The sequence below is a fragment of the Rhinolophus sinicus genome, chromosome 16, assembly GCF_057876585.1.
Source record: "Rhinolophus sinicus isolate RSI-liver-muscle chromosome 16, RSI-T2T, whole genome shotgun sequence".
Classification (NCBI taxonomy): Eukaryota; Metazoa; Chordata; class Mammalia; order Chiroptera; family Rhinolophidae; genus Rhinolophus; species Rhinolophus sinicus.
This window is the reverse complement of record NC_142516.1, coordinates 115,980,782-116,106,414: the sequence shown is the minus strand read 5'-3', so window position 1 is coordinate 116,106,414 and position 125,633 is coordinate 115,980,782. Positions and strand designations below refer to the sequence as shown.

The 125,633-nt window shown below is 41.4% G+C and overlaps 1 protein-coding gene and 2 long non-coding RNA genes across 12 annotated transcripts; 2 read left to right on the top strand and 1 right to left on the bottom strand.

Moving 5' to 3' along the window:
• The first annotated feature begins 39,853 nt into the window (after positions 1-39,853).
• On the top strand, positions 39,854-46,184 carry LOC141571052 (uncharacterized). The gene is made up of 3 exons (XR_012495552.2): positions 39,854-40,444; positions 41,179-41,298; positions 44,424-46,184. It is a non-coding gene; the product is annotated as an uncharacterized LOC141571052 (long non-coding RNA).
• On the bottom strand, positions 40,470-49,974 carry LOC148755096 (uncharacterized). 2 transcript variants are annotated; one of them, XR_016019368.1, is made up of 3 exons: positions 48,745-49,974; positions 43,023-43,138; positions 40,470-40,774 (listed from the first exon to the last, which is right to left on the bottom strand). It is a non-coding gene; the product is annotated as an uncharacterized LOC148755096 (long non-coding RNA). The 2 variants fall into 2 exon arrangements; XR_016019367.1 differs by lacking the exon at positions 40,470-40,774 and having other exon boundaries at positions 41,290-43,138; positions 48,745-48,810; positions 49,815-49,974.
• Positions 49,975-50,092: 118 nt separating this feature from the next.
• IRF2 (interferon regulatory factor 2) lies at positions 50,093-125,322 on the top strand. 9 transcript variants are annotated; one of them, XM_074329850.2, is made up of 11 exons: positions 50,096-50,299; positions 58,885-58,958; positions 84,964-85,059; positions 93,398-93,497; positions 94,832-95,008; positions 95,306-95,352; positions 104,155-104,272; positions 105,398-105,496; positions 115,038-115,202; positions 122,614-122,660; positions 123,978-125,322. In XM_074329850.2, the coding sequence occupies exons 3-11, from the start codon at positions 84,973-84,975 to the stop codon at positions 124,284-124,286; spliced, it is 1,149 nt and encodes a 382-aa protein (XP_074185951.1). In that variant the 5' UTR covers positions 50,096-50,299; positions 58,885-58,958; positions 84,964-84,972; the 3' UTR covers positions 124,287-125,322. The 9 variants fall into 9 exon arrangements, with proteins under 9 accessions (XP_019591679.1, XP_074185953.1, XP_074185951.1 ...); XM_019736120.3 differs by lacking the exon at positions 58,885-58,958 and having other exon boundaries at positions 50,093-50,299; XM_074329851.2 differs by lacking the exons at positions 50,096-50,299; positions 58,885-58,958 and adding an exon at positions 50,458-50,576.
• Positions 125,323-125,633: the final 311 nt, after the last annotated feature.

The following is a 125,633-nucleotide window of genomic DNA, read 5'->3' as shown; positions in this document are numbered from 1 at the left end:
TAGTTGAGGTAGGGTGGTCAGGGGAGGCCTTTTAGAGAAAGTGAGCAGATTCCAGAATAAAGTGAAGAAGTGAGCCACTCACAGATCTTGGGGGAGGACATTCCAAGCAAGGACATAGAGAGTCCAAAGGCCCCCGAGGCTGGAGTGGGCCAAGGAACAGCAGGTTGGGCAGCGCGGCTGGCACCCATGAGAGATGGCAAGAGCGAAGGGCAAAGACATTGCAGAGGAAACCAAGGGCCACATCGTATACAGTCTTGTAGGCTAAGGAAGGACTTCGGATTTTAAACGCGATGGGGTGTCATTGGAGGGTTTTGTGCAGGACAGTAACAAAATCTGCCTTTTATTTTTCTTGTTGAGATATATTTCTTATATCATAAAATTTACCCTTTTAAAGTGTACAATTGAGTGACTTTCCACAGGATTGTGCAACCTTCGCCACTATATAGTTCCAGAACATTTCATTACCCCCAAAAGAAACTACTTAGCGATATTCATTAGCATCCACTCCCTGTTCTCCTCCCCCAGGCCCCTGAAACCCCTAATCTGCTTCGTGTCTTTATGGATTTACCAATTCTGGACATTTCATGTAAATAGAATCATACAACATCTGGCCTGTGTGTCTGGCTTCTTTCATTTAGCATAATGTTTTCAAGGTTCATTTATATTGTAGCATGTGTCAGTGCTTCATTCCTTTTTACAGCTGAATGACATTATATTGTATGGATATAACGTATGTTGTTTATCCATTATTTTGTTGATGGATATTTGGGTTGTTCCTACTTTTTGGCTATTATGAATTAAGCTGCTATGAGCATTTGTGTTCAAGGTTTTATGTGGATATGTGTTTTCCTTTCTCCTGAGTACATAAGTAGCTAGGAGTGAAATTGCTGGATCATGTGGTAACTCCATGCTTAACCTTTTCAGAAACTGCTACACTGTTTTCCATAGCAGCTGTACCAGCAAAGTATGAGGGTTCCAATTTCTCTACATCCTCACCAACACTATTTTTTTTGTTTGATGATAGTAGTGTGTGTTAAGTGGTATCCCATTGTAGTTTTGATTTGCATTTCCCTAATTAATGAAGCTGAGCATCTTTTCATGTGCTAATTGGTCATTTATATATCTTTTTTTCAGATATGTCTATTCAAATATTTTGCTCATGTTTAAATTAGATTATGTCTTTTTATTATTGAGTTATAGGAGTTCTTTATATAATCTCTTTTTTTATACTTTATTTATTTATTTTGACAGTCAATATTATTTTATATTAGTTTCAGATGTACAGCATAGTGGTTAGACATCTATATAATTTATAAAGTGACACCCCCCCAACTAGTCTAGTACCCACCTGGCACTATAAATATTTATTACCGTATTATTGACTATATTCTCTATGCTTTACATCTCCATGACTATTTTGTAACTACTAATTCGTACTTCATAATTCCTTCACCATTTTCACCCTGCCAGCAACCCCCTTCTGTCTATCGCTCCAATAAATCTAGTACCCATCAGACACCATATATAGTTATTCCAATATTACTGACTGTATTCCTTATGCTATACCCTACATCCCCATGACTACAGTGTAACAAACAATTTGTACTTCTTAATCCCTTCCCCTGTCTCACCCCCAGAACTCCTCCCATCTGGTAACCATCAAAATGTACTCTGTATCTATGAGTTTGTTTCTGATTTATTTATTTATTTTGTTCTTTAGATTCCACATATAAGCAAAATCACATTACATCTGTCTTTCTCTGTCTGATATACTCCGCTCAGCACATTACTCTCCAGGTCCAACCATGCCACTGTAGATGGCAAGAACACATTCCCATCTAAGTCTGAGCAATATTCTGTTGTATAGGTATTCTATCCATTCATCCATTCAGGGACACCCAGGCTGCCTCCACATCGCGGCTATTGTAAACAGTCCTTCAATGAATATATGGATGCACACATCCCCTTTAAGTAGCGTTTGGGTTTCTTCAGATAAATACCCAGAAGTGGGATTCCTAGGTCTTTCTTTGTCTCTTGTTATAGCCTTTATTTTAAAGTCTAGTTTGTCTGGTATAAGTATTGCTACCCCAGATTTCTTTTTCTGTTTGTTTGTTTTTTCCATTTTCATAAAATATTTTTTTACTATTCCTTTACTTTAAGTCTGTGTTGTGCCTTTCGATCTGAAATGAGTCTCTTGTAGGCAGCTTATGTAAGTGTCTTGTTTTCTTACCCATTCAGCCAGCCTATCTTTTGATTGGAGCATTTAATCCATTTACACTTAAATTAATTGTTGATAGATATGTAGTTATTGCTATTTTATTATTCATGTTTTTAATCTTCTTTGTTTTCTTCTTCTTAAAGAAGTCTCTCTAACATTTCTTTTCATACTGGTTTGGTGGTGATGAACTCCTTTAGCTTTTTCTTGTCTGGGAAACTGTTTATCTGTCTTTCTATTTTAAATGATAGCCTTGTTTGGTTGAGTAGTCTTGGTGGTAAGTCCTTGCTTTTCATCACATTGAATATTTCCTGCCAGTCCCTCTGACCTGCAAAGTTTCTGTTGAGAAGTCATCTGACAGTCTTATGGGAGCACCCTTGTAGGTAACTAACTGCTTTTCTCTTGCTGCTTTTAAGAGTCTCTCTTTGCCTTTAACCTTTAGCATTTTAATTATGATGTGTCTTAATGTGGGCCTCTTTGGGTTCATCTTGTTTTGCACTCTGTGATTCCTAGGCTTGTATGTCTATTTCCTTCACCAGGTTAAGGAAGTTTTCCATCATTATTTCTTCAAATAGGTTTTAAATTCCTTGCTCTCTCTCTTCTCCTTCTGGTACCCCTATGATGCAAATGTAGGTATGCTTGATGTTGACCCAGAGGCCCCTTAAACTATCCTAACTTTTTTGGTTTCTGTTTTCCTTTTGCTGTTCTGATTGGGTGTTTTCTGCTACCTTATCTTCTAAATCACTGATTCAATCCTCTGCTTCATCTAATTGAGTGTTGATTCCCTCTAATGTATTATTTGTTTCAGTTATTATATTCTTTATTTCTGACTGGTTCATTTTTATATTTTCTATCTCCAATTTTTTTATGTTTCCTAGCTCTTTGTTGAAGTTCTCACTGAGATCATTGAGCATCCTAATAACCAGTGTTTGGAACTCTGCGTCTGGTAGCTTGCTCGTCTCCATTTTGTTTAGTTTTGTTTTTGTTTCTTTTTTGCATTTGATCTTAGCCAAAAGGCTGAGAAGCGATGTTTAGTTTTTTTCTGGAGCTTTGTTCTGTTATTTCATTTGGGACATGTTTCTTTGTCTCCCCATTTTGGCTGCCTCCCTGTGTTTGTTTCTATGTGTTAGGTAGGGCTGCTATGATTCCCGTTCTTAGTAGAGTGGCCTCATGTCGAAGGTGTTCTGTGGGGCCCAATGGTGTGTAGTCTCCCTCGTCACCAGAGCCAGATGCTCCAGGTGTCTTTCTTGCATGGGTTGTGTGTGCCCTCCTATTGTAGTTGAGCATTTGTTGCTGTTTGCACATAAATGGGAGGGATTGACCCTTAGGCTGATTAGTTGTGAGGACTGGCCATGAGTACAGTGGAAGAGCTGTTATGCAAAGGCTGACCCTACAGAGCAGGGTTTGCTCTGGTGCCTGCCCAGTCTGCCCTTTGGGTGTGTCGTTCTTGGAGGTGGCCAGGTGATGCTCAAGCTTAGTCCAACACTGGCCACTGGATGTGCCGGCCTCTTGCGAGGGGACCCGCTGCAGGCCATGTTTAGCCTCAGCCTGTGTTTTGCCTGAGGTCACTTGGTATGAGCCAGAAAGCAATCCACAGACGGCCATCACCTGCACTGAGCTTAGAGGCGCCTCAAGAGTGCAAACCAAGACTGGCTGTACTAGTCCAGGCTTAGGGCTGCTCAGCCAGAGGTATGAGACATGGTGAAGCCATTGCTGCTTGTTTGGGTTTTGTGAACCTTTGAGAGATTTTATGAAAATATGCAGCTTGAGCTAAGACAGGTTGTTTGTACGGAAAAGCCACTGGAAACAGCTTAGATGTGCCCAAAGTTGGGTGGGGCGGGGTATCCAGGAATCAGTAAGGTGGGGCAGACAAAAGGTGATAGCCAATTTGATGGAGACTCAGATATGGCATCTGCCTGTGTCTGCACATAGGGAGGGGGGAGAGAAAGCTCAACAAAGAAACAGTGGCTTCCACCAGCTCCTTTATTTGGGAGAAAGCTGCACCTCCAGCCCTTGCCCTGCAGCCAGACAATTCAGTTCCTCCTTCTATGTTCCTGGCACCTTTCAAGCCACTGCTCCAATGCTGGAGCTCAGAGAGACTGAGTACATCCATGAGTAAGTCATGCACAGTCTTTTTAAGAGGAGCACCTGGGACTCCAGCTGCCCTTCATCTTACTCAGCCACAATCTCATCTGGTTTTCACAACCAGAAATTATGGGGACTTCTCTCTCCGGCACTGGAACCCTGGGCTGGGGAGCCTGGTATGGGGCTGGGACTACTCACTCCTCCGGGGGTTACCTCTGCAGCTGAGCTATCCCTCCCAATTTTTAATGGTCACATGTGGGTGTGGGACCAACCAATTCGGTATCTCTGTCCCTCCTACCGGTCTTGGGTTTTTTTCTATGTCTGTAGTTGTAGAGCTTTGGTTTAGCCAGACGTCAGGTGTTTCTCAATGATGGTTCTTCTGTAGTTTAGTTGTCATTGATATGGTCCTGAGAGGAGGTGAGCACAGCGTTTCAGATATGTAATCTGCAATTTTTTGCCCTCTATTTTGTAGGTTGTCTTTTCACTGCTTTGATAACGTTTATTGCAGCACAAAAGTTTTTAATTTTGATTAAGTCCAATTTGTTTTTTCTTTGATTGCTTGTGCTTTTGGTATTTTATATAAGAAACCATTGCCTAACCTAAGGATGTGAAGATTTACATTTATGTTTCCTTCTGAGAGTTTTATTGTCTTAGCTCTTATATTTAGATCTTTGATCCATTTTGAGTTAATTTTTATAAATGGTATGTGGTTGGGTTCAAATGTGTTTTTTTACAAATGGATATCCAATTGTCCCAGCAGCATTTGGTAAAAAGGCTATTTCCCCCCTTGAATTATCTTAGCACCATTTCTGAAAATCAAATGACCACTGATGTGTGGGCTTATTTGTGGATTCTTATTCTATTCTATTGAGCTATCTGTTTGTCCTCATGCCAATACCACACAGTCTTGAAAACTGTAGCTTTGTAGGATGTTTTGAAATTGGGCAGTATGAGTCTTCCAACTTTGTTTTTCTTTTTCAAGATTGTTTTGGATATTTATAATCCCTTGAAATTCCATATGAATTTTAGGATCATGTCATCAATTTCTGCAGAAAAGCTGTCTAGGATTACTTATGTTTTAAAAGTAATACTATGGCTGTTATGTGGGGAAGATATTGTAGAGAAACCAGTTAAGAGGCTACTTTAGTAGTCCAGGTGGAGGATGATGTTGTCTTGAAACATATTAGTCATGGAATTTGTAAGAAGTGGTTGGATTTTGAAGATATGACTCCCCAGATTTGCAGATGGAGTGTATATGGGATGTGAGCAAAAGAGAAAAATTAAGGGTGATTAAAGGTTTTGATTTAGGCAACTGAGTGAACACTATTGCCATTCACTGAGATGGGGCCTAAGGAAAGAGAGAAGGTTGGGGGACAAAAATTAAAAATTTGGTTTTGGACATGCTAAGTTTGAGATGCCTATTAGAAAGCCTTGTGTAAATGTCAAGTAAAAGTTGTATATGTGTAAGTCTGGAAAAGATGAGAGCTGAAATATAAGAGAGTGTACGGATGGTATTTGATGTCTTGGGGCTAAATGAAAGGAAGGAAGGAGTGAATAGAGAGGAGTCCTGAAGACTGATGGTGGGGTACTCCAACTTTTAGAGGTTGGAAAAAGGTAGAGGATCCAGCAAAAGAGATGCAGATAGCAGCAAAATCAGGAGAGTGTGTGTGGTATTTTGGATGTGAAAGAGACAAAAAGTCTTTCAAGATTGAGGGAGTGATTAACTGTGTCACAAGCTGTGAGGGTGAATAAAATGAGGACTGAGAATTGCGCATTGGAGGTCATTGAGAAACATGGTTGGGGACAAAAGATTAGAGTGGGTTTGAGAAAGAATAGAAAGGAGTGAAGTGGAAACAGAAGGTTCTTTCAAGGGGTCTTTCTTTTTCCTGTCCTTTTTCCCCTATCGTTTTAAAATCTTAATTTGTTTTACTTATAGACATTTTCATTAATAAACTAGAAAGAATAGAGACTTTCACTTCCAGCCAAGATGGACTAACAGGGACAGTAAGATTTCTCACCAAAAACAATGCAAGTGATAAGACAGTAGAGAAACATATTTAAGGAACTAAAAGACAACTGACAGCCTGTAATTCTATACCTGGCAAAACTATCTTTGAAATATGAAAGTGTGATACAAATTTTTTCAGATGTACAAATGCTGAAAGAGTTCATCACCAGTGGACTTAGAGTACAAGAAATAGTAAGAGTAGTCCCTCAGATAGAAAGAAGATGATAACAGTTGGAAAGGTGGATCTAAGCAAAGAAATGAAGAGCACCATAAATCGTAACTATTACATGGGTAAATATATAAGTATTTAAAAATTATTTAAATATTATTAAAAGACAGTTGACTGTTTAATCAAAAATAAGAACTATGTTAAAAACCCCACAAATAAAACTCCAAGCCCAGATGACTTCACCAATGGATTTTACCAACATTTAAGAAAGAAATAATACCAATCTACACAAACGCTCCCAGAATATTGGAAAGGTGGAATTACTTTTTAATTCCTATAAGGCCAGCATGACCCTGATACCAAAACTAAAGACATTACAAGAAAACTACAGATCAATATCCCTTGTGAATATATGAATAAATGGAAAAATTCTAAATTAAATTTTAGCAAGTTACATCTAAAAAATAATACATCATGACCAACTGGGGTTTATCAGGAAGGCATGATTGGTTTAATATTTGAAATTCATTAAGGTAATTGACCATGTTGACAAATAAAAAAAAACGAATTAAACTATGATAATCTCAATAGAAATAGGAAAAATATTTGACAATATCCTATATCCATTTCTGATTAAAAACTCTCAGCAACTAGTAATTGAAAGGCTTTTACCAAAAAAGTCTATATCACATCATACCTAATAGTGAAAGACTGAATGCTTTTCCTCTAAGATCAAGAACAAGACAAGGATGTCAGCTTTCATCATTTCTACTCAGCATTGTACTGAAGGTTGTAGAAATAAAACTTTATTTGTAGATGACATGCCTATCTGTATGATCTCTGTTGTAACTACGCAACTTTGCCATTATAGTGCAAAAGCAGCCATAGACCATACATAACCAAAATGAGCATATCTGTGTTCCAGGAGAACTTTATATTAAAAATAAGCATCAGACCACATTTAACCCATGGCTCATAGTTTTCTAAACCCTGGTCTGTGTAGAAAATCCCTTGGAATCTACAAAAAAGCTACCAGAACTATGAGGTTAGAAAGGTTGCAGGATGCAAAACCAATTTGCAACAAATAATTTTGTTTCTATATAATAACAATGAACAATCAGGAATAGAAATTTTAAAATAACAATACCATTTACAATAGGATCAAAAATATACAATACTTTTGGATAAAGCTGACAAAGATGTGGAAGACCTGGCCACTGAAAACTAGAAGACGTTGCTGAGAGAAATTAAAGACCTAACTGAGGGGAGCACTATACCTTATTCAATGACATATACAAGTATATGACTCAATATTATTGAGATGTTAATCTCCCCAAATTGATCTATAAATTTAACACAGTCCAAATTACAATCTCAGCAGAAATTTTGTGTAGAAATTGAAAAATTGATTCTAAAATTCATATGGAAATGAAAGGACCTGAAACAACCTAAACAACTTCTAAAAAAAGAATGAAGTTGGAGGCCTAATGATACCAGGTTTATTATAAAGGTACAGTAATCAGGACAGTATAATATTGTTAAAGAGATAGACAAATAGATCAATGGAACAGAATGGAGAGATCAGACGTATTTCCGCATACATATAGACAATTGATTTTCAACAAAGGTGCAAGTGAATTCTGTGGAGTAAGGATTGTCTTCTCGGTCAATGGTGTTGGAACAATTAGACATGCCTATGCCAAACAAAACAAAACTCAACCATATCTCACAAATATACAAAATTAAAAGGATTATAGACTTATCAAACCTAAAACTATAAAACTTCTAGAAGAAAACATATCAGAAAGCATTTGTAACACTGAATCTGGCAAAGATTTCTTAGATATAACACCAAAAGCACTATGCATTAAAAAATATTGTTAAATTGGACCAAAATTAAAGTTGTGCTCTTTAAAAGACACTGTTAAAAGAATGAAAAGACTGGGAGAAAATATTCACAAATCATGTTTGATAAAGGATTTGTATCCAGGATATAGAAAAACTCTGAAAACTCAACAATAAGAAAACAACCTAAAAAATGGACAAAAGATTTGAACAGATGCTTCACCAAAAAAAGTTCGTGGGTGGCAAATAAACACATGAAAAGATGCTCAACTTTATTACTCAGTAGCAAAATGCAAATTAAAGCCACAATGAGAAACCACAACTATTGGACTGGTAAAAATAAGAAATCTGACTATACATCAAATGATGATTAGGATGGGGAGGACCTGGAACTTGCATACACTGCTGGTGGGAATGTAAAATCAGACAAATACCCTGGAAAACAGCTTTGCACTTCATTAAAATTTTAAATGTATACCTGTCATATGATCCAACCATTCCATTCTAGATATTTACCCAGGATAAATGAAAGCATATGTTTATACAAAGACTTGTACATGAATGTTCATAGCAGCTTTATTTGTAAATAGCCCCAAACTGGAAATAACCCATACCTGTCAACTGGTAAATGGATAAACAGACTGTGGTATAAATAATACTCTGCAATAAAAAGGAATGAACTATTTGTTATTTGTGCGTGCTGCATTGATCTCAAAGTTACTATGCTGTGTGAAAGAAGCCACACCAAAAAAAAAAAAAAAAGAGTACATATTATATGATTTCATTATATAAATTCTGGAAAAATGCAAATGAATATTGTGACAGAAAGCAAATCAGTGGTTGCCTGAGTAGGAGGGAGGGATTTCAAAGGGACATGAGGCAATTTTTGAGTGTGAGGGATATGTTCATTATCTTGAATGTAATGGTGGTTTCATGGGAATATGCATATGTCCATTGTACATCATTAAATTATGCATATGAAAAATATGCAGTTTATAGTGTGTCAGTTATAGCTCAATACACTTTTTAAATGAAAAAAAAAAGTAGCAACAATAATGGAGCACATATTCTCACCCCTCATTGTTCTGCCATTCTCTTTTGAAGAATTTTGCTACAAAGGGGAGCAGAGAAAGGGACCTTACCTGCGAGTAGAAGGGAATATGGGATCAAGAGAGGATTTTTTGTTTTTAAGGTGGGGTATGCTACAGCATGTTTCTATGCGGATGAAGGGAGAGGACAAATGGATGCAAAAAGTAAGAGGACCTGTCTGAGAATCCTGAGTGGGCAGGAAAGGCTGGGCTGGTATCCTGTGTGCCAGGGAGGTGTGAGCCTTAGAGACAAGGATAGCTCATCCACGCAGGAGGAAAGACAGGGCCAGGGCCAGGGCTTGCTTAATATGCCACGTGGGCTCTTGGTTAGTGATGGCAAGGATGGCAGCAATGGCGACAGTGCTGGTACTGTACTAGCGGGCATTCGTGTTCGTCGATAAGATGAGTCACACACATGCAGGCGTACTGGGTTTTCTCTGATGAAGTCTTCCACCAGGACACCAAGGAGTAGCTCATGGGTACTGTGCAGATTTGTAGGTATCGCCAGCTAAGAGAGGATAATGCCTGCAACGCCGACTCTCCTTGGAAGCAACGCTCACCTCGTCTGAACTGGAGTAATCAGTTGATGGCATCAAGAGATGATGGACGTCCTCTGTTACCTACTCAGTATAAAATGATATTGCCCTTTAAGGTTTTTAGTGTTGGTGGTATTTTCATAAACAAAACCTCTGTCCCCTTGTCAGGATACCACCGTCACTCCCACCACTATTAACTTATGCAGCAAAAAGGGCAGTTGCTACTGTTTGTTAAGTGATGCCAGACACCACTGCCTCACTCCTTCTTCACAACAGCCCAGTGAGGTAGGTGGTCCTATTAGCCCCTGGTAATAGTTGTGGGAAACGGGCCTGGCAGAGATTAGGTGATCGCCCAAGGTTACATGTCACAGGTATCAGCGCCAGAATGAAAAGCCAAGTCCGTGTGACTCCAAAGGCTTTGCTCTGAACAAGAATCGTGTGTTAGACCACCTCCCTTAGGAATGAGAAGTTTTACTGGCAAGAATAGCTGGATGCATATTTTTCTCCAATTCTAATTTATTGGAAGGACCACATTTTTGACAAATAAAGGAACTCAGAAAAATGAATATAATTCACAGTTCCAACATCCTGTTGCAGCGACTGTTTCCGTTTTCTCTAATTCTTTTTGATTCTTATCCATATGTACATATTTTACATAGTTGTAGGTGCAATTTTGTATTCTGCTTTTATGGTTAATGTGTTATTCCAGATATTTTCCTGTTGCTATTACTTGGTCTTTAATGGATACATAATCCATTTTGTTCAAGTGTCACGCTTTAGTCAGACAACCCCCATAATGGATTGTTTCCACCTTTTTAGTTTTATAAACTATACTACAGTAAACAATTTGATTCCTTCCTGCCCCCCTCCCATATTTTGTCATTTTTATAAAGAATGAATTCTCAGGAGTGAGAGAACCAAACAAGAATTTGAGAATCTGAACATGTTTATGGCTTTGATATTTTAAAAGAGTGAAATTAGGAAAGTTCATACCTTCGATAAGAGCAGATAAATTTCATAACAGCAAGAACACATTGGCTGCATTAATTATTGTTTAGGAGGACCAAAACTGAAGACCAATTGGGAAGTGACTGCACTTGAGTACAGAGTTTCCTTTTGGGGTGATGAAATGTTCTGGAATTAGAGAGTTGTGATGGTTGCACAGCTTTATGAATACACTAAAACACTGAATTGTATGTATACCTGGAAAGGGTGATTTTTATGGTATACGAATTATATCTCGATAAAGCTGTTACAAAAAATTAAAGGCCAAGTTTCAGATATTCCAAATAGTAATTTCAACCATTGCTATTGGAGTGCTCTATATTTGTTTTTCTATTTGGAGGCAGGTATTGTGGTGCTTAAAGCGCGTCAGATTGCCAGGGTTTAACTTGTGGCGTCACCACTTAGCTGCCACGTAACCCCTCACAGGGCTGTCGGTTGGATCCTCCGGAATCTGACGCTGACACAGGGTTCTGGGTGCAGGAAGTTTATTAGGGATCAGCACTTAACGAGGGCAGGGCAGAAGCAGGGCTGGGTGGAGAAGTGAGGGAAGAAGTGAGACGCGGGCCTGACACAGCCTCAGCCAACCCCTCGTGGAGCCCTCGGCTGTCAGTGTCCCTCATGGGGCTGAAATGGCCAGGCTTTTCCACACCCACCTTGCCCGGAACCCTGCTGTGTGCAGCCGGGACCGCAGGACCTCAGGCCAGGAGCGCTCTGTACCTGCCGCTGGCTCTGAAGGAGCTGACAGCAGAGGACTGACCGCTCCCCTCAGGTGGGCAACATGACGGTGAATCTGGGTGACACAACTCCGTATCTACAAGAGCAGGTGGCTTTAACCTTTTTTGCCTCAACTTCCTCACCTGTAAAATTATGATAATGATAGTATCCACCTCTTAGGATTGTTAGAGAATTAAACAGATAATGCATGTGAAACACTTAGAACAGAGCTTGTCATGTGATTAATGTTCCAAAAAAGACTAGCTGTTATTATTTCATTATTTCTCTACTAAATAATATAGTCAGTTTTGCCCAAACTATGGTGAAGAAGTGTGATGCAGCATATATACTGAAAAAGCTCTGAAAACTTCTTTTTTGAATAGACTTTGTTTTTTCGTGTTTTTGATTTTTTAGAGTGTTTTTAGGTTCACAGCAAAATGGAACAGAAAATACACAGTTGCCATATACACCCTGCCCCCACACGCACAGCCTTCTTCACTGTTGCGAAGACTTTTAAGCAAAGGAATGACATCTTTCTGTGGCGGCTTCTTTATATGTTGAGGTCAGAACCGGCATTCCTTGTAGGAATGAGTTGAAAAGTGTGAAAGCTTCCCTGTCGGGTCCTTCCTACCATGGCAGTTAGCTGCCAGCAGAACCTCATGTCAAGGAAGTGAGTTTTGATACATAGTTGTCAGATGTGTGTGTGGGGGTGCTCCCCCATGAAGGGGTCAGGGGCACTGAGCTGGATGCTGCGCACAGCAGAGCCTGTGCATCGATGGGGAGGGCACAGGAGCCCACGAAGGCCCTGCTTGCAGGGCTGCAAGGAGGATCAGAAGAGGAAGGCAGATAGATGCTCAGAAAGGGAGCTGCACAGTAAAGTCACAGCTGTCGCTAGGGCTCACCCTGGGTGCCGTTCTCCTAGAGAAGGAAAGACAGCCTAGACTGTTTACTTTTTAAGTTTTGGTTCAATTTTAATTTTATCCACATTGTAGAGCAGAAAATTTCTAAGTGTTGAAAAACTCTGCTTCCCCCCCCCCCCTAAATCATTATACAGTGAAATGGACTTTTGGAGGGGAATATACAGCCTATGAATTTTAACATGTATAAACTGATGTAACCACCAGCACAACCAGGATACAGAACAATTCTACGCCCACGTAACATTCCCTGTGCTGTATTTCTGTAGTCACACTAACCTCTGGCAGCCACTGATCTGGTTTCTCTCTGTGGTTTGAAACACCTCTGCTTTTCATAATTTCGTCTCTTGTCCTCATGGAGTCTGCAAAGATTGTGGGCTTTGGAGTCAGGGAGAAATGCTATTTCCTCCATTACTAAGTATGTGATTTGGGGAAGTTAACTTAATGAGACATGGAAAGAAACAGTAACATATTTATAGGGCTTCCTGTCCTGCCTAATGAGGAGAAGTCTGTCTTTCACGTCTTGGTAACTGGGCCTCACAACAGATCAGGGTAAAGTGAAAAGGGGGGCTGAAGTGGGGGAGGGTCTAGATTAAATGAGATGTTATCTTAAAATGTGCATAACTTTTTTTGGCACCCCCAGTATATGAAGTACTTAGAACAGTGCTTGTCATATGAGAAATGTTAAAAAATACGAGTTGTTATTATTTTATTACTCTAATGAATATTATAGTCAGTTTTGCCCAGACTATGCTGAAGAATTATGATGCAGCATATATATGTATACTGAGAAGCCTCTGAAGACTGTTTTAAAAGATAGATTATATCTTTTTAGAGCAGTTTTAGGATCACAGCAAAATTGATTTAGAGTGGAAAGGGCAGAATTACTCGAGAAAGGACAATAATGGATCTGGCAGGTGATATGAGAGGGGCAAAAAGAAAAAGAACTCTAGCATAGGTTGTACTTCCAGAGTTTTGTTTTGGAGGGGTTGATACACAGGGAGAAAAAGATTGAAGGTAGTTGAATGCCGTGATCAGTAGGGCTTTGGGCAGATAAATGCAGGATGAGGAGGATATTGTAGACATTTTGTTGTGTGTTATGAATGAAATGCTCTATGGCATTTTCAAATGATAACAAAGATTTAATTTGATTTTAAGTTGTTTTTATTTATGTCTTCTATTTTTGATGTACACATGAAGCAAAACAACAGTCTTTTATATTATTATAAATTATTGTAATATATATGTATACACACACACACATACACCAGTTTAATTAATACTATGTCAGGCATCTTATCAACATTACCTCATTTAATCCTGAAAACAACCCTAAGAGGTAGGTATTATTATTATTTCATTTTACAGAAGAGGAAACCAAGATTTAGAGAGGTTGAGTACCATGCTCAGAGTTATTAAATGGATTTGAACACAGGCTTTTTCATGTGAAGCTACTCTTCTAACCATTATGCTATATCGCTGCCACTCTGAGCCTCAAATGTCTCATCTGTAAGATAGAGAATAATTTCTAACTCATAAAATCATTCTAAGGATTAAATGAGATCATTATAAGCTCCCTGAAGGGGTCTGTTTTTATTCTCCTTTGATCCCAATTGTTTATTACCATGCTTTGCACATAGAAGAGATTCAATAAAAAGCACTACCATTTTATGACTAAGCATATTCCATGCCGACTCTAGGTTTTATGCAAGAAAATTTTGAGTTAATAATCACTGTGCTTGCACTGGGGATACAAAGATGAAAAAGAAAATCCTTACCCTGAGGAGCTCATAGTCCTGGGGATTAAAAACATACAAAGACACAGTTCCCATATATTGTGAGTAAGTGCAATTACAGCAGAAGTACTGATGGAGAGAGTCTGCCTGAAAGCTGTTATAAAGGATAATTTGGAGTTAAGAGGGCAGGTGAGAAGTAAAGGATAGGCCTAGGAAGGCAAGCTACGTTTTGGGGAGTGGAAAACCACTGGTATTTGGTGTTTGTTGCTGAAGCATAAAATGCTAGGCAAGGAGTGGTAAGAAAGGTTGGAGAGGGAAGCACCTTGTGTGCCATTAAATTTGAACTTCATCTTGTCCGCCACTGTTTCCAAAACATCTGTTTTCCCACTCTTCCAATTTTTACCATATCCATGTTGTCTTTGTAATATTTTTTTGTTTAATATTAAAAATCACTTTTTACTTTATCAGCCTAAGCAATAATAACCCTGAAGTCACAGTTTTGTTATCTTTGTCTTATTTTTCTAATACACTTTACAATAAATGCATCATGGTTAAAAATTGAGAAAATATTTATCCATGGATCCCTTGCAACCTTTTTGGTTATCACCGAGGGTACATGTATTAGGCTTGTTCATGTATTAGGTAAACCCTGGGGAGTCCTTGAAGGGTTTTCAGCAGAGGAATGATACAGTTAGATTTGCTTTCTTTTAAAAAAATATAAATTTAAAAATTTTAGGAGAAGAATGAGCAGATATGCATTTCTTATTACAAAATGTTCTCTTTAAGATTTAGGGTTTATAGTTCCCTTTCTAGTCTCTGCATCCCAGACAAACTAGTTTGCCAAGTTAAGCCACTATACTTCTTTTAAGAAGACCCAAATGAAGCATTTATTTTTACAAGCAAATACAAAGCATTGTGGAAAAACCATTGTGCTAGTCTATATGATTTTATGATCGTATTGATTTTGAGTTTAAGAGTTTTCTTCTTTTTCTCTTACTTCTGTTCATTTTTTTTTTTTTTTTTTTTAATAATCATGCTTCCAAAATAAAAACTATAAAATGAAGTATGGTCAGAGAAATCTAGTTTCTACTCTTCACATTTACTTGGTTTCCTCAATCCATCCTATAGGTAATCATTTAAAATTTTTCATTGTGGTTTATCCTTCCATTTAAAAACACATAAGGTATAGTTCCACCTGGCTTTATTCACACTGAATTCTGAAGCTCACTCCATAGTAATGTATAAAGATATTCTTTATTTAGAGTGTGGTTTTGAGGAGAAATATGTGGAATGCAGAAATTCAGACAAAGCAACTTTTCTGATCACATGAAATTAAACTGTAAATCAATAACAGGAAGATATCAAGTATTTGAATATTATTAAACCCTTCTAAATAACCATTACTATTTAGAAGAAGAAGAAGTCACAAAGAAAATAAGGAAATATTATAATCTGAATAAAATTTATGACACATAGCAAATATCTAGGATATAGCTAAAGCAGAGCTTGCAGGGAAATGTGTGGCATTGAAAGCTTACATTGGAAAGGAAGAAAGTTCTCAAATTATCAACCCAAGCTTTCACCTTAAGAAACCTAAACTACAAAAGCAGAAACTAGAAAATGGGAAAAGTACAGAAAATAAATAAGACATAAAGCTATTTATTTGAAAAGGTTAATAAAATTTATAGACCTCTAGCCAGACAGATGAAGAAGGAGAAAAAGAAGAACAAGAAGAGCAAGGACAAGAACAACAACAAGACACAAATGAGCAGCATTAGGAATGAAAGAGGCATCACTACAGATTCTACAGATATTAGAAGGATAATAAGGGTAAAATATTGTGGTCAAATTAATGCCAATAACTTTGATAGTTTAGATATAATGGACACATTTCTTGAAAAACACAAACTACTGACGTTCACTCAAGAAGAAACATAGCTTGGTTAGAATTCTACTAAATAAATTGAATGAAAGAAATTAGATTTGTAGTTAAAAACCTTTCCATAATGAAATTCCAGACCAGATGGCTTTCATGGTAAATTTTACCAAATGTTTAAGAGATAAATAGTTTCAATTCTATACAAACTCTTCCAGAAAATGGGCCCACATTGCACTGATACCAAAACAAGAAAAAGACATATAGGGAAAAAAATAATTACAGATTAATATTCCTCATCAACACAGGTGCAAAGTTCCTTAAAATATTAGGAAGCAATCCAGCAATATGTAAAGGAAATAATATATCTTGACTAAGTAGGGTTTATCCAAGGAATGCAAGACTCTTTAAAAGATTGAAAATCAATCAGTGTAATTCATCATACTAACAGATGATAAAAGATAAGCCATATGATAATATCAATAGATGCAGTAAAGACATTTTACAACATTTAGCATCAATTCATGATAAAACAATTTCTCAGGAAATGAGAAATAGATTATAACCTCCTTTACCTGAAAAGGGGCATCAATGAAAAATTTACAGGTACCATCATACTTAGTGATCAAAGTCTGATACTTTACCCCTAAGAATGAGGACAAAGCGAGAATGTCAGTTTTCCCATCTTTTACTCAGTATTGTATTAGAGGCCCTGCCCAGTATACCAAGGCAAGAAAATTATAGAAAATGAGTATGGATTTGAAAGGAAGAAGTAATAATGCCTTTATTCACAGCTTACATGATCCTTTGCATAGAAAATCCCAAATAATCTACGAAACCTTCTAGAACAAATAAATGAGTTTATCAAGGTCACCGGTTACAAAGTTATAAATAATTGGATATTTAAATAGAAAAAATCATTTATAATATCATCAAGAAATGAAATACTTAGGAATAAATTTAACAAAAACAGTAAAGCGTACAGAAAACTACAAAATGTTGCTCAAATTAAAGAAGACTTAAATAATGTTCACGGATTAGAAAACTCAGTCTTACTAAGATGCCATTTCTCTCTATATTGATCAATAGATTCAATATAATCCCAGTTGAAATCACAGCAAGCTTTTAGTCAAAATTAACAAGCTGATTTTATATCAAAAGACCTGGAATAGCCAAAATAATTTTGAAAAAGAGGAATAGAGAATGTGTACTACCTGATTCAAGACATATTATAAAGCTACAATATTTAAGACAATGTGGTATTGGTATAAAGATAAGATATATAGGTCAATGGAACAGAATAAAGAGATGTGAATACATACATATATATATATATATATATATATATATATATATATATATATATATATACTTTTCAATAAATGGTACTCAAACAATTGGACATACATAGGCAAAGGAATAAACCTTGGCTCTTACCATGCACCATATATAAATTTACTTGAAATAAATAATAGACCTAAATATAAAAGGTAAAACTACAAAACAACCAGAAGAAAATGTAGGAGAAAACTTTTGTGACCTTGCATTAGGCAAAGATTTTTTAGACAAGAAAGAAAAAGCAAGAATCAAAAGATAAAATAAATCAATAAATTGTACTAATCAGAATTAAAAAGTTCTGCTCTTTGAAAGACACTGCAAAGAAAATGAAGTCAAATCAAAGATTTGGAGGAAATATTTTCAAAAGATATCTGATGAAGAACTTGTATGTAGAATATAATAGTACTAGAATATAATTGTACATAGAATATAAAACTCAATAATCAAAAGATAAACTACCCAATTAAAAATGAGGAAAAGATTTGAATAGATACTTCACTAAAAAAGTCAAATGGGTAGCAAATAAGCACACAAAATAGATGCTGAACCTCACAGTCGTTGGGGAAATGCAAATAGAAATCACAAGATTCCACTATATACATATTAGCATGGCTGAAATTTAAAAGACTGGCAACACTAAGTGCTAATAAGGATTTAGAGCAACTGGAACTCTCTTTCATTGATGGTTTGTATGCAAAATTGTATAGCCACTTTGGAAAAGAGTTTGAGAAATTCTCATGAAGTCAAACATACACATACATTTTCTACGTGACCTATAACCCTGTTCCTATTTGTTTATTTAACCAAGATAAAAGAAGATGTGTTCATGCGAAGACCTATATGTGAATGTTTCTAGAAGCTTTATTCATAGTAGCCCCAAACTGGAAACAGCTCAAATGTCTTTTGTCTGGTGAATGGATAAACCAACGGCTTTTTGTTTTTAATGGTTGCAAAGGAATATTACTCAGCCACTAAAAAGGACTACACTGTCGATACCTGCAACAACATGGATGAAATCAAAAGCTTTATGTTCAGTGAAAAGTAGCCAGGCACTAAAGGTTGCGTACTACATTATCCCATTTACATTACATTGCTGAGGCCAGGAACCAGAGAAGGGTGTTGACTATAAAAGGTCAAGAAGTATTTTTTGGGGTGATGGAAATGTTCTATATCTTGATTATGGTGGTGGTTACACAACCACATACATTTGTAAAAACTCTTCAAACTGTACTTAAAAGGGGTGACTTTTATTTTTACATATTACACTTTCATACACTTGACTTTAAAAATATAATAAAGGTAAGAAAGGAACAGGGAAAATAAAAGAATGAAGGCAGAGAGACCAATGAGAAGACAGAAAAGGGGATGAGGCTTAAACTAGGGCAATGATTGTATTTTAGAGGCATGGGTTTTAAGAACCTCTGTCTTTGGAATCAGACAGACTTGAGCTTAAGTATTGGCTTTGTCGTATACTAATTGTGTGATCTTAGGCAAGTTACTTCACCTCGGTAATCCTGTTTGTTCATCTGTAAAATGGGGGTGACAGTAATAGTACCCATCTATGAATGCCTCGTACAATGTCTGCAGAAGAGATCACTATTGCGTTGTTTGAGTAGCATTTAAAAAGTAAAGTGATATGAAGTGATGATTGATGGGATCTTGGGAGTAAGGGAGGAGAAGTGGGTGAAGAAGATTCATAGGTTCAGATTTGGGTGATTGATTGCTACCAGTTAACGTACAGATTTAGAGGGAAGACAAAGAGTTGAGCTTTTAAACATTATGAGATTAAAGACCTGCTCTGACAAACATCTTGGTGAGCCTTCCACTGAGAGTTGCGTACAGACATCCATAGCTCACTGTAAAGTGAAAGGCTGTAGCCGGTATTGATCCAACTTTTAAAGCAAAGAAATAAAGAGACAATCACAACATAGAAAATGGGTTCTATTTTTAATTCAGGCTCATGTTGAATATATATCTCTGGGGTTCCCACTGATAGTCCAATGGTTAATTTTATTGGGCTGATATCCAAGCCAACCATTGTTATAACTCTCTTTGTCTTAGTGCTGAAACACGGTAAGCACTTAACAAATATTTGTTGAATGAATCTGTTCAATGTTTCCTCTTTGCAAAATATGGGAGGCTTCTGAAGTCCCTGGACTCTGAGTGGATATAGGTAGGCTTAGGATACATCCTCAGAAATGGCTGCATAACTGAAGGGCTTTTTAAATTCATGGTGTCTGATGAAAGGATGGGAAGAATTGGTGCTGCTTGCTACCTGGTTTCAGTGACTGCACTGAAACTGATGGTTTCCTTTTGTCCCTTCTTCCAAAATGTTTCTCTTAAATCCAACTGCAATTTCCCCTTATGTGTTCATTGCGTTTGTTGTCATTGTTTTTGTACTGGTAGTTGGAACTATGCATGAAAGAACTGAACCTTCTCTGAAAATTGTTTTGTTTTGTTTTTTGACTTTCCTATGTAGCTTTGGCAACAGGGCCTGGAAGTGTCATAGGGAAAATAAGTTTGAGCGTAACTACTATACAGTAGAAAACCATTTTAGCTCATTGTTACCAGCTCAATTCAACTTGGGCACGAAAGTATTATGTTCCCAATCATGCAGGAGCCTGTGAATTCAATTAAAATCTGGAGCAACTTCCTGAAAAGCACCAGTCAGGATGACTGCATTTCCTTAATTCAATTGGGCAGGATGGCACATGTCCTAACACTTGCTGTTTTCTCTTACTAGCAGCTGTTTCTTACCACCCAGAGTCCACGAAAATCATCCTCACTCTGTGGTCGTTGTTTCTTTTGTGGACCCTCGACTCTCTCACTGTGTACTTTCTCAGCCGAGGGTGCATGGAGCAGGTTGGGTTTGAGTGTCACGGTTATTGAGCAAATTTGAAAATAAGTGGGTTTGAAGGAGTCAGAATGAGAAGAGTAGCTGGTCTAGTGAGAGGAGTGAGAAGTTAACGGACTGTAGGAGGGATGAGTCATAGCTGCTCTGAGCTTCAGAAACAACTCACCCTGGCCAGCTGTGGGCACTTGCCTCGCCATTTTAGCAAGTGAGTGTATCTGTTCCCCCAAATAGAGTGGGGGAGGAATGAGTTGGGAAGTTTTGAATAGGAAACTTCACATTTCAAAACTGTACCTTAATATCTCGTTTCCACTCAGGGGTAGTGTTTGAGGACTGGTCATCAGTCTGAGCTCACAGGAGTGACCCCAGGGAGGAACTTCCAAGGTGACAGGGGTGAGAATACACAGCATCTCATGGTTGTTTTGTTTTGTTTTTTGGTAGAGTTAAACTGAAGGATCTGCTGATATTGCACATTGAAAACTAGGACATTCCTAAGCCTTCATCATTTTCCTCAATTCTGACAAACATAAAGTTCACGTGTACATTTATGCACCCCACCCTTGAATGTGTTAGGAGGAAAAAGCTTGTAATAAACAGAAACTGAAAAAAGAGGCATAGCAATGTGGTTAGGTTCCATTTGCATCACCCTAAGACTAGTGATCTCATTGGAAAGAAGCTCAGAAATGTCAGAGATGTAGAGAGAAGAAAAGGTAAGTAGCTCCAGGTTGGATGAACCATTCAGCGTAACAAGGGCATCTTGAAGCAGCTGTCCTGAGAGACTCCTGGATATCTTAGGTCCCTGAAGGACGCCGAGGCCCATTGATGTGGTCTTTGGTGAGGCTGTGAGGTTAGGCACAAAGGAGGGGAGTAGATGGAGACGTGTTCCCTTTTCCCTCTGCTTTGCCCTCCTTCTTTCCTGGGTCCTCTTAGTGTCCTTCACAAGGACCCCAAGTTGTCACTCCCTTCACAGTTGAAGGACTGTCCTGTAAAAGACCCTTCAGCTCTTGGGCATATGTGGTCAGATGAGGATGCTCTACAGATGCCTCTGAGTTAAGACTTTTGCTGTTGGGATCCTGGTGTCCACCTTGGGGAAACTGCGTGCTCCAACACCACTGTGTCCCTAAGCTGCTTGGCACTAAAGGAACGTAGATAATACCACTTCGCACTCACATGAGAAAACTCAGCAAGGTTGGCTTTATCAGGCTTACAACTTGTATCCTGTGGACGTTACAATACAACAAATCCCAGGGTGTCTTCTTCTAAGGTCCTCAGGTTTGGGACAAGGAGAGAGGAGGGGTCAGCCACAACATCTCCGTGCACGAAACCCTCCGGTGTAACCTTGTATCCTAGGCCCAGAAGGTCACCTCAGTCAAAGACATCTTGGTTCTGTGGAAAGTAAATATTTTCCTGAAAGTTGCCACCTTGCCACCTGGGTCCCATTTGGGAAGAGAAAAATGGATACATATGACACCTGAGTGGCAAAAACAAGACCTTGGCATTTTGTTTCTAGTCTATGACATAAAGAAAAGCAAGACAGAGGTGTTGAGTAATAATAGAAGACAATGACAATCGTACCCATTATTTATTTGTCTAATTCTAGAATCTAGAATCATTACCCAGCTATTCCTCCAGAACACAACCAAATATCATTGTTTAACATTTAGTGTTACAGGTATTTGGTGCAAGTATTTGGAATGTGACTAACCCTATTGTGGTCAACACTGAAAAATCTGAAAAGAAAAAAAAAAGTGATAGCCTAGCAATGAACTAGGGTCTACTGGCTGCTCCTGAAATTCATGGCTAGAAAAGGACACGAGATATAAGGGAAATCTGCTGGGACCCCTCTCATTCCATCAAGTGCCAAGCCAAGTTTGGTTCAACTAGTCTGACTTGCCAAGTGGATACATCCCGCTTCCCTTCACCCATCTATGGGTGTCACTATTTGAGTGGTGTGAAACCTTACAAGGATGTATTTTTAGAATTTTAAGGAAAAACTTGAACGCAGACTGATGGAGTTTTGTAAAGGAAATCCCTCCCTCAAGTTAAAATGTTATTAAAATTATGATGTTCACTCATTAATTTATTCAACTAATATTGTCCAGTATGTACATCATTTATTAGTTAGGTATTCACTTCTTAAATGTCAACTGTGGGGGCTAAACAAAAATTAATACTTTTCCTCCCACCTTCTAAGTTGTATCTGGGCTAACAATCAAATTAACAGAGACAGATTTTCAGGAGACAATCAAATTTTAATACGTGCGCATGGGGAATTCACTTACGTACGAAAATTCCAAAGATAGTGAGGCAGCATTGGGTATATGTGATATGGTGGACAAAGGAGAAAAGTTGGGAGAACAGGGTCTTAGATTTCAAAAGTGAGAATGGGAGATTTACAGGTAGTTGAGGAAGAGGGGAACACACGTGGCAGGAACGTTCTGGCTGGGCAACTCAGAAACAGTGGGATACGGTGTCTACCTAACAGGCTCAAGTCTGAAGCCTTCCTATGTACCACACTTAGGCTTAGGCAAACATCCTAAGATTTCCAAATGGAAGCAGGTTTTTCTGTCTGAAATCTCTTGGGCAGGAAGGTGGGGGAGGCTCAAAGGTTCTTTCTGAGTCTTGTTTCTTAATAAACAGTTTAAAATCAATATCCCAAATGCAGCTTCAGGGTGGCAAAACTTTGGTTCCCTTCATGACCATTAGATAACAGCAATGAAAAAACCCACAAACTTTTCTCTCTCATTTTGCCTGCAGGGAATGAGGGCTTTGCACTCACCCTACATGCAGGTGTTTCCTTATTCAGGAGGGCTGAAGGCTGCTCTAAACTGAGAGCTTTGTCAGCTCAAGAACAGTTTTTTTTGTTTTTTTTTAGAGCAGCATTGCTAACTTGCTGTCCCTTCTCACATTCGAAACTGACTCGGTAGGTCTAGAGCTTAGTTGGAGAAATATTTTAAATTCCACTGATAGGTGGCCCTTCACTGATTCTGGAAAGCAGAAAATATTTGCTTTGGTCTGAAGCAGCTCCAGGGACAATGCATAACATTCAACCTCTTGCACCGAGTGGTCAAACAGCTGCAGGTTATTACAGGATCTGGAGAACATTCCTTATTTAAAATGAAATCTCTACACCTTATAGCAACTGCAAAAGCATCTATGCAGTAGGGAAAAATGGCTCCCATTAACCCGGGCCTTTGAAATGTCACACACTAGGACAAAGCCCCTGCTGTAAGTCAGGGCAGAATTTGCCTGCATCCTACAGTCATTTCATGTGAAATCACTAATTAAATTTATTTATTTGCATCTCCTAAATTTCCTCTCCAAGCAAGCACAGGAATTTGCTTGTCATCCATCCACCCTTATTTTTTGAAAAGACTGGTCACGTGATGAACCACAACTACTAATGAAGGTACTCATTAAATAAAGTAGTATATATTTTAGAATATTCATCCCTGCTAAATTTATGTTAGCATCAAAATGGTTGGAAGGATGAAAAAGCCATAAGAATTCCAGATAGGGCTTTAATCCTAAAGCATAGAAAAACCAAATTAATTATATCCCCACAGCACTTGAGGGCATATTTCTCTTGCACAACAAAAAACATAAATCCTGGTCCCTAAGAATCTCGTACCTGACATTTCTCTTGATTCAATTAGATGCAAGAAAGGAACAAAAGCCAAATTTAAACACATGAATGTGAATGCCTAATTATTTTTGTTGCAAATTCTCTGCATATTTTTCTTACATTTGTGTGGCTTGCCAAATCATTCTCAGTATTCTTACCTACATTATCTTATTTGAATTTCACAGCAATCTTGTGACTAAAACAGGTGACTGAAGTGACTGTCACCATTTTACAGATGAGGACACTGAGGCTCCAAGAGGTCTCATGGCTGAGAACCGGAAGTGGAGCTCAGCACTTAAAGTAACGGTTTCACCCTTGACACTTTGCAGAATGAACTGAGGCAGTTTGTCAGTACAGCTAATACTTGTGTGTGAGTGTTAGGGGGTAAGTACAGGGGAGAAAGGTAGCCAAAAGATTGAAAAGGAAGCAAAAGAAATGGAAAATGGACTAAAAGGGGTTGAAAATAACTAGCAAAGTTATACTAAAGAGTGGTTCAGTGCAGCAAAATCAGCCCCATGTGCCATAGGATGAAAATATTAAATGAGCAATTATACTATGTGCCAAATGTCATGATTTCTCAAAATATGGCCCCTGAGAATCCTTCGTGTGGCACCCAAACTAGTCACTAGGCATTGCTGTTAGCAGATACTGTAGTCAGTACACGCGGGTAACACTAGGATACTCACAACTTTGAGATACAGTTAACCTCTGGGACTAAACAAAGATGCAGCAAAAGATAATGAATGGAATCAGACTAAGGAATATAGTCAGTAAATTACTGACTTTGCAAGTAGAGATGTCCGATTCAATGTGTTATTCCAGCACATCTGTGTTAACTTATCTGAGGCTGAACATAATTAGTGTTATTAACCTGGAGAAATAGGAATCAATTGTGTTTATTTTATCTAGGGAAGAAGGAGGGGGATGGCTGACCGCTACCCTCTCACGCAAGGAGGTAGACAGCAGGAATTCTTCAGAGGGGTCGGGAGAGGGATGTAAGTGGCAATCGCTGAAATTCCATTCCCCACCGTGTGGTAAGACTGTAGGTCTTGGGCCTGGGGACCCCTGTGCCCTGATTTCATGCCCATCATATTGCCTGTAAGGGACCTGGTTAACTGGAAGGGGCTGCTGAGGATGGAGTAAATAGTTTTGGAAAGGCCTGTTCCCCTTTATAAAGTAATAAACTGGCTTTCTGGTTTGTATTTCAGGCCTCTGGGGGATATCTGGTATGAGTCTGTCCTCTCGTGATGCAACCAATTCTGGGGTTTCTGGGTCAGCAAAACAGAACCCTGATCTTAAATGTGAGGAGGATGCCAAGGCCCTTTGCCCATTTTGACTGTCCTGTCTGGTGGCCAGCCAGTCTCCTTGGACCACAGCTCTGCCGATCTCCCGACGGTGAACTTTTTTCTTTGTTTAAATAAATATTAGGTTGGTGCAAAAGTAACTGTGGTTTTTGCAGTTATTTTTAACCTTTTAAACCATAATTACTTTTGCACCAACCTATTACTTGTAGCAGTAGTCTGGTTCAAGGGCAACAGAAGCCCCATAGTGAAACAGGAAAGAATAGGGGTTCTTGTTTTGATGTTATCACTAGCCGTACCTCTGCTATTTCAAGCTGTTTAATCTCAGTCTAGGTTTTCTCATCCATATAGTGAACGGATTTCATTAGATAATCTTTGTAATTTGCCCAGGGTCATTTTGTTGATCAGGGACAAATGACCCTTTATCCCATTACCCTTTCCCTACCTTACTCTACTTTTACTTCTGTAAATTTGGGAATAGAGGCTGGGTTGTGTGTGTGTGTGTTGGTTGGGGGGGGGGGAGTGAATAATGAGGTAGTTTGAAGTGGATTTCCCTTCTCCTTAACTAGGTTGGAGTCAGGGTAGATTACGTGTAAGCTTTTGTCACCTATATGAAGGCCTCGTCAATAAAGAATGAACTCTAACCATAACCCAGTCTCCCAACTGTCACCACCTCATGGACACTTACAGAAAATAATAATGATGGAAAATGATGTCTGTATATTGCATACTGAGATAAATGCATGCACATGGCCACCCCAAAGGAAGAGGGACTCAATATTTCGGCCCACCTGTAACCTGTGTTCCCAAACACACTGGCTGAAATGTTCTGTCACAAGCCCTCTCAAACCCTGGTGCTACCAAGAGCAAAGCTGGATTAAGTTCTGTTCTCTTCTTGGGATCTTCCGCTGATTGGTAGAATAATTTCTTCTCATCCTAAACTAGAGATGCCGGTCCCAACTTCCCTTTGTTGTCCATTTTACAGCGGTGGTTTATTGGGCAAGGGCTACAGCTAGAAAAAAAACAGGCTGCTTTTGTTTGGTACCTGTAAAGGAGGACACATTCTATAGATATTTGGTTTCTACTGTATTGCTTATTTTCTTTATTGCTTATTTCTACATCTATCACGACTATTGTCTTCTTTCAATGTGATGTATTTAAGGGTATAACATACTTTGTTCCTTAACGATTAACATCCTAACAGATGGTCAGGAAGCCAACTTCCATCACTTAATAAATTCTATCAATCTTCTTATAAGTACCATAGAAAGCAGAGTCATCCTTATAGAGTCTTTTCCTGTAACATATTGAATATTTTACGTCCAGTTGCCGAATCTCATAACTTTGCATTGTTAATAGATAATAACTTACTTGTAACAGTAGAGATAGATGATCAGTATATAGTAGTCTGGTTAGTACTTTTTTTCTTATTATTCACTTTTTAAATGAAGTATTGATTATACATATGGACAACACTGGCTGTCTTGGAACTCGACTCATGTCGGCATGCTTTCAGCACGTAATTTGACATGCCTCTCAAATATTAGGGACTGTGCTTGGTCATTTTTCTACTCGTTTTCTATTTCTTACCTCACGGTCTTCTTTCCCCTCCCTATTTCTCTGACCCTGTGCTGTTTTTTCCTTTTTTTTTTTTTACCCACTTCCCTTTAATTTTGTCCTTTCTCTTTTTTCTTATTTTCTCTCTTCCGTTTATTCTGTATTCTGTATTTCTCTATAACATGTCTTTAGATTTCCATAATGTGACACTTCAATTATAAAAATTACACTCATTCCTCTTCCCACTTTCACAGGGGTTGTTAGGCTTCTGATCTATTTAGGCTTGTTATTCCCACCTCATGAGAGCCCCTTCCTACTTTGCTTGTCCCACTTCTGACGGGTGAGGTTACTGAGGGTGGACTTTGGAGGCAATTCCTAGTGTCAGTGTCTGGGATATAGGGTTCTCTCGTCAATGAGGAAGGTGTAGCTTCCTGAAGACCAAGATGAGAAGAGTAAATCACGATGTGAGAACAATAGGGTGGGGAAATTTTAACAAACACTAGGAAAGGCTGGTGATTCCAAGTGGGAGGTAAGATGTAAGATTTTGAGAACGTCTGAGAGCTGGTGAACAAGAAACCAAAACAGCTAGCTTTATGGTTTCTGTTCTAGTTACCTATTGCCATATAATAAAGCACCCCAACTTTAGGGGCCTAAAACATGTAACATGTTATTATCATCTCTTACAGTTGTGGGGGTTGATTTGGCTTTGATAGGCAGTTCTTGCTAGGGGTCTCTCATGCAGTTGTAGTTGGATGGTTGCTAGGGCTGGAATGTGAAGTTAATGCTGGCTGTTGGCTCAGACGTCAGCTGGGGGAGTCAGTCAGCGCACATATGTGTGTCTTCTTCATAGAGTCAAGGCTTCCTCACAGCATGGCACCTGGGTTCCAAAAGCAAGTATCCAAAGAAAAACCAGGAGGAAATTGCATTATCTTTTAAGATCTAGTCTTGGAAGTCTGCTGTACTCTATTGGTTTCGTAATCACAAAGGGCCACCCAGGTTTGAGGGGCAGAGCTATAGATTCTACCTCTTGATGGAAGATGACAAAATCACACTGTCCGAAAGAGTATGTGGGGTGGGAGATACTCTTATGGCCATCTTTGGGTGATATAGTCCGCCACAGTCTATCTTCTGTCCACAATGACTCACACCTCTCCCACATGCAAAATGCACTGCCCCCCTTGCCAAGACCTCCAAGTCTCAATGCTTTAATGCATCAGGGCAGGGCAGGAGGGAACACAAACAGGGTTTCCCTCATAACTCTCTCTGTCATGCTGGGACTCCCATCCCTATTCCTTTGATCTTAAAGAGTGGGCTTCTCTTGGATCTTTCTCTGTCTGTGCAACTTAAGCAGTTCTGAGTTTCACGTTATCCTGAGTCTGTACCAAGAGATGAGGAAGGAAAAAAAACTCAGGACACTCACCCACCATCTTATCAATCTTTCTTGAAGTGTTGACTTCCCTCCCGAACCGACCTGCTATTATTTCCTTTCAGAGTCCTCATTAGTTGCTTTATGTATTCTGAACAGGGTTTTTAGATGTAATCAGTGGAATCTGCTCACTGCATCTTTACTGGAACCAGCCCCAGAAGCCATTGCTTAATTTTAGATTTGGTTGCCATCTGAGAATGAGAGACCATTTTATTTTGACACTTTGCAGGTCTTGTTTGGTTTTTAACTTATCTTTATACTCTCATTTTATAGTAGGCAGCTGGAAGAGGCCAGGTGGCCCTTTCAGCACTGTGCCTACAGGCGTCCTCAGCTAGATCACATAGTTCATTCGTACATTTTCTGTTTTCCAAGTTACCAGGGGTGTCAATGTTGCTAAACTTCTGACCACTACAAAAACATGTCTTTTTTTTCCCCAGATTCCAATAACATTTTCCTCGTATTTATGTAAGCCTTCGTGAACAGACTTTTCAAGGCCAGTCCCAAAGCCAGTGCACACGTTTTAGGTTTTTATTACAGCATCAGCCACTCTGGTTCCAAAAATTTGTTATCCATTCAAGTTTGATTAGAGAAGCAAAACAACTTTAAGTGAGACAGGGAATGTATAGAAGGGGTTGGAATGTAGGTGATGATGGGAGCCGGTTAAGCAGCCCTGTGTCCCCGCTGTCCCTGTGTCAAGACTTGGGTCTATAGTCAGCAGGACAGGCTGGCTTCACGAGGGGAAGATGGCCGTGAAGTGGAGATGTGCAGAGAGCAAACACACTGGAATCTGTGCAAATGGACTAGAACGCACGTGTCCCACATCGGTCTGTCATTCCTCCAGCTTCCGTGACGAAGCTGACCTGCAGAAGAGCTGGGCCACTTGGCCATGGAGGTAACTCACAAACCTGACAAGGATTCAGGGGAGCTGAAGAAGCAGTGGAGGAACTGTAGGCTGAGAGTCTGCCCTATATCAGCACATGCACGGCGTTATGCATGAGCTGTGACAACGCCGACCCTACATTGACCTTCTGACTACAAACATGGCTGCCATTTCACTTCTGCTTTCCAGATGCTGCTCAGATTTTCTGGAACACACAGTTCCAGCCTAACTGCATTGACGTGCTACAAAGCCACCACAGTCCCAAAGCCCCAAGCCAGGCATTAGGAGTAGAGCCTGAGAATGCACAGTAAGTGTTTGTCTATCTGTAATGGCAGAAACTGCCCATTTAAGGATTTGTGTGAATTAGGTGCAAAGAGTTCACACAAAGGTAGGGAACGTTAATGCATATAAATCAGTGACACGGGCCGGCCCGGTGGCTCAGGCGTTGGAGCGCCATGCTCCTGACTCCGAAGGCTGCCGGTTCGATTCCCACATGGGCCAGTGGGCTCTCAACCACAAGGTTGCTGGTTCAACTCCTCGACTCCCACAAGGGATGGTGCAACTAAGATTGAACATGGCACCTTGAGCTGAGCTGCCACTGAGCTCCCGGATGGCTCAGTTGGTTGGAGCGCGTCCTCTCAACCACAAGGTTGCCGATTCGACTCCCGCGGGGGATGGTGGGCTGTGCCCCCTGCAACTAGAAAACGGCAACTAGAAAACGGCAACTAGAAAACGGAAACTGGACCTGGAGCTGAGCTGCGCTCTCCACAACTAAGATTGAAAGGACAACAACTTGACATGGAAAAAAGTCCTGGAAGTACACACTGTTCCCCAATAAAGTCCTGTTCCCCTTTCCCAATAAAATCTTTTTTAAAAAAATCAAAAAAATCAGTGACGCTAGATAACTAACAAATAAAAATGAATACATGTCAGAGTAAATTTTAACAAAATAGTATTGAAATGATTATTAAAACTTTTCCAGCATATCCCAAAGTAATCATTAAGATATTAACAGGTTTTCTGTGTTAGTTTGCTAGGGCTGCCATAAGGAAGTGCCACAGACTGCTGGTTCAACAGAAATTTATTTTCTCACAGTTCTGGAGGCTAGAGCTTTGAGATCATGGGTGCTGACAGAGTTGGTTTTTGTCTGAGGCCTCTCTCCTTGGCTTGCAGATGGCTGCCTTTTTGCTGTGTGTTCACATGGGCATCTCGCTGTGCGTGCATGTGTTTGGTGTCTCAGAGTCCCAACTCCTCTTCTTATAAAGACCTCAGTCATTGGATGAGATCCCATTCGGCTAACTCCACTTACCTTAGTGACCTCTTTAAAGGTCCCATCTCCAAACACAATCACATTTGAGGTACTGGGGGTTCGGACTTCAACATATGAATTCGGAAGGGGATACAATTCAGCCCACAACATTTTCTATCGTACAATAAGGTATGAAACATGTTACATGCTTATTCTCTTCTTGGAAATTCACAAAATACAACTGTATATGAAAGACTACACAGTCTTGAAAAATATCCAGTCTTCATCTTTCACACGCACACTGCTTTATACATTATTGATAATCCTAACCTATTACCTTTTATATGTTGGCTGGTAATACCGAACTGTTGCGTGGCAATCCTCTCTGCCAGCTGGTGCTGGTGGTCAGGAAGGGAGGATGGATGTGAGGCAGAGGATAGCAACCACAAACTGGACCTGGGTCTGTCTCTCGTCAGACCCTGTGTTGGTCTCTCACCACTTACAAGCCTCAAATTTTGAAGATTCTTGGTGAGTTGCTATAGAGATCAGTGTTGAAAGAATTCGGTTTGTGAGTTGCCAAGAGGGTTGGCCCTTGCCACATGGAAGTGCGCCTTCCATCTGTCCCAAGGGAACATTCCAGATTGCTAGGGGACGGGAGTTTCCTTGCTCCCCTACAGCTGCTGGCCAGGGTGAGTAGCCTCTAACCCGACCCAGCTGCTGCTCCCCTCTTTGTAGTCTTGGTCTTTGCCGGTGAGAAAAAGAGCAGAGCTGTGGATGATGCTGGATTGTGACAGGCAGCTGGGCAAGGATCCATCCAGGAATGTGTGGGCAGGTGTGAGTGGGTAAGGATGGCTGATAAGTGTTACTGGCTTTGCACAGTCAGCTAGTTCTCCAGTGGCAGTGGAAGCAAGAGCCCCTGCCACATCCTAGCTCCAGATATCCCACACCAGCTGCCCATGTACTCCACCTACTCAGGCCTCTCCCGGCTGCGGCCTACTTTCTGCTTCCTGCTCTTACCCTCCCAACCCAGTGATCAAGTCAACTGTTCTAACTCAGCGTTTGGCTTTCCTTCTTTTTTTTTCTTCCTTTTCTAATTTTATTTTATTTTATTGGGGAATATTGGGGAACAGTGTGTTTTTTTCCAGGGCCCATCAGCTCCAAGTCGTTATGCTTCAATCTAGTTGTAGAGGGCGCAGCTCACTGGCCTATGTGCGAATGGGACCGGCAGCCCTGTCATTAAGAGCTCGTGCTCTAACCAACTGAGCAATCCGGCCGCCCCTGGCTTTCCTTCTTGACTATGGTTAGGTTCTTCTATCCCGAGGTCCTGGGTCTCATTTTGAATAATTCCTGTGGCTCTGACCTTGTAAGAATTTTCTGAGTCAGACCCTAGACCCACTTCCACGCTTTAGCCAAGGGAAGATTCTCACTGCTCCCAGATACCTGGGGATGCAGATGGTTCTGTCTACTCTTGTAGTTCTTATCGCGAATCATTTCTAGGTACCCGGGATAGGATCTGTTAGCTTCTAATATCAGCTATGCTTTAACACTGGTGTGTTGGCAGATTAGTGAAGATTGTATTATTTTAACGAAGTGTACATCTCTGTAGTAACTGGCCCAGCACGTTAGAACAGTCACAACAGCTCCCCGTGAACAGGGCACAGGGCACGTTGCTATGTATCCATCATCTCTACTTCTCACCACAACCCTGTGATACAGCATCCAGTCCCAATTCTACAGATGAGAAAATTGGCCTGCAGAGAGCAACTTCACACAGCTCAGACGTGTGAGAGCATTGACTTGGGCCCATGTCCCCCGATTCCAGGGCCAGGGCCCTCACACAGGTCTTAAAAGAGATGCTGGTTTATGTTAAAAGCAGCCTAAGCACAACCTAAGCAGCCTAATTGTCCTCATTCTCTGCAGACTTACTGCATTTTCCTCTAAATCCCAATTCAAAAGTTCGCTCAGTAGCCTCTGTCGGAATGTTCCCCTTGGTACTCGGTACTTTCAGTTGCACTAAAACAACCCCTACAGTGAACCCCACTCCCCGAATTGCTTTGAGAAATATATTGTTTCTAAATTAAAAGTGTGACATAATGTGAGAGGAAATATCGATGCCTTTCTCTCCCTGCCTTGGCTTTAATCTGTTATGTCTGCAGCTTTTATTCAGAATCTCCCTTTCTCCTCTGCCTCGGACAGACTGCCCCCTGCATCTCACAGAATGTGTTTGCATTTTAAGCCTACATCCTTTAAAATCGTATTCATATCTTTTCTTTATATATTTTAAGAAAAAAATAATACATTTAAGGACATACCAATTTAACTCATAGTTTTAAAATATGTGCAAAATTATGGAGATTGTCACAGTGGCATTTATTAATTAGAATTTGGCATTTCTGTTTCATGGTACTAGGAGAGGGCAAGTGAAATAATTTCTATTTCTTTAAGACATAGTTTACAAAGCAGTTTTACAAATGGTTTCTTATTTGATCCTTAAGAACCTCTAAGTTAGTATTTTACTGAAGAGGAAACTGGCTCAGAGGGGCAAATGACTTGCGCGGTCCTGCAGCTGAAGGAGAACGGAGATCTTCAGAGCTTTGACTACACCACATGCTAAATTTATTTACCTTTTATCCAGGCTGACTACTGACTTCTCCTGTGGACCACTGTGCTATGATGAAAGAAAACCTTTGTAGTTCCCACGTCCCCAAATTACACCGAGAATTCTGGGCTGTGAACACAGCTTTGCTGGCTATAATGTGATGGAGATGTGGCTGAAATGACCATGAGGAGAGTCTCTGAGGCCTCCTTTGTCCCCTTGAGTCTAGGAGATGGAACACACAGTCTCTTCCTCCAGCTTTTTCCGTCTCCTGCGTGCAACAGGTAAGGAACATCCATTCACACCGACTGCAGAAGGAATCACCAGGTCAGTAGAGTTCAGAGACGACACACGACCCCACTCTCCAGGAAGCTGCTCATTTTCTTGCTACTGCCAGAGAGGAAGGAAAGAATCTCAAATCTAATCTCTCGATCCAAGGATTAAAGACTCATCCTGGTATAGGATCCAGCCTGATAGCTGTATCTCTTTTGTTGCTTTTGTCCATGTTAAGTGAGACTTACAAGAGCAAACCAGCCATGCAAAGATCTGGAAAAGAACATTCCAGGAAGAGGAAATGGGAAATAGAAAGAATGAACAGGATGAGTTTTAGAAACAGAAAAGAGATCAGTGTGACTAAAGCAGTTTTTAGCCAACTTTTCTTGCTAGGAGCCAGGTAGTAAATATTTTAAGCTTTTGTAGGCCATCCAGGCTTGGTTGCAACTACTCAGCTGTTGTAGCACAAAAGTCACTCTGGATAATACATACATGAATGAGTGTGGCTGTGTTCCAATAAAATTTTATTTATGGACACTGATATTTGAATTGCATATCAGTTTCACATGTGACTAAATATTGTTCTTCTTTTGATTTTTTTTCCCAACTGTTTAAAAATGTAAAAACCATTCTTAGCTCAGGGACTGTACAAAAACAGGCAATCAGCTGAATTTTGCCTGGGGGTTTGCAGTTTGCTGACCCCTGGGCTAAAGCATAGTGAGTGAGTGGGAAAGACAGTAGTTCCAGGTAAAAAGAAATAAGAGTTAGGTAGGCACGGCCAGACCATCTGCAGAAGTTCTGTAGGCTGTTGAAGGGAGTGTGGATTTTATTCTAATTGCTACGGGGATGCCTGAAGGGCTTGATATGTTTTAATAATACTCTGTTGCATCTGAGTCCAGAATGGACTGTCAGGAAACAAAAGTAGAAGCAGATACCAGGAAGGAGCCTGCTCCAGCAGACCAGGCAGAGAAGATAAAATTCTAAAATGGGAATTAGATCCCCAGCCTCAAAGGGGATGACTTAGTGGAGTGATGGGGGTTTAAGCGCCCAGCGGAGTGCCTGGTACACAGTAAGGACGCAGCAAATGTTAGCTCTGTATGCTCTCCTTCCTTCTTTGGTGGTAAAAAGGCTGGGAATATTGGTTTGGTCCAAATCTCTCACCACTGTCAGAAAAATGGATCATTCTACTAAAAATAGGTCAGATAATACCATTAAAAGTGAGCAGACCTGTGCTTCAGTTTTGTTACTAACCCTGTGATAGGATATGTGGGTGTATGTTTATATTTTTGTTGAGCCACATGAAATAGCTAAACATGTTCTACTGTTTAAGGTTTGCCAAGATCATTGGACTTATTGTTGCTCTGAAAAACACATTTAGTTTTAATCTATTTAGTTGTGATCATTAAAAGTACTAATGTGTCAAAAAGGTTTAGAAAAATTATCCTTAGGTAAAGAAAGAAAAAACAAACTTACCTGGTCATTTTATCATCATTAACAAACAAAACTAGTCTTAATGTGTCATTCTGTTCCCCCCAATCTCTTGATCTCTTCTGACATTGAATAAGAATTAAGATGTAAGAAACACCAAAGTCAGGAATTTGCCTGATATTGGCAAATTATCAACTTGGAAAAAGGGATAAATCATCCAAGACCACATAGGACCATGAAGTTGGGATGAGGTATGTTTCTAGGATATCTAGATATCTTATTATATATCCATATATATGGTATGTTTTTCTTCTCTGGCTCCTTTTAAGATTTTTCTTTTATCATGTGTTTTCAGAAACTTGTTAATGATATGCCTTAGTATGTTTTATTGTAGTGTGTTTTATTGATTGTTGATTGATTATCCTGTCTAAGGTTTGTTGAGCTTCTTATATCTGTGGCTTTCATTACACTTGGAAAATCTTTGGTCATTATTTCTTCAAAGATTTTTTTTCTGGTCTCCCCTCTCCTCTCTTTCTGGGACTTCAGTTATATGCATGTCAGATTGCTTTGCATGTCCCAGAGGTCATTCAGTCTCTGTTTATTTTTTCTCTCAGTCTCTTTTTATCTTTGTGCTTGATTTTGGATAGATTGTATTGCTATGACCTCATATTTCCTGGTTGTTTGCATTTAGTCTGTTGCTAATCCTATCCAATGAATTTTTTAAAATAAACTTTTATTTTAGAAAAGTCTTAGCTTTACAGAAAAATTGCAAAGAGAATACAGAGAGTTCCTGTATATGCCTCAGCCGGTTTTCCCTATTGTTAGCATTTTACGTGACTGTGCTACATTTGTTACAACTAATGAACCAACACCAATGCATTACTGTTAACTAAAGCCCATACTTCATCCAGGTTTCCTTAGTTTTTACCTAATGTCCTTTTTCGCATGTAGGATGCCACATCATATGTATTAGGTTTACTTTTGCACCAACTAATAGTTATCCTGTCTCCTTAGGCTACTCTAGATTGTGACAGTTTCTCAGACTTTCTTTGTTTTGGATGAGCTTAACCGTTTTGAGGAGGTATTTTGTGGACTGTCCCTCAGTTTAGGTTTGTCTGCTATTTTCCTCATGGTAAACCAAACATATTAGATTTTTATTGCTGCAGTAACAAATTACTACAACTTCAGTAGCTTAAACAACACAAATTTATTACTTACAATTCTATAGGTCAGAAGACTGACTTGAGTCTCATTGAGCCAGAATCAAGGTGTCAGCAAGGCTGTGTTCCTTTCTGGAAGCACTGGGGAGATTCTGTTTCCTTGCCTTCTCCAGCTTCCAGAGGCCATCTACAACTCCCTGGCTCATGGTCCCTTCCTCCATCTACAAACCCAGCAACTCTTTCTGATCCTTCCATCTCTCTGACCCTTTCCCCATCGTTACATCTCTCTCTGACCACAGAGCCAGTAAGGATAGATCGTATCCACTTTTAAGGACTCATGAGATTTAGGTTGGGTCCACCCAGATAATCCAGGATAATCTTCCCATCTCAAAGTCCAGTATCCTTAATTTCATCTGCAATTCCTTTTGTCATAAGGTAATATATACAGGTTCTGGGGTTTAGAACCTGGACATTTTGGGGCCCTTATTCTGCCTACCACATTGGTGTTACGAGGAAGACCACAGGGGTAAAGTGTCATCCTCATCACATCATATTAAGCGTCCATGCTGTCAACAGGATTTGTCACTGGTGATGTTAATTTACCTGTCTGAGGTAGTGTTTGTAAGGTTTCTCCATTGTAAAGTTCCTTTCCCTCCTATTTCCTTCTTTGGAAGAAGACACCATGTGCATTCCACCCTTAAGGGGTGGGAGTTATGTTCTACTTTCTTGAGGGAAGAGTACCTACATAAAATTATTTATTACTCTTCTATATGGGTTCTCTCTCTCTCTCTCTCTCTCTCTCTGTCTCCCTCTCCCTCTCTCTCTCTCTCATCGATTTATATCAGTATGGGCTCATAGACACTTATACTTTGCTATAATCTAATACTTCTTTATTTGTTTGTTCAAATTGTTTCAGCAGCATAGGCCTTTCAGCTGGCTCCTGTATCCCTTGGCCATACATCCTTCATTTTGTTTTTTGAGCACTTCCTTACATTCTGGCACCAGGCTTACCTTGCATATTCCCAGCCCCAGCCCTAGAATCCATCAGTTCTCCAAGGAGCCCTGGCTTCTTTGATTGGAGAGTGGATTTAGAAACCAACATCTGGGTGTGGGTTCATCCAGTGAAACTTTCCTTTCAGCTGGTATCCTTTTAATCTTAGAAGTTTCATTTGGTTCTTTTCAATAGCTTCCATTTATTTCTTCACTAGGTTCATATTTTCCTCTAAATAGGTGTTCACAATTATAATGGCTTTTGACAAACATCCTTCTCTGTTAATTCCATCAACTGTGGCTTTTATTTGTGTCCTTTCCTATTGATAGTTTTTTTTCTTCCTTGATTATGGATCATATTTTCTTACTTCTTGACATATTTAGTCATTTTTTATTGCATTTTAGACATTGTGTATTTTATGTTGTTGAACGTCTGGATTTTTGTGTGTTTGTTTTTTGTCTTACTTTAATGAGTTTTGGGCTTTGTTTAGGCAGGCAGTTTTGCTTGTATGTCAGCTTTATCCCTTTAAGACCTGTGTTTAAGCGTTGCTAAGACTCATAGAAAGTTTTCACTTCAGGGATTGTTCAGCCCAACCAGAGAGTCAGATGATCGGTAAGACGTCTTCACGTTGGTTGTTGGGAACTTGATCAATTCCAAAGTCTGTGTGAGCTCTGGGAATATTTCGTTTATCAGGCCCCAGTCATTATCTTCCAGCATTTAAAATCCTGATTTCCACATGCCTGGTCCAGTACTCAGCAAACACTAAGGGGGACCATACAAATTTCTGGGGCTTTTTTTTCTGTGTAAACTACATCTTTTTGAGAACTTAAGCCTTACAACTTCCAGCTGCCTCAGCCTCTCTGATCTTTCTTCATTTCCTCACTCCCTTTCTTGGTTCTATTTGGGTCTCCCCAATACTGCAGCTGCTCTATGGAAATTGCCTCCAACAGAAAGTACAGGTGGCCATAGGGCTAATGTCATTTGTTTCCCTTTTCTCAAGGATCATAGTTAATGCTGCCAATTGCTCAACGCCTAAGAACAGTTGTTTCATATGTTTTGTCCAGTTTTCTAGTTGTTTACTGCAGGAGGTCAAGTCCAGTCCTTGTTACTTTTTCATGGCCAAACTGTCCTGTTAGTTCTTAATTGCGATGATCCTCTTGATGTAGACCTTCACATCTTACCTTTATTCACATGTTGTGCGAGACATTGGAGTGCTTTTTAAATTCGGAAAGTCATGTTCCTCAACATTTTCTGAGGAATTTTCTTCTGCCTTTGCTAATTTCCTGTCCACTGCTAGCTCAATTCTCATTTTCTGGAATTTCCACTAGATATTGGACCTCTTGGATTGAGCATCCATTTTCCTTACTTTTCTATTACCCATTTCCTTATTATGCTTTATGTGAGATTTACTTGAGTTCCAGTTATTCTATAAAATTAAAATTTACTGTCTTTCAATTTCTGGGAGCCTTTCTTGTTCTTTAATTGTTCCTTTTTATATCATTTTTAAAAAATTTCATAAATGCAGTTAAAATCTTCTCTCACATCTTTAAAATGATATTCAAGTTTTAAGTTTTCTTTTCTGCATCACCTTTGTTTCCTCTGAGTTCTTTATTGTTTGTTTTCATCATGGTTATGTTAGAATATCTCTTAACCTTTGGGTGTTTGTTCCCTCTTAAGAGTAAACTGACCTGACCAGAAGTTCTGTGTACATGTGTTGGTACAGAGCGGTGGTCTTCACTGAGGCACACTGGGGGACTAGTTGTTGTTTTTACTGAGGCCTTCCAAATATCACTGTTTGCAAGTATTTTCTCTTGGATAGCATGCTCCTGTCTCTTCTCTGGCAATTTTATTCTGGATATTGGTGTTCTGGGTTTCAGCAGTGAAAGGGAGGTGGAAATTTCACTGTTCAGCATACAGACTCCCTCAATCTTCTTGTTTTGGGAGAAACTCAGTATATAGAGGGGGAGGACAAGTCAACAAACTGCTTGGGAACTGGATGGGGGTGGAGAACTGGAGGGATCTGACTGCTCCTTATATAGACATTTAATTTAATCCTGCTGCCCCCTGCCCGGTTTTTTCTATTCCTATGCCTTTTCTGGGTTCTGTTTGGCAAATTCGCTTGTTTGTCATAAATAAACTTCCAACTCTCTTTGTAGGCACTGAAGTTTGAAGTTTGACCTTCCTTCTCTGTGCTCAGTTGCTTATTCCTCTTTCTGAATTCTGTCTCCATATAGTGTAGGTACAGACATCTCTTAGTTTCCTAATGATGGATACGTATTTCTGTTACCTGTTCTCCTTAATGTTTCTTGGTGAATTCAAGAAAGAAGGTGGTTGAGTGGGTATGTCTTTCTGAAAAACAGAGTCTCTCATATTTTTATAGCAGAAAACATGACTAAGCATGGTATAGATTCTTATAATCCCTTTACTTTTGTTCAATTAAGGCCTAAACTTGGAGGTAAATTAAATTTTGATCTAATTTTGGCTTTAGACTGACTAACAGGAAGAAATAAACTGTATAGCAAAAGGGTTATAGGCACGCACCACCAAACATCTGGATAAAATACAAGTTTAGTGCACAGGTGTTCTGCGTACATGACCACAAGCTAAACATCTGGACATGAGATATTTCCTTCTTTAGTTTGCACCAGATGTTTTGCATCATGGAACAGACATAGCCATGTAATTAAAGTAACTTGTGAGTGGAATGCTGAATTAGCAGCTAACTTGAGGCTACTCCTCTGTGCATCCAGAATGCGCCCATGAGTACGTCCACCACCATCACATAGCCGGTCCACTGAGGCACGCCCTAAGAGGGTCCAAGGAATTCACATCTGCAGGCACTGATCTGGTGACTCTTAACTTTTTCATTCCTAAGGAATCAGTTAAACTATCACAACAAAGTAGTTTTCAATCTATAGTTTTAGAGGCTGAAGAGCTGCCTCAGAGATCTTGTTAAATGGGCATATTTTTTCCACATGTTGGACCTATGAATCTTCCCCCAACCCTCATCTCCAATTTTTAATGGGGAAAAAAAAAAACTATTTTCTTAACTAGCAATATATTTAATGTTTAATTCAACAAAATCCCTTTGGCCTAAACACAGAGCTGGCTTGGACTATAGGACCAGATGAGTTTGTTAGATGGGTGTTCTCTGTGGGATACGAGGACATTTTAAAGTCTGAAAGCTTCTGTGAAGGCCTTTTAGAGCTGGCTATTACACACACACACACCTCTATTTAATTTTTAACCTATTCATTAAGGTAGAGCTCCATCCCACTACCTGTGGGAAGTCTACTGAGCCTTTCCTTTCGTAGTCCTCACTATGCTTCATTGTTTACCATCTGGAATTGTTTACTTTTGTGCTTGACTGACGAAAGTGTCATGTTGACATAATGGCCATCTATTTCCTGGTGAATAATTCTTCAGAAGAGGTACAGAGAACACTGGACTAAGATCCCCACCTTTCCTGAAGCCGCTGAATTTGTGTCATGGGCTCGTGAGCAGTGTTGAGCAGAAATGTACACAGCACTTTGTGAAAGCGCATTCTGGGGGCTGGACTCCCCAGCTTCCTTCCTGTGAGTACATCCAGCTGGCCCGGAAGGGAGCTGTGTTGGATCTTTAAGATGATGGAGGAGAATTCATCAGTATAAAGCAGAGAACCCTTAATGAGAGCAGGGCTCATGCTGGCATGAGAGCAACAGTCCTTTAGTCCCCCAGTTTTACACGTTAGGAAACCCTTCCTTGCCATTGAGATAGCAGAGATTTACAGAAAGGGCTAAATGGGCTTTTCCCACAGGGAGCACAGGCAGATCCCATAAGGAACTGAAATGTTTGCCTGCTTAAAAATGTCTCCATCATGGGTCTCTAGGGTGGCTTTGGCTTAAAGCACTCTTGCCAGGCGGCTCCTGAAGTGACACAAACATAGCGGACAGTCAAGAAAAATCTACTTATAGTTAACTATCCAGTAATTCACACGTGCGCACACACCCACACCCACATATTACCTAACAAAATAGAAATCAGATAACCAAAGCGATTTTAATTTTTCTCTTTAATATGCTATATATTTCCAAATTTTCAGTTTTAAAATTATCATTTTTCACTACAAAGGTAAAGAAGTAAATTAGTAATCCACCTGTCCTCAAGGTGAGCGGTACTAACAGCTTTGTATACACACCTTCGTCCTCTTTAATTCAAACTTTTTTTTGGGGGGGACGGTCACAGTTGTCTTTGCAAAAAGATCATAATGTGAACATTTCTTTGCATCTTGACTTTTATTCTTTATAATACATCCTAATCCTCTCTCCAGATCAACAGATATTCTTAATATGTTTTTATTGGTGCATAACATCCCATAGAATGGATCAACCACAGTTTATTCCATCATTCAGTTCTGAAAGACACTCAAGTTCTGATTTCATCACTACTAGTAAGTCTGTATTGCTCTAATATTATACTATATTATTTATATCAGAAAATATCATTTGAAGGATAAAAAAGAGAGATAATTACTATAAAGTCAAGAAACAGGTGCTGAATGAACAGAAAAATGAATGTATAAAAATGTTGCCTGGGAATGGGGCCACATATTAATATCATTTCTGTCTTGACATACTCTTTTCATTGTGGGTCTTGCTCCCAATGTAGACTGGAAATGCCTGGAAACCAGGAACCAGGCCTCTTTCTTCCTTGTCTGCTCCAAACTGCTGAGCATAGCCCTGCCGAAGCTGCTATCCCAGACCTACACAACCAGTGTGCTCTCCGAGTTTCTTTTGAAACCAGCTGCTTAGATTTCAGAATGAAAATGTTCTATGTGTACAATGTTATAAAATAGTGTATTCCCAGGCAATCCCACAAACTCTTTACTTTAACACATAATGAAGGTCAACTATGAGTATATACGCATACTTACCCTACTATAGTTTATTATTTCTGTGGGAAAATAATGTTCTGAATTCCAAATGAGTATCTGCACGCAGAGAACCCTACTCTGCTGTGTGTGTGTGAGAGAGAGAGATCCTTTTCTCCACTGTCCTCAAATGAGATGTGTTCTCTTCCCTTCTGTTAATCTGCTTGTATGTGGAAATTGAGCAAACAAAATAGGAAATATGATGACTAAATATGAAAGAGCAAGAATAAAGGAAGGCAAAAAGAACAAATTTGACATAAAAGTTTATTTTTCTTAGAGTTCTCATTCATGTGTGATATCTAAGAATTTAAATTTGATGGCTAAAAATATAGCAACTGAAATTTGCATGTAAGGGAAATGAAAATTTATAATTAGGAAAGATTTTATAAGTTTGTTCTTATATGTTCTTTTGGAGTCAATATTTGATGCTCAGAAAAACACAAATGCATTTTAAAAATGAACATTTTGATAAAAGATTGGGAGAAACTATTTAGCATTGGTAGGAAAAAAATTATCTTTTATATAACTTAAAGACAAAGATTTAAAAATTCTTAAAAGAATGTAGTGAGAGATATAAAATGTATTAATCAGTGCTTTCTTTTTTGAAGCCTATGGAAAGAACTAGCTAAAACTTACAAGTAATTTATATAAAATCATAAGTGTATCGAGAAATAATTTTCTGAAATCACCTATAAAATACTTAACATTTTATATTAATAAAAGTACAATCTATATTAAAAATGTGCATTTTTCAATAGGAAATCATCCATAGTTCCATCACTCAAAGACAACCACTACTGTTTTGATGTAGTTCCCTTTGGTCTTATTTATATGAACATCTTTGGGGTGGTCAGACTGTACATATAAAACTTTATTTTTCTTTTACCCTCAATGTAGCATAGATATTTCCTAATATCATACTGATCTTAAGTTCATCCTAAGCAAAAATACCAACAAAAGGAAAAGTATGTGTTTGATAAGATATTTATAAGCATTGTGAAAGATGACAGAGTCAGGGATAATTTTCCTCTCATTTCTCAATGAGGGAAAAAGTTTTGTCCAAAGTGTTACAACAGCATAGCGTCAACCATGTACATTGTGAAACAAGTGGTCATGGTTCTCTTGGTTCTGCACCCGTGAAAGATAAAGTTCTCATCAAGGTAGGAAATAAAAACAAAGGACAATGGAGACAATCTGAGCAACTCAAGTGATGATGAACCCATCTAACCTGCCTGGGAGCTTACCCAACTGTGTCGACACACACACCGCCTTCGGTTGGTTGGTATCCATACTTCTTTCTCTCCTTCAGTCTTACAGTTTTTCACTCATGGTTGGTTTTTAACCCTAATTATCTGAATATCTGAAAATGAAATACAATCAACAGCCAGTTTTTGTGGCTTTTTTTAGTATTAGGTTGGTGCAAAAGTAATTGCGGTTTAGGCAATTATTTTTAACCTTTTAAACCGCAATTACTTTTGCACCAACCTAACAACAGAGACTTTTCCCTAAATGAAATCTTAATCAGAACCTCAATATGTAAAACAGAAGAGAGCGGGCCTTTCCATGTTGTCAAGAATGGAGTGGTGCCAAAAACCAGGATCCACAGCCCATATGTGATGGGCTGTTTAAACGAATATTTGCTTTCAAATTACAAAACATTCAAGGAAAATCATGAAGATTTTACTTATGCTCATTGTTCTGCTAACAAAAAATCAGATTTGTGAAAATTATTACATAAAGTTTCTGATGGAAAAAAGACTGAGAATTTTTAGAAAACAGTGACTTACATTTGAAACCATTAAATTTTGGAATGAATATTGATTTTGTGGTGACATAATCTCTGAAAACTATCACTTCACTCAAAACAGTGAGGAAAATAGTGTGTAGTGTGCGCCTGGAATCCACATTGAACAGATCTTCGTTTATTGCTTTTTTGTTTGTTTTTTAATTTTTTTGGGGGGTAAAAATAATGAAGTAAAATTTTGCTCCATTTGTGGAGATGGAAATCAGAAAGAAAGTTAAAGGAAAATAAGTACATAACTTAGGAATTCAAAAGTGGAATATAAATAGACTAAACTGTTTCAGAATATCAAAAATGCATTTTAACTCAGCAAATTCATCATGTAACAAACTAAGAAGGCAATGAAAGAACAGTTGCAATTTCCTCTAAGAAATCCACAAATTAAGAAATCCTCGCATTTCATTGATGTTGAGGAGACAACTGGGAAATTTATAGCATGACCTTCTAAAATCACAGCACCCTTCAAAACTCTTCCCATTGATATTAGAATAAAATCCAAACTCCTTGATCTGACCTCTGCCTCTGCCCGTGTCCTTCTTATCCTCCTTCACAACTCTGAAGTCACACTTACCTTCTTTCAGTTCCCAGAATATGCCAGACCATTTTGCTTTAGGGTCTTTGTCCCCACTCTCCCCTGCATAGGGGCTTCAGTCACAATTGGCACCCGTTAACCTGTTATGGGTTATGTTGTGTACCCTCTCATTCATATGTTGAGGTCTTAACCCCTCAGTACCTCAGAATGTGATCTTATGTAGAAATAGATCTTTGAAGATGTAATTAGTTAAGATGAGATCATATTGGAGGGTAGACCCCTAATCCAATGACTAATATCCTTATAAAACAGGGAAATTTGGACACAGACCCACACCCTGGGAGAATACCATGTGAAGATGAAGGCAGAGATTGAGGTGATGCTTCCACAAGCCAAAGATTGCCCAAGATTGCTGGCAAACCACCAGACAATAGGAGGCATGGAACAGATCCTTTCTTCACAGCCCTCAACGGAACCAACCCTGTGGACACCTTGAATTTGAACTTCCGGCCTCCATAACTGTCAGACAATAAATTTCTGTTATTTAAGCCACCTAGTCTGTGGTACTTTGTTATGGCAGCCCCAGAAAGCTAATACAGTATGCTCTTATTCTTCAAGTCTTGGCTTAAATGTTGTTTTCTCTGAGGAAACTTGAACCTAGATCCCCCAGTATTTTCTACCAAAGCTCTTGTTTATTTTCTTCAGAACACAAACATAAATCTGTAACTATGTTATTGGTTTGCTTGTTTGTCTTTGAAATCACCCCCACTAGAAGGTAAGCTCCCCGGGACCAGGGACTTATTGCTTTTGCAGCAGCTCTCAGAATGTCTGGAACACGACAGCGCTCAATAAATGGGGTGAGAAATGTTCAGGAGTTGCATCAAAGCACCAAGAGTATATATTAATTGTCATGCACATTTTTGATTTAGCAGCGATAAAGTTTTTTGAAGAACTGAGGAAATTTAAAAATACTCTCAATTTTTTGTTTTATGACACTCTTCTGTCTTTCTGATTGGCAAATTTCCAAACATTTTCAAATAGAATAAAAGTGTATCGTTCAAAACGCTAGGAAGTTTGGGGAGGCAGAACACACTTTATGTCATCAAACTTCACATGCTGCCAGTGAGGAGCTTGCAAAGAGATAGTGAAAGCTGTAACAATTCTTCAAATATTCAGATCCAGTGAATCATGTGGTTTGCTGAATTCACATTACATATGTGACATTTATTTCTTGTTTAAAATATGTTTAATACCTGAAACTACTATAGTAATTCTTTCTAAAGAACTTCAAGGCAAAACTATCGACACTTTTTCCTTCTGACTTTACACGTAAAACACTACTTTATAGTTTGTCACCTTAGAGAAGTAATGAATATTTTAAAGCCATTTGGGATGGAACAGAGCAATTACAGCAAAAAAATATTCTAAAGAGTCTTTTCCCCTTCATCATGAGAACAGGACAAAATTAATACTTCTTACTAAGGATTAGGCAATATATTACTCAATTTAAGTTCACAATTTTCGGAGAACAGTTGCAACAAAATGAACCTCATTTCAGAGTTTCTAGTAAGATGGAAGAAACCACTACATGAGGTAATCGTCAAGAAGTTCTCCAACTTGATGCCTATAATCCTTGAACCTTGAAGGCTTTTTCAACGTCTCAGTTCTATTGTCTCAACTAAAATCTAATTTGGCTGTATGTCCATTCAACGTGGACTTCACAATAATAGTCTTTGCAATGCAGAACTATAATGTATGGCTTTATATTGGCCAACTGCTCTCATTTTATAACCCCCAGAATTATAGCACCATGGAGGAGACACTCAGTGGCCAGAACAGAAGTGGTACCAGTGCTACTGTGGAGAGAATTTGGGCTTCAACTGGCACACTGATGAGGAGCCACCCATTTCATCACAGCTATAAATACGTAACACTTTAGTTAGTACGCCATCATATTCTACATTCTTAACTTTAATGTACAGTTCTACCGGCTGTGATTATAGATGGAGGTGATGTCGCTGTCATTACTGAGGTGATACAACGGCAATTAACATGCCAATTTACTAGACTGTAAGAAAGCTTCTGGCAAGGCAGGGATTTTCATTTGTTTTGTTCACTGCTGTATTCCCAGGGCTGTGCAAAATTCCTGAGCACTCAATAAATGTTTGTTACTTGAATGATTTTATGAATCTATTCTCATTTTTTAGAAAAGTACATTAAAAATCCATTTGAAAGGGGTTAACCTTGAATGTATATTTAAATTTCTTCCCTAGTTGATAGCCATTCACGGACAGATCAGTTACTGCACTACTGCACTGCCCGTGTAATCACTAGCCTTACTCGACTCCCCTAAAAAGGAATTAGACCAAATGCATCCGGGTAGATCTTTTTTTAGGATGTTCCATTCATTCCACAGCTGATACATCAATGTGCCTCACAGGAGATCACTCTAGTCTCATTACACAATACTGTTCAGACAGTGGTTTTTGTATTAGACCAAGGTGTTTGGTCAGATTTCCTTGGTATGGCAAAGGTTACTTTTCCAGAAACTTTCAAAAATGGTTATATTTGGCTATATCGATGCATTTTTTCAGAGATTTATGACGATATGCATCTCATCAAAGGGCTAAGAAATATTTCTGTGTACATCAATATCGTGGATTTTGGGGGCGTATTTACATTTTTGGTCTGCAGTGACATGTCATTAAGGGCATTAAGAACAGAGTGAAATTCATTCTATGCTTTATGAGCTTAGGGGCCTGGAAAATTGGAAACAATACCTGTGCCCTCAGGGAGCTCCCAGGGGCTCAGGAAAGGCTAGAGTCGGGTGATGCCTCCCAGTTTCCTGGCTGATGAATGAAGCGACAAAGACAAGGTTGCAAGGAAAGGTGTTACCAGTTTAGTTTTAGGTGTTTAACTTGTTACACCTGAGGCACATCTAGGAGGTTATGCATCCAGAGCTCAGGATAGATGGTCTGGAAACACCATAACTTAGGGGGCTGTCAGCAGAAGAGGAGACAGACAAGGAATAGAACAGGACAGAGGGATGTCACACAGGCATCCTGGAAAACAGGGAGCCTGATGGGCATTACTAAATGATAGAGAAAGACTGGGCAGGATGTGAGTGACTGGAAATGGCTCCCTAGAAAAACCACTAGAAGGAAATATGTGTGTGGGGACAGAGCCAGGAGTGCAGTTTGCAGGCTCTCACCCTCACGTGGAAAGGTGCCGGCTCAGGTAGTAAATGGCCATCAACTGTGATTGGACGGCCATCCGCTGTGGCTCGTTGGCCGTCAGCTGTAACCAGTGAGCCATTGGCCACTAATATAACTGCTGTGGCTACGCTAGCAGCAAATGGGGGCTAGCAAGAAGATGGTGGCTGGCAAGCTCGGATTGCAGTTAGCACGGCAGAGTGTGGGTTGCAGATTGCAGAGAAATGGACGGCAGGCTGTGGATAGTGTGGTTCCTGCCTCCTGTGTCTCCAACCCAGCCGCCAGCGAGAATGTAGTGGTATGACTCCTCTATCTATGGCTCCATAGGTGTTCCTTTTTGGTCTCACCATGTTCTGCGTTCTTGTGTGGGGAGTGGGACCAGAGACCCCGCAGGCCACCCTGCATGACAATGTGAAAATATCAACCAGTCTATTCTTGACTGTTAAGATTTCACGCGGATTTTCTTCTTTTAACTTTTCTGTATTTTGTGCATTCTGTATAATAAATACCAATTACATTTACATTAAGAAAATAAATACTCTGATAAAGTCTAAACTATTTTATGAGAATCAAGGGCAAGGAATGATTAATTCACAAGTATTTGCCTATGTGCTGGGTGCCATGCTAAAGATAAAACAAGGAACACAAGGATGGCTATATTTTTAACAAAAGGAATGGCAACTGGTTTGACAAGGGAGGGATGTAGGGCTTGTGGGATAGTAGCAGGACATGTGGCTGGCAAAGGAGTTTGGGGCCAGATTATAACGGACTTTACATGTTTTGTCAAATGGACTTGATTGAGGGGCGGAGTTAGGAGCATTGAGCCTTATCTGGACTTAATTTGCCCCTTAACTGGGACAGCCATGTGGTTTTAGAGTTCGGAGACTGGAAGCACAGTTACAAGGCCACTGCAATAACTGAATGAAGGACACGCAACGGGGAGGAAAAGGGGCCAGGTCCAGAGATATCTGGGTGTAGCACCCACAGGTTAATAGGATACTACTGATGGGAAGTACAGCAAGTCCTTGAATTACATCGTTCAGTTCAACACTTTCATTATGACGTTGATAAGATGCTACTGTTTGTTAATTAGCCTGTGGTAAAATTGGTTTATTTATACGTAGTTTCACTTAAAGTCTCAGAACCTATTCACAACGTTGATGAGGACGTTGATGAGGACTTACTGTATGTTGGGGGAAAGAAGACATCAAGAATGACTGGGTTTTTAACTTGGGTCCATCAGTGGGTAGAGTGGCAACTATCCTACAGAGTTTGTACATAGTGACTCTAATTGCCTGGAGTGATCACTGCTATCTAAAATTAGAAAGTGAGTGGCTGTGTCAGATAGGATTATATGAAAGAGGATAAGAAATGTGAGATCTACTTCTGAGACCACCACAAAACAGAAGCCTGAACTCTACCTGTCTCCTCACTGCATCTGCATATTTCGGTACTTCTCTTTTTCCAGTCCATAGAATTCAATATTTCTGTGACAAAGAGGGATGTTGTTATGATTTTAAAGACATGTTTACATATAAATAGCTATGGCATCTCAGGAAGGGACTTTCTCTCGGTAGAAAAGTTTGGGTGAAGTCTGATAAAGGCGCAAGTGAGGGAAAGAAACAGGTAAAATTAGACGGGAGTTTGTGGTTTTAAAGTAAAGGAGCAAAACCCAGTAGGTCCCAAGTGAATTGTATTAGTTTGGGCTAAGATACCTTAAGGTGACAGGCACTGTACCTGTATTCATGCATTCTTTCATTTATCCCCATTTCACAGCATTGAAAACGGAGCCTTTTGGTTACACAACTTGCCCAAGGATGCCCAACTAGTAACTAAAGGAGGCCAAATTTGAACCCAACTGGAAGTACTACAGTATAAAGTCTCTCTTCTGTACCAGCCATGACCAAGACATCTTTAATTAAAATTCTCACATCTCCTCCTGCAATAAGGTAACTTATGTTGCACAGGCCATGTCAGTCTTGGAGTGTGCCACCGTTGAGTTACTAGGGAAAGGCCTTCCTTATCGCCCTAGGTGAAAAACTGAGCGCCAGGTGGTGTTAGAGATGGCAGCAGCTCCTCAAATGGTTACACCCTTAATTATGATAAGGTTTCAAATAAGGTTCAGGAAGCCAGTCACTTGACCCGGTTCTTGCATTAATATCTAAGTCTTGTCGGTTAATTGTTCCTTTTGTTACTCTTAAGTGGGTAGTGTTACAGAGTGAATTTTTATTCACTCTGAAAACATTGGTGCTAAACACCAGTTACACCTGCCCCACCAACTGGATGGCAAGAACCCTTTGCTTCCCCGGAAGCCCTCGTCCTCCCTCCTTCCCAACCTTCAGATAACCCTTAGGATGCTTCCCTCTCCTACAGCCTCTAGCTTCTGGCCTGAACCCAAGCTTGCGCCCTGTCACCTCCGGACCCCACCCCACCCCACTGGAGTGTTCGAGCGGCGAGTGTGAGCGCGCCGGTGTGCGAACCACAGACTCACGAGCAGCCGCTTGTTGCTCCCGCTGCCACGACATGGGGAAGTGAAAATGAAATTGACTTTTCGAGAAATGATGAAAGCCGCGCTGCCTGCCAATGAACAGCGGCGGCGAACTTCCGCACCTCGCGGCGGGGTGGCTCGCCCTCCCTCCGCCTCCACCTCCCGGTTGCACAAGCTTGAAACAAACACTGGGGAGGAAGGGCGGAGGGAGGAGGGCGGAGAGGGGAGGCGAGGGAGGGAGCAAGGGAGGGAGGGAGGCAGGCAGGGAGGAGGGCGGGGGGTGGGGGGATTTCCAGCCTCGGCTCTTCGCAGTTTCCTCTCCTTGTTTTGCTTTCGATCTGGACTGTTCTCAGGCAAGCCGGGGAGTTAACTTTTAGTTTTGCTCCTGCGATTATTCAACTGACGGGCTTTCATTTCCATTTCACACACCCTAGCAACACTTAAACCTTGCGGAATTGTATTGGTAGCGTGACAAAGCACCCTGAGAGGTAACATTTTTCAAATAATAGTTGTGACTGTGCGTGTGCGTGTGTGTGTTTCTCGAGGGCATGTTTATGAGACCTGGAGGGGCTATGTGTGTGGGTGTCCTGATGTTTTGACACGATGTTTTGCAGACTGAGAATGCTGGGGTTCATAAATATTAATACCGATTTTCGGATGAACAGTAGGCGCTGTTATGGATCATCTGATTTTAGGGGAGACAGGTTCTGCTGCTGTTGCTGCTGCTACTGGGTCCGCTGAGGCTGCGAGGAGGAGGAGGAGGAGGTAGGGAGGGAGGAGGAGGAGGAGGTCGGTGGAGGTTTAATTTCACTTTTGGATTTGCAGATGCGGAAAGGTTGCTCCATGGACACAGACCTGCTCTGTGTGATTCTGCGCCCCAGGTGTTGTGTGTGTGTTTATGGGGGGGTGGTACTGGTCCGCTGGACTCGGGCCTCCTTTTACAACAGAATCACCGTGTGCGAGTGTGTGCGTGTTAACAGACGCCGTCGCCTCCAGGTCCGAAGCAGGGGAGCAGGTCCTTCTCAGTGCCCGGCAGCGGCGCCTCTCTGCAGGCAGCCTCCAGTGTAAATAAGCAGGAACCGCCGTCCGCCCGGCTGCCTGCGCTCTGAGCCCTGGAGGGAGAGGCGCCTCCCGCCGCGGTCAAAGGAAACTTGATGGGAAGCCCGGGGCAGTCTCAGGGTTCGCCCGCACGCCGAGCTCGGGGAAGGGTCGGGGGCGTCGGGTGCCAGCGGCCCGAGCGCGCGGCCGGGCGCGGAGCGGGGCTGGGCGCCGGGCCTCGCCGGCGCGCCCGGCTTCCTGGGGGCTGGGCCACCGCTGCCGCCGCTCGGGAGGGACACCGCACCCTCCTTCCCGCCGGCCAGCGCCCAGCCTGGCCCAGGGGCTTTGTCACTGCACTTGTCCCGGAGCGCGGGGGGCTCCGGTGGTGCGTCCCGGGAGGGCGCCGCGCCTAGCGGTCATCTGCTCTGGCCGCGGCCTAGCGCCAGGCGCGTCCGGGTCCCTGCAGGCGCCCCCAGGCCGGCCTCGCGCGCTGGGCCTGACCCGCCTCGGCTACGGAGCGGGCGAGGTGGGGGCGGGGAGCCTCCGGGGACCGAGCGGCGCCCTGCTGGCAGGCTCGGGGGACCAGCGTCCCCCGGGGAAACCGGGGGCACAGGCCGCGGCGGGGTGCGGACGTGAGTGCCCGCCCCGTGCCCTTCGACCCCGTTCTGGGCGCCCGAGTGGCATTCGGCCGCCGGCCGAACATGGTTGGTGCAAAGCCGCGGCCGCCACTTCCTTTCCGCCTAATCGGCGGGGCTCGCCCACCGAGCGCTGCCCGCCGTGGCCATTCGTGGCGCCCGCCAGCCCTCGGCTGCTCTCCGTGCCAGGGCCTGGGGGCCTTTCCAAGTTCGGAGGGCTTCTGGATGTAACTTGTCCCCTTCCCCTGGATGCACCCGTATCTCTGTTTTGGCTCTAGGTTTTGATGCGTTTGCCGCCTTCACCTCCTTGCCCCGTTAGAGGGAAGAAGGGAAGGAGTCTGGCAGCCCGAGCCGGGCGCAATGACAGTATTCCGGGCCAGTCAGTATTGAGGTGAGGCGCCCAGGTCAGTTGCTGTAAGCCGGACCCTTGTTCATCAGTTGTAAATGTCACCCCTGGGACTGACTGTAGAGGTTGCCACCTATTAGCAGCTTGGCTTTCACTCGTTTTTTAACCCCATAGTACAGAGTTTGGAACTTGGGGACATTTTACCCGCTCCTTCCGTCTTCAGTCTCCTCCCTCCAGTGTGGGTAGTAAGTAGGGCTCCTTGTCCTTGGTTAGGGAATGAGAAAACGCAGAGCCTTTCTATATGAGGATAAATGCTGACATTTGCCTCCTGCCACTGGCCTCCCTGTTGCTGTGAGTCGGTCTGCTTTTGATGAATGGCTAGGGAAGGTGGAGGATAGTTACATTTCCTGTTGTGGATTTTCAGGAATCAACCAAGGTTGCTGTCAAGCCTGCAGTCATTTATTACTTTTCAGACCGATTTCAAATACCATTGGAACTTAGCAACCTGCAGGTTTTTGGTGCTCAAGGGCAGGTGCAGACGGGTCTGGGTGCACGCTCCCTTACCGGGACCTGGAGGTCATCCCTGTCCCGCTTCATTGGGCACACAGATTCAGGCTTCTCTCGTTTCCTCAGCCCCCCATATTCCTTTTTTTGAGGGGGGAAGGAGAAAATACAAACCTAAAAAATCCTAGAAAAACTTGTCTCTGGAAACTTCAGGAGATAGAATATTTAGAATATAAACTGGCATTTCTAAGGGGTAACCTTGGAACGAACATCTATTGATTGATGTGGTCCAGTCTGGAATTTCACTGTCATTAGTGAATGATTATAATTTATAATTCAGCTGGTTGTGTAAGAAGTTAGATTTTGGCCTCTTAGATAAAAAAAGTTCTTGTCTGTTATGATTTGTAACTGCTTCTTAACATTAAAGAGTTACATATTGCATTCTCAATGAGTTGTCTTTTCTGTTGACCTTGAAAAGTTAGAGATAAGTCCACATTTCAGGGTTACCTGTAAAAAAGTCATAATCAAAAGTAAGTGTTGTTAAATTGGAAGCAAATTATAGCACACAAATGGTTGTCTTAAAGTCCTGATAACTCCACTTTTCTCTAACTCTGCTTTTGGAAGTGATATATTAGGCAAATATTCAATATACAAAACCAGTTAAAGATGTTTAAACTTAGTAGTGGAAAATTTGAAACTTTGGATGATTAACATTTGATGTTCATTGATACACTCAGGTTTCCAAGGACATTGTACTTTTATTCTTAGTATTATTCAAGTGTAAGCTCTGTTGTTTTTAGAGCATTTTCACACAATTTCCTTTTCATAGAGAACAGACCACTGAACTCTAAATGGGGTATCTGGGACGTGGTTCCATTATGTGCTTTATACCAAAAAGGGCTTACACCAAACAAGGGACTTTATTCATTTAATAAATTTCCCTAGAACATCCCACTATGCCCCAGACACAGTGCTAGGCTCTGTGTGTTCAACTGGGAACAGGAAGACAACTTCTTTACTCTCTAGGGAGATTGCATTCTAGTTGGGGATCTGACTATACACAACTAAATAAATGCAGTAAGTAGCATTTGGGGTTAGTTCTATGGAAGGTAATTTATTACTTAACTGTATATCTGATAAGGTTGCTTTTGGGAATGGATGAAATACTGCATATGAAAAAAGGTTGTGTAAGTTACAGCAGTTTACCAATGTGTAAGGCATTAACCTTCAGAATTCTACCAGTTTATTATTAATTTTAAAAAGCCAGGAAATCCTGACTGTAGATTAAACACTGACTTTTCTCTTATAGAATTTTCAGCAAGAAGGGAATTTACTTATGATACATAATGGTATATATAATGGTAGAATATATAAACAATGGTAAGGAATTAAACACGAATAACTATTTTATGTAAAGCATCAAAGTATTTAACAATAAAATATGGCATTGTCAGTGAACATTTTTTCTGTCAGAAGAACAGTTAGATTATATTTGTGGAGACCAGAGAAAAATCTTCCCAAATTCATTGTGCTTTAGTTCGAATCTTTTTCAGTATTGTTTCAGACATAATTCATTATTATTACAGGCATGCCCTTACTGATTTAGTGTTTTGCTGTAACAGCTTCAAAGGGACTCAGTTAACTTGCATTTATTGAATGCTTACTTATCATGTGCCCAGCACTATATACGTGAAAATAATGTGACAATGTATGTGAAAGTAAATAGACCAGATAGTTTATATTTCTAATATGACACAGAAGTACACAAACTTGTATATAAAAATAATATAAATTACTGTGAAATATGAGTTGTTAATAATCAAGTCAGTTCTTTTTTCGTCAGTATGGGACACCATGTACCTTCCCACTCAGGTACTGTGTTTCTCTGAAAATTAGACCGGGTCTTATATTAATTTTTGCTCCAAAAAACACATTAGAGCTTATGTTCAGGGGATGTCATCCTGAAAAATCATGCTAGGGCTTATTTTCCAGGTAGGTCTTATTTTCAGGGAAACACGGTAGGAGGACAGGACTTTCTGCCCAATTTGTGTCCTGCTTTTGGCCTGAGTGTGATGAATGTTTACTCAAGGCAGGGTTGAGGAGTGTTCCTCATGGTGGGGGTGGCTGGTGGGAATGGGAGTGAGCAGGTTTGATTAAATCTTGACTTTTCAACAAAGAATGATAAATTATCTATAGGATACAGGTTTAAACCTGAAGCCAATATTTCATGTAAAATACCAAGGGGAATATACAGGCAGGACATCAAGCCTACAGGGTCCTGTTGCTGAACTGTAACCTGTCTCCAGGACTCCGCCTTGCAGCAGGCCCATAGTTGCCAGCATTTTACCTTCAGAGATCCCATTGAAATGATTTCTCCCCTCACCAGCTCTATCTTTCTACACTGTCTCTGAAACACCGTGCATTTAGTTAGGAATACTTCATATGCTCATTTTTATTACTCAGAAACACGTAAGTCTTCCTCAGAACTCGTGATTGACTTGAGAGAACTAGCATCATCAAATCTAGTTGATTTAATTCCAGCCAAAAAACTAATGTTTTAGATAGGCTGGGCAGCTGTTTTTTAGATATTCTTATAGTCCTTCTAGGCTTTCTGAGGCTTTGGAACTAGCGCAGGACCTTCCCACTTCAATCAGTAACTGAGTTCTGCTGGGGATCCAGGGACCTCAGGGTATGAACCATTGTAGTAACCCAGGCAATTATTTTATTAAATGAACAAACATTTTTCCCTTATTTCATGTATTTATTAAATATTTGCTGACAACCAGCCATGTTCAAGACTAGTGGAGGTACATGAAAACAAGAGTCCAGAGACCTGGACTTGATTTTCAGCTCTTTTATTAACTTTCCAACCACTTCCCCTTTTTGGACCTTCGTTTTCACGTCTATAAAATGGGCTTGCATAGTTCTGTCATCTCTGGATGGGATTTATGTGTGTGTCAAAATCACTAAGGGGTGGGAGCTTTTAGAAACCACATGGTAACTTTCAGATCTAAAACCCCTTCCTCTCCTTGACTCTCCTGCCCTAAGGAATCCCCCTTCTCCTTCCTCTCAGTGAGCCTAGTATTCACTGCTGTGTCCTGGATCCCTACCCCTCAGGTGTGTGGGCCAGAGAGCAAAGGTGGAGAACTGCTGAATCAAGGATCTCTTCTCAGAGCCAAATCTTTTTATTTTTTCATTGGCTCAGAGGCTACATTATGCAGGAAGGTAAGCAGATGGAATCTGTTATCCATATTTTAGACAAGGCTTTTGGAATAGGGAATCTGGTCACTCGCTGTTGGCTCTGCCCATGTTGACATTGCTTGTCCTATAAAAATAGTATTAGTGTTATGGTTTTGAAACTTTGAATTTTCCATGCTGAAGAGGCAAGAAGGACTTTGTGTCATTGGCATGTCTCTGTCTAGGAAAGCCATAAAGAGTTACGGGTTTGTTTGTTTTGTTTTTTACTGTTTTGGCTCATATCTTCCTTTTACAATTTAATATTTAGCTTCGATAAGCAAGAAAGAACTGGAGTTGAGCAAAAATGTCTCCGTATGTCTCATGCCCTGTGTGCATGTCTTGTAGTCCCATTTTTATGAGAAACAGAAGGCTGTGCGGTTCTTTCTGATGATGGATTCTAAGCATTTTTATCTCAAGGGCAAGGCCACTTTCTTTCAACAGAATATCTTAATTTAGGATTTTGTGCAATAAAAGCTTGCCCAGTTTTCATTAAACAAACATTTTTGAGAGTTAACTACTTGCTATTTTCATAAATAATTTCTTTCAGGTGTACTTAGCAGTCTGTTGCTATCTGTAATAACATTTGATACTTGCACACCTAATGTGATCAAAGGAAAGATGAGTTTGCCATTTAATATGTTCTTATTAAGCTTATGAATGTCAGGTTTTTGTAGGATCCAAAGAAATACTTGATAGATTGAATATACTGTCCTGGACCCATAAGTTTCGAATCCTACTGACTTTCTAATTTCATGACGATGTATTGAGTGAGAAAGAACGGCATACAAATTATTTTATTTTAAGTAGTATCTAACGTGTTATTTTTGAAGAGAGCTTTTTTTCCTCTCCTTACCCTACACTTATTGAAGACAATGAGGAAAATTATAGTGGTGAGGAGACAGTGTCCTCACACTTTGAGCTAGGATGTGAGTGAGTGTGTGAGTAGTGCACTACGATTGGGAGGGCACTGAACAGTGACAGTTGGGGGATGAGGTGATGAAAAAACAGAATAAGGTGGAGTGTAGAATAGCGCCTCCTAAATTACGGAGTGGGAGAGAGAGAAGAGGGAATCAGGCAGGTAGACTTTTTGTCTTACCACAAATGTTATTGACAGCATTTCGGAGGTGGTGGGAGCGAGTTGGTAGTTAATTGATCGTTCACTCAAGGGGAAGGTGAAATTCTGGAAGGTTCTCCATTTCCAACTCGGGAGTTAGTCCTTTTTATCCTTGGGATGATGAAGTCTAATGGGAAAACTGCTAGGCATCAGCCAACTTTCGACAAGTGAATGGGGCAGGGGGATCTGAGTGGTTGTCACCGGGCCATGGTGGAAGCCACCTTGCAGTTGGAGAGGATGGAGGAATTGATACCACCTGAGGCGTCAGACTCAGTCCACAATTGCCCTTGGAGGCAACCATGGGCCCTGAGAGTAAGGCACGTGTTGATAAAATAGATCAGAAAGATTGTACTAGTTCTCCTAGGACCTCCTCTCGTCTCCTATGCTGGGCTTCCTGCTGCTGTTTTATTTTTGTCAAGTTGTAGGAGGTGACTAGGGAATTAGGAGAATAGAATGAATGGGTCAATACTGGGTTTCCCTGAAGAATAGATGGCACAAATGAACGCTGAAGGATGAACACCATAACTGGGGATTGCAGATTTTGAAACTAGCACTCCATGTTGTAGTTGGGATTGTACATTGAAGTTAACTTTCTGGAATTCAATTTGGTGTTACATACTGAAGTCTTAAAAATGTTAAACCCTCTGTTCCAGTAATTCCACTTCTAGGAATTTACCCACATGAAATAACCAGAGATGGGACAAAGGGTTGTGTATAAGGATGTTCATAGAATTAGCTTTTGTTATAGTGAAAACTGGGAAACAACCTAAATACCCAACAGTAGGGACACATTTAAATGAATTATAGCACATCCAGACCCTGAGTATTATAGATCAAATTCATGTTTTTGCGTTTAATGACGGGACAATGTTTGTGTTATGGGTTATGTGGAGAGAGGACATTCAACTGTGACCTTAATTTTACTTTTAAAATGTGTGTGTATGTTTATATACATCATTAAAAAAAAATCAGAAGAAAACATTTGGATGGTGGGATTGTGAGATCTGGCTTCCCCCACTTCCCCCCTTGAAACACTTGTATTTTCTAAATTTTATACAACAGCACAATTACATTTATAACCAGAAGAATATTCTCAGGACAGTTCTAAAGTGTCTACTCTGACGTCACCTCTGGTAAATGTAGGGTTGGGATGAGGGAGTTGCACGGGCTCAGGAGGATGTGCATGGGCTTGGCCATTCTCGCGCGCTCTCTGCTTTGGTGTATGAACCTAGGCCCTAGAATCAGGGCCTCCCCAGCCAGGACCAAGAGAAGCTGCCGTCATCCCATCACAGCTCCTGCTATTTCATGACCCTTAGATTGATGGATCCTCGGTGAGAATGGGACACGCTGTTTTGTCAAGAACTGTGAAGGGTCTGAGCTATTACCCCATTTCACAGATACGTCCTTTGTATATGTGAGTACTGCAGACTTTAAGACACTGGCATAGGAGAAGAGCGTTCTTGACTGATCTTTACAACCAAGTCCACAGCCAGAGTGATGTTGGGCTCCATCTCTTTTGAAATGTCCATGGTTAGAGAGCTAGGTCTTCCTGGCCCCTTGGGAACTGAACCTGTGGACCAGGTCCAGGCTGTAACCATTTGGCCTTCTTGAGGAGACACAGAAGTTTGACTACTTTTTTGGATCAGAGTAATTAATGTAGACAAATGGCTACAGATCCAGTTCTTGTGGGGTGTGAAGAGTAAAATGTTTCTCAAGGAAGTGAATGCAGACATTGCCTATCTTTCTATCATATACATTCTCTATATTTACATAGTATACATTCCTGTGCCTCAGGTGGCTACGCTGTATCACAGGGTGAATCACTGATGCATCCAGGGAAGTTTTATCGAGATATTGGAGACATTTTTGGGTTGTTATGAAACAAGGGTTAGGTATAGCTCTTAGGAGTTGAAAGGCAGAATGCCAAAGCACAGCCAAAAAGGAAAAAAAAAGTATTGATTAGGACAACACTATCCAGTACATACATAATGTGTACCATATAGAGTTTTAAATTTTCTAGTAGCCACGTTAGAAAAGCAAAAAGTAGGTGAAATTAATGTTAATAATCTTTGATGTTACCCTGTATATCCAAAATGTTACCATTTCGACATGAAATTACTATAAAAACATGAATGAGATCATTAATGTTCCTTGTTCATACTGCATCTGCAAAAGCCATTGTCTGTTTTCTACCCACAGCACATCTTAATTCATCCTGGTCACATTTCCCGTGTGCAGGAGCTGCGTGGCGCAGGCGGCTGTCACGTTAGACGGTATGGGATTCGGAAATAAAGCAAAGTGTGAAGACAAATATGGGGAAAAGTTGTAACACAGGGACTAAACTTAGAAGGACTGAAGGAAAGCAGTGTTAGAGCAGTCGTTTTGATTATAACTGCATGCGTCTCCGTGTGTTTTCACCCGCAAACCTTACCTGATCTCTTCAGCCTAAAGTAATAAAATGCTCTGACTTGTTGAGAAGCAACACACTGTACTCACGTGTGCCATTCCTATGGCGATTAGTCATGAACATCTTGATTTTTTTTTCTGGCTTCCCAAACTCTTAGGAAAATTGTTAATTCTTTGGATTTTTCCATGTATAGTACCTACATGGCAAGTCATTTGAGAGCTAGGCTCGTGTCGGATTTCTTTGCATACCCTGTAAGAACTAGATACATATTTGTTGATTTGATTTTCAGCTATAAAGCTAAGGTTAGCTGAGAAGGCAGACTTCCAGCTTGGGAAGGATGGCACAGATCTACTGTGTGTTAGAAACCTTATGGTGTATGTGTTAGGCACATAAATATTGGGATTTGTCACTTTGCATTAGGGCTTCAATTTCCACAGGGTGAAAAATTGCTTGGTTTTTCTCTTTTGCACCTAGGACTTTAAAACAATCTTATCAGTCAGTCCATTCCTTTGACATTTAAGTTCCAGTGATACAAATACCTTGTTGTACATATAAATAAGCTATGTTTGCTGATAAACTGGAGATAAACATTTGGGAGCTGCTACTTTCTTGCTGGGCTAGTTAATTATTAACAATAACTTTGTTATTAACAACCACTCAGCCCATTACATATATACAGTGAAGATTCTTTTGAAATCAAATATAGTATTTTACAGTTGACTTCATTTGTTCTCTTCAACTGTAACTGTTGGGTCGAAGCAACAGACTTACCCACAGAGCCAAGGCAATTTATTTTTACTGACGCCTACCTAAGAACTGCTTAGGTAGCGTTTCTCTGCGAGATTAAATACGACCTTCACTGAATCATGTTAGCAGGGCCAGCAGCTAGAAAAATAAAGACTAAACCAAACCTTCGGCAAAAAAAGTCCCAGCTGCTCAGTGGGTCAGAGTTTGCCTGATTGCTTTCTTCTAATGAAAACATTGTAGATTAGTTTTAAGTGAATTCTAGTCGGTTTGGGGATTTGCAACGGACGGAAGAATAGGAAAGTATAATCTCACTTTAAAATAGTAATCTTGAAGGTAAATCTTTGTTGACTCTTTTCAGGAATGTTGGGATTTTGTTCGCATGGAAAAACTTAACTCATGTGCACTGTTTAGCTGACCTTGCAGGTTAAGGTCCTCAGGGTAGAAGGATAGAGAAGTAGACATGAGGCTGTTGTCCCTAGAGGACGCCCTGAATGCGCCCAAGGACAGACACAGGTGGTCCTCTCCCTGTTCTTCTCTGTTACTAGAATGAAAGTGGAAACTTAGGGAACCTGGAAGGGCGGTCCCAGAAGGGAATGTAGATGAACTGCTATTTCCACTTTTGGGTGTGGTCACACGGGTGATGTGAGAAGTCAGGGTGAATTTAAAATATTATCAGAGGATTTGCCTCTTACAGGTGCTTTTAATGCATTAAGGCTTTTTTTTTTCTTTGAAGGCAGGTTGCAATTTGGGAGCTAGGATAGAGAAGGTCATTCAGCTGGAACAGTTTGACCATTGAGTCAGTCAGTCATTTATTTAACAAGTATTTACTCAGTGCTGACTACATGTAGAGGGAGGTATTCAAAAGTAAAAAAGTAATCACCTTGGATTTGAGTTAGCTAGGTAGAGGATCTGTATTCCTTAGTTTTAGGAGCCTAATTTATACGGCTAGATAAAACAAAATTAAACAATTGGGCAACTGCGTAACTAAGACCACAGTTCCAGAAGTGATTTTAGATATCCATGAACTCCTTCTAGGGTTCTTCCACAGGCCACGTAGGGCCGTCTCAGGTTGTAGGGCAAACAGCAGTGCTAATGGGACAAATTCTTGGCCAACTGTACACATTTTCTTTTCTCAACGTCAGATTCTTAATAAATTACGTAATAGGCATAAAACATATTGTTTTATTGTTGCTGTTTTTCTCTAATTTTTCCATAGTTAGTTTGGCATCTAGCATTCAACTGTTGGCTGGTGTCTTTTGTCATTTAGGAAAACCATGTGGGTAAGTCCGAATAGTTATCTATTTCCCTTTCTCTCAGGGTAGACCCTGTAACTAGCAGTGCTGCTAATAAATGCTGTGCTACTGCTCCAAATCCCTCCCCGGAGGTTGGTGCTGGGAGAGTCTAGCCTTTGTATGTCCAGTGAGATGACATCACCACGAGGGGGAAATTGGCCCTTATTTAATTTTGAAAATCCATCATTCATTCTCTCTCTCTCTCTCTCTCTCTCTCTCTCTCCCCCCCCCTTCTCTCCCTCCCTCTCTCTCTGTCTTCCCCCCGCCCTCCGTCTCCCTCTCCCTCTCCCTCTCTCTCTGTACACGTGTATGTGTTTGGCCAGTGAGTACTTCAGGTTGCCTGGAATTAAAGAATAATTATCCATAACAGGACTGAAGGAAACAGTGGCAACAAGTAGTGAATTCCCAAACGTATGAACACATGTCTAGTTCTTTTTTTAAATTGTGGTAAAAGTTACATAACATACAGTTTACCATTGTAATCATCTTTTAAGTTTACAACCCAGTGGCATTAAGTGCATTTACAGTGTTGTGCAACCATCACCACCCGCCATCTCCAGAACTTTGTTATCTCAAACACAAACTGTACCCATTAAACAAGAACTCTGCTTTCCTTAGCCCCTGGCAACCACCAATTTGCTTTCTGTATCTATGAATTTGACTTCTCTAGGTACTTCATATCAGTGGAATCATACAGTGTTTGCCCTTTTGTGTCTGGCTTATTTCACTTAGCAGAATATTTTCCAGAATATTAGCAGAATAATAGTCCCACCATTTTGTTTATCCATTCATCTATTGATGGGTCCTTGGGCTGTTACTACCATTTGGCTATTGTGGATAATGCTGCTATGAAAATCACTGTAAAAGTACGTGTTTGAGTCCCTGCTTGCAATTCTGTTAATTCAGTGCATCATAGGGTGATTCTATGTTTAACGTTGTGAGGAACCGCCACACTGTTTTCCACAATGGCTGTGGAAAATTTTATATTCCTACCAGTAATGCACAAGGGTTCCAGTTTCTCCACATCCTCGCCAAAATTTGTTATTTTCTAGTTTTTTTGATAATAGCCATCCTAATTGGTGTGAGGTGGTATCTCATTGTGGTTTTGATTTGCGTTTCCCTAATAGCTAGCGATATTGAGCCTCTTTTTATGTGCTGCTTGACAATTTATATATATATATGTATATGTAATATATATATGTATATGTAATATATATATATGTATATGTAATATATATAGCTTTTTCTTTGGAGAAATGTCTGTTCCAGTTCTTTGCCCATTTTTGAATTATTTGCGTGTTTTTTTTTTGTAGTTGAGTTATAGATTGAATCATTCTTTTTGTGGGTTCCAAAATGACATATTAGTATGATCTGAAAAACTAATAAAGATTCTCCTTTATTACAGCATGTGTAGCATGAGACACAAACCATTTTTAAAATTTTGAGATGTTGTAAAGCTGATAAAGCCCTCCTGAGGAATTAAATTATACTGAATGAAGTAAATCAGAGTGGATTTGTAAATGGGGAATCAGATAAACATATTTAACCTTCTCACAGAATACTAGAGTTGGAAGTTTCCTTAGTGATTATCTCAGTTTCTTCATTTTTTTCAGCCGGAGAAATCAAGTGGCCTGCCCAGGGTCTCGTGTCCATATTAAGTACTCAGTATGTTTTGTTGAGCTCTGTAGTAAAGAATTAAATTTCTTCTGTTGCATTTTGAATCCTAAAATTTCTAGCAGTGCTTAAATATGATAGTGAATTAATTACAGCAGTTGCTCATATGGTACCTTCAATACTTGGGGCTCATGAAAAAGAAACTAGGGTTCATCATTTTTGTGGTATTAGGATAAAAGTGAGTAAAAACAGCTTTGGAATAACATTTGGGGGCAGAGAATTTAAACATAATACATTCAATAATAGTTCAATACTACTACTTGAGTGAATGAAGAATTTATTACTATAATAACAGATCTGTTAAGTAAAATAATAAAATCATTTGAGTATTTATTGTAAATTATTGCCAGAATGAGAAGCCATTTACACATATTTGTTCTTATAACAGTTATAGTAGATGAAGAAATTCATCCACCACTTTACAGTAATGTATTTATTGTTGGTTTACTTTCATGATCTACTCAACTTTTTCATTTCATGCAATCCTTTTGAAAAGTTGGTCTTTATTGAATAATATAGTCTGGTAAGAAAACATATGGACTATAACTAAGAGTGAGTTATAAATAATTGGGAAGAAGATACATAATGTTTTTGTTTGACATAAGGCAGAATGGTAAGAGGAATTGCAAAAATTTGTATTCCCTTCAGGCTTGGGGCCAAGGCTCTTCAAAAAAGTCCTTAAAATTAACCTCAAGTAGTATGAAAACAAATATGATAATGATGAAATTAAGATGGAAGACTTCTTTCTGCAAACAAATATTTAAATAAAGCTCTCAGGAGAATTAATTCCGTCAGCAGACATTTTTGAACTACTGTGTGTTGTGGAGATGGAAAGTTGAAAATGTCATGTTCTCAGAGAGTTTACCATTTAGTTAGAGAGACTGGCAGGTAAATAATCATCTGTAGTTTAAGAGAGAGAATGAAATGGGCACTTAATGGAAGCCCAGAAAGCGAAAGGCTAGGGGAGGGAAGTGGAAGGAGTATGTCTTTGACGAGAGACATCCTAAAGCCCACGAGGAGGAGGGAGTGTCAGTTGGTGGCAAATGGGCAAGCGGAACATCTTTGGTTGAAAGAACAGCAAGAGCGAAAACATGAAGGGTTGAAAATTTCCTTGCACCCTTGATGCATGGAGAGTTCTCTGGTGTGGCCGGAGCAGATAGATCAAGGGGGGGAGTAAGTTCCTGGTGGCCACAAATACTTTCTTCAGGGCATGTGTTCCTGTGTTTACTAGGAAGGAAGGACTTCGTTCTGAGGAGAGTAGGGGGAAGATTACCGAGGATTTGGAACATTTTCCCCCATACATTTTAGAAAACGATGATGACTGTTTGCAGCTGCGTGTAAGGGGGTATGCATTCGTCATTCACAGACCGATGGGCATTGCAGAAAGGGCAGGACTGTGCTTTTGATAATAATCAGGCCTGGTGTTCAGGTGCTTTCATACATTTCTAAAAGGAAGTGATGGCACAGGTACAAATTTACTTTTTTGTACTCTCTTTGGTTTGTTTGGATTTGGTTTATAAAGAGAGTGAAGTGAATAGGTTTGCAATATTCAAGTGAGGCAGAGATAGGGACAGTTATCTTTAATATGGAGGAGAAACTCGAGGTGGAGAACCAAGAAAAAGGCAAGGTGCTCTGAAACCAGGCAGAAAATTTTAGGACAGGGCACACTCATGACCCAAAGGGTGCTTGGATCTTGCTGGCATCTCAACAGTGAGACTGGCCCTTGGGTTAGGGGGCTCCTCCCTGCCTCGGCATGAGGTGCACTTGGCGAGGTTCTTCGAGGGACACCGTGTAAGACCATGGAAGGGCCGGTTCATGGAACTTTAGTGTCAAGCCTAAACTACAGGACGCTGGAAGCCCAGAGGGGGCCGGTGGTGTTGACTGCACCACATTGAGGCTTCTCCCAACCGCGTTGCTCAGTCATGTTGCATCACATCATGACTGAGGTGAGAATGGTGCCACCGTCAGGTGTGGAGGCCAGTAACAGCTTGGTCCTCTGGCTGCACAGCTAGGGATCAGGTTCAGAAGTCTTATTCAAAGGCCTTAGATATTTCTTTGCTATATTTTCATATACCACGTTGTACTTCTGTTATCAATGATTGCCTTTTTGTATCAAATGCCCGTATTCACTTTTCATGGGGTGCTTTATATCATGAAGCGTACCATCACAAGTTTTATCCTCAGTTTGTTTCTCTAGTATCACCTTCAAGACACGGCACCTTGTTTTAAGAGTGGTTTTTTATGTGCCTGCTTCCATCACTGCAGTGTAAACCCTGTGAGGGCAGTGATCTCGTCTTCCTCATCTTTGTGTCCACCGCTTCCCCCCCACCCCGAGTTTTTCATAGTGCTTGGCACATAGTGCTTTTCAGAGTACTTGGCTCAATAAGATTTTTTGAATGAAATGTTGAGTAAGTATAAGTCAAAAGTGCGTTAGCATACTTAGCTCGATTCACCTGGAAAATGTCTTGAAAATAATAAAATTATTCTTTTTTAGGTTGCATGCTTTTTGCAATCATTTTCCCAGCTTGTATATCACTTGTTTACAATGAGTTTTATCCATCACAACCTATAGTTCATATCCTTTGCCTTTTCCTCCACCACCACCCCCACCCCCCAATGGGTTCTTTAGGAGGCGCTCATCCACTTTCTTATCAATAAATAATTACTACATATTATTATGGGCAAGGTACTGTGCTTGATATTTTGGGAGGTTCAAAGATGAATAATAAGATGGGATTCCTGCTCACAAAGACTTTGTACAGAGATATGCCTGTTTGCAAATACGTGAAGATGTGAGCTTTGGTTGCGTTAGAGGTGGAGAGAATCAGTTGGGTAAGAAGTCAGGAAGTTGGGGTGGGGATGAATTATGGTGGGAACCCAGATTTTATTCAGTGGGCATTGTGGAGCCACTGAAGACTTTTAAACAAGGTGATAAGATGTCTGGGAAGATTAATCTGGCCAGCACTGTGGAGACTAAGCTACTACTCAGAAGATGGACCCTGGGGACCCTCCTGCTCCTTATGACAGAATCTGCTTTGTCCACTTTGCTGTTAGGCGGCGTACTGGCTCTACTATTGGAAATTTCTCTGTGGAAGTCTTAGCGGAGACCAAAGCAATTATCTCCTACTTTTCCTCTATAAAGTGTCCTTTGCTATGTCTTTCTCACAGTACCTCTGCCAAGTTGCTATTACCATGTCTGTTTATAGATAAGGAAACTAAAATTTGGAGAAGATACAGGTTGTGAGTAGAGAGGTTCGAATCCATGTGTTCTTGATACCAAACCTGAGCTCTCTCCAGCACATTCTGCTTCAACAAGGAGAGGGAAGGTAACTAGTGTGGTCCTGGAAAGGGTTGGTGGGGGGGTAGGGGGGGTGGGGCATAGTGAAAACACAGTGGACGCCAAATCCAATTTCCAGGTTCTATTTGGAACTTGGGTAGCAGCAGTATCTTCTAAAAATATTTGACGACAGTTCTGCAGTGTGCGGAGGAGAGAGGGGTTTTTGCTTCAGAGGTATTCCTGTACTTAAGAGAAGGTAGCAATTTTGGCTCTCTTTTCTAGTTGGAATTTATGGGTAATCAGGATAGCTTATCGCAGGGATAGACTCAAACTCATGAAAACCGTAGTGCATAAGTTTATAGTTTGTGTGTTGAATTTCAGCCGGCTTTGAACATAAAAAGTTGCCTTGGATTGCTTAATAATAATAATAATAATAATAATAGCAATATTAACAGGTAACTTTTATTGAGAGGTTCTTGGCAGAGGGGACAACTCAAAGGAAATCGCCAAAGGCTATGTGGCAGCAGGAAAGTAGCTGTGATGTGAGGGAGAGAATCATTTATTCTCATCCAGGGGAATCCTTTGAAGGTCAGCCTTTTCTCAGAGCAAATTCTTTTCAGCAACTTTCTTTTGGGAAGGCTTTGGTTTTCAACATAGTCTTCCAGTAATGCATTGGAAATCAGATGGCAGCAAACAATTTAGTCATTTTATGCAAATAGATTTTCTTAGGAGTGTCAATATGCTGGCCCTTCTAAAACTTCCTTGTCATTTGACTTTTCAAACTTAAGTGCTGAAAGCATTGCCATCTCCTCTTTCCCCACGTCCCCTTGTTTTTTCTGTGTTCCTGGTGGGACCAAGCACAGCCACTGTGGGTCTGTGGAGTGTGGAAAGGAAGTGAAAGGGATGCAGTGACTTGGGTGATACAAACAACTCAGATAATTCAGGTCCTGCCCATTTCCTGCTACAGTCCCCTCCCCGAGCTAGGGTATGTGTGTCCTTTGTCCACTGTTGTCCACACTTTTCTCACGTGTACCATCGTATTTAACATTTTCTGTACTTTCCCAGTGTACTTGAGGACTAAGATGTCTTTTCTGGGCTTTCAAACTGCTGATTTGGATGGCTCCAGGGATACCAACGTATTCTTGGAAAGAGGGACAGTCTTAAATGAACTCTCCACTTAACTCGCAAAAGGAGAAGCTCTGCCTTTCAGAGTTTGCTTTACTCCTGTACTGCAAAGGCAGTGCTCAGAGGACATGCTGATTAAGGGAAATGTAGGGCTGCTTCTTTTCCCATTTTCCATATGGAAAGAAGGTTTGAACATGCAGTCTGAGCGTGACTCCATATGCTTGGAAATCTGCCCATGATTCTTGCTTTGCTGAATTGCAGAATCTGATGCCATCTAGGTACCGGGCAGGGTCTGGGTCCAACCAAACACACCCAATGGTCCCAGCATGATTTCAACTTTATGAAATATGTTTAAAAGTCAGTCTAACCTTTTAGGTCCTTGTTACCTTCTATAAATTCTTCTAGAAAATGCTCTTTAAAAAAGGTGACGGGTTACAAAAAAAACGCTCTGGGGTTTTCGTAATTTCGATGTATCTGGGGAGTAATTTATCTGTGCAACTTCATAGAGCTTTCTCATAGATTTTTTTTTTTTTTACAAGGCAGAATATTACATTTGCATCTGCAGCAGATTTAATGATCATTGTGGATTTTCTAGAAAAGAAAACATGTATCACACGTGATTGAATTACTTGGGAAACATTTCCTAGAAGTGATATGGCTGGGTCAAAAGATGTCATTTAAATTTTTTGATACTGTCACCAGGCTGCTGTCTGGAAATTTGTACCAATTTATAGTCCAACCCAAAGTACCTGTGAGATGTAAAGCACTATTCTAGATGTTTTACATGTTTCCTCATCCAATCCTTGCAAAGCCCCATGGGAACAGATAGGGTCAGTAACCTGCCCAAAGTCATTCTGCTTATAAGTGATAGATCTGGGATTTGGACTCAGGCGTCTCAGCCAGGCTCAACAGCCCACACTGTTGCCTTTTCTGCTGTGTTACTTCCATGACAGTGGGTCTCAGAAAATTACCACAAGATGCTGTGATGAGACTCTCCCTTCCTTCTGTGAGTCCTTGGGTGTGGATATGATCGCTTTTTAACTCTCATTCTCGATGCAACAGATAAGATAAGTGCAGAATGATTTTCCTGAGTCAAAAGCATTCGTCTCCATGTTCTTTCATCTCCATGTTCTTTCGGAAACTGTGTAATTCAGAAAGTGTTCTTTAAGAAAGAAGCAGCGGTCACTTTGGAGATCCAGCTCCTCTTCTCAGTTCTCCACTGCCCCCTGTTCTGCTGGCCCAGGCTAAGAAAGGCAGGAGACACTGTTATATCTTGTATCTTTATGAGCCCTCTTCCTGCCTCATGCTGAAGTGTTTGCCAGACCCGTGTCAGAAATGCTTGGGGGCCTCATGTGGTCACCCACATCTCCCCAGGGGGGACCTCAAATAGAGGTGTGAAGGTTGTATAAAGTTCTGCTTAGGGGCCTCAGGTTTTAAACCCATACTTATCTTGCTGCTGGATCTGGTGAGATAGATCACTAAAAAAAAAAAAGTGTTTTTATTAGTGCAGCCCTGGGGTCATACAGGGTCAAAAGACTTCCTCTTTTAGGAAAAGCCCCAGACAACTCACTTACCTCCGAGTATCATCTCTGTTTGTGGGGGATTTGTTTTCTTAACTGCCCCTCCCCTAGAACAAAGATCCACAGGAACAGCAAATGTTGGGAAATGCCACAACATTTCAGATCTGTAGGCCTGGTGGACTTTGACATGACCCTCGTGTTCCTGAAATGTTCTTGCCATGAGGAAGCAACTGTCAGAATTAGTGTGATGTCCAAGTAAAGCTTGGGGAACACACCAGTTCTCTAGTGTTCATGTGTGAGGACCCAAAGGCACATGTAGGTGAGTACTGTCTACTCAGGGTAAAAGCCTGTTTTGGGGCACTTGTTCTCATGATACTGGAGCTCCAGGACAAAGAACCAGCTCTGGCACAGGCTAAGCCACAGCTTCCTCTTCTTAAAACAAGAAAAATAATAGTACCTACCTCATAGGTTTGTTGTTAGGGTTAAATGAGATAATGTACAAGGTCCGACAATTAAGTTCACAAACTCATCCTAGAAAAAGCACTACACACCTCATTGCTGAATATCACTACTGTCACCTTCGAAGTACTCCCCTTGGGAAGCTGTGCACCTACACCAGCACCTAGTCCACCATCCAAAGCAATTTTGGAACTCTTTTTCTGGAATGGCCATCAGAGCTGTCATCATATTACCATTGATGTCCTGAATGTCATCAAAATGTCTTCCTTTCTATATTTCCATTATCTTCGGGTGAAGAAAGAAGTCACTGGGGGCAGATCAGGTGAGTAGGGAGGGTGTTCCAATACAGTTACTTGTTTGCTGGCTAACAACTCCCTCACAGACAGTGCCGTGTGAGCTGGTGCATTGTCATGATGCAAGAGCCATGAATTGTGGGTGAAAAGTTCCGGTTTTCTTTTCCACGCAGCCATTTCAGCACTTCCAAATAGTAAACTTGTTTAATTGTTTGTCCAGTTGGTACAAATGCGTAAGAATAATCCCTCTGATATCAAACAAAGTTAGTAATATGGTTGCAACAAGTTGGCAAACTTCATTGTCCGACCTCATACATAAAGCGTAGAACTAAATACCGTGTATATCGTGGGTGCTCTGTAAATAGTCCCTGCCATCGTCATCCCCACCGCCATCATTAATTATCTCTCAGGGGAGCATTTTTTTAGAGGCAAGTTTTGATCTTTTTATGCATATACTTCTAAACAATTCAGCTCAGTGCACATGTAAACACCCGTATAAGTGCCTTGGCCCTTATGGTAGGAGGGTCTTTGGGGCTCCTTCACCTTGGCCGTCTTTAACCTTAGTGTGTTTCCTTTCTTTACACTGCCAGGTATGTAGCCAAGGATCTCTGAACTGAAATTCTACCCAAGTCCACAGAACCTAATCAGTTCAATGTATGTTATACTTCTCACGTTTCAATGGCACATTTGCCCTTTCATTCAAAAGTATTTTAAATGATTTTTTTTTTTTTAAATGGGGGAGGTAAATGTTTCAGAAAATTCCTTGGGTACATTTGCATTTGTGCCACTACAAGTAGTCTTTTTGTTTCATGTCAGGTTTCCACAGAGCAGTAGGGCTTATATTAAGTAGGAGAATGGCTTATATACCGATCTCAATGGATGACATAGCTCTCACTGCATAAACAATAACAAACAAACTCAGTTTAACTTGATACTCATAAAAGTATTCCTTGCAACAAACTTAATTTTTGAAATAAAATTTAAAATGTCATAGGAAAAGGAACAATGTCATTATAATTGTCATTGTAAAGGAAACTTAGGGAGGATGTTTAAAAGAAATTTTGAATCTTATTTAAAACTTTTCTTATTTCATAAGTAAACATTTTATGTATTAGAGTGGTAAAGTGAAACGTATACATATTGCTAGGCAGACCTAATTTAAAGTCAATAATAATTTTTAAACGGCTGCTTAGGATTTCAAATTTTATAAAAATACCAAAAGTATTTCCCTACTTTCTAATATGCAAATGCAGTTTGCGTTAAACTTTTCCATTTCAAGACTAAAAATGCGCTGTTATTCACTAATTTAAGCATAGTGCGTGCCAGATTATAATGTAAGCACAACTTAAGGAAGAAGATACTGATTTTCTTGTCTAACATGGGAACAATAGTATTTTCCAAGGACAGAAATAACTTGAAATCAATTACAGATCCAAAATCCTCATTTGCAATCCAAATAGCTCTGAAAACTGAAAGTTTTTATCATGACTCATTTGGCAGTGTAGTCTGCCCTGAATTGGCATAAAGCTATTCATAGATGTTACTAATTCCACTCAGTGTGGATGTTCACGTTTTACTGCAGAAATATCACCGTGTTGGATTAAGGGGTTCTGCTCTAGATCTTGCTGGGGGTGTTTTGCTCTATAGGATATATGCACCATATTAACTCTCCAAAATCCCAAAACTTCTGAATTCTGAAACACATCTGGTCCAAGGATTTTCAGTAAAAGATGTCCGACCTGTTCCCAGAGCAGCTATCTCCTGTAATCAGAGGACCCTCACGTCGTGGTTTTTCCCGGGACAGTCCCTCTTTACATTCACTTAGAGGCTAGCTCTAATTATTAATAAGGCCCGCTCGCACTCGAAAGTGGTCCATTTTGATATGGTTCCCACAATGAGCATCTGTGAATTCTGGGTAATGGGCAACACCGTACTAGCAACACTGTACTGGTAAACATGAGAATTTCTAGTGAATTCTCATACATATAGTTTTGAAATAAACAAGATCCAGAGTATATCTTGAAAACCTGAAGTATAAAGCATTGTTTCTGAGCAATAATTTTTAAAATGTATACACCACTCCTTTCATAGACGGAATTCCCCATAGCATTTATATATACCTTTTCTTTTTTAATGGCCAATCATCATTTTCCTCATTGTAATTGCTTGTGTACCAGCTTTCTTTTACCAGGCTGCAAGTCCCCTCTCTGCTCCCGCTTTGACTGTCGTTCGTGCCTGGCACACATAATAATTTCTTAATTTATTTATTAAGCATAGGCCTTTGCCATACTCTAGACCCTGGTAACAGAGTGGTGAACAGACAAAATTGGTCTTAGGTCTCCTGGAGATTAGCGTCCAGTGAGGCAGACAGATTTGGGGGCCTGGCCTGGCCTGGGGAGATTAAGGAGGCTTGCTGAGGAAGTGATTTTGAAGCTAAGACTTGAAGAATGTAAGAGTTAGCCAGTGAAAGGGGACGTTCTTGAGGCTAGGTGATAAATAGATGCCAAAGCCTTAGAACAGACCACTGGCTGCAGGTTCTGGGAGTAAGAACAAGGAAGGGAGGTGAAGCTGGAGCCAGTGCATGTGACAACAGTGGGCTCTGAGCAGGTCCCATCTGTGCTTTACAAGGGTCCTTTGGCTGTAGGGAAGATGACAGCTTGGGGTTGGGAGTGGGGAGAGCAGTCAGTGGCTGTTGGGTACCACTGTGTTGGACAAGAAATTGTTCCTGATCCTCTGGTTTCACTTTCTATTCTTGCAGGGTTATAGTTACTCTCTGGGAGAATAGTAAGTATGTGTTTTGCGTGTTACTCTGAGGCCCAAGTAGTTCCTGAAATCTTCAGCCAAGTTAGAGCAAGTAGAACTGGAGGTTATTCAGGCTCGGAATTCTACCAGTTGAGGAGAAGTTGTAAATGAGAAGAACCAAACCCCTTCCTCATGGTGGGCCCTTTTGGAGCCAAGCTCCTGAAAGGCTGTGGGAGTGGGAATATTGTCAGGAAAGAAAATGAAACTACGCTGGGAATGCCAGCTTTGGGAGCGCTGGTGACAACTGGGAGCTGGCCTAAAATACCCTGCAGAGAACACAGTGGTATGGGGCCCCCGAATGCTGAATATCTGAAAAATACAATTAGTGGCAGCCCAGGGATGGTGTTTCTGACCTGCGTCCTTTGCTGCTAACTTAACCTGTGGAGTGAGACAATTCACTTGGGAAACAAGCTTGTGTTTTAAAATTTAAATAACTTCAATTAAATATTCGTACAGAGGTTTGACAGGAGGTAACTTTGATGCTTAAATCTGAGAGCCTTCTCTAAAACATCCAGGCAAGCATTTCGGTCGTCTCACTTTTAGTTTTCTACACAACCAGCAATTTAAATGAATTATGCACCGTCGCTGCTCATCTTCCCCAGGAAACAAAGCTGCAAGGCTCCTTGTTCAGATAATTGTTGCTTGATTGCGCTGCCCCTTATGGATGGAGGGATAAAGTGATGGATGCCTGTGCGTAATAGAGTCGCGATGCCTGGATAAAGAAAAAACTGCCAGCAGTTTCAGTACCACAACAGAGAATTTTCTAGAGTTTGTTGTATTTGCAGAAATACTGTCATTTCCCCTTCTAGACTGTAAATTACTTGTAATTTGCTATTGTCTTTCTTGCCTAGTCTTTTTCTTTGCAGCTAATTTCAGACTTACACTAAGTTGCAAGACTATTACAAAGAATTTTTTTTCTGAACCTTTGGGAAGTAACTTGCTGAAACGACGTCCCATCACTCCTGAATATTTGAGTGTGTCTTTCCTGCAAACAAGGACACTGTCCAACATGACCACAATGCAACTGTTAGAATCAGGCAATTAACATGAGTACCATCTAATCCACAGGCCCCATTTAGGTGTGCCGGTTGTCCCAATAATGTCCCTTGTAACAAAAGGATCTGATCCAGGCCCAGGCGTCATTCCTCTTGAATTCTTCCTTTACTTCCATGAACTTGACATTTTTGGCAATTACAAGCCAGTTTCTGTAATTATAGAGTGTCCATCCCCTCGGGTTTATTGGTGGTTTCCTCGTGATTAGATTCAGGTTATTTATTTTCTGCAAGAATATCACAGATGTGATGCTCTGTTGCATCCTCTCAGGGGGTGTTTGACTTTGACTTGTTCCTTTATTGGTGATATTCTTTTGATCGTTTGATTAAGGAGGTATCTGTCAGGCTTCTCCGTTGTCAAGTTACCCTTTTTCCTTGATAATAAGAATATTTTGTCACAGAAATATTTTGTCACAAGAAATAGTAGTCACAATATTCCGTTATTTGAATCGACCACATTTTATACTTCTTACTATCTAGTATTGGGATGAATTTAAATTTTTTGCTATTATAAGTAACGGTCCATCGAACATCCTTGACCATAAACTTGTGTCTGTGGAAACCGTCTTGGCCAGGGCTGGGATCTCCTTTAGCACAGGTTCCCAGTGCAGATGCTGTGTCAGAGTGGAAGGCATGGGTCCCTCGATGCTTCTTTATGTGGACCCCCAGTTTGGCCTCAAGGTCCAAAAGCTAAGTGAGGGCCTAAGACTCCTGTCTAAATCTGACCTCTACTAGTCAGTAGCTCTGTAACCTTGGGCAAGTTACTTAACCTTATGTGCCTCAGTTTCTTCATCTATAAAATGGGAATTTTAGTTGTTGTGAATCAAGTGAACTAATGGTCATAATGAGATTGCCTAACCCTGCTAAGCACTTACTACTCGTTTGCTGTCATTGCTAATATCGTTATGGTGTAACACGGGATACTGTGTGCTCTGTACCTGCCAGCTGGTGATGTTTTCAAGGGCTTGCATATCTAGACCAGGATAAGGATTCGTTCCATGGAAGCTCCCCACTTACCAACAGGTTGCCTTCCAGAAGGAGATTAAGCTTTCAGAGTGTGAGTCAGGCTTGTAAACACCTGGCTTTTCTCAAAGTGGAACAGTTTCAATGTCAGGTGGGTAACCTGCTTCTTCAGGAACCCCACAGGGGTGTCCTATGCAGATAGTTTGTTTTTACCAGACACCTGACCCCTCACTGATTTGAAAGACTAGAACCAGCCTTGAAACTCCGGGTGCATCTTTGGGGACAAGTGGTTCCTCATTCACAGTAGCCACAATCAGGTGTTTAGTAGCCACATGTGGTTAGTGGCTACCTTGTTGGACTGGGAAGGGAGGATATGTTAATAGAACATGTCCAGTGTTGCTGGAGAGAGCTGGTCTGTATTTATTGGGTGCTTGCTGGGTGCAGAGTACAAGACTACATAGTTAACATGTGTAGCAGTGTTACCGTGTTTACAGCTGAAAAGGAGCTTTTGTCTCAGTGGAGTATAGCACATAAAAATGAAAGGAAGGCATCATAAGATACATGTTAGAGACAGTGTGTTTTATGAATTCAAGGGGAGTTTTGCTTGGCCAGGATAGGCTTTGTGGAAGAGACGGCATTTGAATAATATGTAAAGGGGTGCTTGGCTATTTCTAGGCTAAAACTTTTCCCTGAGCCTTATATATTGAATTGCGCACCCAACACCTTTTTTGGCTATCCCACATGCCCCTGCTGCTGAGAATGGCATTACCACCCACCCGGTCTGAAGAAGGAAAAAAGGAGATCACAGAAGTCCAGAAAAGTTTGAAGTGGGAAGGGAGATAAGGAATTCAGAAAGAAGAGCCCGGTGGCCTCTAGTTTTCTCTCTGAAGTTGGAGGCAAGCGCATTTGCAGGGACTGACAGGTGTGGAAGTGAAGCAGGCAGTGTGAGGATGGAAACATCTGAACGTGTGCCTGTGGGGACCAGGTACGGGAACTAATGAGGGAGAAGCAGAAAAGGTCTGCAGAGACCAAAAGCTCAGATGAGGTGATAACCATAAATCTCTCATGGCGTTAGTATTATGACTGGGTGTTATTCAGCTCAGTCATAAATGGTTGTACATGAGCAAAGAAGAAGAGGGAGGCAGTGAAGGGGAAGTGGTAGGACAGCTGTTGGGAAAGAGAATGGGTCCAGAGAGGGGACATTCCAGGGAGAGGGAGCAGGGAAGTGAAGCTCGCTGGTTAGGATGCACTGTAGGGTTTGTACTGTCTCTGGGAAAAGTGCACATCTGTATGGATGTCACGTGTTCCCTGTAGTTTCCAGGATTACGTTCGGGATGCAGAATTCCTGTTCTCTGTAGGCTACACTGAGACCTGTTTCCTAGAATGCCCGTGAGGTGACCCGCAGGACTGAAAGCCAGTGATACTTTGGTGTCTTTCGAGCACACATGTGGAGGCCATATGTGACGAGTGTCTTTGTCGGCTTAGGGTTGTGATACAGCACGAGTTACTATCTGAGGCTAAATCACGCTGTTTCAGGTACCAGAGTGGTCTGTGGTCAGAGACAGGGTAATTTTGGTAGAGTAGCTATGGTAATATCTCCTAAAAGGATACAGAAAACATGCCTAATGAGAAACTTGTGGGTAGCATGGAGAATATGCAAAACTATCATTTGGATGATTCTCAGGATGGGAGTCTATAGTATTTAAAGTGTTTTTGAAATTTAACTTCATACACGTTCATATCCATTCATGATGAAATGTATTCATCACTGGCCTCCCCGTTTTTCCATGATTCCATGGGGCGGGGGGGTTCGTTAAACATGTGGGATCTGGAAAAGGCCATTGGGCTAATGGGCACCAAAGGGCAGCGATGCCCATACTTAGCCGCTTCTCAGAATTACCCTGGGACAGTAACTTCCTGGGGCTCAAGCCCTGGAGAGTCTTAGTCCCTAGGTCCAGGATGGGGCCAGGAATCTTTTTCTTCTTCTTCTTCTTCTTTTTAAACTCCCCAGGTACTAAAATGGCGCAGGCAGTTTTGGGATGCTGATACAGGTGAATTGAGAAGTATAACTACAGATCGTGATGTGTTCAGGGGAGCCGTTCACAGCAATCCTGCCACATCCTTCAAGGTCGGGTTCCTGAGAAATCCACACAGTAGGAGAATTCATGGTTGAATTGCTTAAAACCTTGAGAAAAACTGGGCTAGAGACTACAGTTCTGGAATGAATCTATGACATGCATCTTTTTAAAATTCTGTAAAATAAAACAGTCAATGCATGAAATAAAGATCACATCAGTGATACAATTTGATATTGTACCGTTGATTTCCACTGCTTACTAACTACCCTGAAATTCAATAAAACTTTTTAAAATTGGTTTTGCATTGGTGCAGGTAATACTTACACTGAGAAACATGCTTTATTCTGTGTCTGGCGCTCCATCCAAATGTTAAATATCTTTCTGGTTTCATGACTGGTAAGGACTGACTTCACCCTCGAGGGTCCCACCAGAGTATGTAGAGTGATCTGAGTACCGTAGGCAGAGGAGTACTAAGTAGAGCCAAATGAGTACGTCTCAAAGCCCTGCCCTAATATACAGAGTCACGTTATCTTCCTTAGCTCTGAACGTGCTGTTAAACTTCTCTCATACATTTCGCTTCTGTCTTCAGTACAGTTCTACGCATTTGCTGCTTCTTGCTTCCTACACCTTTCTCTTCTGCTTTTTTACTGTTCCACCATTACTTCTCCCTCCACCTGCCACCCACATGCTCCCACACATCTGTTCACACACCTGGGAAGCAGTTCAGCCTAGTGCAATGTTCTTTTATACTCTTTTGACTACAGTGCCAGTATAATATCATATAAAATCAAAACAAAAGTTTAATAAAACAGTGCTTACCCTTATTTGGGGGACTGTCATAATTTCTCTTCTGTAGTCTCATACATTAAAATTAAAGTGCTGGTGTTAACCCCAGTAATGCTGATCTTAATTCAGTAAATTGATTCTACGACCCTTGGATGGGTTGCAACCTGAGGTTTGAGAAACACTGGTCTGGAGGTTTCGGCATATTCTTCAGAGGCAGGCAGATCTGGATTTGAATCCTGGCTTTGCTACTTAATAGCTCTGCAGCTTGCTAAGAAGCATTTCCTCTTCTGTAAGATGGAGATAAGCTACTCTACCTCATGCAGCTGGTTTGAATATGACATGAAATAATGCATCAAAAGCCCTGGGCCTAATGTCTGAAGCACTTGAACAAATGTAATGGGGATAATGGGGATGAGGAGGATGATTTTCAATGTTCAATTCCAGATTCCTCTCAGCTCACCTAATATTGAGCTGAAATTCTTACTTTTGCTAAAAGGGTACACAAGTGTCGGTGTGAGGAATGTAGAAAGTCATGTAAGAGGAACTTGCATTTTTGGAAGGACTACTGTGTGTCCCAGAAAAATGACTATAAAAATTGCAATTATATTCCTGCAAGTGTATTACCACTGTTTTTGTTTTTTTGGTTTTTTCTTTCTGTGCATTTCCATAGCCACCATCCGGGACCAGAGCAGTAGCTTCTAGCTTATGTCCTTGCCTCCATTTGCCCCAGTATACAGTGCTGCTTGGTCCATGATAGTGACAAATGGCTATTCAGAAGTTTTCAGTATCCTCTGTCAACAAGCTCAGTCTCTAGCTAGACATTTGAGACCTTTCAGAAAGACCTGGGTTCAAATCTTGGTTCCTCATCTGGGGACCTGGACACTTCTTCTTTTTTCTACTTTTTAATTACCGATTCAAGCTATACTTTTCCTCATTTCTGAAATAAGGATGATACAATTTAACTGATCAGGGCTATTATGAGGGTTTGAGATGACTTATGTGAAATATCCAGTGCGTGCCTCTCACATGCTAAGTGACTCTTAGGAAGCCCCACTCATGTTGGTGCGTCAGTCAGTTGCTTTGCCCACATCAGCAAGCATCTTCCTTGGTCCTGCTTTGGCCATCGATACCAGCTTTCATCTTTCCTGGCTTGCTGGCTACCTTCTCTCTGCCTAGGCAATTCCTCCCCTTCCTATATGCTCTTCCTTGATCATAGAGCTTTCCCTTACAAATCCATCTAACAACGATTTATGTATTCTTTGGTTCACTTAGTGGGCGATTAATCATATATTGCCTGCTCATCTCTATTAGTCTTTTATTGGTAGTAAGTAGTTAGCTTTACATGATTTATGTGTGATATTCCCAGTTAACTTATTAATTCCTTGAGCATTAGTAAGCACACATCTTCATATCCTCCACAGCACAGCTTTTTCTAATAATATGTGTTTAATAACTGGATACTTCAGACAATGCATGCCGTAGGAGAAGAGGGTCCAGTGGTTAGAGTTGTGAGAGAAGTTCTAATGGATGAAAATAGGCTCGAGATAGCTTTTGCTGGAAGGGTAACATTTCTGTAGGTTGGTAAGGGGTTGGGTCCATGGCTATGGAGGGAGGGCTATTAGGTGACAAGAACCTTCACAAGCATATTGAAAACAAATGACACAATTGCAGAAGAGATGGGACCAAGCACGGCTGTGGTCAGCATCTGTGATACAGACTCCAGCTTTAGCCCTGTTCTTAGCGTCCTGGTTCCCGTACGCTTGCCTTTGCTCTTGCCCAGTTTTGACCTATCTTCTATTAATATAACCCTGTAACCGGGAGCTGATGAGCTATGGGGCTCCTCGTGGAAAATTCTCTTAAGTTTTTCTCTGATGCCTGTATTTCCTCCTCATTCTTAAAGGAAATATTTGCTGTATATAACTTTTAAAAATAGCAGTAGTTTTCTTTCAGTAGTTTAAAGACATCTTTCCATTGTCTTCTGTCTTCCGTTGTTTCTGTTGAGTAGTCACTGTAAGTCTCCTTAGGTTTTACCAGAAGCACCCCCCACCCCCAGTCAAGGATTTTATTATCTTAAGTCCAGCAGGGACATTTAGAAGTCTCTAGAACAGAACATTAACATGATTTAAATGGTATTTTAGGAAGATTAATATGTCAGTGGTATGCAGAACAGAGAGGAGTTGGGAAAGGCCCCGGTAATTAGAACAGTTAAAAGGCCATCAGAACTGAGTGCTTTCTTAAGTAAGATGAAAGCACAGGTTGGGTTTCTGAGCCTGGGCATTTCAGACAGGCCTGACTGAGAGTCTGGGCTCCCTGCTGACTAGCAGGTTGCCTTGGAGCACTTCCCCAACTCTCCCCTCATCTGTAGTGTGGGGTAATAAAGTTCCAGGGTTGTCAGAGTTAGATGGGAAAACTCATCGAAAACTCTGGTTTGAATGCCTGACATATAGCAAGTGCCCAGGAAATCATCGCCAATGCTGTTATTATTCTGAGATCCACACCTTATTTAGGTTAAAACTCAAGGTCACGGTTAATGGCACTCCTCAGGACCATAGCCTTGTCACTTCACGAGGGACGTGATTCACGTGCTGTGAATCACAGAGAACAACGTGTGTGCCTTCACGCAGAAGCCCTGGCGCCAGTAATATTCTAACTACCTGTCATGTCCTGAATTGATTTGTAGCCCGACGCCATGGTTTTGAAGATGATCCCAACCCCACATCTCAAAGGCGTGATGGTACCTGAGTTTAGAATCTGCCTTTTGTCGGGCTCGAGGGTAGGTGCTTCCTATTTTAGGTTTATCGAACCATAGCATTTTAGCATTTCACTTTTCAAAATGACACAGTGTACAGGATTAGAAGTATACCAAAAAGATTCATCGGATTCTGAGCCTTTATGTTACAAAAGGATGCCTAGATGACCTCAGAAATTATCTTGTTGGAACCCCTCATTTTTCTAGATGATCGAAGTGTGGTCTAGAAAGATTGGGTAACTGGCCCAAGGACCACGGGGACAATGGCAAAGTCAGGCCTGGACCACAGGTGTCCTGATTTCTGGTGTATTTTGGTTCTCCAGGCAAAAATAGCACCTCTGTGTTTCTTCTGCCTAGTGCCATGCCTTCTTCAAGTTTCATGTGGGCGGGGGTGTTGGTGCCTGTGGGAAATTGCCTTAGAGAAAGAAGACAGTCTGTCACTTTGATTTTCATTGATGGAAGCTAGAAAACACATGTCGAGTTAAGTGCCTTTTTTCAGTACTCTCAGTACTCAGGCCTCTGACCCTCTGTGACCATCGTCCCAGCTTTTTAATCTCTGGAAATAGAATTCTTTTTAGTGCCAAACCAAATGATGAGTTTCTGCTGCTAGACTCAACGGAGAGTTGCACGTTTGCTTTCTTTCACAGAAGAAGGAATACATACCCGACTTCTGACAGTCATGAGAATCCTATGCCAAACTGCACCCTTTCTCTTCTGTGTCATGTGGCAAGGCCCCTGGTAATTCATTACCTGTTCAGTGTGGGAGGAGAGACCAGGCTATAAAATCAAGTAAAAAAGAGGAAGTGCCTTCATGTAAAAAGGTTAGCTTTTCATTATGTATCAGCAGGGATGTCCTAGCTATTTAAAAAAAGAACCTGAAATAAGTGAAGCCCCTTATATCAGAGCTTCCCTTCTCTGATACTTGATGTATTTGATTTTCCTAAAAATCTGCTTATAATTAAATAACAGTCCTGATTAAAGATCTAGGGAAAAAGAAACTACTTGTGTGATTGCCATAGTGTCTTGACTAGGTAAGTGATAAACGTTGAGATTTGGCTGAGCTGCAGCTTTGTTAGAAAGGCACGGTATGTAAATAAGGGTTGGGCCGACAGGTAGATAATGCAGCCGAATCTGACACGCTGAGACTAATGAGGTCTGTCTGCCAGAATGACCAGAATTTGCAGGAAGTCACAGAGCCAGGTGACTTGTGAACATAAAAGTTAATCTACAGCCTTGCTCCTCAGTGTGGCCCAAGGACCCAGGAGCTTGTTAATCACAGGCCTTACGTAGACTTACTGAGTGGAGATGAGTCTGCATATTAAAGTTGAGGAAGCACTGGTCTAGATTTTGTAATCAGCTCTTACGTTTACTATTAATAAACCTGATTCAATCTTTCATTCACGTAAGTCTCCAGTTTTCTCTTCAGTCTTAGATGATGAGCAACATCCTCTGTGTGGATCTCTAGGCCCCTGACAGGCAGGGTCAGCCTGTCTCTGGCATCCACCCTGTGCCTGCTGGTCTTCTGGCAGTTGGTCCTCCTGCCCCAGGGCCTTTGCAGTATCTCCCCTTCTTTCTCGCTACCTTGGGACGCCTTCCTTCACCTGTAGACCAGGTTGGGGCTCTGTTACCTGACGTCAGAGTGCCTTCTACATTAGTTTCCTAGAGCTGCCATAATAAAGTACCACAAACTGGCTTAAAACAACAGAAATTTTTTCTCTCACGGTTTTGGAGGCTAGAAGTCCAAAAATCAAAGTGTTTGTAGGGCGATTTCTCTCTCTGAAGCCTCTGGGGAGGATCTTTCCTTGCCTCATCAGCATCATCCCAGGCTCTGATTCTGTCTTCATGTGGCCGTCTTCCCTCCATGTCTGTCTTCACATGATGTTCTCTCCGTGTGTGTCTGTGTCCAAATTTCCCTCTTCTTATAAGGACATTAGGTTCCTCTGAGCCTCTGATTACAGCATTTTCATTCACCAATCAATAATCTTGTTTTATGTGTGTTTCTGTTTAAAGACTCCTTATTTAATTATGGTTGATTTATTAATTGGACTCAAAGCCAACAGCACTGTAACTCATGCCTGAAGGAAGTTTGTCTAACAGATGTATTTTCTCCATAAGCTACGTCACTGCCTTCTTACATTTATGAACCGTAGACCACACTTCAGACAGACCGTTCTTGGGGGCCATTTTAAACAGTAAAATCTCCAACAAAGAGCAGAAAAATGTTGCATGCAATAGACAGTGAAAAGGACATTTGTTTACAGTGTGAGCTGAAATAAGAAGGCAGAAGGTCTTGTCGGGCCTCGGAAACATGTACATTGGATAACTTGAATTTTTCACCTCTTCGTGCATATCTGCTAATGATTATGAAAGCACCATGAGAATTGATTTGGGCATTATCAATAAATTTTCGTGAGTAGGGAATTTGCAAATATGGAATCTGCAAATAATGAGGGTTGACTGTATCTCCCCACATAAGCTTTAGTTTTAAAGATGGATAGCTTTTTGAAATAGTTCAGGTGACCATTTTTTCCTAATAGGTTTATGAAAAAAATATGGGAGGATTGTTATGTTATTAAAATGACAGATTGGAAGAAGGGCCATTTACACAGACCTGTCATTTTCCCGTATTGCTGAGTTTAGATAGAGCAGCGATTTGTAGCAGTTCTGTTTGCCATGTTGTCCCCTCAGAAGAACTCGTGACTACTATAGCTACTTCTACTTCTGCTCCTTCCTCTACTTTCTGTACCGCTCTGGACTTAGCTGCCTCCCTCTCTGTGTCTTGAGATCTTCTTAAGAGAGAGGCTCTAACCGGGTTGGTGGTCATCACTCTGTTGGGCAGAGCCTTCCCCGTGGTCAGTCATCTGGTGGGATCTTCTGTGGATAGTTTTCCCCAACGCGCCCAGAATGCTCCGGTAACTCCTTATTGTTCTGTACACAGGGCTCTTTGTGTGGTCTGGTAATTCTGTTCTTTGCTGTCGCCTATTAACGCGGGGAGTTCCTAGATGGTGGGACATGGCTTACCTTTTCCTGTTCTTGGAATATCATTCTCCATACCTGATCTTTGAATGGGTGGATGAATGAATGAGTGGAATGATTTGAGAACCACAAAGAGCAATTGCATTTGAGGCTCCTCGTGGTCGTTCCATGTCCTTTTGGACTGTCCTTGAGGTTCTGTTCATTTGTCTCAAAGAGAACGGTGGCCTGAAGCTACCAGATGAGCGGGCGGAATAGCAGCCCACCTTGGCTGATATTTAGAATGGCCTGGCTCTTGCAGTGAACGTCTCCTGGGTAGAAGGCAACATTTGGGCTTTGTAGGATTATAAAAGGACCTATGACAGGTAGAGTTCCTACTCACAGAGAGCTTACTGTTTGGTAAGGAAGGGAGCTTACCATTTGGTTAGGAAGGGGGGTTGTACCAGCCTAAAAATTTATAGTTAAGGTAAGAGTTAGATAAGAATAAAGACAACTTACAATAGCTGCCCTAAAGCCATGTTTGATTTTCAAATGAGCAGTGTAAGATCAGTGAGTACTGTGGGAGCTGGAGGAGGGGTGATCTGGGAAGGTCGGTGGAGAAGGAGGGTAGATCCTGGGTCTTGGAGGATGGGTAAGTATTGGCAAGGCCCGGGAAAGAAGAGCAGAAGTCATGGTGTGAGCAAGGAACAGGAGGCATCTGTAACAATGAGTGAATCAGAACTGGGGGAGATGTACAAGGGAAAGGCAGGTTCTAGAATTTAGTTCTAGAATTATGTTGGCTCTACAGGCAAAGGAGGCAGCCCCACATAGTTCATGTAGTGGTGTTTGCATGAGCGCTGGCATGAGGTGGGGGCAGGATAGAGGAAAGAGGAAGTTCTTTGTGAACTGGAAGAGAGAGTTATTAAGACTTGCATCATTTCAGCCCAAATTCATCAGAACAGAATCTTCAGAGCTCATTTTTTGGGGAAGGAAATGAGTAAAAAAGAAGCGACAGCAAAGGTTTGAAAGAGGATTACGTCATACTGTCTACTAGGTCCTAAAGATGGAAGCTTGAATCAGCAGCATGTTGAGTTTTTAAATCTGTATTAAATTTAAATGTACTTGTAAGTAGGGTGAAGATGAGTGGTCGATCGTACGTAGTTAGTGATTCCACTCTAGATATATTTTGGTGGACAAGGGAAAGACTTTCTAGAAATGTTATCTGGAAGGAGGGAAGAGAGGTATAGTCTGGGCTGGTAGAGAAAAAGTGATTAGCCCGTGAAACAATTTTTAGAGGGAAAGTAAGTTGAAGGAAAAGGGAGGATGGTGTCAGGTCGGAGAGGGAGGGTGGCGGTGAAGAAGGATCCCTGAGGGGGTGCATAAGAGCATGCATTAACGTGGAAGCCAAGCTGAAGCCAGAGCAAGATGCTGGTGAGCTCTGAGAGTAGATGGAACACATCAGGAGGGAATGGCTATTTGGTGAAAGACTTTGGAACCAAGTGAATTGGTTCCTTTAGAGCTTTGAAGTGCCAATAGTAGGTTCAAAGCATTTCTATAGCCCAGATACCCCAAAGGAATGAATTAATTATAATAACTCTTTCCTACAGTTGTTTTGCTCTGTCTACCCTTGGTCCTTGGGAGGATAATACTCACAGGTATTGTACAATACTGGTGCTCTGAATGCCTAAAGGTATCTGCTGTAAACACAGCGTGTTTGGGAGAGGGTAAAACCTAGCTTTAGGCAAGGTCACACAGAGGTGGATGGTCCCTCTGGCTAGCTGAGTTTCTGCCAGTCCAGGTCTTCTGTGACTGTGGGACCCTGTCAGCTGTGGGACCCTGTCAGCGAAGAGCCCGCTTGGCCCATAGCACCGCCCACTGAGATATCGCCTCTAGAATGAGTAGACTGCTCAAGCCCAGGGGCTGGTGGCTCTCAGGCAAAGCCCCTCAGGGTACTCCCTCAGCCCCATCCCCGCGTGCACAGAGGCTGTGTGGTTATGAGGAAAGGGACAATAGAAGAGCGTCAGGCAGCGGTATAGAGCTTTACAGTGCGGACAAGACAGTCAGTAGCACAAATGCCTAACGTTGTGTGTTTCTCTCTGCAGAGGGGCACCATGCCGGTGGAAAGGATGCGCATGCGCCCGTGGCTGGAGGAACAAATAAACTCAAATACGATACCAGGGCTAAAGTGGCTGAACAAGGTAAGTGTGGGGTGTGTGTGTGTGTGTGTGTGTGTGTGTGAGAGAGAGAGAGAGAGAGAGAGAGAGATCCTTACTAAAAGCTTGTGCATATAGACCTTTGAAAGTAAAATTGTTCTTTGTGTTCAAAATCTTATGCTAATTAATTACAAAAACCAACCAAGCAAAAATGATCATAAAAACATCGTTATTGTAGAAAGATTTTTTTTTTAATTAAAATTTATTGGGGTGACAATGGTTAGTAAAATTACATAGGTTTCAGGTGTACAATTCTGTAACACATCATCTATATATCACATTGTGTGTTCACCACCCAGATTCAGTTCTCCTTCCATCACCATATATTTGATCCCGTTTACCCTCATCTCCCACCCCCCTCCTCCCTTATCCTCTGGTAACTACTCAACTATTGTCTGTGTCTATGAATTTTTGTATCTTTATTTGTTTGTCTTGTTCCCTTGTTGCTTTCAGTTTTATATCCCACATATCAGTGAAATCATGTGGGTCTCGACTTTCTCTGTGTGATTTATTTCACTTAGCATAATAATAATTATTATGCTAAGAGAAAGATTTTTTGTCATTATCTCAGACTGTAGTCGCTAACTTGATTGACAGTTCCAACTCGCCATTGGTATTTTGGATGACTGTTTATATGGAAAGCTTCTTGCTGTATTTTTCTTTATGATCCTTACCTTCTTCCTTCTTTAAATTACTTGCTTGCTTCTCCTGGCTTTCTGAAATTAGAGGACATGGAAACTGTATGGTTTTATATTGGGAATGGGTTTTTCTCCCTCGGTATTCACTATGTGGAGAAAACTTTTGTTTTTGTCTTTTAAAAATGTGTTCTCTTTATCTTTATCATGAAACCCTGTTTGGGTACCTACCTGTCTTAGAGAAAGAAGCAGTCTTATCATTTTCATCCATTTCCATATTTACATAAACACTCTTACTTTATCAACCTCAAATTATCAATTTAATTGATCCTACCTCTTAGGGCTGAATCAGGAAGAGAGCGTCTGTAAAAATAAAGAACACCTGAACTTGTATAGTTATAATGTAGAAAAGCAACTAAATAGAGCGTATCATGCCTTCTTCAAGAAGGCCCAAGAGAGGTTGCTCTCCCACTGTCAGGAATACTGCAGTTCTTCTGAGCAAATTTCTTTTTCCTGGTCTCCCTCCCCCCGCATTTTTCATCTGAAGGACGTGATGAATAATTTAGCTGGTCAGGCTTTATCTTTGTATCATGTGCCAAGAGTACAGGGCCGGATTGTGGCCTGCTTCGAGCAAGTACAGAGGATACTACAGCATAATTGTTTCTTAAACTAATGTTACTCCTAGCCTCATTTGATCGTCTTAGATATCTCTCAAATCCTATTTCTTGTTGTTCGTTTTCCCTCATCCACTTATTTTTATTTACATATTATTAATTTAATGGTATTGTATTTGAATGTATCCGTTTGAGTCCTTTCCAAAACAAGGTATGAAGTAAATAAGTCACTTAAGAAAACCATATGCTCATTTCACGTGACCTGTCATACATCTTAAGGTCTTATGGCAAACAATGTATTTTTCTAGTCTTGCTCTATCTATAGTGTTTCGGATTTGTATCCTAGATGGGCTTTGTAATTAGCCTCTTCCAAAGAAACAAACAAGAATCAGGTTGTGCCTTGGTTACAGGGGCACACGTGGAGGTATAAGGACAAGGGGGTTGGTAGTCAGGGATAGTTGAAGAGACGTAGGGTACGCAATAATGATAATGATAACACTGACACTAACATTTATTAAGTGCCACGCACTCCTCAGCAAGGGACATGCCTCCATTCACATAATTCCTACTATGTGAATTATGTTGTTCTATTTTTTCTATTTTACAGAAAAGGAAATCAAAGCACAGAGAGGTTAAGTGGGATTATATTTTGGAGAACAAGATGACGTTGCCTATATTGATTTACAGTGTGAAATGAAAACATATTCCTGATTTCTGAAGAGAATACATTTGTTTTTGCTTTTTCTTTTTTTAAAACATGTCCATCAGTTTTGGATGGCTTGATGCAGTGGTGAACTTACCATGTCTTCATGTCTCCTGTACCAAGTAGGGACTTGATACACTGCAGTTAGTTGTCCTCTGTAGTAGGTTGAACTGTGCCCCCCCACCCCCCCACCCCCGCCAAAGATATGTCCACCTCCTAACCCGTGGAACTTGTGGGTGTGACCTTATTTGGAAAAAGGTCTTGGCAGATATATTTAAGTTAAAGATCTCCATATGAGATCATCCTGGGTTATCCAGCTGGGTCAATCCAATGTCACATGTCCTTATAAGAGAAAGAAGAGAAGACACACACAGAGGAGGAGGCCATGTGAAGAAGGAGGCAGCAATTGGAGTGGTACAGCTACAAGCCAGGAAGTGCCTGGAACCAGCAGAAGCTGGAAGAGGCAAGGAAAGATTCTCATTAGGGCCTGTGAAGGGATCATGGTTCTGCTGACATCTTGTCTTTGGATTTCTGGCCTCCAGAACTGTGATAGAATAGATTTCTGTGGTTGTAAGCCACCCAGTTTGTAGCCACCGTGTTTCCCCGAAAATCAGACCTAGCCGGACCATTAGCTCTAATGCGTCTTTTGGAGCAAACATTAATATAAGACTGGGTCTTATATTATAGTAAAATAACACTGGGTCTTATATTAATGTTTGCTCCAGAAGATGCATTAGAGCTGAAGGTCCGGCTAGGTCTGATTTTTGGGGAAACACGGCATTTGTTATAACAGCTCTAGGAAATTAATGCACCCTCTTAGGGTTGTTTCCTGACTGGGACTCTCCATTGAGACGTCTTTCCTTCCATCCACTTTGTCCATGCCTTCTGGGTAGAGGACCAGAAAGTAAATGGGTTTCTCCTTGCGCAGCTGCACACTTAGCTCTTCTCAGGTGGCCCTTAACCACTGAGCTTTACGCATCTGGCTCGTGGCTCGTGAGCTGTCTTCCCTAGCAGAGAGGGAAAGGCGAGTCCTCTGCTATCACATCCGGCTCCCCTGCTGGAGCTGGACGTGAGCCAGGCTGAAGGAAGAGGAGCATCCCCCTGGCTGCAGCAGATGGCGCTTCTTAGGACTTGGCCGGCCCAGGAGTCCATGGGCTGCCTGAGGGGCCTGTCTGGCAGCCTCTCGACTGGGCCTGGCCAGAGTGGGCATGTGTGTGTTTGTGCACATGGACAGAACAGCCACAGTCACTGTAGACCTCGGATGGAGTTAGGACATTTTCTTGCCATATCTGTACCGTCCCCCACCCCCACCCCAGGGCATCTTTTTATAGGTTTCTGCGATCTTGTTGGCATTTGTCTGTCCACATAAATATTTAACTAAGACCCTAATATTATTTTCTTCCCATTCAAAAACATTCTGCCTAAGAATCCCTCTTTGTGTTTTGAGTGGCTTGAGGTGATTCCAAAATCTCTTCTCCCACTGAAGACTGTTGTCAGTCTTAGGAATGGCACTGTCTGTGGGGCTTTGTCATTCTCTTACGTGTTGGTGTGTGTGGTGAAGTACTCCAGGCTGGAAGCCCCCTGAGAGCAGGTGTCTTAATTGTTACTGCATACTTGTTGCCAGGCCCAGTGCCTCACACGTAAGCGGCGCTTGGTAAATATTGGTCTGTGAATAAACGGATGAGTGATATGTGCTTGAGATGGAGCAAAATTGGTGGCTGTGTTTTTGTTCTGTTAAGGTAATTAGACTTAAGAATACTGGGTTTGCAGTTGTCACATCTCTCTTAAATGGATAGTCCATCAAATCCGTTATATTCTTAGTAAGAGACAAATAAGTGGTTCATGCCTTAAATTTGTTTCCATCTTTTATTTCCAATAAATTTGGAGGAGGGTGGTAATGAAATGGATCTTTTGGATTCCTCTGAAGGAGCAGTGAAGAAGTTTGGTGAAGCAGCGTTGTAAGTAACTCATGAATGGGGCCTTGACTTGAGCCAGTTACTTTTTATTATGAGTATTTGCAAATGCGCATAGTATGTTTGAATAGCCTAATGACTAGAAAGAATAGCATAACAAATTCCCATCTAGATTTAATAATGTACTTCTGGATTTAACAATAATCAACATTTTGTTTTATCTTCGTATGTGTATATATGTGTGTGTATATATGTATGTATGTGTGTGGTATTTTAACGCAACTCCCTGACAGTGGACGTCTATGAGACTTAAGCACAGTTTTTCATATATTCACAATGCTGTTGTCAATTGGAAAAATTAATCATAAGTTTCTGATATCATCACTGCCTCATTCATATTCAAAATGCCTTGAGTATTCCCAAAATATTTTTTTACAGTTGATTTGTTCAATGAGAATCCAGAGAAGGTCCATGTGTTATGGTTGGTTGGTTGACTCGAAGTCTCTCCTGATTGTGAATTGTTCCCCTCCTTTTGTTCCTTCTTGCCGTTGACTTGTTGAAGGGACCAAGTCAGTTCTAGATTTGTTCACATGCTTGCTTGTGGTTTCCCTGGGCCAATTCTGGAGGAAGGAAGGAAGCAGTCACATCTAGATTGGTTGTTTCTCTCTTAGCTCTGACTGATTCCCACTCTGGTTACCGATGTTCTTATTTCAGATTGGAGATGTGCCTGGACCCAGATGCCCAGGCCACTCCCCAAGCATAGGCCAGCAGGTAGTTCCAGACCTTTCCTTTCTATTCACTTTGAAAGCAGGCTTGTGCTTGTGTAAATATCAGGCCCTCTCGGAACAAGCAAAGGAGTCCAAGTGAAAATAGCAAATGAAATTGGAACATCTTATAAATATTGGGGGAGAGAAGAGGCAGAGGGAGATAAGAGAACTGGTTTTCACTCGGGGCCAAGGTATGTTTGTTCTGCATTGCTCAAGGTAATCTTAAATGTTCTTCTCAACTCAAGCAGCGCTTATCTCTCTTGCCCTTAAATGCGTAGAGTTCTCTGTATATGTAAACATGAGTGGCCTCTGGTACGCGCACTCCTTCCATACACAGTGTGTACAACCATTGCGTGTGCGGAGTGGGCACTCAGGGCTTCTGATGGCACATACGGATGTCACAGAGTCTATACCAGGGGTGTCCAAACTTTTTTCAATGGTTTTCACCAAGGGCCATGTGCGGTAAAATACACAAACAGCCGGGCTACTCACTCGAGGTGAAGTACGTATTGCCTCACCTGGTTTATTTAAGTAAACTAAATATATTTTTGGAAATTGCTGCGGGCCGATTAACAATGGATCGTGGGCTGCAGTTTGGACATCCCTGGTCTATACAAATGCAGGGTAATGCCATCACCATCCTGGAGCACACAATGATCTATGGCCAAAATGGTCACTGATCAGAATCTCTTTCAGTTTTAAAATGAATTTCACCTTTACCTGTCAACATGGTCTTTAAAAAAGATATATGTGATGCACTTGTTAGTGGTTTCTTTTCTTTCTTTCTTTTTTTTTTTTTTTTTGATATGAAAAACTTAAGTTAAAGGTTCCATGTAGTTTTTTTTTTTTCAAGTTACCATTTTAACTGTTTTAAAATGTACAGTTTAGTGGCATTAAGTATGTTCACAATATTATGCCACCATCACCACTATTTAATTGCTAACTTTTTCATCTCCTGAAAAGGAAACACTGTACCCATTAAACAGTCACTCCCCCCATCCCCATTTCCTTCCCCTAGTTCATGGTTATCACTAATCTGCTTTCTGTCTCTATGAATTTGCTTTTTCTGGTATTTCATATAAATGGAATTATGTAATTAATATGTGGCCTTTTGTGTAAGGCTCCTTTCACCTAGCATTGAGTTTCATCCATGTTGTAGCATGTATCAGTACTGTGTTCCTTTCTTGTGGCTGAATAATATTACATTTTATGCATATACAACATTTTCTTTATTAGTCAATCTGTTGATGGACATTTGGGTTGTTTTAACCTTTTAGCTATTATGGGTAGTGTTGCTATGAACATTCATGTATAAATATTTGTTTGAACACCTATTTGTAATTCTTTGGGTATATATTCAGGAATAAAATTAGTGGGTCATGTGGTAACTCTGTGTTTAACTTTTTGAGGAATAGCCAAACTGTTTTTCACAGCAGCTACACCATTTTACATTCTTACTAGCAATGTATGAAGATTCCAGTTTCTTTACATCCTCACCAACACTTACTATTTTCTGTTTTCTTGATTCTAGCCATACTAGTGGGTGTGAAATGGTATTTCATTGTTGTTTTGATTTGCATTTCCCTAATGATTAGTGGTGTTGAGTGTCTTTTAATGTGCTTATTGGCCATTTATTTGGTCTCATCAGGTCCTTTGCCCATTTCAAGAGGATCCATGATAGATAATTGCTAGGTTCAGTCATTACTTTCATGATTTTGGCATGGTTTCTGTAAGACTGGGTTTGGTTGTGCGTGTGCGCATGCGTGCACGCCTGCTTGCATGCACGCAAATGCTTGAAAAGATCTACTTCATCAGAATCAACTCTGTGTCTTATGAGTTAGATTTCAGATAGTGTCACCACAGAACTCCCCTGACCTAGAAAAAAAGTACAACAGTAAATTCTTTAAGGGTCTGTGTCTTTAAGCATAAACCTTTAGATTCTGGTTGTGCATTTCAGGAAAAAGTCTTTCACTGAAATTAGTTCATTTTCACGTGAACATCAAAAGCTGCATTAAGTGATTTGCTCTCTGATTTTCATCTACATTAAGAAATAAAATTTCACTCAGCCCCTTTTTCATGACAGCCCTTTAGAAATGGCTAACCTCAAATCCTGCTGTCTCAGTGGATAGTATAGAATGAACAGGAGGGGTTTATGAAAGTCTCCTACTTTCAGTTCTTCTTTATTAACTGAGTTTTAAATACAGTAGAATTTTCCCTTTTAACAGTTTTTGGGGAACTCTCAAGTGTCCTGAAATACTTTTAGTTCAGACTTTGTAATTAGCTCTGTGGAGAAGCATCGAGCCCCTTTCAGGTCGGTTGGGACCCTTTCTGTCTTTTGCTGTGAGAATAACGTGGCGGAAAATCCCTCCTGGCATTTTCTTTCCTTCCCCAATGTATTGTGCAGGAATCCCCAGACCTGGACATTATCAGAATTAGCTTGGGAGTTTTTTAAAAAATAGTTTTCCTGGGCTTTAATCGCCACAGAATCGAAGTCAACAGGTCTGTTGTAGGACTAGCAATCTTCTAAATCTAAACACTGGGAGACAACGTGTGGGGTGATTAAGTGATTGAAGATGGGATCATGTGACCTCAGTTTTGAATTTAGTCACTTACTTTCATAAGTTTCTTGGTTAAATAATTTAATTCTGTTCCTCATTTTCTTCAACTGAAGCAGAAATTATCACATATACATACATACATACATATACATTCATAGCTCATTAAGTTGTTGCAAAAACCAAAACTAAGACCATGTGAACGTGTGTAGTCACATGTCAAGTGCCACAGACCTTAGTAACTGCTGGCGCTACTATTAGAACCAGGTTTCACATGCATAGTTGGACTATGAGTGTAACTTTGTTTCCAAAGCACTGGTTTCTAAGTCATGTGTTTGCTGGGGTTGATTTAAGCAATTCTGAGTTACCACTCGGGCTGTAAGAGAGATAGAAAGAATCTAATATAAGAAGAATTGTGGGGGGTGGGACTTTTCTCCAAAAAAGGAGTATGAGCTTCACATAACTGGTATATCTTTGTGCTTTTGCTACTTCATGCAGGACAGTAAACACATAGAGATTAGAACATTAGACAGAATCTTCTGTTTCTGTTGGCTGCCCAAGCAGATTTTGAGATATTTCGTCTCTGTGACGGTGGCCTCATACCCTCAACTTCCCTTTAGCAGTACAAATGGGTGATCTTTTGGAGAGCTGCCTAATTTTTAATTTACTAAGGCAGCTGGGTTCCTCTTTACCAAATAAGGGAAGTAAATGATAAGAATAAACATGAGACATTTCTGTCAGTGGCCAGTTATCGGTGGTTCTTTAAAGAAAAGTGGCATAGATAACAGAACACATTGGCATATCCCAAACCCTCACCTTTGACCTTGGAGTACATTCCTGTTCTGCCAGACTCTGCAGGACTCTGAATCTCACCTGGGTAGACTGTCAAGGTTTAAGGCCCAGTGGGGAAGTGGGTTTGGTTTACAGTAGATTTTACTGCAGAAACCAAAAAACCCAATGATATTTAGTGGGGACTCTTACTATTAGGTTGGTGCAAAAGTAATTGCGGTTTTTGCAGTTATTTTTAACCATTTAAACTGCAATTACTTTTGCACCAACCTAATAGCTAGAACTCAAGAACCCTCTGCAGTTCTGAAACCCATGGCTGCAGTTCTTATTTACTTTTTTCTTTTCAGGAAAAGAAGATTTTTCAGATCCCCTGGATGCATGCAGCTAGACATGGGTGGGATGTGGAAAAAGATGCACCACTCTTTAGAAACTGGGCAATCCATACAGGTAATCCAAACGAAACCCCCTGCATCGTTTATAGAGGCCAGCCCTATTGTTTTGTTGTTGTTGTTGTTTTCATGCCTTCTTTTTTTCTTTTAGTTGTGGTATAATTGACAAATAAAATTTTAAGATATTTAAAGCAGACAAGTTCTGATCTGATATACGTAATCCTTGTGAAAAGATTCCCCCCCCATCGAGGTAATTAACCCATTCATCACTTCACATATTTACCTTTTATTTATTTGGGTTTTTTTTTTACTGAAAACATTTAAGTTCTCTCTTTGCAAATTTCAGTTATACAATACAGTGTTAATTGCTGTTAATTTTTGTTTTTACTACATATATAAAATCTCCTGGCTTACGGTCTCATGAAGATACCATGTTTCCCCAAAAATAAGACCTAGCTGGACAATCAGCTCTAATGCGTCTTTTGGAGCAAAAATTAACATAAGACCCGGTCTTATATTACATTTTGTTATATTATATTATATTATATTATATTATATTATATTATATTATATTATACCGGGTCTTATATTAAAATAAGACCCCGTCTTATATTATGTTATATTATATAAGACCGGGTCTTATATTATATTAAAATAAGACCCGGTCTTATATTAATTTTTGCTCCAAAAGATGCATTAGAGCTGATGGTCCGGCTAGGTCTTATTTTCGGGGAAACATGGTAGCTCTGAAAAACCTGTGACTTGTTCCCAGGAACATCCAGGACACATGGGGTACAGACTTCATCACTCAGCAGTGATATTCCACCCATTCCACAGAAACTTAGTTCTTAAATTTCCTATAATGCGGAATTCTGATTAAATTCCCCAGGTGTGTACCAAAGTAATATAGAACTTACTTGTTTTACAGCTTTAAACTTGGGTTGAATTTATCTCCCTCAAAGGTAGTCAAGAATATATTTATTTACAACAAAATTTAAGTAGGGAACTATTTACAGGCATGGATTTTTTGTTTAATATTCGAAAGTCAGATGAAAAAGAGACCCTCCAGTTACCTGTACTTATGGATCTCCCAATCCTCCAACCTTCTATATTACTTACATTGATTCTCCATTCTTCTACGATTGTTAATTTTCTCTCAAGCTGTTTCGTAGCGTCAGGGTGACCAGCTAGTACCAGTTTGCCCGGAATTGTCCAGGTTTTAAAACAAAAATTCCCGTATCCCAAGAACCTTCCCAGTCCCCGGCAGACCAGGATGTTGGTTACCATAGGTATCGCCTGGAATTAAAAGGGTTCTCTGTGCTACTTGGCCAGCAATCCTATGCTTCCAGCAATTTTTACTCTGAACCTTAATTCTTTTGTCTATTTTGTTAGGAAAGCATCAACCAGGAGTAGATAAACCTGATCCAAAAACATGGAAAGCAAATTTTCGATGTGCCATGAACTCCTTGCCTGATATTGAAGAAGTCAAGGATAAAAGTATAAAGAAAGGAAATAACGCCTTCAGAGTCTACCGGATGTTGCCCTTATCGGAGAGGCCTTCTAAGAAAGGTAGATAATGAGATTTACTGGCGAATACAATGATCATTTAATATACATTGTTGTACCTTTGTGATTTCTTTATTTCCACATCTGTAGTTCACACCGTGGATGATAATTCTGCCCTTACCTGGCTGGGGAAAGTGACTTTCAGGTCACCAAAGGCAGTAAAACATTTGGAATTTAGGCCATGTACAGATTACAGCATGGTTAGGGTCACTGAGAGTTTCGGAAAGAATTTAACTTAAGCGAAATGTTTCTCTGTATGTTCTTCATGAGTTAATCCACAACTATTTTCTGTTGCCACAGGAAAGAAACCAAAGACAGAAAAAGAAGACAGAGTTAAGCACATCAAGGTAATCTTTGGTTGTTCAGGGAGAAGGCCAAAGTTGTGATAATATTAATGACTCATATTCTGTCTCATAAAAACAAGAAATGTGATCTCTGTGAAGTATTTAATCTTTCTTCTTTTGCTATTGTGTTTTATATGCTTTACATGTCTCCTCTTTGACATGTACCCACTTGCAGACTCAAGGACACATATACCTGCTTCATCCAGCTTCCCTGAGAAATTTATGAATGAAGTCACAAATTCATACTGGGGTGGACAGTCTCAAGCCTCCATCTGGTCCCCACACTATTGCCAGCTGTCACTTAGTACCAGCTAAGTTCCAGCAACCAGCTACTATCTGAGGCTATTAAGTACATTTTCAGGCAATTAAATATATTTTAAAATACATTAAATATTATACATCTATATTAAAATGTGTTTACTTATATTTTACATATATATATATGTTCTGTGACAGGCCATTAGGTTGAGGACCCAGTGATGAATTCAAACACTCTATTAGTGTCGATCTCAATTGTTTTTTTTCTGCTTCACTACAAAACCAACTCTCATGACTCCCAAAGGTTTTGCATAGGGATGTGTTTGTGTGTGTGTGAGCTTTCTAGTAGGCTGGGAAGCCTGCAGTCCCCTGCAGTGTGAGGACCTTTGTATGTGGAATAGGTAGCTCTTGTTCAATAGCCAGAGGATAGCCAAATACCCCGTGCAGAACCGAGGGTGAGCTTCAGTTCCTAGGCAAAGAGCAAACATTGCAGTCCCAGAGCCCTAAACCATCAGAGAAAAGATTGTCTAGTTCTCTGTGTTCCCTTTACACATAAAGAAACTGAGAAGCTCGAGAGTTGAGTCACGTGGACCGAAAGGCTGTGGGACATGTGGCCAAGGTCACACTGTTATTTAGAAATAAACTTAAAGGAGAGGTTAAGTATTCTGATTTCTAACCTCCTGATAGAAATAACTGTTGAAAAAAAACAAAACAAAAGCAAACTGTCCAGACAATACAATGTTTAAATATAAGCCACTTAGTCAAAATAGCAGGAAAAAACTATAAAAAAATTTACTTCAGATATAAAGTTAGACTTGTGTAGGGAGTTAGAGTTTGAGGGGAAACTTAAATAAATCGTTGTTTCAGACACATTTACCTCTACAACGGAAAATAAATATTTTAGGCAGAGTATTTTACTAGCAATACCTCCAGTTTCATTTTCAATATCTTTAGTTTGTGACATATTTTAAATATAGCACAGTATTAAGGCCCGATTTTGTTTTAACTTTATTGTGGAAAAAGTTTATACACATAGGAAGGAAACAAATGAGTAGAATTGACTCCGTAGACAATCACCCCAATTTCAACATTAATCAACTCATGGCTATATTATTTCATTAGCACTTCCACCCACTTCCCTGCATCCAATCTAGAATTGCAGATATTCAATCATTTTTGACTTACAAAAACAATTTTTTATGGTTTAGCTCAATATTTTGAAGCAAATTCCAAACATACCATTTCTTCCATAAATATTTCAGTGTATATCTTTAAATGATAGGCACTCTTTAAAAATAACCCAGTATCATTATTGCATGTGAAAAAATTAACAGTAATTCCTCAGTATCGTCAAATATCCAGTGTTCAGATTTCTAGTTGTTTCATAAATGTTACCATCATTGTATAGTCTGTTTACTTGAATCAAGACCCATGTATATAACATCCACTGATTGTGAGTTTTGGATATTGTCGCTTAAGTTTTTTTTAATCTATAGGTTTCCTGTACATCACTTTTAAAAAAATTTAATTTTTCCTTGCAATTGAAAAAATCTAGTTATTAGTTATATCAATTTTCCCCCAGTTTGTATTATTTAGGGTCTACATTTTGATTCGTTTAGTTAGAAGAGTATAACTTCCCCACAGATACGTGATTTTGAAGAATTTGCTATAATCTTAAGTACGACTAGACCCTATTTATTACTGTTTTCACAGCATGTAGTTCAGTGCCTGGTAAAGAACAGATAATTAGTACATATTTGATCATTGAATACATGCATGAGTGTTTGTTGACCAAAGAGATGCATAAATAAACATAACATGTTGGGTGGGAGTGGGGGTTTTACATTAGTGTGCAGATTTAACTTCATAAGCCCAGTTAAAGGAGAAATAAGAATGGAGTAACAGATGTTCACTTTTCAACAGACTTTGCTCAAACATATCTACCATACTCCATTGACTATCAGATGCCAATGATTATAAGCTGTACCATTATTTTATGTATCTCTAAGCAAGAAAAACTGCTTGCAATGAAACCACGACACATAATTGATTATAAAGCACATCCTATTTCAGGGATGTGGAAATGTGCATCTTAGAATTGATGACACGTACTGGTCTCATAAATAAGAAACAGTCAAATCAGCAGTCAAATTGCAGCAGTCTAATCAGCAGTGGCAGTGTCTTCCACATGGCCAGCCTCAGGTGGAAATTGGCCATATCGGCTGAGGAAAGCAAGTGAGAGATTTTCTCTTAGGTGCAACCATGTGGGTCAAGTTCCAACCCAGCAAAGTGTACATTGTGAAATCTTCCTGTGATGAAGCTATGGTTAATACTAGAAACTTGTCCCTCAAAGGGACATTGTTCCTTCAGTAGAAGGCAGGTGACTCATCAGAAATAAGCACAGCCGAACTTTTGAATTTAAATCTGCTTACATCTGTTCTACAGTGCAGCGGTGGAACATGGATAAAGCCAGTGGGCCTCCCAAATTCTGTGGCTCGTGACTGCAAATGCCATAGTCTTCTCTCCCTGTTTCTGTAGAATGTCTCCAAAGTTTCACTCTCCAGGTTGTCTGGAACTGTAATTCAAGGACCTTATCCTTTCTGAGCTTTTAATACCTTACTCTTTGTTGTATATGAAAACACCTCAGTTCTGAGTTAATACGTTCTGTGCAAATAATGCAACTGGATAGACTAGGTGGGTTTCTTCCACTGAGAAAATTTGTCTTGTGTGTAGCGAGTAGGTATGAAAATTTGCTGTTGAAGCAAGTTCTTCATTCAGTTCAAGCTGGATGGGAGTTTTAACCAGTCTTCATTCAGTTCAAGCTGGATGGGAGTTTTAACCAGTCTTCATTCAGTTCAAGCTGGATGGGAGTTTTAACTAGAAAAGGATGTTTAGAACATGCAAGATTTTCCCAGGAAATTGTCAAAATTTTTCTTGGGTAACTCAGGCAATTTAGCTCCAGGTCATATGTTCCCTGAGCAAATAGTTTCCCTGAGACTGGGAGACCCAAGGCCCATTGGCCACATAGTAGGTGCAGAAATGCTGCCTCGATATTTCCTGATGATCTCTTTGTGAGTATATCCTGCATACTCAGTGAGCCGTTTCAACTTGAACTAAGACCCACCTATGTGGAGGTAACCGACTAAGGAAGTATAAATAAGGAACACAATAGTGAGTAATACTAGATTGTACAGTATCAGAGCATACTCATATATGTATTTCAAAAATGTAATAAGGCCAAGATCAATAAGGATAGAAGTGGGTTAAAACAGAGGCATGGTAGCTGACATTTTTGAGCCCCTCCCAGGTTCAAAGCTCTAATTATTATCTCATTTAGTGCCCTCTGTAATGGGCAGGTTATCTGTCTCCCTTTTGCATACAAGGAAATGGGGACACAAAAGAGGTTGAGTCATTTTTCCCAAGGTTGTACTGTTCTGTGGAGCCGTAATTTGAATCCAAGTTAGTCCATCTCCAGAACACATGCTTTTTCACCACACTCAGGGCTGTTAGCTGTTTGGAGGCCGTGGGCTGTGAGCCAGGCCCTGGGGGATGGATGGATGGAGTGAAATGGAGGGCATTTTCAGGTACCCAGGAGCATCATACATGAGCGCCTGGAGATTAGAGTTGCTGTTTGGTCTTCACTGGATGAGTCAGGAAACTGTCTTAATTAGAGTAGGAGTTTGTGTGAGGGAAAGAAGGGAAACAAAGGCGTGCAGGTAGGGTGGGTCAGCAATGAATACTTCCTCCCTCATAGGATTGTTTGCAGATGAAAGGTGCAAGCTTTGAAAACTATAAAGTGCTTCCAGATCAAAGAATTGGTGTTGTTGTGGAAAATATAACCTAGGAGGGCCTCTGAAGGCACTTGGTAAAGGCACTTGGTCTGTATTAGTTCTGAATACGGCCCTCTGAGTAGCGGTTACAGAAAGCAGATACTGGCTTAGCAGAACTTTCTAATAGAGCTGTTGGCTCTACCAGTGACTTGAGCTGGATTCAGAAGCAATGCGCTCCCTGTCATTGTCCCTCGACAGGCTGGACGACCGCCTGTCAGGGCTGATATTGGAGGGAGTACAGTTTTTAAACCTTCATCAGATGAAAACACATAACCCACTTGAAAAACATAAAATCAGAGCTGCCTTGGATGGAGCAGACAAGGGGGTCGCCGTGCCTCCCTGGTGCCTTCCGCTCCTCCTGCTGGCTTCGGAGAGACTGCTCAGAGCACTGTCTGAAAACTCGTTGGCTAAGTAACCTATCTGGATGATTTCATAAAGTAAGGGCCCAGCTGAGCTCTTTGGGGAAGGTTTGGAGCATGATGGAATTGATATTTAAGGGAGGTCTTTCTCATGGTGATAGGAAGGAATGGAGGGGAGGAGAGACTGCGGTAGAAAGTAGAGCTGAAGATGGTGGCAGTTGGACTGGAAAGGAGGAGATATTTCTGTGGAGAAGGGAAGAGGATACAGGTGATGAACATAGGAGTGGATCAAAGAAGGGAAGATAGTGGATCAAAGAAAGAGGCCCTGAGTTTTCAATCCTCATAGAGGGGGTTAGTGGGAATGGAGCATGTTTTGTGGAGAAAAGGGTGTGTGTTGAACGTTGAATGTGTTGAGTTTGCAATGACAGAGAGCCTCTAAAGCAAAGAAATGGTGTGTAGAAAGCGAGATCTGACAGGTGCAGCGCTCAGGTAACTGTTGGAGGGCAGATGTGTGGTCATTGACTCAAGGATGATATTGGAGGCCTGGAAAACAGATGTCTTCTCCGAGAGAGAAGCTGTATGAGATGGAGACAGAGACCGAAGGAGAAGCCGAAGAGAAACGTGAACTGAGGAAAAAAGCCAAAAGGGAAGTTGCAGTGAGAGTGGGAGAAAGAAAATGAAGATGGTCTTGTTCCCAGAAAGGAGGAAAGGATGGAAGGTGTTTCTAGGACCAGGCAGGAGGCTTCCGCCTGTTTGGCTAGAGCTCCTTTTCTAGTGGCCTCGTGGCCTCCATGATGTGCAGTATGCAATTCCCTGGGCTGCTTTTATGAAGCCCAGCTGTCAGCTTGCAATTTTTGGTAGTAGAGAGACCTAGACATACTCTTAAATTGGGCTTCAAGGAGACTGGTTTTACACAGATAAATTAGGACATTTCTGGGCGTCGGGAATCTGGCTTTGGGTGGCAAATGTTCTTATGGCCATTATATTTGGCTTCAGGGAGGGGACATCTAGACAAGGGACTGTGTGGCACAGGGATGAGACATAATGGGCTTTATGCTGTCCTGTGATGTAGGCCCATCCCCAGGCCCCTCCAGCAGGCATAGCTTTGAGACCAACCAAAGGTGTATTGTTTTAGAGGTCTAAAGAAGGCTGCCCTGCCCCCGAACTCTGTCTTGTGCTGGTCTGCTTTCACCTAAAATCCCTTAAACTGTAGACTAAATCTTGGATTCTATATGAACAGGCCAAACATCTCCGGCATAACTATTTAGCAGAGTTCACGCACCATGGAGGGGTCTGAACCCAACCACCATCTTTTCTTTCTTGGTTTTCTTTGGGGCAAGGTGAGGGTTAGAAACCAAGATGACTTGATTAACAGGAGAGCCTACATCTAAAGTAAGAAAGGGAATAGAACAGGGAGGCTAGTTCAGGATTAACCAGGCCACGTTATGGTGCAGCAGTGTGGGGACAGGGCAGAAGTGGGCACCACAGGGGGCCAGGGGACACTGTGGGCAAAGGCCGTTCATGACCTGCAAGATCTCTAGGCACATGTTCCACAGACAACTGTACACCTCTTTTCTTATTTGGAGTCACAATATGTATGGCTAAGGTTTAGCAGTCCCTATTCTAATCACTTCAAAAGTTTTGACTGAGTGTAGTGAAGGTCCCTGTTGTTCTGCAGCCTGGATGGGGACCGCTCAGGGAGGCACCGACTGCATTTCACTATATGAGTTGCTATATTGTCCTTCCAGAGCCATTGTACCGATGAGATGGTTGCACTGAAGACTTTGAAATCGACAGGTTGTTCTTGAGGAGGGGATGAGAGGAGTAAAACAGTGTTCAGACTAGTCTGACTCGGTCTCCACTGGTAGAAAATACCATTCCATTGTAGAAGTAGTGCCGGATACAAGGTAGAGGTGGGGTAGTAAACAATGTGGAAACTAGTTCTTGTCTCAGTGTCCTTTGGAATTAGTGCAGGATGCAGGGGTAATTAAGCCAGAAAGCTCCTGGAGTCAGACCGTGTGGCATGATCAAAGACTGAGTTCTGTTCCTGTGTCTGAAAGTAGTGTAATCTTGGAGAATGAATTTGTCTCTGAGTCATCGTTTTATCAAGTGTAAAGTGATAAAAGTATCACTTGCCACTCATTAAACTCTAGATCCTGTGAAACACTGAGAGGTCTTCAATTGAAAAAAATCAGAATAATTTATGTTTTTAAATATATACAAGTCCTACTGCCTTATTACTTTTATAAGAAACCCAGAAACAGAATGAGTAAAACAAAGTAACGTAAGACAACCAATGAAGACCATAAAAATTGTTTTTTTTTTCATAATTCCTTCAGATGTTCTGTACTTAGTTCCTTTTGAAAGATTTGAGGAAACGGAAGTGGAATAATGAACATGCGGCATGACTGGGCGGGGGAGATGCCAAAGGGCCCTTGAGGAAACCAGCGAGAAGGAAGGTGCCACCAGAAAAGCATAGAATTACACAACAACAGGTGGTTTTTGTTGGCAAGAGGGAGCATGCAGACCTTCCTATTGGGTGTCAGCACGGTGTTGAGGGAAAGGGACTTGAGGAAAGGTCACTGGATTTGGGCGAGCAGAGTTTTATTGGCGACTTTAGATAATAGCGAGCGTTTCTTTAGTAAATGCCAGGTGCACATTTATCTCCTTTAATCTTCATATCATCCCTATGACGTGGGTCCTGTTGTCCTCAGTTTACATCTGTCCACCATGCCCTAAGAGAGGCTTAAAGAGGGTAAATAAAGTTCTGCAACTAGTGAGGAGTGGGAGAGCCAGGCTTTGACCTGAGGCCCATCTTCCCACCCCCCAGAAGCCAGGAGTTTGATTCCACAAGTAGTGTGGCAGCGAGACTACAGGGTCTAACAAGGGCACAGGTGACAGGCGAAGGTGGGGAAGGCAGACACTTGTTCAGAAGTTTGGCTCTAAAGGAAGAGAAAAGACGGTGATTCAAGGCATAGGCCAGTGAGTTTTTCCTAGAAAGGTAGACTTCTTACTTGGAGCTTTTAAAAGAAGAGAAAATGCAAGGTGCTGTAGGACAAAGGCAACAATTCTGTCCAGTGGGGCTGTCCTGGGCTTTTCCTTATGTTCACCCTTTGGTACATCTGGTCAACCATGCAGTGTGTGATTTTTTTTTTTTTAATTGAGCTATACAGTGAAGTGATGTCTTTGAAGTTATAGTTACTGTGGTGGGATTTTGCCAAGTGGGATCATGAAGGAGGAGGTCATTTTTCCCTCCTTCCCTATGTGACATTCCTAAGTCACTTTTTTGGGGGGTTCATCATGGATTCCAAGAAGCACATAAATAAATTGATAAGAGTGTCCCGCATGTCATAGAGGTGTACGGCATGGGCTTTTTCAAAGCACAGTCCTATCGACCTCACATGATCTTCTGCTCCCGTCTTGTATTCTTTCTGCCCTTCAGCCTCCTCTCCATTTTGGTTTCCCGAAGGAGTCGTCCTATGTGGTTCTTTTTGTCTGGCTCGATTGCTGTCATAGACACAAATGCATTCTTACCTTGAGGAGAAGCTCCCCTGTCAAAGTGCTGTACCTCAGGACTAGCTCTCCCAGGGTTGGTTGGCACTTTCAGCCCGGAGGGTTCATGTGAACAAAGCAGAACTGAGAAGCTAGACTAAGGAAAAGGAAATTGTTCTCATTGTTTCATTAGTATGAGTGAGCTGTATGGGACATTCAGGCCCTTGAAAGGCATTTATATGAAGCTGTGGGTGTGGGGTTGCTCAACTGGACTCCATCGGGGGCGGGAGGCTGGCTTCAGCTGTGAGTGTGACCCGTGTTATCAGCCACCCACCCAGTGTAGGATACTCAAGTGGCCCGAGTCCAGGGCAAGCTGTATCTGAGAAGAAGTCATCCACAACGTCCTCTGGGTTCCTGTTCTTGGGCCAACGGTTGAAGATTTTCCTCAGACATGGGGGAAAGAGTTTTTCCTCAGAAATAATTATAAAAGAGGTAGCAGGATTCCTTTCTTCAAGCCAGAAAATTGACTCTTTTGAGTACTGCCTCCCTCAGAGAAGGAAGACTTGGAATCGAGGCAGTGCGGTACTTTACATAGATAGTTACACAACTCTGCTTCACCCTAGAGCTATTGTCTGAAGGTGGAAGCATTTCAGAAAGGCAAGTTAGATGCACTGGTACCATTTCCTCAAAGGAAGACACTACCCAGAAATGTGCTTCTTTAGCTCCAGGCTGATTTGAAGAGGTAGGGAATGCGTTCGGGAGATGAATGGACTCTAGCGTCAAAGTAGACAGAGGGTAGAATTTAAGCTAAGAAAAGGGAGGGCAAAGGAAGTGTTCTCAATTCTTTTTTCTTTTCTTCTTCCTAGCAAGAACCAGTTGAGTCATCTTTGGGGCTTAGTAATGGAGTAAGTGATCTTTCTCCCGAGTATGCGGTCCTGACTTCAGCTATAAAAAATGAAGTGGATAGTACGGTGAACATCATAGGTAAACTGTTTTGACATCTCATTTTTTATATACACGAGCAGCCCTCTGGGGTCTAAAATTTGTAAAACATGATTTGAAATAACATAGTCAGTGGGAGGGGGTCTTGGAACCATCTCAGTATGCAAGTTCCAGCCCCCAGATTTCAGGGCTGAAAAATAAAAGCCTTTGAGGTTCAGATAAAGAAATTCAGATGGTTCAGCCTCAAGAAAATAGGCCGAGAGTGACATCCCAGGAGATTCCAAGTAGATGCAGTAGTTTTATTTCCCTAGTGGCTAATGATTAGCAGTTCTCAATCTTTTCAGTAATTGGTTACATGGACAAAGTGTTATTTATTTAACTTGGGAACAAGGAGAGGGGAGACTGTCCTCTCAGCACGTGCTTCAGAGCAGAGCTGCCACAAAGGTGGTGTTCATTTTACAGATGAAGAAACGGAGGCTTAGAGATATGTTGCCGAAGGACCCATTTTGGTTCCGCAAAGAGTTTTGAGCACCCTCCATATTCTAGACTCACTACTATGAGCAGCAGCTAGATTGGGGAACAGGGCAGGCCCAGTTCCTAGTTTCATGGAGGGAGAGAGACAGTAAACAAAGCCACAGATAACTAATGCTGCAAAGGAAAAGCATGGAGATAAGAGAGAACCAGGGACTGGATTTCCACTGGAGGTTTCCCTGCTGAGTTGAGGTTTCCCCTGAAGCCGGGTGGATGAGGAGGGACATTGTGGGGCAGGCAGCAGGACTGGCCCACATGGACTATGACACACTTGGAGAACCAGAGGAAGGTTTGTGTGACAGCATAGTGAACAGCAGGAGGTTCCCCTCAGAAAGGGTGGCCAGGTGGGGTCATGGGGGCCCTTTGCAGGCTAAGGAAAGGAGATTGGGTTTTATTTCTAAACTGCTAGAGAGTGCGTTTCAAAAAAAAATTGTTTTTAATTGAAGTATAACAGACAGTAGAGTGCATATGTGTTTTACATACACGCACGATGTAAATACCACCCCTCGCAGGCTTTTAGGCAGGAGGGTGACAAGCGTGAATTATATCTCAATAAAGTCCCACTGGGATATTGTGGTGAATGGTTGGTGGGAACTCGGTGCAAGGTGGAGGCCCAGCCGTGAACTCTTATTCCAGGTCCAGCCCCAGAATCCAAAACCGGAGCTCTGCCCTCAGGTACCTTCTGGTCCATTACACCTTGCTCCATGTTGGAAACAGTCAGGGCTCCTGATGCTGGTAAGAACCAGAGAGATGAAGCAGGGCGGCAAGAGCAAGCCTCACGTCTGGGTGCCTTCATTTCTGGATTGTCAGTGGAATATGGATGGGAGGCCACAGCCACTACGATGCCAGTCACCCTTCATTTCCATGGGTTTGGGAATTTTGGAAGTGGAAACTTGTATGTGGGGACTCCCTTAAGTGTAGAGACCTTGGGAGAATGCAGGGCGAAAGCAGATGCTGGAGCAGATGCTGGGTGCGTGCTGTATCTCAGGGCAGGCCTGGCCTTGCTTCTTTCCAGTGCTCACATCTAGATGGGGCACTTTTGCACGGAGGCAGTTAGTCCCACAATCGTGTTTGAGTTGAGAAAGGTCATCAGGGTTGAGCGTTCTTCTCACTTCCCCTCTGGAGTGAGGCCACTTGCCCGACGCAAAGCCCAGTTTTCCTTGCTCCTGGGCCCTTTTCTCCAAGGCCTTGGGCCACTTCACCACCCTCTCCTCAGGGCAACAGTGGGTTTTTATGTACTTGGTTGAGTCTTCAGGATGTGAATTCTCAGTCAGAGAGATTGTTTTTTGCCCCTGCTATGACTGGTGCCACATAGGCTTGATACTAATTTAAGGAGTCATTACTGCTGGGGCCAAGACGAATGCAGGTTTGGTTAGAAGTCACCTACTGGATTAAGTGATTCTCTTCCTTGGCATAATAGTAACATAATAATGGATGGCAGTAAAATGAGTTTGAATATCTCTTTCTATGTAGTTGGTGGCCCTTACGAAGGTATATAATTCCACATGAAGTGGATCCATCCAAGTATTTTGAAGAAATGGGTTATTTGTGATCATTGCTAACAGAAGCACTGCCTCAGATTTTAAACCCTTCGCAGACCTGTTTCTACATGCACCCCCGTGACCATTCATTAGCCATCCCAGTCTTTGAAATTTGTGGACAGAGATGAGAAACACAGGAATGCTCATTTGAAGGCCACTGTGGGACTTGAGAGAGTCTCCTTCTGTCTCTCTGAATCTTTTAAAAATGCTTTATTTAAAAATGACACCATTTCTTGCTTTCAGTTCATTTGTTTCTAAACCCACAGTTCATTCCAGTTTTGTACTTAGGCACGAAGATGAAAGCTTCAAGGTGTTTCCATTCTACTTGTATAAGCATATGTTCATAGAACTAAAACGGGGAGCAGAAATGAGTGCTTAAAAGGATAGTATTTTTTCTTGTCTGTAGGCTTTCAGCTAGGGAAATAGAATGAAAATCGGTAACTTAATCTATTGGAGGCCAGCCACCCAGCACATTTTATTCTGGACAGGGTGGCTGTTTTGTAAGTGAATCTAGTAAGTGTGTAAAATGTGAAGTGTACTGTTGCCCTGACAAGTGAACTGTTGCTTGATGGCTATGTTTTACTTCTATTCTTGCCACAAATCAGAGCAGGAAAACACACACGCACGTACACACGTGGTTCTCAGCAGGCTGTGTCCTGGTCTTGCCTTCTCATCCACAACAACTACATGTCCTTTCACATTTAGCTAGCTGTGCACACCGAAAAGGATTACCACATCTCAGTACTTACCATATGTCTTTTAATATTCCATCTCTCCTATACAGTTAAATGCACAGGTTCGCACCCCCAAAGACCTATCCCTGCTTTCCCTTTAAGGGGAGGGAGAAAACACGCCTTCTTTCTTTCTTTCTTTTTATTTTTACTTTTCTTTAGCGTTGTATTATTTTGTGTGTGTGGTAACTTCTGTTTTTCGGAAGCGGAAGAAGCCAGCAACATGTTGAATTGTTCTGACAATACCCCGCTGGCATCTTGCCCAGGTTAGCAGTGCTTTTGCTGAGCTGTATTGAAATGATCTCCAGGCCAGTGTAAGAAGCTCACAGGTGCGGACATTCTGTCTGACTTGCCTAGGCAGTGCTTTATAACCCCATTGTATTTCTTGATAAAAGGTAACCCCACCCTTCAATAAAGCAAAGATTGCTACGAAACAAAGGAGGCTATTATTCATTATACTCTGAAGTAAATCAAGCACCCCTTAGTGACTAGATATACAGAATTAGGAAATAGTGTCATTTGGATTTTGTCTTGGTTTTGGCTGCCCAAAATGCACCTTTATGGGAAATCTTTTTGTTTTTGTTTTTGTTTTTGGTAATTGCTTCCAACTTTGACCAACTTTAAAGTAAATGTTGAGTAGCTTTTTCAGCCAAGCTTAGAAACTCAAGTATTCACAGGGAAGACTGCAGTTACAGGAGAACAGATTCACAACTTAGAGACCACCCTTAGGGCCCCCACGAGGGACGCTGGCACTGGGATCCATAATGACTGGAGGGCGGCCAAAGGTGACACTAGGCTGTAGAACTAGGTCTTCGTCTTTTCCAGCTCCTTTTTCCCTGTTCTTTTTGACGTTTTGCCTGATGCTTAAGATATGAAAAATTCCATCTACACAGTATATAGTAGCTTTAGGGTGGATCGTTAGATGTAAGGCACCACCTCTTGAGAGGGAGCCAGTAAAGGTCTATCGTGCTGGTTCTCACTGAGCTGTCTGCTGTGCCCCAGGCCGTCTCCTGAGAGGGCTGAGCTGTTTATCCCTCCGGAGCTGGGGGCCAGAGACAAGACATCCAATTTTACCAGGACCCCCAGAAAACTCAGAGCAATATGAAACGCCATGTGACATGTAAACTAAGATAACCACAATATACCCAGACTAAGAACCAGTAGTACACCTTATTTTTCTTCAGCGGATAGGAACTTGGAAAGCCTGGTTACAGAGATGAGACTGCAGAGGACGCATACTCAGTCACCAAATGCAGCCAGGAGCCCTGGGCAGCGGAGTTCTGGCTGTTGTTTTTTTCAAGCTTAAGAAGTTCTTACCCAAGAAACCTGCCATCTTTTTATGAGGCTGTATATATTTTCTCCTACCACCTCTCCTTCATCACCCCCATCTCGTTTATAATTAACTATCAAATCCTCCTGTTTTCCTACATTCTGTTTCTCAAATCCATCCCCTTCTTTCTATTTCTGATACTGTTCCCAGTCACCTTCCCTCTCACCTGATGTCTGCTTCTATTCTGTCCCCGCCCCATTTATTCTCCACACAGAGTGATTAAAAAAAAAAAAAAAAAATGCTCGTCTCACCATCTCACTATTGCCCCCAGGACAAAGACCCAAGTCTCCCTCATGGCTCCAGGGTCCTGGTGACCTGGGCCTTGCCTGCCTCTTTTATACCTGTTTTGGAATTTGAATTATCCTGAACGACTTGACTTCCATGTGTCCATCCAGACAGAAAGTGAGGTTGATTGTGAGTTTGTTATTGTGGAGAGGCCACTAAAGGCTCTGTCCGCACAGCACAGAGAGAAATGGATATTGGGCAGTTCCACTGGTTAAGTGCGAAGAGGTCTTACCTAGATTTCTGCTCCCAGACCATTGACCCTTGAGACATATTGATGATCTCTGCTGAGTTTCGATTGGGACACCTTATGTGCCCCCCTGTACGTGATGCTGTTTTCTCAGGGCAATGGGGGGAAGGAGGGGTGAAGAGGGTATACTACACCAGTCCCACTTGCTTCACCCTGTACCTGCCTCAGCCTATTACGGTCTGGGGCCGTCTCCCCATGCACGGACAGAACGCCATTCTCTGACATTCCTGACCCCACAGAACTGTCTCTCCCATCATCACTGTTGGGGACTAAACTGAATGATGGCCGTATTTTTGTATTTTTTATTTTTTTATAAGACACACAGATTAGAAGTTAAAACACTTGGGCTCTAGACCTAGCTCTGCAGTTTTGTTTTGTTTTTTAATTTACCATGTGATCTTGGGCAAACTCCCTAACCTCTCTGAGACTCAGTTTCCTCATATGTAAAACAGAAATAATAATATCGGTCCTGCGCACCTCACAGGGTTGTGGCGAGGATCAAATGAGTGTAACGGAAAGCATCACGAGCATAATATTATGATTATGATATGATATCATCAAAATATATTTGAGTAAGAAAAGTAGCCTCCATTTGTGCTGAGTCATCAAGGCTGGTAGTAACAGTTTCAAGTCTCAAACTTTCAGATCCGGTCAAGTAGGAATTTTCTCTCCACAGTAACATGTGGATGGCCTGCTTTTATATGCCTCCCTAATAAGCTTTATTCTTGACCCTGCAGCTACCTGGTGACCTTGGCAACTTACCCAGCCTCTCTGGGTTTCAGCTTTCTTCAGCTGTAAAGTAGGAAGGAACAACCCACCTTCAAAGACCTTTCCATTTCTAATAGTCTCTACTTTTAAGAGCCTTTCCCTGAGGCATGGGGGCAACTGCTTTCTCAGGTGGAGCTCTACTTTAAGTCAACAATTGTTAATAAAGTAAGTGTGACCTTTTAAGGAATCAAACCGGTTCATCGGTAACTAGCCATGAATAATATTGTTGTAGTTCTCAGCAACTAGGTCCAGATAAAATTGCATTCCTGTGGGTGACTCTTTTCCTCATGTGCTGACCTTAATAAGCTGGAGAAGCTTACTGGGTTTCTAGCTCCTCTAACCATTGGAGACTTTCCTTGGCACCCAATATAGAACTGCTAAAAAGCAATTTCACTATTGGTTATGAGCCCAGTCTCATTAAGGTGAGATTTGAAAGTTTTTATTCTAAGAGGGGCTTAGAAAGCCAAGAATAACTCAGTTCGAACTTCATTAACTTTCTGTTAAGGGAGACTGTCCTGCGAAAATTACCTGAGTTGAGCTTTGAGGTCAGGGAAAGCTGAATTTGAATCCTGGTTCTGACACTTAACTGACCATCTGATCTTGCCCTGAATTAGCTATTTAACTCTCCCCGCTGCTTTTCCTCTTGTCTATGATGGAGATAATGATTGTACTCATTACTCATGGGGTGTGAGGTCTTGTGGGTGGTGGGGGGAGACAAAGATAAGGGCTCAGGAAATGTTAGGTTGTGTTATTTATCAGTCAGGATACTGGAGCGCCTGGATGGGTGGCACTTCTGTAGCAGATTTTGTAAAAGATTTGCTATTCTTACGTCTTTTCAGTTGTTAGGAGTCAGTGTTACTGTTTATGTTGTCACTTGGGGCAAAGTTTGGTGGTTCAGGGAAATCAATTCAAATGGCACGAGAGAGAGAGAGAGAGAGAGAGAGAGAGAAAGAGAGAGAGAGAGAGAGAGAGAGAGAGAGAGAGAGAGAGAGAGAGAGAGAAAAGAGACAGAGACGAGCTATTGATTAGTTAGGGATGGGGCCTACAGCACATCCAGAGAGCATCTCAGATGTTGGGGTTTCTCCCTTGGGCTTGCGGCTATGAGTTGGGAAGTTTCTAAAGTGCCCTCAGTGATGTTCAGATGGAGAAAAGTGGTTGTCCCTGCCTGAGACATAAAGCGACACACTCCTAAGGGGACCGTAGGCCATAGAGATAACGTAACTGGGGATCCAGATTGTAGCCCAGAAAACAACTTATTTTTGTATCCTGGTTACCAGCATTCAGGATACACTTAAAATTTAAGTAGAGGTGCCTATCCAGTTTTTTGTCATAGTCATGAATATTAAGTAAAATACATTAAAATTAACCCCTTTCGGTAGGCCAGTTAGCTTAGTTGGTTAGAGCATGGTGCTAATAACGCCAAGGTTGCCGATTTGATCCCCACGTGGGCCACTGCGAGCTGTGCCCTCAAAAAAAAATAAAAAAATTAACCCCTCTTAGTCATAGAGGTCTAATGAATTTTGACAGTTGCACTTTGTTGTATAGCCGCCACAATAATCAAGACACAGGATATATTTTCATCACCCCAAAACAGTTCCTCCTCCTACCCCCAGATTCTGGAACTACAGCTTGCTATGTCTTTATCACTTCGTCAAGGTCTAAAAAGCCCACTTGCCAGAGGTCTTGAAATTTTCTAGAAAACACTCATTGTTAAATCCAGTGTTTGCAAATGGTCCCAGACGCCTGCAGGACTGTGGCTGCAAGTCAGTGAGCCTTGGTCTGTTCCTTCAGCTGCAAATGAACACATACACATTCAGCAGACATTTACTGAGCTGCTCTCCGGTGCGAGGCAGCGTCTGCTATACTTGATACAAAAAGTTCTAATGCAGGTTCTCAAGTCTCTCAGGAGCCCTAATTTGGTTGGGAGATGACACACAAATAAAAAGTTAAATAAAGCTATGTGGAATTAGCTTGCAGTGCGAGGCAGAAAGTCAAGAAATGTCACAAGGTCGTGTCACATTGTAGTTTTGGCTGAGCAGTGGGGACAGTGAGTGAGAGGCACTCAGGAAAGAGAGGTCAGTCTGTTCTGGGGTGGTCAGGAAAAGGCTCAAAAAAAGGCATTGTGAATACTGCCTGTTGCTCACCCCCCCCCCCCCCCCTCCCTCCCTGCTCTGTGCCGCTGCCTCATTGAAGCCTTTGATTCCTCGAACTGGAAAAAAATTCCACTTCCTCAGCGCTCATCCCATGGCCTCTCGCTGCCTTTTCCCCCCACCCCCCCTTTTTTTCCACTACTGTCCTAAACTTACTCTCTAGGTTAGTATGTGCTGGTCTGTAGCCCTACTGGGCTTCTACGAACCAGATCCTTGACTGGGTTGACTTTTCTCTGCCCCTCCTAGTACTTGACAGTTACGTCCTGTACAAAGTAGGTGCTCAAATAAATCTTTGTTAGTTGAATCACTGAGTTAGGCATTGTGGGGAAAAACAGTGAGGGAGGGAACTGTTAGCCAGAACAAAGGGATATAGTTAGAAAAATGCTTGTACGGCTGCCATTGTTTATACTCCTAGTTAGCTTGCTATTCAGAGTAACAGTGTGAAAGAGAAATGAACTTTGGAATATTGGGAGTTAAAGTGGCTTTGATGTAAATCACATTTGTGTTAAGACCTTTATTGCCTCAGAGTGGGTGTAGCTTGTACCTGTACACACACACACACACACATTCTCTCTCTCTCTCTCTCTCTCTCTCTCTCTCTCTCTCTCTCTCTCTCCCTCTCTCTCTCCCCCCCCATCCCCCCCGTTTGGTTTCTATCTCCACCCATTAACTGCTTCTTAGAACTCGTGAAATCTCGTTTTCCTGCTGTTTTGTTTTATTTGGGAGAAGAGGCAGAAGAAACTTGAGCGAGGTCGGTGTCGGCACTCAGCCTGTGTCTAGTGGCCTGCATAATTGATGTTCTCATGCTCAAATAGATAGTCCAAAGGATAAAATAAGAATTTGGGTGTCTGCCTGCCATATTTAGCCTGCTTTCCTTTTCTTTCATTTTATCCCCTCCAGGAAAACCTAAGCAGCATCCAATTTCCCTTCCCTTCTGTATGCTGTGGCTTTGTGGACTCTTTTATCACATCCCCAAATCTCCTTTCCCAGCCTCTTTGGTGCCTTTCCTTTCTTCATTAGAGAACCCATGAATTCTCACTCCCTTCTAAAACCTTCCCTGAGTAGAAATCAGGTAATGTTCTCCCTACCTTATGCTAGTTGTTTTGTCACTTCCCAAAAAGCAATCAAAACAGGAACCCATTTATAAACAAAAATACTCGAGCAATTAGAGTGCTTTGAGCAGTGAAAACAGGAACTCATCCGTGATGGCTGACTTCTCAAGGAGACTGGAATGCAGCCGCCTTCCTGCCCAACCCTGAACATTTTACAGATGGCCTAGGAAATGGCAGGGACGTAGAGCACGGCACATCATCCAAACACGTGACTTTGGACAAGTCACTCTACTTCTCTGTGCCCGAGTTTCTTCATTTATAGCAGGGTAATGATGCTTTCCCTGCCATTCTCGTGGGATGAAATGTTAAAAAAAAAAACTTACACATGAAGCAGGAGTGAAGCATTGATTATGATGGCAATGTGCTTTGAGGTCCTTGGGAAAACAGCATCGTTCGCATTCATTTATTGGTGCCAGTTTTCAAGTATATCTAATTAATTGCCAACTGACATACAAAGTCAGCTCTGTTTAAAAGTAGGGCAAGACATTAGGAGCATTCAAATGAAAGCCACACTGAGATATTACTACACACCTATCAGAATGACTAAATTAAAAAAAAAAAAAGTCATAGTACCAAAAGCTGACGAAAATGTGCTTAAGTTAGATCACCCATACACTGCTGGTGGACATGTAAAATGGTATAGCCATTCTGGACAACAATTTGGTAGTGTCTTATAAAACTAAACATGTAATTACCATATGATCCAGCAATTGCACTCTTGGGCATTTGTCCCAGAGAAATGGAAACCTATGTTTATATAAAACCTGTCCACAAATGTTCATAGCAGCCTTATTTGTAATAGCCAAAGAATGGAAATAACCCTGTAGTCCTTCTTCAGGAAATAACCCTGAAGACTAGTTAATCAAGCTGTGGCATATCCATACCTTGAAATATTACTCAAGCAATGAAACCTACTACTACTGATACGCACAATAACTTGAATGAATAAATCTCCAGGGAATTATGCTGAATGAAAAAAGCCAATCTCAAAAGATGACTATGTGAATTTATTCATGACAAAAATTCGAGAAATGGGAAGCAGATTAGTAGATACTATGGGTTAGAGATAAGGGGAGGAAGCTGAAGGAAGGTGGATGTGGTTACCAAAGGGTTACGTAGGAGATGCTTGTGATGATATGATCAGTTTTTTTGACCCTGGCGGTGGGTACATGAAACTACGTATGTGATAAAGTTGCACAGAACTAAGTACACACACATAAACACATGCATAAAAGAGTACAGGTAAAACTGAGGAAATCCAAGCAAGGTGTGTGGATTGCTGTCAATATCCCGATATACTGATTCTGTGAGGTGTTACCATTGGAGGAGAAAAACTTGGATAAAGGAGTACACAGGATCTCTGTATTATTTCTCATAACTGTATGTGAGTCTATAATAATCTCAAACTAAAAAGTTTGATTTAAAAAAAATTGAGGCAGGATTCAGAGCCAGGTGGTCAGAATGCATCTCGTCAGTGTGCTGAGGAGTTGATGCTACTAATGTGTGTTAGAGTTGGGAAACCATTCTGTCCATTGTTCTGGTATTTCATCCAGAGGTCGTTTTGCCTGCAGAGTAAGAAGAGGGCTGGGAGTACGCACAGAGCACCCCACAGCTAGAAATGACACCGTGGGGTGGATTTTGCTGGTCTTTGCTCCTTACTGAGATTTGATATTGTCTCTCTGGACCCCAGGACACGGAAAATAGCACAGCAGCCTCCTTCAGAACAAAAGCAGAGAACAGAACTGGGTCAGGTTCAAAGCACTGTCTGGCTGGCTCTGGGGCTAGGTCCGGATGCAGCTTCTGGTCCTACAGCCTTGGCTGTGACTGCATTGAGTTTGGGACATTGCCACATGTAAGCCCCATTGGCAGGCATGCTGGAAACAGTCCTGGGGAGCCAGGTTTTTGTCAAGTTGCCTCTCTGGAGACATTAACCCAAAGCTAAGGCTTTTTCTTCGGTTTCATGGCAGATGACATGTGGTGACTGAGAATCTGACTCCTGGCTATTTAGCTCTTTTGGGGGAAAGTTTGTGTGTTTTTTTTTGTCCTGAGCGTGTGTGCTAGAATTGTGAAGTCAGGCAACGTTGGTGCATAATGGCTGTCTTTTCTTTGAAGTTGTAGGACAGTCACATCTGGACAGCAACATTGAGGATCAAGAGATTGTCACTAATCCGCCAGATATTTGCCAAGTTGTGGAGGTGACCACTGAGAGCGATGAGCAGCCGGTCAGCATGAGTGAGCTCTACCCTCTGCAGATTTCCCCTGTGTCTTCCTACGCAGGTAAGGAGGTTGGAGGGAAACTTTGGAACTGAGCAAGGAACAAGGGAGGGTGGGAGGGCAGTCCTTTAGTCTAAGGCCACCCGTTTCACCACACAGCAAAGAAGCTCTTCTCTCTCCTGGGAATTGTTCTTGCTTTGATTTTCTCAACGAGCACCATCTTGGGCACTTTTGTTCTCAGTTAGAAGACCTGGTCACGGCATTGCTTTCCTTGATCATCTATAACATTTTCATGCATGACTAACAAATAATAAGATTTCTTTGGGGAAGTAGTTCATCTGACTCTATTTTGTTTGCACAAATTATCAGAAATTGGGAAGGGCACTTGGAATGGAATCTGAGTTTGACCAAGCTGGGTGGGACCTTACGGATCATCTCTAACAGTTCTTTCATTTTGGGAGATGAAAGGACTTGTTCCAGGTCACACAACCAGTAAGTGTTTGGGTCAGGACTTGAACACAACCTTCAGACCCCACGCTCCATTCCATTTGTCGTTAGGGAGACACTTCTCGCTGCGCCATTTGTTGTGTGAGGCAGCCTGCGAGGTCTCTGCTCCCGCTCCCCACATAAGAATGCAGGATATGGTGAGGCCAAAAAGGAAGACCCACGGAGCCATAGGGAGGGGAGTCATACCACTATAGTCTCACTGGAGGCTAGAGTCACACGACCTGCAACCTGCTGTCCACTTCTCTGCCTACCAACCAACCAACTGACCAACCAGTGCAGCCGTGGCAGTTATATCAGTGGCTAATGGCTAACTGGTAACAGCTGATGGCCAACCAGCCACAGCTGACGGCCATCTACTACCCGAGCCAGCACCTTTCCACGTGAGGCCGAGAGCCTGGAAACTGCTCTCTGGGGCTCTGTCCCCACACCATTCCACCAGGTTTACTTTCCCTTCCACATGTGTCCTTCTTTTTTTTTTTTTTTCCAATTTAGTACAGCTTCTAATTGGGCCACGCAGCCGAGCCCATTTCTAATTTCTCAGGGCATGGCCACGTAATTGCAGGGATTCGCCCAGACAGGCAGAGGATGAGAACCCAGTTCAGTTGGTTCTTCCATCTTTACAGAATAAAGCGATGGCTTCTTTTTCCCACCAACATTACATCATCATATCTCTCCTCTCTTCCCGGTGATCTCCACTTAATTGTTTGGGTCTCGATTATAATTAGGAAATATAAATTACGAGCCACTGTTATTGCTTGCAAACATTCAAACTAAAAAAACAGAAGCCCTGTCATGAGTAACTACATTCAGCTGTAATAAATAGTTCAGGAATTCTTCCCAGTGTCCTTTTTATGTGCTGCCAGATAGAGTGTCCCTCAGATCAGGTGCCACCCAGTGATTGGCACAGAATCCGCATGAGAATTAGGTTGATTCAAATGACAGTTTGTTTGTGAATTATCAGTCACTCAATAACCTGAACCACAACTTTCTTGTTTTTTTAACTTTTTAAAAAATTGTGGTAAAATATACATAAACATAAAATGTACCATTTGTGCTATTTTTAAGTGTACAGTTCAGTGGCATTAAGTACATTCACATTGTTGTGCAACCATCCCCACCATCCCCCCAAATCTCCAGAACTTTTTCATCTGCAAAACTGAAAGTCTGCCCATTAAACACTAACTCCCCCTCCCCCGTCTCCCTAGCCTCTGCCAACCACCATTCTACTTTCTATGAATTTGGCTACTCGAGGTACCTCACATAAGTGGAATCATACAGTATTTGTCCTTTTGTGACTGGCTTATTTCACTTAGCATTATGTCCTCAAGGTCCTCACTTGCTTTTGTGCTAAGAACATTAAAGGAATGTGAGAACGAGCCTTAAGGAATGTGAGAACAAGCCTTGGCTTCATGACGCTTATAATCTGTCAGACAGGATAAACTTGTCATCAGTTATTTATTCATCAAGCATATTTTGAACTCCTATGTGTGAGTCCCTCATTGATCTTGGCCAGTCCCCTACGACTTCTTACATGCTTGTTGTGCCCTGGGAACTGTGCTGGGACTTGGCATCCACTGCCTTAATTAACATGAGAATAACCCTATCAGCTTGGGGACCATCATTATTCCCTCTTTTAAGAATTAGGAATCTCTGGCCAATGTGGGTAAAGTAGTGTGTCCAGGGATGGACAACAGGGTAGCATAGTTAGAACCCACATGTAGCTTATGCCAAAGTTCTGCTCTTAACCCTCATGCTGCCCTGCACAGCTGCACAGGTCTCTGGCATCAGAACATAGCCACATCTGGGTATCAGGGACCCACCAAGGGTGGCAGAGCAGAATGTTTCTGATTTAACTTTACAGTGGAGATAACTGAGGCTTGAAATACTAAGGTACTCAGCTTATATTTACGTAGCTATGGCCAAAAATCTGTGACTTTCTTTTATATCAAGAAACGGCTACAGGCATTACACTCTGTGTGTGTGTGTGTGTGTGTGTGTGTGTGTGTGTGTGTGTGTGTGTGTGTGTGTGTTTTAAGGGGTTGGAGCTTTAGAATACACTTTTCTGTTTATGTGTTAAGACTTTTCTAAAGTCTTCTTGGGGATTCACGAAAGACTTCTTCTTGCTGTTCTGCCAGCAGTGGCATTTTGCTTTAGCAGAAGAAGCCCAAGAACAGCTGATTCATGCAGAGAGAAATGAAAATTTCATTACCCTTTTCAGGACATTTGCATAGGTTTGAAAAAAAGGATTTCAGTGCCAGGCTGGCAGGCAGCAGGGTTTTGTTGGAGCCTGGCTTTTAGCTCTTTCTGTTGTTTTCATTGTCTGAATTCTCCAGAACCCTTTGGAGGGAGGCTTATTGGTTGGTGCCAAAATGTTTTATCACTGCTACTTTGCTAGAGTCTGCAGACACATAAGAAATTTATCTGTTACTGACCATGGCTAGTTTGTCTTATTTAGTCAGGAATCTTAGAGCATGCTGCTAGGAAAGGGAGCTTTTTGGTTGTATTCACCTTTCTACCTTCATGTTCACCAGTAGGATTGGCTGTTTGCCTGTTTTCCATGACAGGGTTTTTTTTGTTTGGATTATTCAACTGAATTTCAACCTCCTCTAACCACTTCCATTCATTTGTTTAGGAAACTGGTGTTTGGAGGCTGTTGTTAGCAATTTTTCCCCCTACTGAACACTGAAATATAATTCCAGCAGTATTACAAAACCACATTCAGTTTTGCAAATCTGTCTTCTCTATGGTCTAAATATTACGGTGAGCAAGAAAAGAGACAGTTTCTTTGAGTGGAAGTACTTGCATTGGGTGTTTTAAGACAACATAAAATTCTGGTTGGATTCATAAAACTTTCATCCCTGGGGCAGGGGGTCCCAAAGCCCAACCTTGAGAAGCTAGAGGAGAGTCATTTTATTTCTAAAGGTCTATCATACAGTGGCCTTTGGCCTGATGTGTGGCACCAGAATTTTATTAAGCTGTTGACGTTTTGTAAAAGAAAGCCACGCACATTTTGGAGAAGGCTGGAGAAGAGGACGGAGACGACTACGTAGCTGGGGAAGAGAGCATGCTGCCGAGGATGAACTGGTGATAACCGAGGGAACAGAGATTGCCTGCTGACCAGAAACCAGGAGTGGCGGCGTTGGGTCCTTATGGAAGCCATTGCTTTCTGTTGGGTGTGGTAGAGATAAAAGTGCTTTGAGATTAACATGACTCTGATTTGAACCTTCTAAACAAGACTTCTTGTGAAAGTAATTGAGGAAATGATCAAGGGAAAGAAATCCTGGTCGATCTTAATAAAACTTGTGGAACAAGAGCCTTCCAGAAAATGTACCAGGATGTCAAAGTGCAGAAAGGCTTTATCGTAAAACAGATTATCTCCGCCTCCTTAATGTTCCTGAGATGGTTTGACGGTAAAAACTGGGCTGAAGTGGAGTGTGGACCTAAGACGAGTGTCATCCTGGAACTCCAGCTCGGGGAGAACAATCTTTGAGGTCATCTAATCCAAATCTCCCCGTTCCTCCCTCCCCAGTTGCTTTCAGGGAAACTGAGGCCAGAAAGATGAAACGAATTACTCATCGACCTGTTACTGCTGTTTCAGTTTATTCAGACAATGCTAGGGAAGCAACTCCCAATTTTTTTTTTTTATTCTCTTGTATTCAAAGTCAATTAAAAACCAAATCCAAACTGATCAAAAGGGAAAATGAAATAACTCGATATTTCGGCAGTGATATTGATCTGGAAGCAGCAGCTGCAGTGAGCTCATTTGTGGTATAAGAAGTGACCTTGAAAATGGCAATGGTGAAGTAAAACCAACGAAACAGAGGCAAAAGGTCATGCGTACCCCCAGCAAAGCACTTTGAGCCCATGTTTCAGGGGTAGCTGTGAGAACCACTGTTACTCTAGAGAGAAGAGTCTTGGGTCCTCTGGCTGGAGCTTCCAGCATCTCTTCCTAGGCCGCCAAAGGCACTCAAGGCCATTCTTCTAAACAATAACAATTAGAAATCTCAAGTTTGCTAATGTGGAGAGTCTTCATAACTACTTCAGAGGCAGTTGGTCTTAGCTTAGAACCATGTTGTGTCTTTTCTTGTCTCCAACTATTTCCCTGAAGTTGAAAACTGGGAACTTAAAGGCAGTTAACATTCTGCTCATGTTCATGGTCTGGGCAAGGTCTTCTTACCAAGGAGTCTCACCCAGGGCCTGCCTTCCAACCTCCCCCGCTACTGTGACTTGGGCTATGGCAGAATCCCAGACCCTTGGTGTTAACTGCCCCCCCCCCCAGCATGCCTGTTGGCGTCTGTTTGTTTTTACTTGAAGGGGAAAGGAACAGAAGATGATGGTATCTGTGGAGGGTGATTAGGAGTGGAGGATCCTAGATGTAGACGAAAGGAAGAGAAACCTTGGTTTCGGAGCAGAGAAAGCTAAGCATAAAAATGGAAAGGGGATCTTGAAATTTCGTCAGAGGCAGGAGCAGCAGGAGTGCTTCAGGAAGCAGTTGCTGCGTTCGGTACACAAGACCCTGGAATCAGAAGTGCAGTTTTGTTTTCTCCTCTCTGCTGACTCAGTCTGCAACTTTGGCAGGTTTCTCAACGTCTCTGTTCCTTGTTTTTCTTGGGAGTGGTAGACTGATTCCTGCCTCCTCAGGGTACAGGCTACCAGGAGGGTCACATGAGGGGGAGACTTTCCTTTTTTGTTGAATTTGTTTTTGTGTGGAAACATTTCTTGTGCCTGGCGTTGCCACTTTATCTTGATAGCTAGTGCCATTGCCAGCCAAGGGTCTGTTGCTCCCAGTCGTGGAGGCTTTGGGGAAATCTGCTCAGTCTGAGGTGAGGAGAGGAGAGGAGAGGCCCATCCTCCAGTTGCTCATGGTAACCCCTTGGTGATCACTCATGCCCAGGAGAAGTCACTGCAGAAGGGTGACTGAGAAACGTGCAGGAAGGCTCCAGGGTGGGGCCGGCGTGGTCAGCATTCTCACTTTCATTGTTTAAGGAATGAACCCGTGGCTCAGTTTGTCTGTTTGTTCCTTAGCCTTTAATTCGTAGAGAGCCTGGTCTGTGGCTAGTCGAAAGGGCTCTGCCTGGGCTGGGTCTGTCCCAGACATGCCACCAGCAAGATGTGAGACTGGAGGCCAGTCCCTCAGTAGGTTCGAGTGAAAGGGGGTAAAAAGCACTAGAGCACACAAGCTCTTCCACTTAATAGGGGATGATAGGAGCTACTTTTCTATTTGGAATTTTGGGGAGGCCTGAACGAGACCTGCCTACAAAGGCACCGGCGCAGCCCTGGCACACGGCACTTCATTAATGTTACAGTTTCTCTTTCGGACTTTCTGTAAAAGGAATGACCCAGCCTCAGGGATCTCAAAGGTCCTGTGTATTTCAGAAGTTCTACCCTTTATACTTTCGTTTCTCAAAGCTATGAACACTGAACAACTGTACACCATCAATTTTTCTATTCCATTTTTTTTTTAATATTGCTAAATAAATTAAAATATTTTTTACTTTAAAATATTTTTTACTTAAAAAAATTGTTTACTTAAAAATATATATATGTATATTTTAACTTAAATCCTGTACTATTTGTACAGGAGATATGTAATCACTAGCTCTTAACTTTGACTCTGTTAATCTAGCATGTGCCAATCCAATGTTGACCAAGGCCTAGTAACTCAGTTCAAAGGCACATTGACATTTACTGAGTGTGTGCCGTGTGCCAGGCCGTGTGCCAGGCCTCTTCCCCTACCTCTCACTCACTCATCGCAGAATCCTCTTTGGAAGGTGTTATGCTCCCGTTTTGCAGATGAGGAAACTGCCGCTCAGTGAAGTGAAGTACCCTGTTCCGTGTCTCACAGCTGGCAGGCTGAATCAGGATGGGAACAGAATTAGTTACCCATGGCTGCATAACAATCTAACCCACAAACCTAGTGGCTTAAAACAGCACACATTTATTATTCCGCCATTTCTGAGTGTCAGGAATACAGGCATGGCTGAGCTGGGTCCCCTGCTCAAGGTACTCCCTGTACAGACCTGCAGTTGAGGTACAGTCCAGGGCTGCTGTCCTATCTGAGGACTGAAGAGGGACAATTTTCATCCAGGCTCATAGGGTTTGGGGCAGAATGGAGTTCCTTGCAGGTTGTCACACCAAGGGCCTCAGTTTCTTGCCAAAGGCTGAAAACAGCCTTTAGTTCTTTGCTGTGCAAACCTTCCTAACATGGCTGCTCGCTTCCTCGAAGCTAGCAAGAGAGTCTCCTCTTCACAAGACAGGATTTAATCTTACGTTGTATAATCACCCACATCCCATTGCCTTCGCGGTGTTTTGTTGGTTCAAAGCAAGTCACAGGTTCCACCCACATTCCCAAGGAGAGAATCCCACAAGAAAGTAAACACCAGGAGATGAGGGTCCTGGCAGCCACCTAGAGTCTGTCCACCCACAGTAACCCGGGTGGAAGATGCAACTTACAAATCGAAATTATGAGTATAAATTGAACTTAGAAATCGAAGGGTATGAGGTAAAGGAGGGATCTGAGTCGAATGGGGGTGATCTAGGAAGACTCTGAGTTGGGGCTTACATGAACTAATTGACAGACTGGAAGAGAGGACCAGCGTGGGCCATTGTGTAGAGAGCAGTGGTGAGGACCAGGCCTGGTGTGGAGGCAGATTGGCACTACGGGGACCAACACCCCATCCTGGCAAGTGGTGGCTGTGAATAAATATAGCCTGGCCCATGGAAAGGGAGCTACTCCTCAGCTCCAAAACCTTCCTCTGAAGGGCCAAAATTAGAGAAATCTAATTCATTCTAGTATCTCCTAAGTACAAGTGTTTAACCTTACAAAGGGGACAGAGATAATGAGTTTAGTTACTCATTTCTCTTTTGAAAAAAAGAAGTGCTGATACATTTTTTTAAACACTGCCTGAGCCTCAAAACAGTTTGCGTGGCAGGAATGATGGCCCTGTGTTTTTCTCTCTGTGAACAGAAAGCGAAACTACCGATAGTGTGCCCAGTGATGAAGAGAGCACCGAGGTAAGCATGGCTGCCGCCACTCAGCTCCCGCAGACGCAGTGGGAAGGTGGTTTCCTTGCTGCTAGTTAAGTTTCTTTTGTTTTGATCACAAGTTTTACTTTTGGATTTTTCTTTTTTTTTTTTTTTTTTTTTGTGGTAAAATATACAGAACATAAAACTTACCATACTTTTGGATTTTGAATTATAAAATTAAGCTTTGGGAACTGAATGGGAGGAAAGGGAGTAAGATGTTACCATTAGAGAGGCTATGACGGCAGGAAAAGGAAACTGAAGTTGAGGGCAGGAAATGCTGATATTCTCACCACTATAAACATCCTAATTCACAAGCAGAAATAGGATGTCTAAGTGGCCAAAAGCAGTGACCAGACGTAAATGTCGGAAAGTGCTAAGCAGAAGCATCTCCACAAGTACCTGGAATCCCTTCCTCCTGTGATCCCTGCCCAGAGGCCAGGTGTGTGTTCAGTCTTGATTCTGAGTTCTCCCCTTCCATTTCCCTCCTCTAGGCTGGGCCCACACAATGGCAGGAAATGGCTGTAATGGTGATGGAAATATTCCTGCTAAAGCCTGCTTTGTGTCTGTGCTTGAGAGAAAGAGAGAGAGGGCGAGACTGACTAATGGTTGTTTGAATTAGTGATTTCCCACTGTACTAAATACTTTGAAGTATAGCCCAGGAATTCTGAAAAGACAATACTAGGTGTAGAGGCTCACATACATTCTGACCCTGTTTCTTCAAGGTCAGAATTCCAGCTCCTTCTCTGAATGAAGCCACCTTTGAGGCCAGTTACTTACTTGGCACACTGGAGCTCTAAAACTGCACCCATTTGAAAGCAATCAAGGGGCATTCACTGTCTGGTACTGAGCTTCTCACTTCCCTCCCCCTGAAAATGCAGGTTGACTCAAAGCTCAGATTGGGCCGTCAATGAGGAACCAAGTCACCATGACAAACCCGCCAGCATGGCCTAAAACCTACCTAATGACCAGGCTGGGCAGCCAGAGTAGAGCGGAACCGGAAACCAAGTTGCTGCCTTGTTTTCCTGCCTTCATAGAACAGTCTTGGCTGTATTTCTGGGAGGTAGCAAATGGGAATTTATAAAAAGGGAAGAGAAACCGTTGCTTGGGGTATGAAGAGCTGGGTATGGATTTCAGTTGAGGGGCGTAGAGTTGCTAAGCTTCTGTTGCTTCCACCACTCTTATGAAATTGAGTTAAACACCAACACGTGGGAACAGTGGTGCGTTTTTTTTTTTGTTTTTTTTTTTAAAAGCCGTTCAATAGAAGGCAAAAAAAAACATATATGTTTTAATTATTTTCTTTGAAAGGGACGACCACACTGGCGGAAGAGGAACATTGAAGGCAAACAGTACCTCAGCAACATGGGGACACGGAGTACCTACCTGCTGCCCAGCATGGCTACCTTCGTGACTTCCAACAAGCCTGATCTCCAGGTCACCATCAAAGAGGAGAGCTATCCGCTGCCTTTCAGCAGCTCCTGGCCCCCCTACCCAGACCACCCCCTCACTTCCTCCGTGACCCCAGCACCCAGCAGCAGTCGGCCAGACCGGGAAACTAGGGCCAGTGTCATCAAGAAAACGTCAGATATCACCCAGGCCCGCGTCAAGAGCTGTTAAGCCTTTGACTTCCCCTGGTGGTTGTTGGGATTTCTTGGCTTTGTTTTGTTGTTTGTTTGTATTTTATTTTTCTCTCTGACACCTGTTTTAGACAAATCTAAGGGAAAAAGCCTTGACAATAGAACATTGATTGCTGTGTCCAACTCCAGTACTGGAGCTTCTTTTTAACTCAGGACTCCAGCCCATTGGTAGACGTGTATCTCTAGAGCCTGCTGGATCTCCCAGGGCTGCTCCCTCAAGTTCAAGGACGTCATAGGACCAACACCCACACGGGCAGCGAGGTGCTGCATTGCCTGCGGTCAAGGCCAGCATGGTGGAGTGGATGCCTCAGAACGGATGAGAAAATGTGAACTAGCTGGAATTTTTTATTCTTGTGAATATGTACATAGGGCAGTACTAGCGACGTTGCAGTCGGCTTCTGCACCTTATCTTAAAGCACTTACAGATAGACCTTCTCGTGATCTTGCTCTATTTCACAGCACAGTCAGCAACCCCCTTCCCTGCCTTTCGTCACACCTCCCATCCCATCCCATCCAGTTCCTTTCCTCCTTTTCCTCCCTCAAAGGCTGTGTTCCACATCCCTGAGGAGGAGAAGAAGAAAATGAACTTCTCCACAGATGCCCCACGTTAAGACTGCTTTAAAAAAAAAAGAGAGAAAATCTTTCTAGTCTGCTATGCTTGAATGCCACGCGGTACAAAGGAAAACTGTCATGGAGACCTTATGCAAATTCCCAGATTTGAAGACAAAAAAATAACTCTAATTCTAACAAGAGCAAGCTTTTTTATTTTTTATACAGGGGAATATTTTATTCAAGGTAAAATTCTAAAGAAAATATAATTGTTTTTTATCTTTTCTACAGCAAATTTATAATTTTAAGATTCCTTTTCTTGTTTATCAGCAGTTGTTATTACATCCTTGTGGCACATTTTTTTTTTTAATTTTGTAAAGGTGAAAAAGCTTTTATGAGCTCATGTAGCAATCAAATTATCCTGTGGATTGATAATAAATGAATATGATATATAGTTAAATTTTTAATGGGCATCATGCCTGGCTTTGTCTGTATCTACTTTAGAGCACAATCATGGAACAGGACTGACAAAGTATCCTTTCTTCTTGAGGACCAAAAATGTTTCCCTTTTCCACCACAAGAAACCAGGATACAAATGGCTTCCTGTACTAAGGGCTCATCCTGAGCCACGTGCTGCACTGTTTGTTCTACAAGAGTTACCTTCAGCACTCATCAAGGTTGTGGACAGGGTAGGGAATTTATCTTCATTTCACATGGAGGAAGTGGAGACTTAAACTGAAAATGCCTTTACTCAAGGTTACATATGTAGTGAGAGTCA

Coding starts and splice junctions, on each gene's coding strand:
- IRF2 (XM_019736120.3), top strand. CDS start 84,973: ATGCCGGTGGAAAGGATGCGCATGCGCCCGTGGCTGGAGGAACAAATA. Junction 95,353..104,154: donor ACAGAGTTAAGCACATCAAG/GTAATCTTTGGT, acceptor TCTTCTTCCTAG/CAAGAACCAGTTGAGTCATC. Junction 105,497..115,037: donor AGTCAGGGCTCCTGATGCTG/GTAAGAACCAGA, acceptor TTTTCTTTGAAG/TTGTAGGACAGTCACATCTG.